This window comes from Lepisosteus oculatus, chromosome 4 (genome assembly GCF_040954835.1).
Source record: "Lepisosteus oculatus isolate fLepOcu1 chromosome 4, fLepOcu1.hap2, whole genome shotgun sequence".
In the NCBI taxonomy this organism is placed as follows: Eukaryota; Metazoa; Chordata; class Actinopteri; order Semionotiformes; family Lepisosteidae; genus Lepisosteus; species Lepisosteus oculatus.
In genome coordinates this window covers 46,307,895-46,452,073 of record NC_090699.1, presented here as the reverse complement: position 1 = coordinate 46,452,073, position 144,179 = coordinate 46,307,895, and the positions used below count along the sequence as shown (strand labels likewise).

The 144,179-nt window shown below is 41.1% G+C and overlaps 4 protein-coding genes across 10 annotated transcripts in view; 1 reads left to right on the top strand and 3 right to left on the bottom strand.

Moving 5' to 3' along the window:
• sncga (synuclein, gamma a) overlaps positions 1-11,482 on the bottom strand; it is a 15,375-nt gene extending 3,893 nt beyond the window's left edge. Inside the window, exons 1-4 of one of the 2 annotated variants that reach the window (XM_015347875.2) lie at positions 11,136-11,482; positions 5,904-5,945; positions 1,701-1,828; positions 1,130-1,147 (exon numbers count right to left, since the gene is read on the bottom strand). In XM_015347875.2, coding sequence (XP_015203361.1) covers positions 1,130-1,147; positions 1,701-1,828; positions 5,904-5,945; positions 11,136-11,256 — 309 coding nt within the window. In that variant the 5' untranslated portion in view covers positions 11,257-11,482. The remainder of the gene's footprint in view (positions 1-1,129; positions 1,148-1,700; positions 1,829-5,903; positions 5,946-11,135) is intronic. The other variant, XM_006630892.3, reaches the window with a different exon arrangement.
• A 12,535-nt stretch (positions 11,483-24,017) lies between these two features.
• On the top strand, positions 24,018-41,285 carry mmrn2a (multimerin 2a). 3 transcript variants are annotated; one of them, XM_015347785.2, is made up of 8 exons: positions 24,018-24,588; positions 30,582-30,704; positions 31,167-31,273; positions 32,587-32,670; positions 33,240-33,383; positions 35,482-35,825; positions 37,020-38,523; positions 39,666-41,285. In XM_015347785.2, exons 1-8 carry the CDS (start codon positions 24,314-24,316, stop codon positions 40,070-40,072), a joined length of 2,988 nt encoding a protein of 995 aa, XP_015203271.2. In that variant the 5' UTR covers positions 24,018-24,313; the 3' UTR covers positions 40,073-41,285. The 3 variants fall into 3 exon arrangements, with proteins under 3 accessions (XP_015203271.2, XP_015203270.2, XP_006630956.3); XM_015347784.2 differs by having other exon boundaries at positions 35,461-35,825; XM_006630893.3 differs by having other exon boundaries at positions 24,022-24,588; positions 35,500-35,825.
• A 436-nt stretch (positions 41,286-41,721) lies between these two features.
• bmpr1aa (bone morphogenetic protein receptor, type IAa) lies at positions 41,722-118,631 on the bottom strand. 4 transcript variants are annotated; one of them, XM_015347786.2, is made up of 13 exons: positions 118,416-118,631; positions 87,992-88,115; positions 70,997-71,231; positions 50,557-50,722; positions 50,306-50,408; positions 49,999-50,098; positions 49,735-49,831; positions 49,273-49,411; positions 48,907-49,099; positions 48,073-48,370; positions 47,559-47,734; positions 47,321-47,451; positions 41,722-46,886 (listed from the first exon to the last, which is right to left on the bottom strand). In XM_015347786.2, the coding sequence occupies exons 3-13, from the start codon at positions 71,061-71,063 to the stop codon at positions 46,761-46,763; spliced, it is 1,596 nt and encodes a 531-aa protein (XP_015203272.1). In that variant the 5' UTR covers positions 71,064-71,231; positions 87,992-88,115; positions 118,416-118,631; the 3' UTR covers positions 41,722-46,760. The 4 variants fall into 4 exon arrangements, with proteins under 4 accessions (XP_015203272.1, XP_015203274.1, XP_069045399.1 ...); XM_015347788.2 differs by lacking the exon at positions 118,416-118,631 and adding an exon at positions 117,498-118,345; XM_069189298.1 differs by lacking the exon at positions 118,416-118,631 and adding an exon at positions 117,340-117,363.
• Positions 118,632-125,766: 7,135 nt separating this feature from the next.
• Positions 125,767-137,300, bottom strand: LOC102698822 (LIM domain-binding protein 3-like). The gene is made up of 7 exons (XM_015347685.2): positions 137,244-137,300; positions 136,340-136,455; positions 135,557-135,950; positions 134,981-135,161; positions 134,204-134,324; positions 132,402-132,517; positions 125,767-131,637 (listed from the first exon to the last, which is right to left on the bottom strand). The coding sequence occupies exons 1-7, from the start codon at positions 137,291-137,293 to the stop codon at positions 131,548-131,550; spliced, it is 1,068 nt and encodes a 355-aa protein (XP_015203171.2). The 5' UTR covers positions 137,294-137,300; the 3' UTR covers positions 125,767-131,547.
• Between the last annotated feature and the right edge of the window lie 6,879 nt (positions 137,301-144,179).

Here is a 144,179-nt window from a genome sequence, read left to right as displayed (position 1 = left end):
TCAATTGATGAAGTAAAAGAGCTCTTGACTGGAAATGCGGTAGTACAAAACAATTTGCAGTTAATTAGCACAATCATGAAAAACCAGGACTGAAATAAATTGACAGGAGGCCGTGAACTCCTGGATCTTAGACACATCAGGCCCTGATTGGCCAGTCCTGGTTTGGTGTCAGTCATCAAAGAAGCTTGCAAGAGTCAGTTGTGATCAGATGGCACTCTGCCTCCTTGTGATTAACAGTTTATCTGCCAGACTCTGGGATCGAAACAAGCATGAACTGTTGAGAAGGCAAATGAAGGGTTAAATAGTTGACATTTGAAGAGGAGTAATGAGGCAGGTTTCTCAAGCATATTAACATGCAGATGTAGTCTATTCCAACAGCTTTCCTACTCTCAGGAGAAAACATGGCTCACACTTTCAACTCTGTCCATAGGCATTCAATATCCACTGTTGCAGGGCCTAATGGTTTGTGACTGGACCCAAACTTTTAACTCCTTCATTAAACTAATAAGTTGGGTTTTTGTGACCAATTGGCATTGTGACAATAGAATTAGATGATGGCACTTGCTTCAAGGTACTGTATATCATCTGTAAAACATATTTTGGTAAATGACAAGTTCCAACATTTTTTAACCATTTCCTGTCAAATAATTAACTTATCTGCATCAAGGTGAAATCCCTCACCACCCTGTGTTTATAGAGTCTTTTATGATTTCTGTAGTACTACATAATTAGAGAACACAAGTGAATAAGACTTTGGTCCATTGCACATCAACTAGTATCTTTGCTGCTGGGTAAAATCACCACCTTCTACAACTGATCCAGAGTGATCCTTTCTCAAACAAACTCATCAGTCCAGAGAACTGCAGAGGGTTAAAACACATGCTGGTCCCCCAGGAATAGAGATCCACTCAGAGAGTCTCACTAAAGTGTGCCACCTGCTGTATTGACTCCTAGACACTGCGGTCCAGTGTGACCCAGCCTGGAGTTCTTCTCCCTCCCTGTAAGATGGCAGAGCAGCAAGGAGCCAGCTGACAGAGGGGGCATGGAGGGGTTGGGAACTACATGCTGTGCTAACCTTCCCTTTCCACCAGACCCCACACCCTCCCTCTGCACCCCAAGTAAAAGGCACCTGGTTTACAGCGTCATCCTGTCGCCAGCCACAGCCGTGTTCCAATGGGGGGAGACAAAGATGACAGGTTAACAACAGGACACATGCCTCTGTGGAAAAAGCAGGACTCACTCCAGTCCTGCACGATGACACGCTGGTCACATGGCTTGCCCAGTGCCTCAGGACGGTGCATTTACATGAATATTAGGAATTAACATTCATACTGTACATCAACGCTGAGCGAAGACAGGGCTCCAGTTCGCAGTAGGCAAAAGTAACAGGTCCATTTACTAAATTTACTAAATTCACTGGAATCTGAACATATTTCTTCTTGAAAAGACAGCATGAGTGATGGGATATATTCTCTTGTTAGGACAACTCTGTTGCGAAAAAGAAAGTGACAAAGGTACAAAGGTAAGATATTTTTTGTTTCCTCAAGTGCTTTAACAAATGTCTTTCCTTCTGAGGGTGTGCATCACAGAACTCCTTGTTGTTCTTCTCCATTTTTATGCTTAACCCTATCACTGCTTTGCCTTACTGAACCCCATACCATGAGGAAGGGCTGCCCCCCTTTGTTTGCCCTGCTACTCACCGGGTTCACAACTCCAGTGGAGGCCACAACGTTCTCCACTCCCTCCACCGTCTTCGCAGACACCTGGTTGGCGCTGCCCACCACTGTCTCGCCCACGATGTTGGCCTGCTCGGTGGTCTTCTGGGCCACTGCAGCACAGCAAGAGCGCAACAAGACAGCAGCATCAGCATGAAGAACACTGTCAAGAACAACACCACAACTGTGAAGATAAATGAGCTCCAGGCAAGATGTCTACTTGTTGTTCTTTACAGCATTGTCGCTTTTGCGAAATATCATGTTCCAGTTTAGTGGCCCCCTGCCTCCAGGCCTCAGCAAACCCTTCTGTTCCACTTCAGCTCTATGTAATTAAATCCTGGATTAAAAAAATAATTTGATATTTTTTCATAATTTAAAATTTCTAACTTTAGAGACAAGGGCCACTCAAGACTGCATCAATCCAGACTCAAAATGCTTTGGCCCTTATTTTAACGGATGTTAAACCCATCGAGGTAGAAGCTTACGTCAACATCAGCCACCAGGTAATATTACCAATCTGGTGGATGGCCTGCAGACTGAATGGAACAACATTCTTGTGGTTTGTGTGCAATACCTTTGCCAGTCTTAACACATTTTCATGCATGTGTTTGACATAATGGTAGGCACCACTGTGACTCTGATAGGAGCTCTTAAGCAAGTTGAAAGAAATGATGGAGTAATCCTTTCTGTGGTGGACTGCACGGCAATCCATCTGTAATTTTTTAATCAGATTTGTTCCCCTTCTTGAAGATTGTCATGATCATAGCATACCTGAGGTCATCAGAAATGTCATCATTATTCTACACCCTCAAATAGAGGACATGGAGCTGTGATAAGAGTTCGAGTCTCAGAGTTACCAAGATACAAGAGTCTCAGTTGAGATGATCAGCCTTTTGAACTGCACCTTCCAACACATGTTAAAAGTTTCATTTTCCTTCACCATATTTCCTCTATTCAATCTCCTCTAAAGCATCTCAAAGTGCTCAGACCATAGAAAGTTTTTGTGGCACTGAAAAACCCATGCATATTGTTGTCATGTCATGTCATTCTCCAAACTGCTTTATACTATACGATGTCATGGGAAGCTGGAGACTACCCGGCAAGCAACAAGCGCAAGGCAGGGTACACCCTGGACGGGGCGCTAGACCATCGCAGGGCAAGTGCAAGCCAATCATACACTGGGACAATTTGGAGGCCACTGTAAAGGCCGAGGGGGGAAATTTAGGACTTCGGTTTAATGTCTCATTAAAGGACGGCACCCACCCACTACAGCACATTGTCCCTGTCACTATATTGGGGCATTAGGACTCACACAGACCCCAGGGTGGGCACCCCCTGCTAGCCCCACTAACACCACTTCCAGCAGCAACCATAGCTTCCCAGGAGGTCTCCCATCCAGGTACCAACCAGGCTTAATGCTGCTTAGCTTCAGTACGGCTGCTCGTGCATATTGTTGACATATTTAATATACCTCTGTTGCTGATGCTTCTTTGAACTTCTGCCTTGAATTGTGTTTGATTCAGTTTCTCTTGTTTGGATGTGACATTAATTAAGTGCCATTCTGCTAAAAACCCAAAGGCTTTGCTCTTGCTCTTACCCAGCTCCTTCTTCTCCAGGCCATTCTTATCAAACTAGTCCTGATGTTTCCTGGTAGAGAACACCTTTCAGATGTTGAAAATGGTGGTCTTAAATACATACTGCTAATACTTTGCCACTATTGTTGGTTTACACTAGTAGTCTTTCATTAAGGCACTGTTGAGGAGGTCTTCCTTGATAGGTCCTTTCGTGTTAAACGTACTTTGTCATTGCTCCTACTACAGTTGTTGCATGGGAGCCAGTTTGATGGGCATGGGAGAGTGGATAAGTCAATGAGGTGTCCAGAAAGTGTCCATTCATGACGCAGTTTGATGCTTATTGTGATCCAGGGAACAAACAGTGACAAAGTGCCAGTGCTGTAATTGTGGTTTTTCTCATGATGTCTTGGTGTTGATGCATTCAGTCAGGTGAAGAATACAATTGAAGAAGTTTGAGTACCCGTCCTTGCATCAAGGTTGTTGAGAAGAATAATTCTCTCACTGGCATGTCAAAAAGGACAACTGAGTTATAAAGTGCTCTTTGATTTTGATAGATGTTTCTTTCTAATACATTGATTCCATTTCACTCCTGGCTTTCACGAGGCACCACTTACATAGTCCTCACTGTCAGCTCCAGGAAAAATGTCAGGATCAATGTAAAGTCACCTAACAAATAGCACAGTAGAGGATCCTTCCTGAAGTATGGATGGTCCCCAAAATTTATATCTCCTCTTCACCTGTTTCATATATCAGCAGTGATTCTAAGTAATGGACCCATCAAAAACCCCTCTGAAGTTAAAACAGGAGTCAAGCAAGTCTCTGTCGCTTCTCCATATTCCATATAATCGTGGAATTCCATATAATCCCGTATTCCATACTGTTTTGTTGCATCTGAGGAGATGTAAGCTCTCAGGAGACAGAAAACAATGTGCTGGCTTTATCCTATCCTATCTGACTCCAATCAGGAGCAAAGACCATCCCCATTTGGGTCTTTGAGCTCCAGTACACTGACAATGTTGTAGCATGTTCTCACGCAAAAGCAAATCTTCAAGCATCTGTCAATATCTTTACTGAGACACACAAGGAAATGTGATTGATGCTTAACACTCAGAAGAATAAGTTCTCTCAACAACAAGCTCTCAAAAAACTTTTTTTTGTCAATTTTAGCCATCTATGCTGAGCATGCCCTATAAGTCATCTTGTGTAGATGGCTGAAATTAACAAAAAGATCTGACATTTTGCAATTTCTTTTCCTATCTGAGAAAATCGGCATTTGAAGATTGCAACATCAAATCTGAACACAAACTAATGGGCTGCTGAGCAGTCATAATCCCCAAGCCACTCTGTGAAGCTTAGATAATGTGCCTCAAAACATTGGAGAAGTATCATAAACATTGCCTGAGTCCTCAAACAAACAAACTAACATTAGCATCCTCTCACAATCACGACAATTATCAAGACAATGATCTTCCCACATTAAACTCATTAGGTCAGCCATTTTTATCTGGGTGTCCAACTCTAGACTCTCAAAGCAAGCTCTTTTGACCCAGTTAAATTAGATTTGAATAATGGCACAGACTTGCACTAAGATTTGCATGAATTATAACATCAACAACAGCTCGAAAGAGAGTCTGACTTTGGATTTCCCTAGATGGTGGAAGAGCCTGCTGGAATGATCTCATCTCCTTGAAACCACATGATGCTACAAGAAAAGGCCAGAACTATAGGAATACGTCAAGGTACCAGGGCCATCCATTCTCCTGGAAAAACATGGCCCAAACTGCAGCAGATGCTGTCTATCCAAAACTCATGAGCCATCTCCTGTCGATCATAAGTTCCTCTTCTTAAGGGCGCTCCAGCTCTTCCTTGTTTGTGTTCATTCCTCATTCTGTGTTCATCTTGGAGCGCCTGGCCCTGTTATCCCTTTTTATTTCCTTGACCCTTCACTGGATCCCGCTCCAGCTTTTAACTTTCGCCCTGTTATCCCCCAGTTTGTCTACCAGCCCTGCTCCTAGTCTTCTTTCTCCCATGTTTGTTACACTCCCTTCGGATTCTGCCTTCTGCACAGGGTCCTAAAAAACGCTTCGTGTCATCTCCAGCCTTACAGATGAGAATCATCCTTAACTGCTAGGGATGCCAAGAAAGGACAAAGCTTCACATTGATCATGTATGCAGAAGCACATGACCACACAACACTTTCAAACTTTGCTAGAATTTCTATACAAATACATCCTCAATGAAATGGGTTCACAATCCAAACATATGTAAATCTAATAACTTCTGAGTACTGTTTGCTGAATCCCAAATGAATGAATCCTGAAACAGCTACAGGTGCTACCTAGGATGTAGGAACTGCCTTCAATGTCTACAGGCCAATTGAATGGGGTTGCAAAAGCTAGAAGACGTGTGTATGGATGAAAAGTCACAAAAACAATCTGCTTGGCTACTGCTGACCTTTGTTTTCCATGTTTAAATGGGTTCAAGACCAGAAGCAAAAAAAATGTATTTTGTCCTTAGGCGCACTGCACAGAACAACATCATATATTGGAAAGAGAAACAGCATAACATGAGTAATGCAAACAGCTGCAACAATACCCCTCTGGCCAAGCCATACCTGTGTTTACACTGTGTACCACACCTTCCTTTGTCTTAGTACCTGTCAGGAAAAAAAGGAAAGGGAAGTTACTTTTCTTTTCTCTTCAATTAAACAGTACACATATCCTTCCTTTTCAAAGGCTCTTCTCCACCAGCAGCAATAATTGTGATGAGGCCTCTGAACAAACTACTGCACTGATTTTGCACTGCTTACCCAGAATTTCATCATGTTTCCTCTGTGCATTTACTCTGCTGTGCTATTGATCCCACAAGCAGGCTGTGTTTAACAAACTACTCTACTGTTTACCTCCCTTTTACCATCACTTTGTCACTTTTCTTTTCTCATGACAAACATCTGGAAGATGAAAAAGGATGTTGTTACATGATAACAGCAGGTCATTCAGCCCTTCAGTGTTCATAATTATTCTCTATGTTTCCATCACAGCATGAAGGATAGTATAAGAAGGATGAGTCCGCGCTCTTCCGCTCTTAGCTCTTCAGGCTGGGGCTGGGAGCACAGACATCCATTCTCTGAGAGCTGTCCTACAGCACTGTCTCTGCTGCATCCAGCACCACTTACATGTTTGATGCTCAGGCAGGATTTCTTTAACTCTGCGTCACTTTCATTGGAATTAATCTTATATTAAAAACATTTTCGTGAAAACATGGAAAGGCACTAGCCAGGTATCATCTTTGAGAAAAAAAAAATTAAATGCATTCCAATTGAGAATCATTCACAACGTGTCATACCAGATTGTGTACATGTACTCATCAACCTGTAATAACAAATGAGTAACTTTACACAGTCAAAAACATCAGTAAGAATTAAAATGAATACAATAAATGTATTATCTTCTTACACAATTACTTTAAAATGTGTGACCACCCTGCAGTGAACACTATCATATAAAAGTCAAATTGGGATTTTCTTTGAAGTGACTTGCAAACAGCAGAATTTTGCAGGAACTAATATTCAGTGATAGACTCTGATAAGATAACCATAGTAATTTTGTAATACTGGTAAATGGCATGTGTTTGCTTCTTGTTAAATATTTGAGAACATGGAGAATGGAGAATCCCAGACTTTTCTAGTCTCCTGTTTCAGTAACTTGCTGTTGTTGGGATCACTCATTGCCGAAGCACTCAGGATCTGAGTTAATGAGGTAGTTTCATAAAATAGTTTTAGAAATGTAAGATACCTGATGATTTAACTAAATAAAGAAAAGTGGTGGAAATTCTTATTTTGGCAATTCATGTAATTGAATAACTTTGCTGGAGAGACATTAAAGTGTGCCAAATCTGTTAACTTAGTTGATTTATCTTTTTTCCAAATTAGAGGCAGCTTTGTTTGTAAGGTTAGATGTCACATGCTGGGGTGACATTCCTCTAGGTGGTGTGATCTTCTGCCAGGAACTTGGCATGATTCTTGACCACTGTCACACAGTTGCTTCCCTACATGATGTTGTTCTGAAATGATCCAGGTGTCACACACTGACATCAGAGAGTGCCACGCCTTTCTGTTGCTCGCCCACACCACTCCAAGATCCCCTGAAGACAGCTGCAGCTCTGTTCCTCTCAGACCCCTTTGATCTGATCACGTACAAACAGAAGCGCCTCCACAACTTCATACACTACAGAACATGGCATTATTACGGCCCTAAACAAGAGAACCATTTACTGCTATTCTTTGATGAAGACACCCAGGGGACTGTTCTGCAGCATGTTTGAAGTGCTCAGTGCAGGAAAAGACATGATGCTCCTCTCACACTGCTGCCAACATCAGGAGAGAAAAAAGACTGTAAGCCACTGAAACGTACCCTGGCTAATTTGTACATTTGTCTTGGTGCAGGGGATTTTTAGGAGGAGGACATTTAAAGAATTTATTTATTTTCCAAAAAGGTCTGGTGACCCTGTGGAGGCATTTGTGCTTTGTAGCCATGTCATTCAGTGATTAAACCCTTCTGCCTTCAACCTGCCAACCTTCTGCCTGCCCCACAGCTCCTAATATAAAACCTTTAACCTTTTCCTCTCCACACAGGACTCAGCATTCAGCCGAAAAGTGGATTTTAATCCTCTGGATTCCTCCTTGATCTCAACAAACCACTGGATGCCCTCATGTGAATCCAGGGGTCTGACATTGAGAAAATGCAACCATGTGGAAAAATACCATGCAAAACAATGAGCAGACACAGACCCAATCAATTCAGTGTTGTTTCTCAACCATATAGAATACAATATACAATAGTATATTGTATACTATTGTATATACAATAGTGCAGAAGGCAGATATGTTATGTTTGTCCAATACTTTTTTTTGCATAGTCATTTTCATTTTCAACAGGGCTCTGCGCTCTATCCTATGTCTTTTAGGATACTTGTTTGGCTGTAAGTCCTCTTTCTAAGCTGTTGCAGCCTTGTCATGTGTCTGGGATCTAAAGGCAGTGGCTGATGTACTTGCAGCACTCTCCAAGAAGATGTACTGTACAATGACACCCTGGAATGCCACTCTGCCCCTTCTGAAACTTCCGATTAAAAGTGGCCTGCACACATTAATATGACTGCTTACAAAGCTTATTGCTGGAGGGCAGGATTTGTTTCATTTTATTTTTATCCCAAAATAAAAATCCATCTAAAACACAAAAATTACAATAAAGTAAAACACAGTCCTTTTTCGGACCTATGCCAGACCTTTATAGCCAAAAGCTATATCACCCTGCAACTCACAATTAACAACCCACTGAAGTTCAGCAGGTGTGAGCCTGGTTGCTACCTGGATGGGAGACCTCCTGGGAAAGCTAGGGTTGCTGCTGGAAGAGGTGTTAGTGGTGCCAGTAGGGCGTTCTCACCTGTCATTCAGATGAGACATGAAACTGAGGTCTTTGGTTATTAAAAATCTTAAGGCCTGTCTTGAAAAGAGTAGGGGTGTCCTGGCTAAATTTTCCCCTGGCCTTTACCAATCATGTGATTGACCAATCAGGTCTCCTAATAATGCCTGTCTATGAATGGGCTTCATTAGCCAATCAACAGAAGCTCAGCTCAGACAGTCAGTTAGAACAGGGTTCTGGAGTCTGTGTCTGGAGAAAAAGGCAAGCATCTGCAAATCAATTAAGGTGTACAGAAGCTCTTTGAAAACAGGAATATTATTTGCTAGTAACTTCCATGTCCCCAGGTCTGCCTCATGTGGGTTTTTGAAGAATCGCAGTGAATATGCAGAAGGAAAGCTCCCAAACATCACTGCTGCAGGGCCCTAGCACTTGCTATTCATTTGTAGCTCTGAGGATACTTTGTTTAATTGTCGGATTCATTGGAGAGCTGTGAGCTGTGACCTTTAGGAAGGCAAACTTCAGAAGATAATGGGTCTCAACTAAACCACTATACTTGAGTACACCTTTAACTATTAACTACTAGCTAACACCAGAGCATAGCATAACATCAAGACACTTCACAATATCTGACTGGACTGAAGAAAGTACTGTGCCCCTTTATATTAAAACAAAATCTCCCTAGATTTCATATCGTGCTTCTGCGTTTGTATAAAATTGAGCCTTCTATAAAAAAAACTAACAGCACAGTTAGCAGATACTCTGTGAGGGTGTTTGTGTCTACTCCGTATTGTGGCTGCTGTTGTGTTGTGCAAACTGCATGTTTTTGACTTACTGCTCATTCCTGTACCACGGGGCTTGCCTACCATTGGTTAGAAAGAGGGTCAGTGCACATTTCTGTTGCTATGAATATCAATGCCATTTCCTGATGAGAAAGAGAGGAGACAGTAAATACCCCCAGCTGCTGCAGGTACTGTGAGCTGAACGCAATGAGAGACTAGTGCTTTGAGGGTGGAGGGTGGCACTCTGACAAGTACACGGGTACACTGCCTTTCAAGAGCACATGGCTGATTGATGTCACCAAGGTCACTCCCCCTAGCGTGGCCAATCTTGCATTAGTGCCTGATCAATAACCTTTTTGCAAGGTTGCAACTGCGGTCTCAGACGTGCTTCATAGCACAGTGCTGCAGATCAGCTGTGATAAGGGCTGCTGCAGTCTGGCTCCAGCTCGGCAACAAAACAATCAGCAGTGAGGGCATCGTTTTCAGAAGCGTGACGTTTAGAGACAGGTCGCCGTGCGACAATTCACTGCTTGATAGCTGGTTTTGCGGAGACATGTTTTATCCCAGCAATACCCAGCTGTGGTGACATCTCTTGTTCTGCATGTTAGGAGACACCATTCAAAAGCTCAGGACAAAATAAGTATGGTATTATATTTATAAAAACTATAGGTACGCCAAATTCCTGTAAAAACATTTACACTATATGAAAACAAAATTAAAAATGCTTTGGTGTGAAAGAAATATCTGATTTGGAAAATAGAACATGAATTTATGTTCAATAGTTTTACAATCTGGTTCTCTGTGTTTATTCACTGGCACAATCTCGCATACAGAATCCTGCAATGTCTGTTCTAGAGATGCTGTGATGGGAATACGAGGATAGGGCTGTGTTCTATAAGTCTCATCTCTGCTAACTCTGCAGTCTCATGACCCAAAAGTGCTCCATCGTGCAACACCCGTTAGAAAGCATTATTATAGCTTACTAAAAAACAGAACAGATCAACCACATCATATTATTAATCATGGCTACGGCAATATTACTACTCTAATGCCATCAGCATTAGAAAAACATTGTGAAAAGCAATCTGTCTGTGCCGATGTGCCGATGTACTGTACCAAGGTAAGTGTTTAAAATGGACGCCTCCTCCAGAAGTAGACTGCTGACCTTCAGCAGTATACTGCAGCCTAGTCCCTAAAACACGGAAAGGCAGCAGTCCTATACAACCACATTCTGGGACTTTAAATACTTTCTGCTTATGATTATTGTGGGATTTTTCCCTAAGCCGAAGAACCCTCCACATAATTAAAAAATTATGAGAAAACTAGGGAACAAGAAGGAGTAAGTGACTCTCTGTCTGACCCTTGTCCTCAGCACCTCTATCCCTTTCCAGACTCTGTTCTTCCTCTCCAGTCAGAGACACCACACCCTGCTGCAGCACCTAGCCCCTGCAGTCTCTGACCGGCCACTTACTTGCAGCTCTCGAGGCTCAGTCTCACTGCACCTGCAGAAAGAGCCCCAGAGAAAGGAGCTCCGCACAGCGCCGGGATGCTTGGAGGTGCTGGAGTGCGAGTATGTGCTGTTAGGAGTGATCTGTCCTGCCAGTGGAGGGTTTCCATCTAGTCTCTCTGTCGGCCCCCAGTACTCACCTACATACATGACCCCTTCCTTGGTCTTGGCCGCCGCCTCCTCCACTCCCTGCTTGGTCTTCTCGGCGGCAGCCACCACCCCTTCCTTGGCTATGGAGAAGCCCTTCTTCAGCACATCCATCCTGGGCTACAGAGGTACAGGCGCTATCTCGTGCAGAGTAGTTTCCTCCTCCGAGGTTCTGTCCGTTACTCAGAGAGCAGCTTCTGCAAGAGGGTCCACCGGTCGCAGAGGCAGCGGCGGAATCACAGGGAGAGCGAGTGCGAGACAGCGAGAGGAGGGAATGCAGGGAGACTGGTCCCTCTGGATGCTGCAGTGTATTTAAGTCGAACAGCACCCCCCACATCCCCCCTCCTCTCCTGCATCATGACTGCTCACTCCAGCACACACACGCCTTCTCTGGGCAGGCAGGCTGATTGCATTATTAATAAGATGGGCTGTGAAGAGGAAATTCTCTTGGTTTGTAAGCATTTCTGTGTGATCGCTTATCTGTTTTGTTTAAGGGGGCAGTAAAAAAATTCTATAAGCAGGCTTACAACTGCAAAATATAAAAGAAATGTAATCAGTCCAAGCTGTAGGCAGAAAACTTACACTCATACAATAATATTCACTCATCTTTCAAGTCTTTCTAAACAGGACTTATTTCTCAATGATACATTCTCTGCCCTTATTGGATTCTACCATTCTAGCCACTGACAGATGCTTTAGGGAACAAATTGTTTTAACATGAGAACAGCCAAGAGTTGTCTATAGTTGTACAGTTATCTATACATATTCAAGATATATACATATACTGGGAAATGTGTGTAAATGGCATGCCAAAAGAATGTATATTACCAGTGGAAAAGCAGAATGACTCTCTGTGATCCCATTTGTGAAATACTAGTAACCCCAGTGCTCACACAGTCTGCAAAGGAATACTGTATATGTATTTCACCTGTCCATGGAAATTAACCAATTATGGTTATGGCATTTTTCACCCACTAATAACAACCCACTAATTAACTCCCATGATCCTCATCTGTTTACGAGCTGACAGCTGAGGTTGTTTTAGGAAGAGCAGGAGTCTGAGGAACTTGTAAACTATTCAGAATTAGAAAACCTGTAGCAGAGGTTTCATATTTTCACCCAAGTGGCATGGCTTTGTCATATGGCTTTGATTCACAACATGGGCAGGAATGTGTATTTTCTTTTTCAATCACTTGACTCCCATAAAATGCTGTTTTCACTATAAACTCTCCATCTCTAAACACTCTGAGTGGAGACAGGCCACATGAGGGAGAATTCATCTTCACAAGAATGTTTTTCCCTTTTTCCTGAAGCCTAACTCTTTGAAGATAGCATTGTTTACTGGTGCCCTTGTCCAATGCTCAACCCAGCTGTGACTCCAAGTGGCTCACACTTGTGCTGCAGACTCCGTTCCCCATTCTCCTACCTCAGTCTGTGAGTTTGATAGCTTGAAACACTTAAAATAACCATAATCAATCCAACAGACTACCACAGGAGTATCACCTTAATATCTTCAGTTTTTCACCTGACATCCGATACCGATCACAGGTATAAATAAAGGACCTGTCATTGCCCCTAACCCTAATCTTCACATAGCACTATCTCTAATGATTATATGACCAACATCAGAATTCAGAGGAAGTGTGTGAAACTCTTTAACCCCTATGCCTGTCTATAACCTCAGCACTTTACAGAACAACAACAGCAAAAAAAAAGAACAAATTGAGAGGAAATAGTAGATTACGTATTGAATATGGTAGGAAAGCAATACATCAGTACAGAATCGGTTAAATAAAACCGAAAAGAAGGTCTAGATTTGAAATTCTACATTTAAAATATCTAGATTTGAAAGAGCTCAGGGAAGATGACTCTCTGATATTCTTAGGGATAGAGTTCCAGAGCTTTAGGGTACAGCAGGAGAAGGCTCTGTCACCCACAGAGTGAAGACAGGCTTGGAGGACAGATAGGAGATCAGAGCTAAATGAGAGAAGGTTGCGAGGTGGGTAGTAGGACGATATTAGTTCAGAAGGGTACAGAGATGCCAAACCATGCAGAGTCTTGTTTGTGAACATCAGGATTTTGAAATCGACCCAAAACCTGACAGGACTCTGACAACCTGACAGTATAAGGACTCTAGGTTAGGAGTAATGTGATCACTTACATTAAAATGTAAAATGGTTGACCAGCTTTTCAGCAACAGTTAGAGACAACATAGTATATTGTCTAGCAATATTTCTGAGATGGAATATTTCTGAGGCGGAATGGATTAAATATCACCCCCAAGTTCTTTACTTTAGGTAGAAACTCAAGTACAGTACAATCCACAGATAGGGTTACAGCATTGGTTTTACAAAGTTAATGGGAGATGCCAAGAACCATGACTTCAGTCTTGTCACAGTTTAGATCAAGGAAATTTTGAGTCATCCATGTTTTTATTTTAGAGACGCAATTAGAGAGAACAGAGACAACCACATCAGGGTCAGGTTTGGTATGGACGTATATTTGAGTATCATAAGTATAGAACTGATCATTTAGACCATATGATCTTTAAAGCTTACCAAATGCAGAAAAGTAAATGCTGAAAAGAAAGGGGCCCAGTATTGAGTTCTGAGGAACACCAGACTTAACAAGTCCAATTTCAGAGCTAAAGCCACCAAGAGATACAAAATTACAGTGATCAGTGCAATAAGAATTACACCATTTAAAAGCAATGTCAGTAACTCCTGAAACAGTCTCAATATGAGAAAGTAAGATTATAAACGTTCTCTGTCCCTAACACTCCCCTGTCCCTAACCACAGGCTGTCCCCATCCCTAACAGTGACCCTGCCCCTAACCACTGGCTGTCCCCTGTCCCTAACAGTGACCCTGTCCCTAACAGCAGGCTGTGCCCATCCCTAACAGTGACCCTGTCCCTATTAACAGGAGTACAGTGTGTATTCCTGTGCTATTCACTGTATGTAATGGAACATCATTCATTATTACCCTTCTGTTGTGCCTGTCGGACAGTTTTTTTTCTTGCAGCCTTGCTGTCATTCTGTTTATGTGTGTCCTCCTACTTGCCTGTTGACCTAGACTTTGTGACTTAAATTGCTTTTGTGAGTTCTGTGTGCTCTTTTGTCTCTGCGATCTTTAGGAAGATAACCCAAAGTTATCCATGGGTTTATGTGTAGTTACCACTGTGTCTGGTTCCGAGGAGGAGTGCCAGTGGCCATTTCAAGACGCAGGTAAAAGTCTAAAGCAGGAATTCCCATCCTGACTTGTCAGTTCTGACTCAGCCACACTAGAGCCTTTAAAGGGAGACAAGACTTCTGCTTTCTGCTCCAGCCAGGCTCTGGGAAGCCTATATGCACACAATATTTACTGAATTGGCTCTTAAGATGTGAGTTCTCATCTGGAAGGATCTCCATAAAGACTCTGTACCACAGAACCTGTGAAGGTTTGGCCAGGAGAGCCCTCCCTGTGGCAGGCCTCTGGGAGTAGGAGGGTCGGTATCACTGAAGGACACTGCAGATTATAACTTTCAGAGTTGGAAACTGGGATTTTACACCAGTGGGGTAACATTGTCAGGTGTGAGTATCTCTGCTGTGGACATTTAACAATCAGAAAAGGCACTTAAACCACATTTCAACAATTTCCATAGGATACAAACAGAAATTCTGAGCACATTTGACTTATTTTCATGGGTCTGCTGCTTAAGCTGCAGAGACATGCTAAGCGCATTTGAAATTGTAAAAAAGCTGAATCATTTGTGCGATCCATTTTTGAACGGTTTTGAGTTCCTCTCAGTTGTTTCCAAGGCAGAAGGCCTGATTAAGCACTTCAGCTCTACAGGCCTGCAGTGGCCAGTGCCCCTGGGGCCCCAGGCTCCATTCTCTTCTTGTTGGCTGAAGGCCACAGCAGGAGTATTAATAGAACTGCTAATTTGTCAACATGGTGCAAAGATGTGTGTTGTTACTGGCTCTCATAGGTCTGCGCTGATCCCTGACCTGGGGGCCAACTAGCTAGTGGGCAGATGAGCACAGATGACAGCAGCCAGGGCTCCAGAGACTTCAACATCTCTCTGCAAAATAATATCCACTTCTTACACTCTCCACCCGCCGAAAGACAAAGTCAGCAGCAAACTAAGGCCATGAAAACAGCCTGGACTGAAAGATTAAAGATGTGCAACCTCTGGAGAAAGGTTCTACGGTTTTATTTATGCTGTCCAGGGATTTTGGGATTTGAGAAGAGTCTTCACTCAGTCTTCACGCAGGCAGCAAAGAGTAAAACCAGCATTGCAAATTGTAGAAGTCAAGTCACATTTAAAAAAAAGACATTTTCTGAAGGCAATGTTTTTAAAAATAAACAACAAAGGCATCTCTTTATGCTTTCCCAGTTTTGACAGCTGCAATGTTAGACACCTGCTACTAGAGCAGGTGTATCCAATACTGGGGGCAAGTTTCCAAGGTCTCTTTAATGAGAAACCAAAGAGCTGGGAGAAGCTGATAAACTGGTCCAGTGAAGCCAGTAACCAGATGATTTCACTGAATTAGTGCTGAGCTGGAATGAAAACCTGCAGGCCCACCGGCCCTCCAGTACAAGGACTGGATACCCCTGTGCTGGAGGATTGGATCCTTTAGACATGGGTCACTGATCTATTTGGGCAGTTATAAAGCCAGTTAGGATACAGCAAGTTTGCAATCTTGCAGTGACCCTGCACCTCACTAGGCTAATGTGAGCACAGTGAGAGCTACATCGGGCCATCCCTTTCTCTCCAAGCTACGCTGTTGGCTCAGAATGAAAAGTGTTCTGTCACAGAGTATGTCCATGCAGGCCTGAGGGCAGGAAAATGGAACAGACATAAACACGTGAAATGCATTCAAAACATTCAGTCCCTGTTCTATGACGCCCTTGTGCTGCAGTCTGGAGACAGAATGGAGCCTGCAGAAATCTTGGCCATTGCAGAGCTGCACAGAAGACAGCAGCCACAAAGAGGAAGAGACATAAATAATCATCATGGCAACTTGCTCATTACTGAGCTGCAGCAGTGGCTCATGAAAGTGCCCATTAGCAGGAGGGTACAAAGTGATTCACAGAGGGCTGTGGCATTTCCCTGGTGACCACCCTGGCATGCACTATGGGTAGCGCAGAGCTGCACAAAGCCATTTCAGCTCCCTGTTCCTCCTTACTGAGTGCTGTTGCCAGAGAGAGTCCTGACATATTAAAATGAGCAGCCATGAGCTGCAAACATCTTTCCTCAGCTCAAAACAGCTTAAGCTCGGACTGAGCCCAGCAGTGGCTGATTCCAGGCTGCCAAATGAGCTTCAACAGCATTTCAGCACATACAAGTAAAACTAAACATTGTTTACCTTAATAAGAGACAAGTTAATATTACTATCAGAAACCATGAAAGGGTGAATTACCATTAAAAGCCTTGGGTTTAGATAACAAGAAAGCTGGCCTTCTTCTGATAAGGTATCTTTGTGTGTGGCGAGAGAGCTGTTTAATCCTGGCACTGTGCACCGCGTGTCTCTGCCTTTTCTGGGTCAAAACAAACAGTGAATGGGGGCTTTTCACAGGTCCCTTCACACTGAAAAATGGACAACTGTGTACCATCAGACTATTACAGCCACAGGATAAGCATCAGCAGGCTTTAACTATTAACATGGTTCTTGGTCCTGTTCAGTGTGTTCACTGCCAAGAGTCAAGCAGACTAAAATGTGAGTTGCTTCCTAGGAAGCAGTTCAATTTGCTCTATTACAGTACAGCATCCTCGCCCCCTCCCCCTTACTCCCTCCGCCAGCACCAACACCCTTCCAGCTGGCCAATGAATGGACCAATGGCAACAGCACTGCAGCAACCAGCCACTCATTCCCATAATTCTTAGCTGCAACCACGCCCTGCCAACTGGCGTATTTCTGCAGTCACTCCCACAATCCAGTGCTCCAGATGAGAATATGCTAGGACAGCACTTTAAGCTCTAAGAAATAGATGTTAAAAAGGGAAATCAATTACATGAAACCTTGTAATTATTAACGCAGAGGGACAAGTCATGAAATCAGCATAATCTTTCTTTGACCATCCCCCCCCACATGGAGAGTCTAACGTTAATACGTGGAGTGTAATTTGTCCTGTCAGCATGAATTTTACACCACCTTCTTCTGCTTCCTCTGTTTCAGGTCAGTAAAACAGCCATCTACGCATTGGCCCTTTTTATTGTCCTGAACAGAAAGCAAGGTTAAGAAGTGCCAGGAGATGCGGAGTGATCCCGCCCACACACACACACTCATAAGCAAATTATCATGTTTGAAGCAACTCTTTTTCTGAAAGCATCACAAGCAAATCTGAAAGCTAGGCAGAGCCTCTCCTGGGAGGAGCTGATAAGGAAGGCATTCCACAGCCAGTAGGAAGATTCTCAGTGCACAGAGGGAAGAAATGAAACCACGAGCAAGAAAAGACTATTTGTTCACCTGTGCTGACTTGTTTTTAAGCTCTGGTAGTAAAGGAGCAGACAGATCTCTTTTCTTCTCTATGCAGACTAGTATGGTTAGGGTCTGACAGGACCATGACAGAGAGAGAGGTCTACGTGCCTTAGTTCTTCTGTTTCAACTTTTTTCTCTAGAAACCTGTTCCACAAGCCGACTAACCCCTTCTGTTAAAACAGTTCCCAATTAGCTGGGTAATTTTTAAAAAATAATTAATGACAAAGCAGATTTTTGTGTGTTACAGGTCAAATGAGATTAGTTGTATCTATTATTAGGACTAGGTTAAGTTCAGATATGTCTAAATATGTTAAACCATAAAATCTTAAGGGGGTGTACTTAAGTTTTCACCACACTGTAAGTTGTCCTTAAAATATTTTCTTGCTATCTTGGAGATCCCTGTGCTGGACCTTGTGACCCCAAAAATAAAACCAGAGCATCTGGATTTCATTCTAGATGTGCTCAATTACTTAATTAATGGCTTCATTAAAATAATAATTGCCTTAATAATTGACATCCTTTTGAGTGGCAAAAATGTTGCTGATTATAGATGATTCAAACAGTGTAGTAGTTAACATGAAATCTTAAGCAGATTAAAACCTAAGAACAATTTAATAGCTCTAATTAAATACTCAGTTCTGTAATGGGCTCAAGTGAAAAGGATCTTGGATAAATGAAAAACATGCTATCTACAGAGGTTTGCCATTTATTCTAAGCAGTTTTCCCCATAGTACTTCTGTTTTCCGAGTTAGCATCTGTGCCACACATTAACAGGACATTGTTGTGTTTGTGTCTGCTCTATTTTCTGCTCAGTAATGTGTATTGTGAAGATCTGGCAGGGGAATAGATGACTTTCCTCTGTTTCATATCCCAGAATTTGTCAGATCTGGCCCTGGAGTAGCCTCAGTTGAGCTTGTTAAAAAATATATATTTTTTACAACTATGAATACATATATGAAAATATTATACCTTCTGTTGTTTTTCAGCTTTTAAACAGGTAGCAGATTTGAAGCATTTGTGTAAATTAATTTAAATTATTTATGTAATTATATCATATATGTAATATAATTTATGTTTGAGCAAATTTGTAAATGATAAGTATCTAATTTAGCCAATAATTGGCCACTCCAATTAATTGTCTAATTCAAGTAGCAATTCAGGGACATTGACTTCAGTTTGCAGGAAAACCAAGAACAAGAGTCCCTCCTGGATCAGAGTTGAAAATTATATCCTGCATCTCTCACATAATGTTAGACCAGAAGTAAAAATAACAAATCTGATTGTACTGTTTGCACTTCTGGTCTCACATTATGTTTTTTTACTCAAAATTCCAGGTCATCGCACCCTCAAATCAGCAGATTAAAAAACAATACAGATTATTTTAAATCTATGTAAATATTTTGAATTTTCACTGTCAGACCTAAACTGACATTCTGTAAATTCTTCATGAACTGGCTGAATACACATTGCATGGATATGTGTTTCCCTTCTGTCTTGAATCAGTGTCACACAAGCCATCCTCTACCTCCAAGATCCACTGCACTCTGCTGACACCCCCGAACCTCAAATTCTAGTGCAGTGTTGTTTATGAGAGTCACAATACTGTAGACATCATAGCAGGATATTGCTCACTTACAGACAGCCCACTGATCAATGTTTTTCTTTGTGACACAGAACAACAGGGGAAATGTGAGAGAGAGCAACCACACAGAATTAAGGAGACAGCTCAGGGCTCAGCATTGCTCAACTATCTGCATCCTTCCTGTGTTTTCCTTTCTTAAACATAATCTCTTCGTTGGCGGGCTGAGGAAGCTTTCTCCATATTTGTTGTTTCAGTGTAAATCTCCATACACAGTACCTCCTGTGTATTCGCTTACATCTTCAGAAAAAAATGTATTTTGCTTTTTGCATGTAAATCTAATGCCACCTGCTGGCTGACTGAAAGCATCTCATGCAAGGCCAAGTTCCCAGATGCTGTGGTGTTCGTGCCTGCTTCCTTCTTTGCCTTTGCGGCCAGCAGCCATATCACTCTGCAACTCACAGCTGGCAGCCCACTGGAGCTCAGCAGGTGTGAGCTGGAGGGGAGACTCCTGGGAAAGTTGAGGTTGCTGCTGGAAGAGCTGTTAGTGGGGGCAGCAGGGGGCACTCACCTTGTGATCCAGTAGGTCCTAATGCCCAGTATAGTGACAGGGACACTATACTATAAACAGACGCCGTCCTTCGGATGAGATGTAAAACCGAGGGCCTGACTCTCTGTGGTCATTAAAAATCCTGGGGCATTTCTCGAATAGAGTGGGGGTGTTACCCTGGCGTCTTGGCCAGATTTCCCTCTGGCCTTTACCACTCATTGCCTCCTAATAATCCCCCTCTCTGAACTGGGTTCATCACTCTGCTCTCCTCCCCACTGAGAGCTGATGTGTGGTGAGTGTTCTGGCGCACTATGGCTGGTCGTATCATCCAGGTGGATGCTGCACATTGGTGGTGGTGGAGGAGAGTCCCCATTACCTGTAAAGCGCTTTGAGTTGAGTGTCCAGAAAAGCGCTATACTGTATAAGTGTAAGCTATTATTATTATTGTGGTGTGTGGCATACAGAATGTTTCTATCCCTTGAATGTCACTCTTACTACAGCATGATTGTGCTTTATACTATACAGCCTGAAATCAGTATGAAATTGTTCTATTGTTCACTAGGGAATCGGGAAGAGTTACCAACCCACGGAAATGCAGGGAATCAACACGGGATTGCTTGGATTTAGACTTTGTTTTCAAAACCTCTGTTGAGCTGTACTGTGAAACCCACTTAATCGACTTAATAGTCCCACTGAGACTTAGATGCATTCCTCCAGCAACTCTCTCACTTCCATGTCAAAAGAAGACATCCTTCATCCCTCCAGGGCAGAAATCTGCAGAAGCCCTTTGTTAGCTATTCAGTATTTCACCCTCCCAGAGGTGAAGCAATACTTTCTCAGAGAAAGTATTGAGTTTTTTTTCCACACTTCACAGCCACCCCCATAAGGGTGCACCTCACTTGTGTGAGGTTTACCAAAGCTCAACCAGCAATTGTTGTGGCACAGTATCCTGCACTAACAAAACAATATAGAAATAATATAACAATACAGATGATAAATTAATTTCAATTCACCAGTATGGATGATGACTTGTGAATTCTGTATCTCCATTTCAAACTGCTACTACACGGTAAAAGGTTTAAATGCCACACCCACAGCTAACACCAAACAATCTTTCACTGTCCCCTTTCCTTCCAGGGAAAACTAAGCAGCTTCTGAGACCAGGACTCCTATTCTCCAGGCAACTAATCCAGGGATCCACCTTTTCTCCCAGGTTACACTTCTTCTCTAGGGCTCACCCCCCCATGGGATCTCCCAAATCTTCACTTGCTGACTCCATGTCCCTAATAGTCATCTCATGCATCCGGTGGACCTACAACTAAAGAGTAACATTGTCTACTTGCCCTAACATCCCAAACCACCTTCAAAGATATTAAAAATAATAATTCCTAACACTTATATAGCACTTTTCTGGACTCAAAGTGCTTTACGGGTAATGGGGACTCCCCTCCACCACCACCAACATCCAGCACCCACTTGGATGATGCAACGGCAACCAGAGTGCTCCAGTACACTCACCTTAGCTATTAGTGGAGAAGAGAACAAAGTGATGAAGCCACTTCAAAGATGGGGATTATTAGGAGGTCATGATTAGTAAAGGGCAGGGGGAAATCTGGCTAGGACACCAATTTTCCCCTTACAGGGAATTCCAAAACCCCTTCGGGATTTGTAACAAATGGAACCCATAACCATGTCCCCTGCTCACTCTCAATCCCTCATTCATAAACCTCGTCCTTAAAAACAGTAACCTTTAACAGTAACAGTACAACCCTCACTTGGCTGATCTCATTTGGCCAGGGATCAAAAACCATAACCTTTACTGGTACCTCTGGCACAGCAACAGCCAAGTCTGCTACTAATTTACTGAATAGCGCTTTCACTCGCCAACAGGAAACCTATAGACTAATCATAGCGGCACAAAGAAGGGTTCTACCTGAGAGCTGTTTTGCCTCTAACCATTCATTAAGACTGGAGATCCTTATCTTCAGAGCTTACCTTTGCTCCTTCCATACCCAGTCTTCTCTTTACTCTCCATGTTTCCTAAACTACCCCATCTGATCTTGATACCCAAGAGACTGTATGAACCTTTTGCCAGGAGCTTTAACCAGAGACTGATGTAAATCATCATGGGCATTCTCTCTACAAGACCTCTCATGAGATGTTACTTCTCACTCTTAAGGTTATAACACAACCCTAATTAAAGAGGTCAGCTGAAGCACAGTGCTGCACTGTTTACAAGTGCAAATGCAAACACAAATGTGTGCAGATTTGCCTGATCTGTCTATTAACCTATTTTATGGTTCTCTGGCTACACCAACCATGCAAAATCCCCCTGCAACTACTGCTGCCCTGTTACTCCAAGGTCATGTGTGTAAATGGTTTGAGAACTAGTTAACAAACAGGAACCTGTGTGTTATCTTAAAGGGCATAACCTCTAACTAGGCTGATGTGAGTTGTGTGAGTGAGTGTAGTGTGATGTGAGTGTGCCATAGGGATCCATTTTAGGCCTGTTACTCTTCCTGATATAGAGCAACAATCTAGCCTCTGGTAACAAACTAGTAAATGTTTCTGACAATACTTAAAAAGAGGGAATGACAAACACAGCAAGGGAATCACAAAAATACGTAGACAAAATCAAGGATTCAGTTGACACTTGTCAAATGAAGTGAATTTGACAAAATCAGCATTGATAAGTGGAAAGTTATCCAGACCAGCAGTAGGAACATAGTCTTCATATATATTGCATGGCTGCTTCTGTGTTGCAGAAAGTCAGACCTGAAAGGAATCTGTGTGTTTATGCAGATTTTTCAATTTCCTCATCAAGACAATGTGGGGAAGCAATAAAAAAGCAAGCAGTGCTGGGGTACACAGTAAAAAGTATGACATTTAAATCCATTGAAGATACTGTGATTGGTTTTGTTCACCATTTCCCAGTAAAGATATGACCTTAGAAAAAGTTCATAGAAGAACAAAAAAATATATTCCTGGTCTCAGAGGACTGTCTTATACGAACAGGAAGAGGAAGCTATATATCCTCAGACTAGAACAGAGGAGATTGAGAGCAGATTGATCTCCTCAATCTTGAAGATTTTCAAAATCATCAGTAAAACAGGACACCATTGAAAATTAAGTAAAATTCATTAAGGACAGAGAATAGGAAACCTTTCTTTAATCAGAGAGTGGTAGGTGTTGGGAACAGGCTTCCCAGGCAGGCTGTTCAGGCTGGGTACCTTTAAGACACTGCTGTAGTTCAGACTCACTTGCAAACAACAACTAAACAATTACTAATCATTTGCTTTCATTTGTTTTTATAATAATATCTCTGACCAACAGCTGAATCATGATTGCAGCCAACAACTCTAAATTTTCAGTGACTACAAAGCACAATCTGCAATGAAAATATTATCATACAAAGCAAATGGTCTAGCTTCACAGATATGGAAAAATGCATTTCTAAAGAACACACTCTTTAAAGAACTTGCTGCCAATACTTCTTAAACAACAGCAGTCACAATGACAGTTAAGACTCTATGGCTTTTCTTTCAGGCAGTCAGGTCCCTGCATGAGGAAAACTGCTCCTAGAGCTTGACGGTTCGTGACATCGATCTGGGCTCAAATTTTGTAATCAAAAACACAGTTGCTGGACTGTTAAGGTTAGATAGCAGCTCAGACCTTGTAGTCCCAATGGTTTTGTGTGTGTGGGGGGAGGCACTGTCTATGTTTTGAATAAAACATATACAGTAAACAGATAGAGTTTGCAAATAAGACTGAAAATGTTTTGTAGAAAGAGTTTCAATTCTGGATCTGGGGCGCTATCTGCATGGAGTTTGTATGTTCTCCCTGTGTTTGTGTCTGTGTGTTCCCTGCGATGGACTGGTTTCCTGTCCGGGGCCTTGTGCCCCTTGCTTGGCAGGATAGGCTCCAGCTCCCCTGTGACCCAGTATTGGATAAAGAAGTTATAAAATGGTTGGATGGACTGTATTGGATGGACAACTATTTGTATAATGTTTCTTGTATTTTCATTATTACTACAAATGATGGAGGCATTCTCCCCAAAGAAGTGCAGAAGATCCACAATCCCTCACATCTTACATACAGTATACCGTACATTGAAGCTCTGAACACGATCGTCACACATCCCTCCCCCCTTGAGTATGATCCGGTGAAACCTACTAACATCCCTTTCCTGCCCTTGTAAGAAGAGGAAAGAAGGAGAAGGAGGAGAGGAGCTTGATAAGAATTCCAGAGACCTGCCAAAAGCAACTAACAATTTTCCCGCAGTTCTCCAGGGCCAAGGAAAGAGAGAGGAGACCTCCAGTGATTCAGTGCTGTGGAAAGTACAACTAGAATTGTTCCAGGACCTATGACTTTTGCAGGGGAGGCTGGCTGGGGCGGGAGGTTCATTTCCGACCATTGTTGAAGCTGTGAAACCTTACGGCGTAGGGGAGGGGTTTGAAGGAATGGGAGGGGGTACCCAGGATGGGGTGGGGGGAATTAAAGCACTTAAAGCAATCCCTGGAAAAAACAAATAGCAGTCCTACGCAGAGACAAGTTTTGGCAGCTGGCTGAGCAGAGACGACATGGTTGGGAGGATACTCTTGCTCGTTCTGGGACCCTTTTTGGTGCACTCTGACCTCAGGGCTCGGGACCCTGGGATTGAAGATGAGCCCGATGAGGTCATGGGGAAGGGCACCTGGGATAACTTTCCCTCCACCAGGTTCGGACTGCACCATCACACCAGGACACATGGACACCATTCGAATACAGCTGGTCCCAGGGACCCCACAGCAGTGAGGCTGGACACAGCTCCTCCTACTGGAGAAACAGGGGGCACACACCATCCCGCTCGCATAGGGTGAGTTCTGAATTCCTTGGAGACACACGGCTAACACAAAGTCACAATATCACTGTGCGTTTAGGTCATCACGAACGGCAGGGAAGCAGAAGAAATATTAGTACACACCAAAAGAAAGGCTGGCTTACATGTTGAAAAGCAAAAGAAAAAAATAATCTTTTTGTAAATCTGTGTTTGTTACATACCTACATTACAGTGTATGCAGACACTTCTTGATTCACTTGTAATCTTTACTCCAAAGCTGAATCGCTTTTAAATACATTTCAAAAAACTTAATTTGCACATGTTTAATAAAATGTATTAAACTGAATTTACTGTTTAATCAATTTTCCAGTTTCACTGGTGCTAATGATATTGAGTATAGAGTGTATATATACAGTACTGTAGTACAGATCACAAATGGTATTGGTCACGATACTGATTTGATCTGTTTTAAATGTGTTTCTGAAAACAATATATAATCATATATTTAGGAATACATTATAAAAGCTCTTTTGGCAGTTTTTCAGAATCATCAAGTTCTAACAAGACGATGGCCCCAAGAATACAGTACATTTTCAAATATTTTAAGTCCTTACTGTATCAGTTACATTCTTCTGAAGCTGAGGTGGTTGTCATGTACAGAACTAACCTTCTAGAAATCTGTGATCAGTGGGAATTCAGGGTTTTGGAAACTGATTAGCCTGAACATTTGCAATTATACATGTGTTCAGACTGCTGCTTGCATCTCTATGCACACAGGCCCTGGGGACCAGGGAATTTCCTTTCAGTGCTTCTGGTACTGTATACACAACATTCTCTATTCAGTTAAATAGGCATATGTTTCACTTTATGCAACAGTAATCAATTGTAAATTATTATAATCACCAGAACACATTTCCTGTGTTCTTTCTGCTGTGGTCAGTGATCATTTAAGGAGTGGTTATTTAAGGTTTGCAGTCTCTGTTAATGCATATAAATAAGTCTAATCTGCATGGCATCAAATCAATTTTTGTTGTAATACATCTTGGAGTGGCCTGAGTAAAACTACTACAATTATTTCTTTATCAGCAGTTGTACTTACAGTTTTTCCCGTGAAGTAAAGAGCTCAACATTCTTTTTGACTTGCCATTAATTTAATAGCTTACAGCCCTGCAACCCTACAGCTCTGCTTGAGTGCCTCAAGATGTGTGAAGCATTGTTTGGTCACTCTGCGTTAGACTGCTGGGCTGCAGTGTATTTAAGTTTGAATTGATTGCCTCATTTATGCTCCCGTTTAGAGTGCTGGGCTGCAGTATTTTCAGGTTTAGAGTATCAGCAGTGTCCGACAGGCCACAGGTATTGTGGTGTTACAGCTGTTGCAGTCACACTTGTGGGAAAACTGCTCCTACTGTGAAACTCAATTCAGTGACTCCTGTTCACTTTGAATGGGTCCCTCCAGTTAACTGGTCAAGAGCAGGCTGTAGGCAGCAAGGCTGTACTTCTATATAAGGCAGAAACTAGACTGACATCAAGAGTCCAGTGTTCTCAGAATTATTTGTTTAGAAGACACTTATAAAAGATAGCTTTGGTAGCGTTATAACGGATTAGTGGAGGATCTGATAAAAGCAGAATAACTACAAATAAAAGTCTGGGGTATTTGCATGTGAAAAAATTGAATGTGAATATAATTTGCGTGTGAATGTATGTCTTAGTGTCATATCAAATTTACCACATTAAATAATTTAAATTTAACTGCAGGATTGCTCAGAGTAAGTCTCTTGCACTACGCGTAAACTACGCACAACGTTCGCAAAACTAGTCATGGTCTTTTAACTTTTACCATATTTATCATTTCCGTACTGTATGGAAATACTGTAACTTACTGTACTGTAACTATGTATAAAGCAGTTTAAATTTGCACAATTTTCACTACTATAACATTTTCAGGTTGCATTTATATTGACTTTGTAACATTTTTCAGATTGGTAAGACATTCGACAGAGTAAGACAGTATACAGTATGTGTAGTATAGGATATTGTTGTTGAAGCTGACATGTTGTTTTCAACTGGATGACGGCCTGGAAGAGTGCCTCTGAAGTGTCAGTGCTGTCTATGGCCCCCATACGTCAACTCTCCCCTGGATGAGCCATCTATAGGAGCTCCCCTGAAGTGTGCTAATTCTCCCTCCCTCTGCTGTCTTAACAAGGCTTTCAATTAGGATCTTTCTTCCTTCATCTCTCAGACCTAAAACCAAAGCTAAAATGCCCGCCTGCCTGAACGCCCTTTTCATTTTGTATCTCCATGGCAACATTCAAGAGGAAAATGACCTTTTGCTTATTCCACTGATTTTGTTTTTCCTTTGAACTAGAAGACACGACAGTCAGTCTTGTTTAGCTTGGCTTTTGTGTGAAGATGCAAGGTCAGCTGGCCAAGGTCTCTGGGAACAATGGGAACATCCATCTGTGAGCTTGTGTGATCCGACGGAATGTTCCAGAGCATGAGGAGGAAGTGTCAGCCCCACACTGGCGAGAGCCTGCCTTGTACCCCTGGAAATCAGCAGTAATGGTCTTCACCAGTGGTGCATTCTTGTTTGAGAAAGAAACTTGAAACAATTAAACTGGCCAGTATAATGACATTACTGTGGCATGTTGTGGAAGGTAATGCTGGCTGCCTTAGCAAACAGTCGGGGTGACCTCTCCGCTTATGTTCATATCCAACTGAAAAGTTAGAGGCATGTGAGGCAAGCACCAAGAACTTCAGCACAGGATCTTTTTCACAGCTCATTAAGCTTTAAATTGACTGCAGGTTTTATTAGCTGGATTTCTTTTAGTTTCTTTTTGATGAAATCTCAGGTGTGATGAGTTCATGCAGCAGTATTCCCTCTTTAGTGCCTGAGAGACAGCGGTTCCACTCTCTGTCCCCAGATGTGGCAGAGTTCATGTTACAGAGTCAGTGTTGCACAGCTTCTTTAGGGGCCCTTACTTAATAAAGCTTTAATAGAGTGTTGCTCTGCTTCTGCACAAAAGACAGTTCCAGAAATGTTGCATAAGAAGTTCATTTCAAAGACCAATATTATTACTATATGCCACACTGAAAAGGATACAACTTTATCTCATACATTAAACATCTGCTACTCATCTTCAAATCACTGACACAATTTGATTTGATTAATGGCGTGTTTGGATGGAGGCTTCGATGTGCAAGAACACTGTATCCCAGACTGAGGCTGTGCGGAGATATGGAAAATCAAAGGCCCACTAAAGAGATAAGATCTCCTGGATTTGCAGGAGGGCTCTAAGAGTGAAGCAGAATCCATAAAGGCCTCCATCTCCAGTTGGGAAACAGAGCCAGTGCTCAGCGCAGTCTCATGCTCTCAAGAAACAAGAAGAAATCCCTGGCAGCACCCGCTTCCCAACACACACCCCAGGCACTAGACCTCCCTCATCCGTACCATGCTGGCTGGAGCAGAGTCAGATCACTGGCCAACAGTGACAGGGGTTTTCCAAGCAGCCACAGATCAGGATATCGATGTTCCCACTTTTGTGAGAGACCTTAGCCCACTGACCTATGGATAAAGGGAAAAATACATTTTTGAGTTGGTCCCTTTCCCAGGGAATCAACAATCTGCTGCTTAACAATAGCAATTTTGGTATTAGCAGCCTAAATGCCAATGTCCTCCCTTCCCCAAGTCAGGTGGAATAGCTCCTGGAGATGGTGCTGCAATATTCTTTTGAGGCTTCTAAGATGTCCCCTTGACATCTAATTTATTCAGTTGCTTGTTTCCGACCATACTTATTTTCTTTGTTGCATGTTGAATTGTTCCAGCTGTGACTCATTCGTGCTGGGAACATTCCACTTAAACTCAGAGACCATGCTTTCTCAGTCTGTGTTCTTTGGGCTTCTGTTTTAGAATAAATTTACGAAATCTGTAATTGAGTTACTGCTTTTAAACTCTTTTCTTATGGAATTACCACTTATTTTCAGATTTGCCTCTCTGGCATTTACTCATTTTCCACTTGGGAGAGAACAAGACATGTGAGCATATTTGTCCAACACAACACCTGCAGAGCCAGGTCTCACTTGTGTTTGTGTCATGTGGACTCCTCACACAACTCGAACTCCGTGACGCTTGGATCTTACAGATCAATCTTTGTCCAAGTGAGCACTTATATAAAGCTTAAGTCACCCTTAGCTTTGTAAGAGGTAATTCGTGGAGAATAACAAGCAAATGAGATATGGTAGTCCCAGAGACAGTTGGAGATGTCCCCAGTGAAGGAATGTTATCACTGAAAAGGGTTTTGAAAAAAATGCTGAGGTTGTTTATCACATGGCTTAGAAACATTTTAGTTCTCAGCACTTTTGTTTATGTACTGATGTTTAAATGCTGCAGTCTGGGATCAGTGTTATTAATCCACTTAGCTTTGTCACTGTACCACTTGTGCACACATGATCATGATCATCTCAGACGGGCTACTGGAGGACACTGTTAGTCCTTCAGAACCTTCAGGATCATTGGTGTCGATTGGAGGACTGATGCAGATCCTACTGACAAAGCTGATAACTCTCTTGCACTTGGAGAGTCGTCATGTTCTATGGATTCTGGTGTAACCAAATGTACTTAGGAAACCTTGCCAGGCTGAGCTAATGGCAGAGATGAGACTCAAACCTGTGATGTCTGGAATACAGGGTTAAAAAATGCCTTGAACGAGGACTTTTACTGGTTAAGCTACTTGAGGAGGATTCAGTATCCCAGCAATCATGTGACTGTGACTGCCTTGTTATCAGGAGTAGCATTAAACTGTTTTAATTGCATAAGCCAATAACAGAAATGTCACAGAAATCAAGAAATATACTCTTGCATACAATTCATGGTTCATCTGGGATCAAAACACCCTCTCTCTCTTTTCTTGATTAATCTTAAAGTTGAGTGGCTACAGGAATGATGTACTGTAGGCCGCATGCTGATTCCACTCACTCGTGCTGCTGCAGGTGCGAGTACCTTCAGTTGAGCTCACAGCTGCAGGGCGGTGGAGTGTGGGAATCGGCTTTCAGCAGCTGTGAAAAGAACAGGGCAACAATGGTGCCTTTGGAACAAAGCAAGTAACCCCTCTGAAACAGAAAGGCCTGGCAGGGAGAGACGCATTGCGCATGGTGCCCTGGGAGCACTGTGAGATGTGGGGGCAGGGAGAGCAGGTTTACTGATACTGTTGATTGTCTGGGAGGGGGGTCAACACTGCTGATTTCTCCAGTTTGAATGGTGAAATACCACAAGGACACAAGTGGGAACTACATTGAGAACTAAGACCAGGGGGCACTTACTGTAACAAGAAAGTCTGTAACAAGCTCCCTACCCAAGCTGTTGAAAACAACACCATGGCTTCTTTCAAGAAACAGCTGTATGCAATCCTGACAGTTGCCAGCAAACAAAAGAGTGTGCTGAGCAGAGCGGAGGTTGATAACCTTTCTTGTGTTTGTATGGTGTAGAGGGCGTTTGCTAGCTGCTGTATGAGAGTGGCTGTCAGTTGTTGGGAGGGGAAGCAGGTATTGTGTAATCCCTAGGATTCTTATTTGTGAAAATTAAAAAAAAAATTGATCATCCTGTGCTTTTGCACTGCAATGGTGCAGGGAGATTGGTGGACTTGACACATTGTGCAACAGTTTTACATCCAGAGATCACTTTGCCCAATGTGCTAATGACAGCCCTCTCCCGTTGAGTTGAATGTATTATTGTAGAGCATGGCTTCCCACTGATCATCACAGCACAATGTCTTCAGCTCTGGTGTCCCACGTGGAGCAGACAAGCACACAGGGGAAGGTCTGTGGGGAGCGAGCTGAAGGAGATGCTTTTTATTGGCAGTATCAATGCTCACACAGTGAAACTTTTCCAGGTTTACTTAGCTCTTCATCCTACTGAGTGGCACTAAAGAAATTCAGTACACATACTTTGTCCTCTGCTGCTATTGATTACATAAATTCCAAGTGTAATAATAAATGTTTCTACACTGTGGACTGAGCCCTTGTTGTGCCCTCAGGAACTGGTGTACCTTTGTGACCTGGCGCATGGTGACAGTGGCAGTGTCCTGCGGCACAGAGAAGTACACCATCAAAGCACAGAGTCCCTGTCCCATCAGCTCCCCTGGCTGCCAGCTGGTCATGTAAGTGTTTCGTTACACACACTGGTCATATCTGACTCCATATCAGCAGTCTCCCAATTCATAGACAGGAAACAGTTTAGTTGTCCTACTGTTCCTCTTGCAGGACAGCCTACATAACACCCTGTATGATGCGTAGGGCCAGGACACAACTGTGTTGTTCTAATCCTTACTGTGAGTGGTGTTGTGTTTCATTTTCATCTGTTTCCACGTCAAAGCTCTTCACTGTGCTCATTGTGCATCACTTTCCTCATCACTATTATCCACCTTCTGACTGCCCTCCTCATCACTGACCTCCTCCTCCTCACTGTCCTCTTCATCACTACACTCTTCATCCTCCCTTCCTCCTCCTCATGGCCCCCTCTAGGAAGAGACAGGTCTGTGCAGCAGTGTTGACAGACAGGAGCCGTGCGGTTCAGTGCCAGTTCAGCTGGATTGATGATGATGCTGTCTGTGTGCTGCCAGGTACAAGCTGTCCACGAGGCCCTTGTACAAAGAGGAGCAGAAGGCCGTGTCTTTTCTGGAGTGGCGCTGCTGTCCAGGACATGGTGGGCATGAGTGTGAGGACACAGGTACAACTCCGTCTCTCTCAGCAGCTTACCGTACAGCAGGGGACTGTCATCAAACATTAACATAGCACTTTATTTTACAATGATCCAGCACTCGGACACCAGTGGTCTCCATCACTACCTGTAGTTCTTGTACGACTAATGCAACAAAATATTTTGTTCAGTTAAGTAATGGAAAACCAGGACATTATGTCTCACTTTAGGACATGCAAAGGCTGAAATTCCTGTTTTATAAAACTGTTCAATGGCATTTGTATTGGTGCAAACTATTGTCAACCAGGAAGAGTCAGGTTCTACAATAAGTGATTTGTTGTTAATAATTGTTGTAAATATTAATGTTAATAAAGCATTAATAATTGCTTACCCTTATATAGCACTTTTCTGGACACTCCACTTAAAGCGCTTTACAGCTAATGGGGACAGGTAATAGCCCAGAGTTTGCAGGTCACAAGTTTTTTGTTAGCTGAGGAGTGGTGAGGAACTACTTGAGGCAGGCAGAGACTGTTTTCATTACTGCAATAGTAATAATTATTAATAATAATAATTCCTTACACTTATATAGTTATTTATTATTCATTATAAGGTTGCTGCTGGAAGAGGTGTTAGTGAGGCCAGCAGGGGGTGCTCACCATGCAGTCTGTGTGGGTCCTAATGCCCCAGCACAGTGATGGAGACACTATACTGTAAAAAGGTGCTGTCCTTTGCACGAGACGTAAAATCGAGGTCCTGACTTTCTGCAGTCATTAAAAACCCCAGGGCCTTGCTCTAAAAGAGTACGGGTGTTAACCCAGTGTCCTGGCCACATTTTCCCACTGGCTTTTACCAGTCATGGCTTCCTAATATCCCAAACTATGACCTGGATTCATCCCTCTGTTCTCCTCCCCACTGATAGCTGTGTGGCAAGTGTACTGGCGCACTATGGCTGCTGTTGCATCATCCAGGTGGAGCTACATATTGGTGGTGGTGGAGGGGATCCCCATTACTTGTAAAAGCACTTTGAGTGAAGTGTCCAGAAAAGTGCTATTTAAGTGTAAGAAATTATTATTATTAATCATACTGTCAACACTGTCAACGTGGGCCTGCTCACTCAGGAGCTTGGAGTCTATGGGCAGTCACTGATCAAGACAAAATGGAAATTGGAGTAAATGTGACGACACAATGAGGGTATTTCCCTGCCAGACGTTTGTCTATAAATAACACATTTCTATACTGTGTGGAAGACTTGCAGTCTGCAATGTTTTCTGTGACCATAAATAACTAGAGTCCAAGGTATTTTGGGGGCTCTGTTTGAATTCATTGCTCTCTCTCTATTGCAGTTCCAGATGTCACTCATGCCTCACATCCCAGAGATCAGACAACAGGAAGCAAACTGCCGGACATTGATGATGCTCGAATCCCAGGTACTTCTGCTTGTTGAACTTCTTGTTTATCTCTGCAGGGCAGGGGTCCGCCAGCCCCCAGCCCTCCTTCCAACAAACAGAGGAAGTGCAGAGCCTGGGGGAAGGGCTTTGAGAAGACTGGCTGATTGTGTGAAGGCCCTATATATAGGGCAAAGGAAAGGGTGTGCAGCCTGTTCCCAGGGCTGCTATGGAGGCACAATGGGGCTGAAAGGAAGTGCCTGCCTGATGTACACATGCAGCCACAACAGAAACTGACATGTAAGAGCTTCAGACACAACAGAAAGAACTGGGTGTTCCTCTATGTTGTAAAAAAACTTGAGCACTTTAAGTGAAAGATTCTCAGGCAGCGCAAAAAGACATTCCCTACATCTTGCTCCTCTTCCCATAGTGCTGCACCGTTATACTGAGCAACTGAACACAGTGCGCCAAACTACTGAACACATCAGTGTAGCACAAACACTGTGCTACTGAACATACTACAGCCCAGCACACTGACACTGTGCTACTGAACAGATCACAGCCCAGGGTTTGTGGCTACGTTTCCCTTGTACCTTCATGTTTATCTACAGGTGTTCAGGAAGCTCCACAGATGACTGGGGATCCAAACTCTGAACAGAACGATGTTCAGCTTCCTATCACACAGCTGCAAGATGTGCACCGACCACAAAGAGAAAACAGCACTGTCATAGACTCCTCACACCACAACAAAACCGGTACGCCATCTGACAAATACATGTGCATCTGAAATCACATGCAGCAAAAATCTATTCATTTGAATTTTTTAATCATTGTTTAATAACAAAAATTGTTATTATATGAACAGGTAAAGGTTTGTTCCATGCTGAAAGGTAAAGAAAAGAAAGTTTTTGCTGTGGAGCCTCCTTCAGGTGTGAGGGAGAAACAGAAAGTAGCATAGGAAAAGGAAAGGAAAACGAAATTTGCTTTCCACACCTTTTCTCCTTTTCTCCATGAGCTTAGACACTCATTCTCACCCGTTGTATGTCCATGATATTGGACCCATGCTCATGTCCTCGCTGCTCCCCTTCTTACCTGCTCTGCCTTTTGTTCTCCTATGACTTCATTGCTACTTTCCCTCGCTCCCTCACACCAGAAAAAGGCTCCACGTCCGAAACTTTTTTACCTTTCAGCATGTCATAAACCTTTACCTGTTCCTTTGCAGCCTACAGATGCTGATGCAGCTACCTACTTGAAGTGGTATACTTCTGTATAGCTCATTCCAGTGGTGTACTATAAAAGAACAAATTAAACTTTAATGTAAGAGTAAGTGTCATGGCAAACTGGATCCTGGCGACAAGCCTGGGGTAGAAGGAGCAAGTGCACCCTGGCCGGAGTGAATGGCAGGGCACCCATACATTCACACTCACAGACAATTCTAAGAGGTGGGAGGAAACCGGAGCACCTGGAGGAATCCCAAGTGAACATGGAGCCCAAGCCCAGAATCAAACCAGTACCCTGAATTACAGAGCAGTTACAGCACTAACAATCAGCTGTCTACTGTACATCCTGTAAGAATGATGTAAGCAAACATCGCAACCCCAGATGTGCTGCTCCTGAGGAGCCTGCATCAGTGTGTCACAGGGTAAGATGTGCTTCACATCTCAGGAAATCCTTTCTTTCTCTCCTGGAAGAGCAGTTGGAAATATTATGACACAATCACCACAGTTCTGACACAGCAGCCCCTTTTGCAGCCTACATCAGGCTGGAGAAGAACCAGCAGCTGCTGCTTAAAAAAGATCATTCTTCAGTCATATTGCTGTATAAAAACTAAGCAGTGCAGAAAATCCATTTTCCATTTCACTGTAGTCAAGATTAAATTGATCAAGCCTACGGCACTCCATCATCCTTGCTGTCTCGCAGAGCCATTCCTCTGGCTTTTTCTGAACTGGAAGTGCAAGACTCCACCCAGATGCGAGACTGGTGCAGGTAACCCTCATGTGCACTACCATGTGGCCACACTCATGAGCTCATGTAGCCTGTCTGTGGAGCTGTGGCTGAAACCTGTCAGTCAACATCCCTGCACCACTGCTGTGTCCCTGGAGTGTCAGCCATAGCCACGACAAAAATGCAGATGATTACATAAGCTTATATCCCTTTGAGTTACTGCAATCTCCTGAATATTACTTCCGTTACCAAACAGCTAAGGTACACAAAAGCTTTCATGAAAGGCTAATGGTGTCTTGCGCCACAGAGAAAACATGCCCACCAGGGGACAAGAGAGTTGCTGTCCGAGTTGGCGGCCTCTGCTGCAGTGGAGAGAAAGCAGAGAGCACACGTCCCACAGCCAAGGGATCTAGTTACAGTCGGATTGCTTTCCTCTCTCCCCGAGCAGGGCAAGGAAAACCCAATGCTCCCTTATGGGAAGGAGCTGGGTCTCACAAGAGCAGCAACAACCTGGATGCAGTGGCATATCCAGTTATGAAATATGAAATGAACATGCATTGTGCCTCTGCTTAAAGGAGACAACGAAAAGAGGATGATGGAAGAAATTATATTCCCAATTAGATACGCAAACAGTTTTAGGATTAAAAGCTTTATTGTGCTGAGTAACAGAGTATTGCCATATCTACCTGAGCACATACAGTATATTATCAGCAGTAAGATGGGCTACCCCCAGCTGCTCCAGCCAGCCCAGGAGTGTCAACAGATACTCAAAAGGTATTGTCCTTCTGTTCAACTAGAGGGATACCAGACTCCAACCCTAAAAACTGTTTGTTTGTGACTGAAGCACATGTTAGCTCTAAGCCTGTGGAGTGTGGCTCTCCCTTGCAGTGCCTGTGGGTGTTTCTCCAGTCTCTCCATCCCCCCCAGACTGGCTCGGGATGCTGCCCCTTCCCCAGCTGACAGCCCTGCTGATGGCACAACTGCAGCCCATTCTGGACGGCTTCAACTCGAGCCTACAGCGCCTCTCCCAGGACATGGCAGAGCTGCGGCAGGAGAGGGGGGGGGCAGGCGGCTTCGAGTCCAAGTTGGAGGAGAGCTTCAACCAGATCGACCAGCTGAGAGAGCAGCTGAGATCTAGCCAGGACATCCTGGAGCAGCAGCGGCACTCCCAGCAGGCCTTGCTGCACTACAACCTTACCACTATGAAGATGGACACTGACGCCAAGATCAAACGCAGCCAGAAGACATTGCAGGTGAGGACAGATGAGACCTCCACGCTTCCAGAATGAATTATTTAACCATTGCTGACAAAGCATGCAATCTATTTTCTAGACGTAAAACAGACAAATTGAGATGTTAATCGAGAGGAGATAAAACAATTGTAATTGACAACGAACAGATGAAGTGTGTAGAATTACAGTTCTGTCAGCCACAAACCTGTATATCTGTACATTCAAAACTGACATGGTTAATCCTACTGAAACAGAAATACAAAAGTGTAACCAAACTCTTTGCAAAACTATATCACCATATGTAAAGATGCTCATGAGAAGTCCTGTAATCCATAACACATGCAAAACAGATTACTAATGCAGCACACTTTCAGGAGAAGCTTGTCTAGGCTTGTCATTTAAGAATCTTTAACTCACATTGATGAGAATTTCAGAAAAACCTGATAGCTCAAGGTAAACTGCACAAGTAGCCCAAAGTGACATGTTTCACATTTTACAATATCAAGACTAACAGAGGCAAGTGTCCTGTACTCCTCACTATTAACATTGTTCATTCCTCTCTACACATCCAGACAGAAGATTTTTTTTGTAGTGCAAAACACATCGGGGCTGTTTGATTAAATTAACACAAAATGGCTATAGTTTCTCCACAAAGAAGAAAAACTGAAAACATGAGAACGATTTTATGTGTCTAAGACTTCTGCAGAGCTCCTTGAAAGACGTTGCATTTGGGTTGCTTCCTCTCCAATACTGATTTCACAACAAGCCTTAAAGAGCACCTGATCAAAAAGCTGGTCTTGAGTTTTTTCAGATTTTTTTTAATGAAAGTTACATTGTTAAAGATCTGAAATAAACATGTTTTGGTGAACTCATTTAGAACCTCAACATTCAAATACATAACCATCTACTGTATATGGTTACAAGCTGCATCATGGCTTTATTAGACCACTCACGCTGTCGCTCTCATGTAATAATAATAATTGCTTACACTTATATAGCGCTTTTCTGGACACTCCACTCAAAGCGCTTTACAGGTAATGGGGACTCCCCTCCACCACCACCAATGTGCAGCATCCACCTGGATGATGCGACGGCAGCCATAGTGCGCCAGAACGCTCACCACACATCAGCTATCAGTGGGGAGGAGAGCAGAGTAATGTAGCCAATTCATAGACAAAGACTTATCACACCTGCTTTCTTTGTGTTACCTGGAAGGTCAACTTGCAGGCACTCAACGCCTCCATTGCAGAGGTGAAGCGAGAGCAGGAGAGTCTGGGGCAGGAGCCTGAGGGAAAGGAAATGGAGCCTGATGTTTGGGAAGCCATCAGAGAGCTGAACCAGACAGTAGTTGAGAACACAGAGGTGGTCAGCAATCTCCAGGAGGACCAAGAGCTCTCTGAAGTCAACATGAAGGACCTCCAGAGGGGCTTCCGGAGTCTGAAAGACCAATTTGAAGAAACTGTCAAAGACCTGAGGGTCATGTTCATGGAAACTGGCCTCATCGTGGCTGAAGCTAAGCAGGATGTGCTCAATCGCGTGAATGAGCTGGCCCAGAACTGCACTGAGTACGAAAACCAGTTGGAGAGCATGGAGAGCGACATCGACTACCTTTTTGTCCAGATTTACAAGAACACATCCCAGGGCTGTGACTGTGCTAGGCTGCAAAGAGAGATCTCCGCACTGGAACACAATTTAAAGCACATCACAAATCTGGCCAAGGAGAAAAATGTAGCTCTGGAAGAAGATGGGGAAATGCAGGAGGTCTGGAGGGCTAAGTGGAGCAGTTTGGTAGAGGACCTTCAACAGGGCCTGCAGCAAGTTCAACACTCTGTGGCCTTTGAGCAAGACAGAAGCAGGTCTCTGCTCCTTAACATCTCCCAACTACATGTGACCTTCCGGAAGATCCACCAGGAGCTCACCAGCCTGCAGGAGACAGACAATCAAAGGGTGAGTGAGACCAAACGCCTCTCCAGCTCTTTTGGGTCACTCTTGAAGGATGCGGTTAGACATACAGACGTCCTGGAGCTCCTCCTGGGGATGGAGGTCTTGGAGTTCATTAAAAAACCACCACAGGACACTGACAAGTACTCCTTTCCCGCTCTCCATGCAAAGCTGCGTGAAATGCAAGAGGAGATTCAGAGCCAGAACCTGAGTTTGTTAACTCTTAAGAAGATGTTAGAGAGCGAAGAGCAGGGAGACCCAGGCGCAGACACTGGAGCTGAACTGGCAGATCAGACAACCAGAGGCCTAGCAAGAAGGAGTGGGGACCACAGGCCATCAGATCTCCCAGAGTCCCCTATGCGAGACCGTCCTGATGATTCTGGTAGTGACCCTTGGGCCCTGGAGAAGCTGGTGCAAGTCCTGGGTGGCCGGGTCAGCACATTAGAGAAGCAGCAGTGCCTCTCTTGCTGCGACTGCGCTGAAAATACTGCCCCCACTGGCAAGGTGGGAGAACTGCAGGCGGCTGTGGATTCACTTCGTGGACACCTGAAGGATCATGTCCAGGTCTTCCACAGCATCTTTCGGAATGTTGAGGGACTTGCTGCCTCCAACTCCACACTGGACCTGGACAGACTATGGGGGTTAGTAAAGAGGAAAGAGAAAAAGAGAAAGAGGGGGCGCCACCAGGAGAGAGAAGAAGAGGATCCACACAGGGGCCACAGAGGAGGCAGAGCCCCCTTGATCCGCAGCAAGAAGGATGCGGCCCTGGAACCCCCAGGTAACCTGCAGTTAGCCTAAAAACACTTTCAAATGTTTTTCTCATACAGCAACAGTCGCAAATCCCCAGTAATAGTATGGAGGGCAATACATATTAAGTTAAAATTAATGGCATAAAAGTGTATAAATTAGATTAACTTATGTCGATGTTGTCATTAGGTTTACATTGAAATCTCACATCACTGTCTTTTTAAACATGGAATAGCCATATGTTGCACTGAAATTATCCTGATGCTTTAAAAGCTGACGCAAAACATTAGGCTTCCATGGTTATGAAACTTTCCTTTTGAACCCATTTTTAAGACAAAATCGCCCTCTGGTGGACAAGTTGATATCAACCAGGTTTATCTTTCTTTTATTGCCAAAATACAAATCCTTTTAAGAGCATTTACATCATGATTTAATCCTTCTCTTCTCATTTTCAAGAGATGCTCTCTTAACCTTCAAGTAAATTCTGAGATGAACATCTTTGAAATGTATCATTTAAAATTAACTGAGGCTACATAATCAGGAAAACAATTTACAAATAAATGTGATGTTCCACGTTAGCCTTATTTTTAAATGGAAAGATATGGGCATTCAAGCTAACGCATGCATGCATGAGAATTAAGAACTAGCTGACTTTGCATAACAGGGGTACAGGTCAGAGAAGCCCTAAACGGAGGTGTCCACATCAGGGTTACACTAAAGCCATGATGAGACAGGACAAATCAGAGCAAACAGTATGCTAAACGCCAGTGGGAAACTTGATCGGGAAATGGAAGAATGTCAGGCTGTCAGTACCCAGTAAAGAATAGTCCTCACAGTGCCGGACTGATCTGGGGCAATAGCAAAGAGGTCTGATTGCCTAGAAAAAGAAACTATACATTCAAAAACCTACCTTGTAAATTGGCAGATGTGCCACAAGAAGGGCAAATCAACGTAGCACTATACTCAACAGAGCAGCATTTCCACACCCCAGGGAAGCAACACTGCTAACCTGCACAGTCCTCAGCATCACACCACTGGGATACGGGATTGTAGCCCCATGGTTCGGCAACATCCCCAGGCTCCCTGGTACCAGCAGGAGAGCAGCCTGTGCCGCGTATGAGTGGGTTAAGATCAGTGCTGGTGGGTTTGTCCTAACTGTGCTCCTCTCCTCAGGGATCCTGCGGCCAGTGCCCGAGTCGCCTGTGATGTTCCTTGCTAGAACCCAGGATGGCACCAACCAGGCAGGCGCGGTGCTGTTCGAGAGGGTGGTGCTGAACCGTGGGCAGGCCTACTCGCCCAGGACAGGGGTGTTCTGGGTGCCCGCTGACGGGGTGTACCTCTTTGTGGTGACTGTTGACTTCGGAGTGGGTGCTTCATTGGGTCACCTGAAGAAGGGGGATGTGGTTGTGGCCACCTTGCACCAGAACCAGAAGAGACCAGCTGGGCCCATGACCCGAGTGTGCCTTCTTGAGCTGGCCCTGGGAGAGCAGGTCAACTTTGAGCTCGTTCAGGGGTCTGTGGAGAACAACCACCAGATGGACAACACGTTTGGGGGATTTCTTCTTTTTAGAACAACTTGACGTGCTCGGCTAGTCAAGACTTGCACAGGACAGAAGCATCTGCACACTTAAATTCCGTGTTTAAGCCAATCCAAGGATGCCAAGCTAGCTCCAGAATAACATTGTACCACAAAAAGGGTATCTGGCAGAATGTATCCATTGCTGTGAACTGTATGGGAAGCAACTGTTATGCTACAACTCTTCCATGAAACTTTGTCATGAAACAAGGTATGAATTGGGAGCTGTATCAGCATGTCTTGGCTACAAAGGAGCAAGCAGAGGTTAATTCCAGGCTGAAAAGTAAGGAGAAGAAACATTTTAGTAGTGGAGCCGTCTTCAGGTGTGTGAAGGCTTGAAGGTGTGAAGACCTGAAGATGACTCACCAAATGTTGCTTCTTCCTGCTTTTCAGCCTGGAATGAATCTTTCCTTGTTCTTAAATTAAACATCTGTTTAAACATTCTAAACATTTATCTTAAACTCTATCTCATTTATCAGATTTTATTTTGAAGGAGCAGAGATACTTCTACATTGTTAAAATAGAAGCTTCCAGAGGTAGTCTTGGTTTGTCTTTTCTGTGTGAAATGCTCCCATAAGGCATTCACATCCTAACTGCTTCATCTAATTCAGGGTCACGGGGAAGCTGGAGCCTATCCCAGCAAGTTATGGGTGCAAGATGGGGTGCAATATAATTCAAAATCAATGTGTTTTTTCTTTTTCTCCATACAACCTACCAGAAATATTCATCACAAAATTGAAGGAACTACTATAAAGAATAGACAAAATCCTTTCTTTTAGCCCAGACAATGCATTCTATCTACTTTGTCCCATAAAAATATTTTAAAAAACTTTGCTGGTCTGGCAGAGATTCCTGTACAGATTCTGCATTCTGCCAAATCCTTATCCATTTAACATATCGAGAGCTGCTTTTAGTCCAGTAAGTACACTGGGCTCCTGCAAAACAATGGACTTATTTTCTTGTGCTTGAATAATTAATTGACTCCAAACTTTCAAATGCTTATTGTTAGGTAACTAGTATAAATGGAGAAATTTGTATGTGGTATATGATGGCGAAAAAATAATTGAATACACTCAGTCCCGCAGGCAGGGCTTATACTGTTTCGCATGCACTACCACTTCTGGGCAGAAGAGGGAGCTGTATACTTAACGCTTACAGTTGCACAAAGTAAAGGCTTGCTTTGTCTAAACAAATAAATAGAGATCTATATCATTTTACATCTTGTGTGCTAATTCATTGGTAGGGAGGATTCCTGTTGCACAAGGACTCAGTTATTTCAGTGTGAAGAGTACAGTAAACAAGAAAGAATCTATTTCTGCACATCTGGGAATATTGCACCCTCCATCTATTGCTTCAGCTACCAGCGAAAGTAAAGGCGGCTTATCATCGAATGGATGAATACAAGCCTGCAGACAGTTTGTTCACTGAATAGTTATGGCTGTGAAATGACAATAGTAAAATGTTCATGAAGCTAAAATCTAGAATTTCTAAAATTGCTTACAATTGCACTGTGGATATTTGAGGTGTTACTCAAAGGTGGTACTTGCAGCTTTTCACATATTCCCCCCCCCCATTTTAACTTGTAAATCGAACAGAAAAATATATTTTAACCTAAAAGCAAGTAGACTGAAATAAAAAAACAAGACAATAGTGTTGTGTACTAAAATAAGGATATTTACTTAAAAATTAATACATTGGACATAGTCTGTGTACAGAACATAGTTCTTCCAAAGTTTTCCTTGGTAAACTCGATAAGGCACCTTTTAAAACCAGATGCTTTACAAAATACACATAAGAGTTACATTTTAGAGGTTAATCTATATGGTTTTCTTGCATAATATAGGCAGACAGAAAATGGTTACTGCTCAGATGTACCGTACCCATCTTTCTATAACTATGTACAGATTTGCTAAATTAACTAAATAACTTTTTAGAGATATATTTACTTAACCAATTGGCAAGGGTTTTGACAAACTGGATCTATAGCTTCCACAGAATTTTAAGTCATTGGGACAGACATGACAAAGGCTAGAGTGCATGTTTTTGGTTGTGATGGGTGAACACAAGCCTCAACCCACATTAGACCCGACATACAACATAGGGACTAAGTGGAATTACATCTAAAAGCTCAGTCTGACATCTCCACATTTTAAGGCATGATGCAAGCTTGAGGGTTTACATTTTCAGCCCATTTCTGAATTCCTTATTCAACTAGGACCATTATCCAAGAATGTTGTTTGATTTGTTAATCAGATCAGCCCCGAAAAAGCTCTGCCACACAAAACACTAATAAATGACACACACAAACAAAAATTTCTGTGCAGACTCTTGGGCCTCTGTGTAGGTTGGAGAAATCAACCTGTACCCAAACTGTTTCTGGGAGTTGGTTCTGCAAATTTTGACTTGAGTGTATTTGGTGGTTAGAACAGGGATTTTCAACAGGTTGGGCGTGCCTGGGCGGGGGGGAGGAGGTGGGTGAAGAGATTAGAGACATTTAGGCGCAAACACGCAAGCAAAATTAAAAAATTCAACAACTGCAGCGAATATGTTGTTTTAGTGGTTAATATCAATTCATTATTCCTCCACTAGAGGGGAGTGTTGCATCTTATACCATCTATTCTCATTGGCGAAGGCTACAGCAGAATTGAGACTTCGCATTATACCACGATTACAAACTTCAAAATGGTCCGGTGGCTTAAAGTTAACAACAGTGGTGAACGTGAAACTGTTAAGGCAAATTAATGAAAGGCGCTGAAATGCATGTATACATTGTGAATGTTACGAGTGTTCGCATTGTTTTCTCAATATGTTTTGGGGTGGGCGGGCGCAAGTTTAAACTTAGACAAACAGCGGGGGGTATGTCAAAAAGGTTGAAAACCTCTGGTTTAGAGTACATGGATGCAGAGGGCTGACAACAACTTCACTCATTCATATCTGTCTTTTCTATTTCTGTTGTTAAACTGTACCAACTTCCTCTTTTCTTCACCAACAGCAAAGCACCCAGACCACTTTCTTTCTAGCAGAAGCACCAGTTACAGTATAACAGACTGATAAAACAGTATAGTTCTCAGTAGGTCTTTTTCAGAACCAGTGTACCTCCACTTTCAAAGACAAAACAAAGAAAAAAATTAGCTATCATAAAATATAGGCAGTGAGAGTTTAGTTGGTATTTTCTATTATGTTGGTTGAAATCGAACAGCTTTGCTAGATATATCACCCTAGCAACACATCTGCCTGGTACAGGTGTGCAGGTGATTTCTCCACTTGATCCATCAATTACAATAGGTTAAGCACACATTGGCACAGGTTAACATCATAAGCATTGTTTCCAACATAGGTAGCATTAAAAAGCCTACACAGTCAGCTCAGGTCTGCACAAAGCATAATATGAACTCTAGGTCAGAAAGGCTTTTCTGTTTCTGACCTGCACTGGATAGCTCTTCCCAAAGACCATTTCATCCTCTTTGGCTCCTTCACACACAACTACAGGGCTACTGTGAGAGAACGTTGGTTGCAGAATAAAACAACCAATTTGTGCAATATTCCTTTCTTCTGCTAATAAATTACAATTGTGTATGTTGGCAATTTTCTAATGCAGTGGTGTGGTGAACCCCACTTAATTCTAAAAATTCTCAACATGGAAATAGGCAATATGTTCAACTCAAATGTGTATGCTGTCTTTTTGACCCTTGTTGTTGTTATTTTAGGGTCTTGTAATTCAGATGTTTCAGGCTCAGGTGCCTTGGGCCATAGCCTTGGGATAGTGCCTAGTCAGCACTAACTTACACTGAGCAGAGGATGGAGGGGAAAAAAACTGGTCAACTGTTCCAGGGCACAGAGCAGAAAGGGTGCCCCAGTATAGGCCAAAAACAGAGATTCTAAAAAGATTACTTGGCAACTGCGGTCAGTTAAAACGTTACAAATGTAAATAGTTCACTGATATCTCCAAAAACATTTTACAATGTATGCATCTTTAATGATGGACACCAGAAAAAGAAAAACCATGCAGAGGGACCCTAGCAACCATGCTGTAGTCTGGCTCCACCTCCATCAACAGGCTTTATCTAATGCAAGGGAAGAAGAATAGACTTAACCTTCTTCACTCTTTATCAACTGCACTGAAGGACTTGAAAAGTTTGTCTTCTTGAAAAATGTCTTTTGAGATGCCAATGAATGCCCTCTGTATCAGCAACAGTTTGGCATTCCCTGGAAGGCAATAAGCTTATGGCAAAGCTTGTCAGCACAATGTACATCCATTAAATCTTCATTATCAGTTTTTATAATTCACACATTTTAAAAAACCAAACCTTACAGCATTTTACATAAAAGCAGATATGTTCTGACAAAGTATTAGAAATGAGTACTAATGTTCCACAGGTGGTGACAGCAGTACTGCTACAGGGAAGTATTCAGTGCTTCTACTGCCCTATTAACACTAGGCTGTTTAACTCTCTCAAATATCACAATCAAACCTTCAGACCAATGTCCCAAATTGAAGAAGTGAACTTTAAAATATGCTGTTGCCACCAGTGGTGCTTGACAATTAACGGCTTCTCAATTTATAATGATGTACTGATGCAACACACGTCCACTGCACTGCAGGAAACTGGTGCCACCTAATCTGGAAGCACCATTAGAGAGGAACCCTGAAACCCTGAAAGGGTGGTATATAAATAATGATATTCAAAAACAGGTAATATGAATATTTGGTTTTGGTTTATAAACCATTTTAGTAACTAATTCCACTGGAAAACCAGTGCACACAAATTCTGTTTACCCTCAATCTTGCAGGAATGTAGAGTAGATTTCTATACATGTTCTTTCATGGCAAAAAATAACTTGTTATTACAGTATTTACAGAAAATTTAATTGGTTTTAAATCTAATGAATAAATAAGGATAAGACTGCACTATATACTACTGGGACTAAAGTTTTATTCATGTTGACCAGTAATGCTACCTTCATATTGCACAAATACCACATGTACTTTTATGCCTTGTCATAATAAACAGACCCTCACATCCCTATTTACTTACATATTCCTATTGTGACTCGGCATTAAATAATCCAAACTTAAATACTGTTCAATATATGGCTATATGTTAAAAATAAATTTGACCCTCGGGAGAAAAATGTCTGTGGAAAAACCTAAGCTACTGCACTTTATCACACCCTGCAGTTATACATGACCTTTGTATAAATAACATCATGTGAACCTGGATGACTATCGGATGACTGTGAATACGGTGAAGCTATTCAACTAAAAGCAAGTGGAATAGTTAAAAAAATGGTGAAACCAAACCATGAAAACAAATGGGAAAACCTGAGGAGTAAGCACAGAAGCATCCATTCACCTCAACTTAGCAGGTCTAAACTGTTTCCACACTACATTTAAATAAAATGTATACATTGCAAAAAATGCGAGTTTTGGCTTTAATCCCTCTCCCCTACAATGTACAATGCTGTGCAAGTCTTAAAGAGTTGCAGTAGAGTATGTTATGAATTTCAACTGCTTATTAAATGTTAATAAAAAATTTCTGCTAATCTGACAAATGACTTTTCATCATAGCCTGGGTGAGAAGAAACCAAGTTTGCTGTTTAGCAATCATTAATTCACACTGCTGAGTATCTTCAAAGACTTCAGCACAGCGATGTATGCCCACCCAAAACTACATAGGTACAACAAACAGGCATCAAATACTGTGAAAGGTAAAGACAAGTTTTAAAAATCCATTTGCCTACGGTTAACATTAAAGTACAATTTAGAGGCTTTCTGCATGGACAGTTCTGATAACAAAGTGACAAAGATTTCAGGTAAATCAAAGCATCATTTAAACAAAAGGCATTATTTCAAAACCAAAGCTGTTTTACCCTTTTCCATAGAAAAAGGCTGCTTTTCACCCAAAAATAATAATTTCTCCAGCGATGGTCTGGATTGCCAAAACTCACTGAAAAACAGCTGGACATCCTCAAGTATGCAGCATACAGCTAATCTTTATATAGGCACAGCATCCATAGTTTCATGGTTTATTTACATTTTAAATACAAACCAATTCCTGTAGCCTTCTTATATAATTTGTATTTACTTAAAACATGTCAGAAATATATTTTTAAATGGCAGGAAAAAAAACTGTCCTGGCACAAACAAATTAGCTTGAGCGTAAACAGGTGAAAATATAAAACTGGTGGGGCAGCTCTCTGTAACTTGCAGCTTCCATCAAGCGGGCCTCATGACGTTTCGCTTTCTTCATACCCATAACCTGCAGATTATGCACTGCCTTTGAAATAACACAGGGCTTTCACAGAAAGCACAATTCCCGGCAGTTCCTACCTATCCCCAGAGTGTCCGTAGTTGGAGAGAGAGAAGAGCCCATGAAGATTTCGACACACCCTTTCAGCACTGGACTCTGTTACAGCCTGGGCCGACTGTTACTGCCTCATGGCTCTGGCAGGAGCTGCCTATCTACAAGCAGTCTTTTTGTCCAAGTATTTCAGCAGCCTGTTCTGAGAAGGCAGTGGAATTGAAAACGATTGGTTTGGTGGGGTCATCGATTTCTCTCCTGCCCCTCGCCTTTGCATGCCTTTAAGCCAGTCTCCCCTCTCCTTTTCTGAGGCAGGGCAATAATTTGTAACCGGAACAAGAAAGCTTATCGAGTCTTCTCTCTAAATTAGCTTGCTTTAAAGAGGAGTCCTCATATTTTGATGTCCTGAGATTCCACCATTTTGGCAAGGGTCTTCTTAACTCGCAGCGCAGTGAGGCGGGAGGGGGGGTTGTGAGCCCAGCACTCGGACATCAGCTTCAACATTGCTCTCAAGCACTGAGGAGAGAGAATCAGTTTACAGCCAATAAGTCTTGATCCAGCTCAGGCTGATTCAATTTTACAAATCACAGTCACACTGAGATGACCTAATGTACTCTGCTGTAGATAAAGGAAATATTAAAATCATCTTTCAAAAATGAGGAATAAACAGTGTTCTTCCTCTCAGTTCTGTTGTTCACAGACTGAAATGCAGACAATCAGTATTTTTAACTATATGTGACCTGCTCTCCCCAAAATATGTTTAAGATTATGGTCCAGTTTCTTTATATGGCAAATGTCTCTGCCAATATCCGATTAACAGAGGATAACGTAGTAAAGCAATGATTAAGAAAAACAAGCAACATTACCACCTGTACAAATGAACAGATGAAACTGTAACATCTCTAATTCAAAACAGGCTGAAGTCAAGCTAAGCAAGGCAGAGAACATACCTCGTCGCTGTTCCACCGGTTGGACACTGCAGGTCGCAAGCACTTGACACACACCACCTCCCTCATGTCCTCGTAGGACGGATCAGCTGACACCATGTCATAGTAAGGCAGCTGGTACTCCTCCACAATACCTGCACAACAAAAAAAACAGCTTGGCCTCTAGGAGCAACGAGCAGTGAGGAAATGGACAGAAACTACTTCCAGTCAGACCGGTAGTACCCGGTGCCTGCACACTTACCTCCTGTGACACACCGCCGTGCCATTTCCCAGATGATCAGCCCGTAGCTGTAGATGTCTGCCATAATGTAGGACTGGAAGTGGTTCTTATTCAGGGTCTCATCCAGGACCTCTGGAGCCATGTACCGCTTTGTTCCAACACGGGTGTTTAGAGGGATGTCCACCTCATTTGTGTCACTGCAGCAAGGAAAAGGAGGCCATTATACAGCACAAACTATTTTTCTGCTGGTGTTTTCTGTTAATTCCTTAACCACACAGGAAACACTAGCATTTTTAAATGAGACAATTATTCGACTTAAAAAACACCACCACATTTCTGTAGACTCAAATACTCCAGACAAGGCTTTACAGACGCTAACACTGATCTTCAACCCTGGTGCTAGAGAGCCCCTGTCCAATTAGTTTTATATATAGGTCACACGTTTTGTAAATATCAGCAACATCTGTGAGCTACTGATGAACGCAGCAAGAGATCTGTTCAATTTGACAAAACAAAGCTCTGGGTTCCAACATACCTATTGAACTTAACAGCCAGACCCAGGTCAGCGATGCAGCAGGTGCCGTTCTTCTTCATGAGGATGTTCTTACTCTTGAGGTCTCTGTGAGCAATGGCAGGCTTGCCCTGTGTGCCACAGATCTCTGTGTGCAGGTGGCACAAACCACAGGCAGCAGAGTAGGCCAGCTTCAGGAGAGACTTGGTGTCCAGCGTGGTATATTTTAGGTAGTCGTACAGAGAACCGTTCTCATGGTAATCCGTAATCAGGAAAAGTTGGGTAAATGCACCAGAGCCCTTAATGTCAGCAGCTATAAAACCTGAAGTAAAGGAAGATGAACAGACACTAAACACTAGGGAACAACTGTGCTAACATGATTTGATCCTGAACAAGAGTGTTCTGAATTAACATAGCACATAAGCTGAGCTCAGACTCAGCTCAAATTGTGATCTTTTTCTCAGGATGGATAACAGGCCAATTTTGCAGTCTCAGAAGAAGCTTCATTTTTAAGTCTTAGATCAATGGACAAGGGATCAGTTCGACTTTTATCACCTGTACCTTGCCCGACTCAAATATTACCATCTGCTGGTTTGAGTATAAAGCATTATTTTATTCACTAAAAATGTTTAGTGACAACAGCCGATTCATTACAGCTGGTCTGAGTGAAAGAAAAAAAATGCTAGCAACAAACTTTATGGCTCATTACAACATTGTAAAGAAATAAAAATGTTATTTGCCTAAGTGTTCATTCCTTCCACAGCTATTACTTTCAAGTCTGATTTTTTTTGTCCAGCTCATGTATCCAATAATATTTACCACTGTGAAGAAGCATCAAAGGGAAATAAATTAACCAACCTAAAATGTTTTCATGCCTCATGAGGACAGTCTGGTAGATCTCGGTCTCTCTGAACCAGCTGGCCTCCTCTCTGGAGAAGAACACCTTGACCGCTACCTTCTCCCCCCGCCAGCGGCCCAGCCACACCTCCCCGTAGCGCCCCTTTCCGATCTGACGTGACATCTGGATCTGCTTGGCAATCGTGCGTTGCACCTACAAGGGGTGCCACAACATGTCTCAGCCACTGGCTTCCATACATATTAAAATTTACAATTCCATTCTCTTTTGAATTTATTTTTCAGTTTTAAAAAACATTAAAAAAATTAAGCACTATCACACTATCATTAAACATGGTTGACCAAACTTGACAAACACATTAATCTTACCAGCAGTGGCAGTCCTGAACCACTGCCAGAGCTCTGAGATTGGTCAATCAGATCCTTGAGAGACTCTCCAACAGGAATAAAGGCTTCATCTTGCTCCAGGTCTCTGTTGTAGCGCCGCCTCTCTGTCTGCCACTTGTACCTGATAGCCAAACACAAGCCAACAGCAAAAAATTACATTTCTGTCCTAAGTTGTTTGATAGAAAGGACAACTTTTTTACTGATTAAGTTCAAGTTCACTAGCCTTACAACAGGCAATTTCTCACATTTCATTAGAAATGCATGTTGTATGACTGAAGCACTTATTTAAAAGAAAAGAACAAATGAAAGAACAAACAAATCAAATCACTGTCAAAATACAAATAGTAAATCTCATTTCAAGTTTGTTTTTAAAAATGAACATGAAGAATTATCATATTGTGTTTCTTAAATTAAACTTCAAGAGTGCAATTCAAGGAATCTTACCTGTAGTAGCAGATGATGGTAATTGCAATAAGAGCACAGCAGCACACCGTCACCGAAATTAAAAAGGCAAGCCAGTGTGTGCTGCCAAAGAAGGGGCCTGTGTAATAAGAAAATGGTCAGGGCTTTCTTATTCAAACAGGTTCATGTTACCTGTGCAATACCTTTGGTGCTAATACAAAGTAACATTTTACATTAGGACTTTTTATGAGTGTGTTTTGGAAAGAGCTATGACAAAACATGGTCTGAAGAAACACTGCTCTTCACCTTTATCAATGACAGGAGGCAATGTTGGCTGCAGGTCTCGATTGCAGAAGTCAGTCCGGCAGCACTCAATAGTACGTCTTGACTGAGCTCTTGGGGAATCCTGGAAAGGAAAAGAAGAGCCCTACTTTAAATTCCTGCATTACTCACATTTTCATCAAGGCCATTTTCTAGTTATTACAGTGTGAAACACCTGTTCCAGGATAAAAGAAGCATTCTCCTTAAAAGTAACTAATAAGATTTGTACAGTTTTTAGCTTTGAAATGCTAGATCAGACCTTTATATGTTTAATCTTCTACAGGTACGTTACCTTGCACTGGAAGTCTGAGCCTTCATACTTCATACAGCCAGAGGTCAGGATAGCCTCCCCGTGCTCATCCTCCTCTATGATGGCAAAACACTGGCCATTTGTCCTGCAATGCAAACACCAACACTTACAACAAAGAAGCCCAAAAAATGATTTATTAGTTAACACCTGCTAATAAAACCTCCCAGAAAGGCAGTCAGCTGTGAGTAGAGCAGTGCATGAGGCCCGCGGTCCTGTTTGGGTTGAGGACTCACTCGCAGGTGTTGTTCTTGGCATCCTCAGGACAGTGGCCTGAACAGTAGCAACTCAGGAAACGTGCCGCATCCTCAGGAGACACCGTCGACCCGTCCACTGCCTTCTTGGGATTGGAGCCAGGCTTGGCTCCTGTACCATGGAGCACATGGTCAGGATTGTGACCGCCTAGAGTGGAACAAGAACGGTGCTGAAATTAATGTTGAAACAAACCACTCATTGAGAGATAAGTCTGGCACATACAGAGTGTCAGAGCCCGAATGTAAATTCCCTTTTGCCAGTGAAAAGCCCCAAGCAGAGCAAAATAAAAAAAAAAAACGTACAACTATTCCCGGTGTCATAATAGGAAGAGCAGGTGGATCTTACTAGGAATTGGAAAAATGGTCTAAAAACACCGAGGCCATCTACAAGAAGGGTCAGAGCCGACTTTACTTCTTGAGGAGGCTCAGGTCCTTCAATGCATGTAGTAAGATGTTGATGTGTCATTTTCTGCGCTGTAGTATGCTGGGGCTCTGGGATTAGAGCAGGGGATGCTAACAGGCTGAACAAACTCGTCAGAAGAGCAAGCTCTGTCACTGGGTCTGACCTGGACCCCCTGGAGGTGGTGGCTGAGAGGAGAATGGTGTCCAAAGAGGACATAGAGGCCATCATGAACAACATCTCCCATCCCCTCTATGACATGCTTGTGAGAATGAAGGGCATGTTGAGCAATAGGCTGATCCAACCACAGTGCGACAGGGAGTGCTACAGAAGGTCATTCTTACCTTCTGGCATAAGACTGTACAACACATCCACTTTGTGTCTGGGCAGGGGCAACATTGACATTCACCTGTTTTTGGACTAAACAGTAAACTCTCTGCTTACATCTGGTTTTTCCCATTTACAACTGTTTTTGTGCAATATGTCAGGGACTTATGCAATATTTATAATGTGCAATACAACTTTTTGTGTACTGTTCTGGTTTGTTCTTTGTACACTCTGGACTGTGAGTAAATCTTCTTAGTGCACTTCTCACAGACTGTATTGTATTATTTCGTTACACTGTGCTGTGTTGACTGTGTTAAGCTGCTTTTGCACTGCAATTTCCCTCCCGGGATCAATAAAGTAGTTATGAAGTTTTTCTAAAAAATGAAAGAGTCAGTATGAAAGTTTGAGGGGCAGCGATGTGTAATTTGCCCTCAGCATCCAACAAAGAATGACTCCTTAAGGGACTCTTCCACTGCTTGTGAGATCCCACATTTTAAATGAACAAACACTCAAGATTCTCAAGTTACTACCAAACATTCTTAAAAATCAAAGGACTGGTTCATTAAATTTGTGTTTTCTCCTGAAGAAATATCACAACGATTGTGGCAGTTAAGTGGGAAATATCAAAAAAGGAGATGCTGTGTGAAGAGAAAATTTAAGTTAACTGAGGACAATTCAGTTACAGGCGATAACACTCTGTAGTTACAAGTAATAAAACAACATTTAAAGATGTCTACATAGTACTACTTGGTGGTGTGAAATCAGAAGGCAATCAGTTTAGTGATGGCAATATTTTGACAGGCCAAAGATGGCTGCTCTGATTCCTTTGGAGTGTTGGCAGCCATTTTGAGTTGAGCAGGCTGGGAGCACTGTGCCATAAAACGGCATTCCAGGCTGTAAAAATAGCTTAAAAAGTACTGCTGGAGTTGGTAAAAAAAACTTGACAGTGAACATCATGCTGCTATAGGTTGGGAGCACGGACACCTGTCAAATGGCACTTCAAACAGGACTAACAGAATTAAAGCAAGCCAATAAATACTCCAAATTTGCCAAGGCTCTCAGAAACCAACTCCTTAAAAATGTACCACTGCATCTCAGACAGTTGGGCTTCAAGAAATTACAGGTCAGCTCAACCCTGTAACTGAAACAAAGCCAATTCTGCCATAAATACATGACTCCTCAACAGTTTTTGAGGCTTCTTCAAAGCAGTTGTTCCTGAAGAGCTGGAAAGGTGGTAAATTGCCCTAGTTAAACCTCCACTATAAAATGACTGAGGGCACTTAATAAAGAGCCAAATGGGAATAAAAAATTGCAGGCCAGCCTCAAAGACTGGGGCTAGACCTTGGTAATGTAGCTCACCCAACCAAATATTGAATGGAAAGGAATCTAAGATAAATGATGGCAAAGGTGTGGTGTCAGCTTCTTGGTTAAAATAACAGTAGACACATTCATTTGTTAAATTCAAAAAGAACCAATAGAACAATAAAAGACAATTCTGCACAGAATAGCAGTCAGTAGTTCACGTGCTATCTTTCTTCAATGGAGCACAAAATGTGGCATTGGTTTAAAGTGAATGTTCTAAAAGTGCAAATTTATCTACAGAAAGTCAATACAAACAATAAGAAAACCTTTGCAGTTCATAGATGAGTGAAATGCACTGTAGCTGTTGGTCTTGCGCACATCTACATCAAACAAGCCATTGCTTCTTTCTCCACATACCAAACTAACTAGGTAATAACTGGTAAACCTTTCATGCAAAACTATTCTTCTTCAAAATATCCTGGTGAGCTGTTGAACGTTACTTAGCTTTTGGTTTCATACAACACACTCATTCCAAACAGTCTAGAATCATAGTTGCACTCAACTAGTAGACTGACCCTTCCACACTATTTGCTATTTAGTTATTCTGTCTGGTAAGGTTTTTATCCAATAATCTGCGCTGCCACAGCTAGCTCAGTAATTTAATTATTCTGATCAAGACAACAATTAAGGTGTCAACTGTATTAAAGCACTGCAGCAAAGTGGAGCGGAAGACTTGTATGTTAAGTAGCCCTGTCACAGCCATCAAAGTTTTCTGTATGTCACCACACATGAGAGAAAGATATTGGGTTCAGTTATTCAGTACATTTTCTTACTGTTTTGTTTACAGCTGATATAAACTTAAGGACTAGCTGCACCTCATTCCTCCAGAATACTGTTCATCATGGCCTTATATTAGCCTTAAGGATGATCACACAGATAAGAGCCTCCTGGAAGATCAGTGTTGTGGATGCAGAAAAATTGTTTGGCTGCCTCCTTGCCCTTTGTTCATTCACTTTTATCAGTAGTGTCAATCAGAAAAAAAAATCAGATAGTGCATCCCTGCAATTCCATATGGGCAGAGAAAAGTACTATGGAACAACTTAATACCTTGTGTGAAATTTAAATGTGCTAGAAAAACTGCAGCTAGTGATCAATTTTCATTTGGTTTTGTTTTGCCTTCTTACCACCTCAGACTTCAGAATGCACAAAAGTACAATTTCAGATTTTCAGGGCTGCTTACACCAATACATGAAAAACTAGATACTGTATTTTATTACAGTGCTTTGCGGCAAGGGTGGACTGATAATGTGAAAGCCTTGCTAGGGTTAGTCAGCACTTCTAAAATCTTTACTGTATATATAGGCTGGGAGGAGTTTAATTAAACTCATACTAAAAGCTGGATCATCTTGCTTTACTGTCAACAGTCCACACATCAATCTTGACATTACAAAGTATGTGCCACCTTTAAAAATTCCTCTGAAGTCACCAATTGCTGTTATTATTTTTCTTCTAAATTACAGGCCTACCAGGAGCAATGAAAAAAAAACACTCCAGTCCTAAACCAATGTAACCTGATCGCTCCATCTCTCCCTCCCTCTCCTTCTGAGGGCAGCTATGCAGACAGGCCTGGAGCACAGCAGGCAGAGCACAATGCACCATGTGTTGTGCACGGCTGCAAGCACTTCCTCTGAAACACTGCGAGCCTTCCTTCGAGTTGAGACATGTCTGTAAAAGGCTAATCACAACCAAACCTACACTTTTAAAGTCTAGGCTGCAGGACAATGCTTCACTTTTTTTTCAGGGACTACATTCCTGCCCCCAATCCTATTCCAAGCTAAGGCTTGTTTTTTTATATTTATGTCATCTAAAGGTGTCTTGAAACCACCTTTGTACAAATAATTAGAAAAATAACTATAAGGAAGAAGTATAAGAAGGACTGTGCGGCACAGCAATCTAATACATTATACTTTCCAGCTTCAGAAAATGTAAAACCTGGCACGGCTCTCAGGAGGAAGGGCCCAGTGACCTCCAGCACTGTCGGACAGATCTATTACAGAACTAAAACCAACCTCTGAATGTCCCACTTCCATCCACCATAGCCTGCACTGAAAAGACAGTCACTTCTGATTCTGCTTTTGCATTCAGCTTGTACCTTGTCTAGACACCTAAACATGACCTGATTCTGGACTCTTTTCCCAAACCAATGAGTACAGGCTGGATGGAAACGCATAACTGTTTTCATTAATGACATAAGATGTTAACATTTAATCCATATTGTGGGAAAAGACAGGTGAAAAGGCACTCAACAGTATCTTTTTTTAACCAAATGCCATTAGTGATGATCTATGTGTAATAATTTTTATAAATTAGAAAGTAATTCCTTAATGTACTGACAAATTCCTGTCTTCCACTAGGTGTTACAGCAAACCTTGCAGAGAAATGCCACAAGGCACAAATGAAAGACACTAAAGCTGAAATGCACAGAGCACAACAGGAAGAGTGGAAACAGGGAGAAGGGTCACTGGTCATCTTAAAGAGTCCATTCCTTCATAATGGGCAAAGAGTTGCCCATTACATCACCCTCATTTGTGCAGTTTCATCTTGAACACTGCAACAGGAACAAATGCATTTGGACCAAGTGAACATAAAATCTAAGAGTGCGGGCTTTCTAGCTAATGGGGGGTGGCTGTTCACCCTTTGGTCCTGGGATCAATTTCAACAGGGGACACGCCTGATTTTACATGTTCTTCTCAAATTCACAAGAGTTTTTGCCACGTTGGGTTTCCTACCACCTCTTAACAGACATGCTGGCCAGGTTAATCAGGGTCTCTAAACTGTCCATTTTACAAAACGTACCTGGCGATGGACTGGCATCCAACCTAGAGTTTGAATTCTGTAAATTGCCTTATCCTTCTTAACTAGGCTATGGTTTGCCACAACGCTTTCTGGGATTAATTGGCTTTCTGATAACTGATGGGCATATATCTTAATAGCAGATTTATTGCCTACATTTCAAGGCTTTCAATTGAAGCAGCAACATTTAATAGACAAAGTTCACAAATGAGAGGTCATTGTGCTCATCTATCCCTTTTGGTTTATAGCAACTAATTCATGGATTTCATCCATTTGTAACTTGAAAGATGGCAGTACAGCTCCATGGTACCAACTTTAACAATATCACTTATTAGTGATATTGTGGTAGTTTGTTTCTGACTCCAACAATCCTTTGTGTAAAACAGTGCCTACTGTTCTGTGTTAAATGCTTTTCTCCAGTTTTCACTTGGATTGTCTTGACTACCCTAAATCAGGTCCCTTTTTGATCTCTATACAGGACATGTGTTTTGAAGGCTTTTAAATTCAAGCCCAAGGTCCTGTCCAGCAGATTAAGAAACAGACTAGAATGTACTAGAATGAGAGCACGAACAAAATGTCTGCAGTGTTCTACAACTATTACTCTATTACTGATTTGATATGTGGTCACACTGTCATTTCAATTTTGCCTTGTTAAAGCAAAAGGCACAAATGAATGCTAAAATGTGCAAAGGCACTCATCTTTTTGTATTAACAGAGTGTAAGATATTAAGAGTTGCTGTTTAAAACTTTCATTTACTATATTTGTTATAGTACATTATTTTGGTAACTTTTATGACCAAAACATTTATATGATTTTCATGGTATCAAGCACAACAAATGTAATCCTTTTACTTTGTCAACAGTAGCAGCTTACTGGGATAAACTGTCCACAGTCAACCCAGGCTGCATGGAAGGACAGGTGGTCATGATGGCATGGGTGCCAATACCATACTGGGAGGAAGCAGGAGGAGTTGCAGTGCTCCCCATGGAAGAAGGTACTTCCGAGTACGGACTGTGGGCAGGAGCTAACAACACTCCTGTTGATCAGGTAGGCAGAGGAGGCACCTTTGTTTTTTAAATCCTGATCCTCAGCTATAGCTCCATCCACCAACTTAGCTCTCTAACTTACGCCACTGGTTTGAACCCAATTGATCGCATTCAAGAGAAAGTACACATAACACAAAATCATCAATTAAGAAATGAAATAGGCTTCCATTAAGAGCATTATAAGCTCCATCAAGGTCTTAACAGAACTGCTAGAGGGTACGATAGCAGACTAAGTGGTAGCAGGATGAAGAAAGAAACTCTCAGCAGTGAAGTATTTGAAGTAAAGGGTGGGGAACTGAAACATGGGTCTGTCAGAGGAAGTAATCAAAAAGGCTATCTGCAACAGAAAGGCCTGTGGAAAATCTGTCCTGTGCCCAATGGTAACACCCTGAAAAACAAACAAGGGGACAACAGTCTCTTATCCAGCAGGATATCAAGTGAACCTCTAATGATGTGAACAGTATGCTTTGAACTCCATTATTCCCACCACAAAAAAAAAAACAGATAAAAGATTAGAGATGTTAAATTAACCTCTTTGGATATGGCCCATGCCTAATCCCAACTGTGAAAAAACAACTTAATTCCAATCCACTTGTGAAACTCTCATAGCAATTAACATCCATCCACTTTGAAGTTTCAATACGTCAACCCTTAAAGTCAAGAATGTAAAGTACAAATACATTCCAACCATATTCCACCAGTCTAAAGGTAAGGAAAAGGCACTTCAGGCATTCTTGAGATCTGGGACAAAAAATGTTTTCTTAATTTAGATTTTCTGGTTTAAGCAAAATTTTATTACATGTTTTGACAGACTAGGGTCTTGGCTATCAGACTTTCTAAAGGAACAACCTCCTGTTTTGAAAAATGTTTTCTAAAAATCCCTTTTTTGCTGTTGACCACTGAATTTTTGTCAACTCAGACACCGTAAAAAGCATAGTATTTTAAAAAAAGTTTCTTCTAAAGAGAATGAAGGCCTTAAATTTAACAATGTAAATTTTTTATCAAATATGTTGTCATAATATTTATAAAGTTTTACATAAAAAAGTTATATTGCAGTGGTAAATGGCATTTTCTTAAAAAGACTGAAAAAAGACCTCTGACGGAAGTTATTGTTTGAATTTGCCTAAATTAACATTTCCAACTAAAACAAACCATTTAAGTTTCAGAATACATCTGAATTTTCTTCATTACCAGGTAGTATGAGGGTTATCTTTTATTTACTGGGTCACAGGTGACTGACATGTTCTCCCCCAAATTTCCAGCAAAACAGAAACCATCACAAACAGAACTTGGTTTAACAAGAACTAGATTTTAATTTCAGAACAGATCTGAATATTCTTTATTGTCAGGTGATATGTTGTTTATTTTTTATTTACTGGGAAGTAGGCGACTGACATGTGCCCCCTTAACATCTGGAGAAATTTTGTAAAGAGAAAAAATTCTCTTGTTGTGCTCATACAAGTGGGAGCTGCGTTTCATTTTGTTGTCATTTTTACCAAGATGTCACCAACTGGACAGATATACACGTCTTCTTTGTCATGTCTTGGTTGAAAATGGGCACTTGGACCATTGGGGTGTAAAAATTCTACTCCCACATCATGATGTTCAGAATCCACAGCAAGGACTTTGCACAGCCACCAATGGTCATCATACACCACTGCTATCCAGTCCCCACATCCAAGGTTATAAGCAGTTATTTCTGTTGATGTGCATTCAGAACCGGACCTAGGTTCTTCTTCCATTTCTTGTGTTAATTGTGACAAAGGGCTCATGGTGGTTTCCACTGTGAATGTCCCTATGCATCTAAGTGGTGTGCCTCAGAGCTCAAAGAAAAAATAGCATGAAAGCTGCCTGTAACTCAGATCCACCAGGGTTTTCACATGAAAAGGGTCTGTCTTGTAGATGTCAAGGATTTCAGACCTGGTGAGAGTAGCCTGTCAAATGTCTCAATCTCTTTTCCTTCAGTGAGATACAGTTTGACATTGTGCAAGCTTGCAGACACTTCTTTGTGGGAAATTCTTGCATCTGTGATATCATGGCCTCAGTATCTTCTGTCCTCTTTACTGTTACACCAATTCCATCTGATGCCCCCTTACCATGTGAAGTTGGAAAAAAGTTCCATGATGCTCTTTTGAATCCCAGTTTGAAAGACATGTCAGACAGGAAATAAAAGTTCTTCTTGTTTTTATATTGTTTGCTAGGACCACCAGACCAAAAGTGCAAAAGTATCAACTAACGGATACTTCTCGCGGTTTCATGTAGGCCCAAACTGGAGCATCTTCTCGCTTTGTTTCAGTTACAGTGCACAAGACACAGCAATTTTGAACCAGCTTTCTGTACTTCTTAGACTGTTTCTGAACTAAGCACATGTGTGTTGTAGTTTCTCTTCAAAGTTTTGCTAACTGTAATAGTTTCTTGCCTTTTTAGACTCTCTCTGTGTTGCTATGCCTTTCTTTTTTTGTCTTTTCTCCCTCACTTAACTCTATTTACCTTATTTTTCCTTCAGATACTCTTCTTCTCCATCTTTGTCTCTCCTTTGCTAATTCTTGAGCCTTACTGTCTGGTTGACAATTCTCTCCCTTCTTTTTCTTTGGTATTCTGTTTCTTCTCCTGTGCACCTCTAAAGTCAGTGATCGTTTAGCCATGTTTGCCTAAAATATTAAAGCAGGAATAGTCTTATTTTGCTGTTTTTATTCATCCACAACAATAAATAAATGTTGTAAAAAAAGCTAAACAATTTTAGCTAAGATTCTTAGCTGATTTTAATAGCATATTACAATTATAGTTGATAAAATTGTGCATAATCAACTCCGTCAGCCCTGATGTCAACAACGTAAGGTGAAAGATCTGAAGGAGTTCACATTGTACGGAGTTCACAAAATTAATATTTGTTTTACTCACATTATCTACAGAGTAGCCATTTTGTTTTAGCCTATTTCTGAAAAGGTCTCTTCAACCTAATGAAATACAAACATTTTTAATACATGAAATTTATTTTTTTTATCTAAAAGACAATGGAATTGACATCTTATGTTTGTGACATTGCCATTTGAATTTTTTTTATTACATTTATCAAAAAATAAAAAAACCTACCAGACCATGAGGAGAAGTGTAACACAAAATGAAACCTTGAAGTGGAAAAGTGGCCCTTTTGGATATAGCTGCCCATTTCTATTCCTGATTTTATAATACTTTTGTAAAAATCTGATGGCATCAACCAGGGGCGTAGCCACAGATTGAACCTAGGCCTACCCAATTAGTCCAAAGTAATTAAAGATTTTTATTCCTTGTTTGCGCTACATGATTGATTTTTTCATCATATGTAATTTGCTATTGGCTCCCTGTATCTTTTGTGACCAATAAGAAAATTATGTAAATGCAGTGGGGCAGTACATGTGTAGCCATATCCTAATTGGCTATCATTGTAGTAGACACTCTAACAGCCATCTATCACTAGATTTTTGGTTTATTACCCAAAATGGCAAAACAAATGCATATATCTACGTTTTTCAAAAAGCCGCGTTTAGATGACCAGACCAGTCCTGAAACAAATAAAGATACGAGATGCTACAGGCATCTTGGGTTTTAAGGAGTATATCCTGGCTTCCCCAATACAAGTGTTTCTGGAACGCAAGGGGCAGTGCATGCGTTTGCTTGTAGCAGCTCGATACATGCTCGACCTGTAGGAGTTAAGCATGAATACGTTCTAAAATGTATCCTGTAAACAAAAATGACAAGTTTTGGAATGCATGAATAACATTAAGATAATATTGAAGGATAGACGCGAGTGTGCATTTGACAGATAACTATTCATACTGCCTCTAACTGCCCTGCAGTATTTTTAAGTGAACAACGTTTAGAGAGCTAAATTACATCCAAAGTATGTGACACTTTTATTAGCAGACCATTCTTGCAATTTATGGTATGATGAATTGATAAGCACTGTAATGGGACTATACCAATTCACTATTAAGTCCAAATTAGGTGTCTATTTTGGCATCGAAAATAGAATACTAATTTTGTGTTTCATACAAGTTTTAAATCATTGGAGTTGCTTTGAAGGATCCAACAAGATCTTCTGAACTTAATATTTTAAGTTCACAGTTTTTATTCTCATGGCACCTCACTCGATATTAGCCTTGGGGCGATGCATTTACTCCAACCTCTGAAACCCATTCGTGCATGCACGTTCTTCTGGTATGTTATGTTAAAGTCCACTGAATATTTAAAGGAAAGGTAAATCCTGCATGGTATTTTAAATACAACATTTCGGATGGATTTTGAACATTACATTTTGCATTGTGTTCATTGTGTTTTGCAATAAAATATTAACTTCAGAGTAACTTGCAAAACTACTGAACAATCTAAAAGCAGGCATATGAAATACTTAGAACTGTTACAAGCAACAAGTGAAAATGAGCTCTTGCAGCTTTTCTTTAGCTAAAGACAAAGTTCTCATATGAGAGGACTTTGCAAATTAGTTGTCATTTGAACGGGAACTTGCAGACTCTCTAGACAGTGACGAGATTATCGCCATATTCAATTCCAAGCCCTGACGCCCGTGTCTGGTCTAGAAGGCCAAAACATCATAACAATAACAGAGGTAGGAACTGATTGTTTCTTGTGTTTGTGTGTCTGCCGTGGCACAGTAGCATTCGGCAGCCTAGGTAGTTGTTGCTTAACCTGTGTGTGAGAGAGAGAATATATATATATAGTTCCGCTAATTCTGCTGTTTGATTATACCGCTTGAGGATTGGATTGTAAATTGGAGGGGTGCCCCTATGCTGGCAGGACAGTCAATTAGAGCCCGGGCCACCCACTTTTGGACAGACCCACCCAAAAATCAATTTCTGGCTACACCCCTGGTGTCGACACTAAAGTTGGAACACCATTTTTGATCAACAGCATTCACAGAAAAAAAAAACATTTCTATCAAATATGGCTAAATATAAACATTTCCATGTCCGTTCTATCAGTCTGTGCAGGTTTTTCATTTTCATTTTGCAATTGTGAACCCTGGTCTAGGACAGGTCCATTTTAGGTTCTCCTTGATTATGAAATAAAAAATAATACATCATAATGCAGGATAAAGGAACAAAGATGCATGCAAAAGCATCTAAGTATTAATTTAAAACAATTTTAACAACATTTATTAATACATTTTTTTTACATTTTAGTAGACTACTGGTAGGACATGTTTTGCCCAAATTCTCAAGAATGCCTGACTTAATATAAAACCAGCATGCACCACTACACGTTTATTAAAAGAATAGCACAGAATAGAAGAAAAAAATGAAACAAATGTATGCTTACTAGCACCTTTCAACATTATGCTTTTAAATTTTCCTCACCACACCTCGCCAATACTAAGATTAACTGATGAAGAGGTTCTGGAACCAATATTTTAACTCACTTTTTTAAGATAAACTCGTTTTTTTTCTCCCATTTTTCACATCTAGAACCATGTGATGAAAATTCACTGTTACACGCGATGATGATTTTTACACTATCAACATTATAATTCTCAGAGACCCTCTTTTAAAAACTGAAAATACAAAATCACTTCCACGATTACAGAGGATGCTAAGGAAACAGTAATTCAAATACTGGCACTGTAACAACTTTACACCTAACTGCACTGAATACCTAAACCAATCTTCAGTGTAACCTATCAATATACAAAGTATAGTAGTGGGTAATTTTATAAATGTTCAGCACAAGCTCAGGCTTTAAAATTAAGATTTTTGATCTGGAACCCGTGAATTTCAACTACAGTAACAATAGACAAACTGGAGGGTCTATTATGTCCACCCTAATACTTCACGTCCCTGTATAGTTTAAGCACAAGCTAAGACCTTAAACTCTTTCTTCACAGGAATTTGAGGAATAGGAAAAGACATTAGGCTCATCTATGACGTTGTTCTGGCAGACTGAACCATTAGCACTCGGGACAAGAATCAAAAACCCTGGAAATCACAAACGTAAAAAAGCTCTGGGAATCCATGGCCAGGAAAGATATTATTCCTCTGCAGGCTGGCTCAAGGTCTTTGGAGACCACAAAAAGGCCTATACAGAAGAGGTTATAGAGGAATCTTGATTTGACAGATCCAGCAGCCTAACTTTCAATAATCTGCCAAACTGCTGAAAGGTTCACTAGCCCTTTTTGTAAAGTGTTTTCTTATTAGTTTGGATTTTCAGATGACAGAAGCACCATTATCTTTAAATGAAAGCATCAAACATTCCATCTTGAACAAAAACAATGCCTAAATAATAAATGAGACTGTCAACATTAAATTCAGGTTATAAAGCTACTCAGCCGAGCTGTATGATGCTTTTTTGTGTGGCTACTTGTTTCCCCAAGGGAGTAGTTATCCTGGATGGGAGATTAACGCAGCACAGCGCCATCACAGCGTGGAAAGTCTAACGCAATGTGGACTGGAATGAGATCAAACACTGAAGCAGAAATATAAACCAAGGGCTTATGCCGATCTCTATTTCAATCTCTGATTTTCTCCTCCCTCTCCGTGAGGACAAAAAGCTGCTGAGTGTTCTGAATATACCAACAGGCATTTTGTTTAGTACAAGAACAACAAAATCAATTTTAATAAACGGACATCAAAGACCTCCGTTTCAGGGTTGAGAAACCATCTCTTTTTCCATTCCTGAAAAATTCAGTAAAAATTGTGATAGGATATAATCTTCTCTCTTTTCTTGGCTCCTCTTGTCCAAAATTTCTAGACCCTTTTCTAGAACTGGAATAAACATCAGCTCATTCATTCAGCAACACAGCACAATCAATAGATGTCATTTTTGACAATCCTGAGACATGTTAAGGTACAACAGCTTGCCATGAGGAAGCAAAAGAAAGTAAAATTATAAGGTTGGGATAAAGATACAATCAGATCTTAATGCTTAAGGCAAAATGACACCCAAGGCATTGAATGTAAAAACATAAGTGGGATAGATGCACATACATAAGCCAATAGCAGAAGTAGGAAGGAGGGAACCATGCATTTGAGATGAAGCTTTAGGTATATTTTTAGATAATTTACAAGACGTAACCAGGAAGCGTTCAAGCAACAGGATACATGTGGCTGAGAGCAAAAAGAATACCAACGATTAGCCAGAAGTCAAGTATTGGGTTTGATACTGTATGTAGTTTTAAACAGCTAAATAAGGAATTGTTCTAATACCTTAACTAGAAACAAACTTTGTTTATGAAAATAATGCAACATCCCTCGACTCTCCTCAATCGTGGTCTTTATTTTCAGTACTGATCATCTTCAATGACCACGTTACTCCATGTAAATACTGCAAAAAGATACTGTAGGAAGATAAGTTTTTTTTTGGCTTGGAAAGCAGTGAGACTAGTAGTAGGCTGGGAGTAGCTCTCGTCTAAGAGGCCATACACACATGTGTGCTTAATTCTGTATCCCGTCACCACGGAGTCTGAGGTCTGGCAGAACACTCGGTAATGAGTCCAACCCCGTTTCTCAATCTACCATCGGCAGCACACTGCACACTTAAAGGGCCAGCGTATCCTTTCTAAACCCCTGATGCTGACAGTACTATCAGAGACCAGTGTTCAGTCAAGGAGGGAGTATTAATACCCAGTATGAACCCAAATGGTTGGAGACAGCAGGCAGTGGCATGACCAAGTGCTAATTCACACCTTGAGAAACCCCTGCACAGACTGTACCAGCTGGCTCAGTTTTTTGTCTAGGAAAAGAAACCCTGGCAGGGATGAATGAAACTTGAAACAAGTAGGGGATTCCATTGACCCATGAGCTACAATTTTTATTTAGCATTATTTCTCCACAAAGCCTGTTGTAACGATGGACTATTCTTTTCAGGGTATGAAAAAACATGTAATAAACCAGGAATTTTTAACAGTAACTATCAAAGTAAAAAACATACATATGTACGTACATACTACATACATAGTGAAATCCTAAAAATTACAGGAAAATGACTACCTTCAGTCAGTTGTCATATCTGAATGATCATAAAAGATCAATAGGAATAATCAGACAACTTATCAGCAAACTGTTTTTAAGGTTCAGAAGTTCTTGTACAAATTACATCAGTTCACTTTCAAACTGGTCTCTTCTTTTCTTAAAAGTACTGCAAGACTGATAGATTAAGAGACTACACTGCAGATAATTCAATTTAGAACAGTAATGAAATTATTCCTCCCATCCGAGAGCTAGTATCAGGTTTGGTGATCACCGTGATTGCAGCAAAACAACTGTAGATTTAAATTAATGTTTATCATAATTAATATTTATCATAACATTTTTCTCCTTGAGCTATTGTAGAAGGTTCATGATTGAATTTGCAAATCAAAAAGCCTCCCATTCAAAGACATCTGCACAGCAGGGTTGAAAACGTTGAAAAAGTTTGTGTAGTTTAGGACTGCAAGTGAATAACACGGATTTTAAAAATGTTCTTTCAATTCTATATCCTAAGGAAAGTAAAAACCACATGGACTCTAAACTACAAATTACTAAAGAAAATGTCCATACTTGAGGGAAAACGAGGGGAATGGTAAAAGAGAATTATCTTTTTTTCTAGCCTCTTCATAAGAGTGAATTTTTAACTGAGTCTGAGGTGTCTCAGGTGCCAAACTCTGTTGGAAAGCAGCAGTGCGGCAGGCCTTTAAATATTTCTGTCCCACCCAGCTGCCTTCTAGAGCAGGATTCACACATCTGTCGGGCTGTATATGCAATTACCAGCAAGTAAGATTTCCCATTGAGTTAAAATTTCCGGAGAACAATGAATGTTTGGAGTATTTTGTTCAGCAAGAACTCTCCAACAACATTATACAGGAAACAGTTAATGTGTCAAGGAATGCGGAGCACCGACAATCATCTCAACAGCTTCCTGTTGCTGGGTTTCCGCAAGCACACTGGACACAGTAGTTTATAGCTGCAAGCAAAAAGCTGCTTTTAAACAGTTACAGCACGAGTCTTTACTGGAGCTTTGAGCTGTAAATGCAAAGAATCAAACCTAGTAAATTAAATCCGTCCAGCCTTAGATCTTGAGATTAAATACAGTTTAAAAAGTACGTCCCTTAATTACTAAAAATAAAAAATTAAAGGAGTGAGACACCAGATACTTAACACTTAGCACATGCTCTCTGTTTTAACACCCGGACCAAAGAGAAATGCTATTTGTGGTAATCACATGACAAATTGGTATAGCTGTTCCATTTGTTAAACAATCTTTTACTTGCCCTTGTCTTCTTCTCTGTTAAAATTCATTTGCATAACAAGTTTCTATGTGATTTCCATGTGCAAGGGATGCAGTCTACATTCTCTTTCACATCCATACAAATGTTAATTTTAAACAAAGTGCTTTGTAAAGATTTCATCATCTTTAAAAAAAAGGTCTTCACACAAAGATATGATACTTTTTTAAATGTAAACAGAACTTGGGGGCTCATACCTGTAACAATGATGAAAAGTTCAGTGGATGTCCTGTATTTCTGAAAGTGTCCTTATCAGTAATGTTTCATAATAAGAAACTGTTTTCCATTATGCTTCATCGCCTATAATCAATATTTGTGTTAAAGAGCATACTAAGCAGATAAGCTCTAGTCTTACCATGCTGTATTTGGTTAAAACTGCACTAACCTCTCACAGCTTGACATTTACAAACCTTACAGACAGAGGAATGGCGTACTTCATTTAATGGCTGTGGGTTTGTAAACGGGCACTACAGTTCCTGCTAACATGAAACAGGCAAGAACTGGCCGTGATTCTACTTGTTAGAACTTTACAGTGTGACTTTCTTCAGCTATTCATGTCCGGATATGAATCTTGAGTTCAAAGAGTACTCCTAGATCAATTGATACAACACTGCCAAGCACAGCATTGAAGAACGAAAACAAAGTACTTGCGACTCGGAAGTGCTCGACAATATACAAAATATTTTGCAGCTATCAAGAGACATTAAGAAAAACGTTTTACAGAAAATCAGCATAAACTAAAACTGCTAAAATGGAACACTTTCCCAGTGTTACAAATTCCGTGTGAAGTTTTACAAAGACAAAGCTACATACATCAGCTATGCAAATAAATGTCCCTTTGAGATTAAGTGGCTCAAAGTTCATCCTCTTCCTTGTTTCTGTTGCATAAGTCAACAGACTATAGGATCTCCCCTTGATGGGAAGCCGTTACATTATTTGGAATCCATCCTGAATAACACCATGACATACATACAGCTGAATGGACTGGACCAATCAGGGCAGTGTCGTGGTGGAGATCAAGGACACAGAAATGGACACATGGCCAAAACTACTATTCAACCCTGATCCCAAAATAATAAAGTTGTGGATGCAATGACATCTTAAAGGACTAGTTTAAGCTCCTGCTTTTGTATGAGTGTTTTTGCTAGCCTTATTAGTACACACTAACAATTAAACCTGTGAACCAAAATGTATGGCAAGAACTTGGTTAACAGCAGACAATCAGTACCAACATCCTTTTAAAACAAATTAAAAAATCAATGTTCTGCACACGATGTGAAATTGCCAATTGTATGTTTCACATTTTCACACATGGTAACAAACCCTGCAACCACAAATAGGAGAATGAGAAAGTGCAAGCAAACTGTGCTGCAAACCTGCAACCACAAAGGGATGACACAGGGGGCACTAACAGCTGGGAGCCCTGGCTGACTAATCCTCCTCTACCCTCTGTGGCACTAAGTCAACTGTGTACTTGTGATACATGGTGAATCCTGGTCACACTCAAGTTACTGACACGACCCAGGCATCTACACTCGCAAATGAAAGACATCCTGCTGCTTGATAATACTGCCATCATCCACATTCTGAAGACAAAAGCTTGACTGGTGCTTTTGTCTGACCTCTCTTAAAAGAGAACTGCAATGCTATTTTTACATGCTATTTCAGCATTATAAAGAACAGGCATTGATGAGTGTTTAAAATCAAATTGAAAGGAAAATGTACACGGTAACATTTAAAACCTGCAGTTTACACCACAAAAGAGATTTTCCAGTTATGTGTAGCGCCGTATTGCTGTCACCGTCTGCGATTCAGAACAAGACAACAAAACTTCTGGTGACATGAAGCGGCCTTATTACATTGTAAACAGGCATGCTCGTGAATACATCTATTTTAATCCGACAAATTTTGCTCTTAGTCATAAAACCATATTTAATGCACATCTTAGTTCTGAAACATAATTATGATTAAAAGGATAGCATAAAAGCATTCAACATACTGACTTCAAGACAGTTTTGCACGCACTACTTGTTAACTCTGCATACAAATGATGATCGAACACTTAAAAGGTAAAATGCCTGCTGCACAACCTGTACTTGCTCGTATATTGTGCCGAATCTCGTCGGCAAACTTGTACACTGTGGTGGTAAAGTGCCTTCTAATGATTTATAAATCGCTCAGATATGTTGAAAGCACTGTACAATGCTGGGGTGCCGCAGCTTTATTCTCTTAATTGCAAGAAAGGTGAAAGTCCTCCTCTTAAAGGAAAAGAGAGAGTTTGTGCCATCTAACGGAGAACTGCGATCATCAGTCTTGTCGGCAAAGGCACTGAGCAGGAGAGGAGGCCTTCCAAACTGAACATTTTTGGTGATGCCATGTAGTACCATAGAGATCTATAACAGGACCTCTGCTCTACCTAATTTATATTGATGATCTAGATTCTGAAATAGTTAGCATATTAGTCATAGAACAGAACAAAATATTAGGACGATTAACAAAAACTGAAGAAGCAGCAAATGAAAATAGTTAAAATTCAGGACTGGCCAAATGCCTGGTAGATAACATTTATATCTTCTGGGAAACGTGTGGAAGTACAAATAATAGCAAACAATGTAAGGAAATATAGTTAAAATCATATAATTTAAAAAAAAGAAATGTTAATCTAGTACTAGTAAATAGTACCAAGAAATGTAAAATACCAGTTTTACCAGTCTAATAAAATACAGATTTAGAAAGGTGTATACAACTTTGGTCACTACAGTTAAAAAAAAATGCTGGTGTAGAATGGATTTGGAGGCTTAGAGGTTGCATCTCTGATGTTTACAAATGTTGTATTTCTTGCTTCATCTGATTAATCTCTGAAGTGCTCTCCAACATTTTGTTATGAAGTGGCTGGAATGAGAAGATGTACCTCCACTGAGCTGTAAGGACCTCAAGCAGAGTTTAATGTTCACTCCTGAAAAAACAGATTGCTTTCCCTGGGTGAAGAGGGGAGCTGCCCTAGAGGAGAATACCAAGTACCTTGGGGTCTTGTAAATAAAAGTAAGTGGGAGTATGAAGTTGACTATTGGTGATGTCAAGTAGTGGTCAGGAAGCAGGAGCTGAGTCCATGAATGAAGCTCTCAGATCACAAATATATGTCCCCATTCAGACCTGTAGTCGAACTGTGGCCATTACCAAAAGGATAAAATCAAGTACAAAGCATTTTCCATTATTGTTTGGAAAACAATATCAGGGGTTCTATGTCTTGGTTTTGTGAACCAAATACATGTTTTTTTTTCCCCCCTTATACTGAAATGTCAAATCTAAAGTCCTAGGATGTATATTCTGCTTTCCTATTAGTGATGGCACAGGGAGAACTCAGTTGCCACCGGTCTTCAAAGGAACAAGTAAAGGTTTATTCCATGCTGAAAAGAGAAGAAAGAAAACAACGTTTCAGCTGTGCAGCCTTCTTCACGCCCGAAGAAGGCTCCACAGCCTAAACATTGTTTTCTTTCTTCTCCTTTGCAGCCTAAGCGTGCTGACGCAGCTACCTACTTGAACTAATGCCACTGGTCTTGATTGCTCTTGTGCTGTCGAATACAGTACACCGAAAAACTAATCCACAGCCCAGCTCTGCACGGTGATTTAAGGGTTTATTACAGGTTCCCTCTCCAAAAGTCACAGGGCATACATGAATCAAATCCCTGCACTGACTCTGCACTGAATCTGGGGACAGTGCCAAGTGACAGGGACAGGAAATTTAAGTCTGAAGGTGGTGCTGGAAACTAAGTCCCCCTTTTGACTTGATAGTCAGAGCAGTTTATCTTAGCAGACTGCCTACTATCAATTGGAGGCTAAGTGGAAAACTGTAATGGTCCAACTGTCACAAGCACAAGCACAGCACATGCACATAAAAATGCATGATTTTCCATAGATCTTTCATGAAAGCAGAAGGATTATAGATCCTTCTGAACAGACTTTCTGGGGAGAGGTCCTGCTCATGTCTATTTCATTCTGTTGTGACTCTTTCAATAAATTTTCTAAAATTAAAGTCTGAATGAGAAAAGTGATCAAAAAGCCACAGTTAGGTATATTTACAGTAAGGTGATTATACAATTCCATGCACAGTGTCTCCTATTGCTACATTGTCCTTTAGCTTACAGTCATCACAAAATAAAAAGCATTCTGAGCTGAAAACAATAACAAAATTATGTGGCTACGTAAGCGGCAACAGAAGAATTTAAAGTTTTCAGTACTCAGCCTATGTTTTTGTTTTGCAGAGGGAAGCAATAATATAGCAGTTAAAGATGGTTCAGCAATGATCAACTGATTAAAAAGTGCTTAATTCCCAAACATGTCATTATGTACAGAAGAATCAAACCAGTATGGAAGGAAAGTACAATGTATACATGCATTTGCCCAACAAACTAGTTAAAAGGCTCTGATAATATCCACATAAAACACTTGTACACAGGTAAAACCAGCTGTTTTCTTCATGGCATAATGCACAAACTTGAAAGAATTTCCAAGTTTAAGATCTTGCCTTAATACTTGCTAACTTGGCACTGGTGATTCTTTTCCCACAATTCTGCATAAACCCTTTAAGAAATGGTATTGCCTCCTTTAAAAGTAAACTTAATCCCAACAACTATGCAAAATAAAAAACTGCATTTTAAATCTGCCATTCCAAATATAATAACATTTTTTCATGTCAGATTATATATGTATTCATGTTTACAGTGACTTCACTCAAACCAAAGCACATATGGGTTTAGAAAAGTTGAATGGTGACTAAACACTCCAGCCAGCAGCTTTTATTTCAGCCCACTAAAAAATCTTAACTTGGAACAATAACACTCCTAACCATCAAACAAAACCTCAGAAAACAAGCATGATACTTTTATGACGTTTTCAGTCAAGTTATTTGTGAAAATTCATCAACTAGAAAGATGCAATAGTAAGTAACTTGTACCAAGGTTTAAAGAACTTTGATCTGCAGTCTCCAAAGTTTCTACAGGACACCATAAGCATTATTTTTAAATAACATCTAAAAATTCTGAAAAGGTTGCATTGATTTTATCCCCTTTGTTGAAATAATGTTAAATAGCAAGGGCCACATTTTAGAAACCAATTAAATCGCATCAAAGCCAATGGGTACCACAGACACCAACAGAGCAAAAGAGCCAGAAGTTGCATATAAGCCAGGCACACAAACTGAAACCTTAAGACGGAAGGCCTAGGCTTGCTCTGGACAGGCCTACCTTCTGCCCGGAGGGCCAGGAAGAGACAGGCTCCCAACACCGTGATGTATCCTGGCAGCCTCGACATCGCGCTTGTGTCTATCTGGAGTCCAGGACCCTGTTGCTACGAGGTTTTTGTAGGCAGTCTCCTCCTGATTCAGGGTGTGTGAGAGTTGGAGGAAAAGGGATGGGGTGGGGGAAGGGGTGGGGGCAGATTTTAAAGTTTCCTTCTCACTGGTTATGTCTGTTGAGAGCACTGGAAGAAAAAATAAAAAATTAATACTCAGTGAGCTCCTCTGAAAATAAGCATAACCAAGTAAAATGGCACTTGCTACACAACAGTTAATCAAAATTGCACCCCCCACAATTTTAACACATTGAGATGTACTCTATTGAGGTTTTTGCAGGTGCCACCTTGTGCCCGCCATGGGTTTCTGATGAGGTTATTAGTTTACTGTACACTGAAGCCTGGGATGCTAAGGACAGCGTGCCAAAGTTGTTTCACTGAATTCAGAATTTCTAGAGCATATGAGATTAGAAGGTACAAACAGCTAGATTTCAAGATACACTAACTGGATGGCCTCAATAAATCAGGAACAACATAAAATTAAATGGATTAAACTAAACTAAGACTAAATCACACGTTCAAAACATTCAGTTTAAAATATGCAAATTTCTTTAACATGAACATGACCAATCAGGCTCTCGAACATATACTCTGTTAAACATTTCAAAAGATTACACTAATTTTAAGATCTGTTTAGCAAGGACAATGTCATTATAAACATTTGTTAATGGAAGATCATATCGTACAACCCCTAAAGAAAGCTGGAAGCACTTTGTAAACTTGCATTGTCACTAAGGAGACTGTTTAGGACAGGTAAATTGTTACAGTCTTATACTTCTGAACAAGATTAAACATTACTGCTTCAGCTATATGAAATGCAAACTTGTATCTTAATTGCCGTAACTACCTATCAAGATAAAGATTAAAGATGATTTTTTAGTTAAATAACAGAAAGGGTATCATTCAAAATATTCCTAATTCAGTGAATGCTGTTTTAGGGGAGTTCTCAGTGTAATTCATTTTTCAAGGGTGCAACAGCAGTAGGATTGAGCCCACAACCTTCCATTTACAAGTGGAGAGTCCTAACCATTTCTCCACACTGCTTCACAAGAAAAAGAAGTAATAAAATGAATTTTATGAATTATGGAATTACACACCTTATTTGGGCTACATCTGTATATGCACAAGCTTTCTATTGGCCCCTAAACGTCACTTAGGAATAAATGCTTCCAGATATCAGGAACTACAAGACTTCTACAGTAGAGGTTGCATGGGTATAAAAAATGAGAACTGTATGTGACTAAGAACATTGTTCTTGATGCTGATATTCTCACTTCAGAAAAACATAGCAGTCATGGATACAATAACTCACTCCGAAGTCTGCAGAAACCTACTTTTGCACCACAATACTTTAAAGGGGGTTTCGGAAAACACCTACAAAACAAATCTTTTAATAGAAAGCTTAATTTCAATAATACTTAGAGAAAGTCCATACCTCTATTGTCTTCCAGTGAGAAGATAATAGCAGGCTGCTGCACTTCATTATAGCAAAGGGCAGAAGAAGGTTTATCTGAAGACGTAATCTTTGTGATGAATTAACTCATAATGAACGCAAGCATGTCAGTAGGCTGTTTTGCTCTGCCTTGCCTCACCTCCCACCCCAGTGAGCTGAATTTCAGACCAAGCTCTTTAAATAATTTAATTGCAATCTTTTTGACAATGTAATTGGACAATTATGCCTAAATAATAATAAAGAATTATCTTGACTTTAAATCATCTAACAGGGTAAAGACAAAGCTGTTGACTGTGAAAGGCAGTTTGCTTTCCTTGCGTTTTCATTTTTTGTGATGCCCATCTTTGGCCTCTTGTTTTTCGCGGTCTCAACCCCCTGACCCCTGTCAGCCTGGCGCTATTCTTGAATAGCTAAACATGCCCGAATTATGTGCTCAAGGATGTTCCGCAATTACCAGTGTTGGCCTCTTCCAGCGTTAATAACTCGATGTGTCTGTTCGCTTGTAGCCCTGTGTGTTTCACTGCAATTAGTGCTCCGAGTGGCATTTTGAAGGGGGACAAATTAGTAGAGAAGCAGGCCGGTGTCTGTCGCTTTTGATTAGCAGAAGGGGGACAAAGAGCCCCGACCTGTGCCCTACTTTTCACACATCCGTGACTTTTGGGTAATGAGAGAACAAAGGAAATATCCTCAAGGCAAAGGGACAAGACAACTAAACAAGCACCCCTTCTTCAGGAGGGGGGGTCTGTGCCCATGAATTGCTGTGCTGGAGGGGGTGCTGGCACCAGAGCTGACTGGTGTTTGGATGGGTCCAGATCCTGATGCCCTAGCTCAGTAGTTCTCAAACTTTTTGGACCAAGTACCACCCCTGATCAAACCAAAGCATCCAAGTACCACCTACTAGTCATCTTTTCATAGGAACCCCAGAAAAACTCAATGACCAACATGAGTGCGCGTGCGTGCACTCACACACACACACGTATAATGTTATAATAATAAACTTTATTTGATATAGCGCCTTTAAAGGTGGCTTCTCATAGTGCTTTACAGAAAAAAAACAGGAACAACAACAAATAAAAATAAACAACAAAAAAGCACCATTTCAGTGAGAGAGGTAAGCCTGTTTAGTCGAGCAAAGCAGATGTAAATTCATTTTTCGAGCCTTGATGCAATTTACAACAGAGTCTAACAGATTTTAAATCTTCAGGCACTTTCTTGACGGCCAAGGCCTCACAGTGGATGCTGCAGTGCGTCCACTTCATATCTAGAGCGACCTCTCTTAATTCGTGCAACTCCACAGCTGTGTCGGCTTGTCATCGCTCTAGCACCGTCTATACAAACGCCGATGCATTTTATCCAGTCGATGCCACTCTTCAATAAATTAATTCAGAAGCTGAATTATGTGCTCTCCTGTAGCTCCTGTTGGTAGCGGCTACATGAGAAAGTCCTCATGGGACAACTCGTATCGAACATAAGCAAGCAAATTGGCTAAATCAACGACATTTATAGACTCATCTCATTGCAGTGAAAAGCATCTGTTCATCTTAACGCGCTCTATCAGCGTACTTTTGACATCATCTTCCATATCAATAATTCTATGAGTGACTGTGTCTTTCGGAGGGGGCAGCAGGTCGAGCTGTTCAGCAGCTTTTTCTCCACACTTAATACATGTCAGCTCTTTTGCCAATGGTAAACAAAGTTCTTCACAAGTAGTGTGGGGCTTACCTGCTTTAGCAATCCGCAAGCTTGCATTTTTCCCCGTTTCAACTTCAGGAGTTTGTCTCAGAAGTTAGAAAGTTTTTATTTCATGTGCATGGGAGTGAAACAAAGACGCTCTGTGTATTTTTCTCAAATTAACCTTGAACAGTTCTTAAGTATTTTTCTGTTATCTATCACGCTTTCCTGTGCTCACAAGATTGCCAGCGTTCGTAGCATGCATTTCTATGCTTTCCTGTGCTTACAACATTGGCATTGTTCCAAAATCACGCACATTCTCCTACCTCCCTATTTGCTGGAGATAACATTTTTTAAATACAATTGGTCACTTACGTTCGTAGCACTACACTATACAATGGTATAGAATTTCAATGTAGCTCGTGTCCACTCATGTATTAGCGTGCGCTGCATTGTAGTACGTAGGTTGCATATTCGACAAATTCATTTTATTAAAATAGAAAATATGAAAACCTGTCCCAATTTTTCAGTGCACACAACAAAGTTCTGGGGTCATATGGCGTACCACCTGGCAGTGCTCCAGTTGTGGTACACGTACCACAGTTTGAGAACCACTGTCCTAGATGGATGCCTAGCTCCTGCCTAGGAAAAAAGTACTCCTGGACTGTCATGTACTTTACCTTTACACAGCAGACATGCACTGGAAAATCAGGCTTTTGTCTACCGACTCTTTACAAAGTATCTTTTGACACAAAGACTGTCGTGCACATCACCACAAAAACAAACCTACACTGAAGAAAATCACTTTTTTTGCATCTCTACAAAAAGAAAAACAGCTTGAACATTTAAGAGCATTTTTTTTTACATTTCATACATGGTATTGTACCTAAGCTTGTAACAAATGGAAATAATTTAATTGTGAGGTAATAAGGAAATGCCATAATCCCTTCAAGTGGACCTTCGCATATATAACTTCTGTGTTGCTCTGCAGCCAAGAGACTATAAAAAGGCTTGCAAATGATAAACTTGTCGGGTCACAAAAGTCAAAACAGGTTTAGATTCAGTCCAAATCTGACAACAATAGCAATCATGAAGAGCTCCCCCGGCCGAGATTTTCACTTCACACTGTCTGCCCCCAGGCCAGGAAGCACTGAAGAAAAAGAATCCCAGATTTGCTTGCCAGGAGGCCCATAAAGACACTGACACTTCCATCTGTAAACAAGGACTTTCCCACACTACTGTAAAGCAAAGTAATGAAAAATGAGGGGGGCTGAGGTCACTTACTGCTACAGTGTGATGGGTAACATACTTAGAAAAGCACTGAAATCTGAAGGATAAAGCAGCCGTCAGAAGAAATTAGCAGTGAAACAGAAGCGCCAGTAAATCCTTGTTTTCACATATTTAAGTTAAAATTGAGATACAGCCACAGTTTACTCCCTCATGAAATATTTTTTTTCCCTTATTAGCAATGTTATCCACATTTTTAAAACACCAACAGAAAAACAATTACACTTCCTTCCATTCCATTACATTTTTGACAGAGGCTATTCCTAGCCTTTCAGATTTGAAGTTTCAAAACAAAACTGTTAAAAGACATTTCAAATGAACTTCTGGCTTGCTAATTCTCATTTCAGTCATCATAACAGAACATCTAATGCACAAATAAGAACAAGCCTTGAAGTTTCAAACCAGACCACATGGCACTTAAAAGTGCAGCCCTTTCTTCAAGTTGGCCAGCTCTCAGCAACAGCCAGGGCACCCTCTCATATCTGAAATGTATCAAGGTCATAGTAACCTGAGCTCTGGCCCAGGGATCCTGGGTGGCCAGCTGACCACAAAGTGGAAAAAATGAGGCTTAACATATCCTGCTCTGAGCAGCTCCAGCCCTAACACACCTAACACTCTGCTGCTATAGGGAAATACATACCATCAGTTAAAAAAGAATAATCACGTTAAAATCAAATTCCACAAAACCGCTCTCCCTTAAATATCTGGATACATACTCTTTTACATTAAGTAATTTAGAAAGAACAATAAGGAAGGGGAAACCCCAACAAAAAATGAGCTCACAATAAGAAAACTTACTTCTTAAGTGAAAAAATACTAATATTTTGGCATACAATATTAGTCTTCTAGGAATAAGAGACTCAAGTCGTGACTGAACACTGCACAACAAAGGACCAACTAATTCAAAAATTAGATAAATCAGACATCAGTAACTCTCTGATCCTTCTTCTGGTTATAGCATACTATTCCAAATCAGTAAATTAGCCTTGTCCAGAACTGTAGCTCTACAGGGAGTGGAGTCTTTTCCATTATTAAATGTTATTTATAATGTTATTATTAAATGTATTTATACACTAAAACTTCCTGATAATCAAAGTAGTTTTATTTCATCTTCTCATACTAAAAAAACATGTATCATATGAAGTATAAGGGAACTTAGAATATTTTAAAAATATTCCATTGTTTATCCTCTATACAGAAGGAAACATTGTCAATAGTGAAAAAAACAAACTGTGCAACAGTTATGAGCAAGTCCGTGGGCCTTTTAAACTCAGCAGCACATCTCCAGCAGCACGTCCCTCCCATTCCTCTGGCAGTCCTGGCCAGGCTCCCTTGCTTGTAAAGTGCACGCAGTGTGGTATGTCTCTCTCTCTTGGCCTCAATCCCTTGCCCCTCCTGGGGCCCCTCCTTGCAGGCAGCCCTCTCTCACTCGGCGCACTGTCTGACATGCCTTTCAAGGATTGGTAGACTGCAGAGCAGACTTTCTGGCTCCACTGCCATTGTTTGCTTGGCTGCTTTTCACCTCATCCCAGGCTAGATTAGCATAAGAATACTTAGCAGCACAGCACCACCCCTCCTCACCATCACCATCCTCCTCCTCCCTGCACCCCCCACAAACCTCCTCATCTCCCTCCCTGCAGCCGCCCCCTCCTCCAGCCTCCTCCTCTCCCTCCCTGTAGCCACCCCCTCCTCCAGCTTCCTCCTCTCCCTCCCCGCAGCCCCATCCTCCTACTCCCCCTCCCTGCAGCCTCGTATTCCTCCTCTCCCCCTCCTCCCTCCCTGCAGCCCCGTATTCCTCCTCTCCCCCTCCTCCCTCCCTTCAGCCCCGTATTCCTCCTCTCCCCCTCCTCCCTCCCTTCAGCCCCGTATTCCTCCTCTCCCCCTCCTCCCTCCCTTCAGCCCCGTATTCCCCCTCTCCCCCTCCTCTTCTCCCTCCCCACAGCCGCATCCTCCTCTTCTCCCTCCCTACATTTCTCTGCTCTTCTTCACTGTACTTCCCCCATGCTCTGCTGCCTGTAGAACTCAAGATAAAGAGGAAAAAGAAACCCTGGTACATTTAACTATCTCAAAATTAACCTACACCCAAAAAAAGCTTTGAAGTCCAAGCTGTTACTCTAACAAAAAGCGTCTACCAGATCTCTGATGGAAATTTAAAAATGTACCTCCACAGTTACAGTATCTTATGAAACATATTACAATAGCAGTTATTTTTATAAAGCACTAAATGCCTATACCAGTTACATAAGCAATAAAAAATGTAGCACGTCAATATCTGCAAAACTTTACAGCTGCCAACATATACAGATTACAATTTCACACCATCATTATTTTGTTGCCAGTTTTTGGACTAATACTATAAAATGCTCACTTCACACTGAACCCTTAAAAACGTCTGATGCATGTCAAGTAATTGTATGTGTGCTTCTGCTCTATAGAGGGAGAGCAGCACATACAAAGTACACGTGATCCTATGCACACAATTAACACTTTGAGATACAAGACTTACTGTCTTACAGCCAAGTGCACTTTTTTTAAATCTGTAAATCATCATTACAGAGAACATTAAGGTGGATGACAACACAGCAACGACATTATTAAGTTAAGAGAAATATGGTATTGATTATGACTGAATTCTTGGATTTAAAAGCAAAAGAAAATGCTTGATTTAGAATATGTTAATTCTGCAGTTCTGGAGGAGCTAATATATCTTGGCCTTTATCCAAGTGCATGCACAGACAAGGGGACCCAAGATTTGTGGAAACAGTTTTTAGAGACTGCCAATTACCACTGTTAACTAATGGGGTCTTTTATAAATGGTAATCCCAGATAATTGATCATCTTTTCAATAGTCATTATTCAGTAACAATAATAATTAGTCAACGTAAACAATTCTGCTTTGCATAAACCTTTTGCCTAAGTGATACTTGAGACTGGCCTTCTTGAAGGCTGCTTAAGGTGGAATTCAGTATGACCTGCACCCATAACCATGATTTGCTTACAACTCTCATAAGTAATACAACAGTTTTTCAAGGAAACCGACAAAAGGAAAACGAGAAGATCCACCATTTAAAAACACCCAGCTGACTGGAACGCAATGAAGCAGTTCAAAGAGGCCTTCTTTCTCACAATGCTTCTAACTAAAATGTTCAGGGCTTTCAAGAAAATCAAAGGCTATAAAAGCAGCGATCCAATGGTTTAATTAAAAATATACAGAGAAAAAAAGCGCTTTAAAAAGAACGGGATCCAGTTAATGGGAACTGCAGTACCAATATCTCTGACCGATTGATGTCAGGAAGAAAATAATTTCATTGACATTTCAGAAAAAAACACCAATTTCAAATTAAGCATAAAATTGTGAACTTTGTGTAAGTACTGTAAGTCAGCATGTTATTGCGAACAAGCATTTGAGTACCCACAAATTGCGACACGATGCAGCCCTTTCCTGCTAACTAGTTACTGTAATGATTAATGTGTGATGATCCGCATGCATAATTAACAAGCAGGTAGTATTTGTCAGCAAAGCCATCTTGAAATTGAAGGCAATATTTCTATTGAATTGAAACACTGTCATACGGCTGCACACATCACAGGAAGTTGTGTTGCCTCTTTCTGAATCACAGAACATGGAGCTGCACATACCTAGAAATGTAGTCTATTTTGTGATGTAAACTGGAGGTTTTACAAGTTACTGTGTACATTTTACTTTCATTGCAGTTTGAAGTGTACTCATCAATGCCGATTGCTTCACATTTCAGGGTTAGAAAATAGTGCTGCAGTTCCCCTTTAAAGAAAAATAATGCAATGAACTGCAAGCACAGTGATACTAGAAAGGCAAAGGCAAAAGGTAAAGGGGAAAAAGTACTACAATGGAAGGTGAAATATCAGTATAACAGCAAAAAATAGTAAAGGGTGCAATGTGTCAGACAAATGGTAAACATTCAAATGAAAGGCAAATATCAGATGTATTAAATACATATTTCAGTCAGGTATTTACCAAGAAAGAAATCAACAGGATTTGATCATTCTTAAACTTCCATATTAAGTAGTATTCAGATATAATAGGTATATTAAACAAATCTCCAGGGATGGTATTCTACCAAACGTACTTAAGAAAACACGATTGATAGACAATTAATATTAACATTGACGTATGCCCACGGACATGAGAATTCCTAAATTCATAATGGTGGCAAAACTAAGCCAAGTAATTTGAGAACAACCATACCACTATAATTTAAAGGTTATGAAAATAACTAGAACTAGAGGATCACATGTAAAGCAAACGATTCTAAGGCATAAAGGACAGCCAGCTAGGCTTTACATAAGAACACAAAAGGTTACATTTGACCCATCTACCAATTTCTTTTTCTGCTTAAAGGGGAACGGCAGTCCTGATTTCTCAGATTGATAAATAAATCTTGGTAACAAAATAAATTAATTGAGGGTATCAGAAAAATTTTCCTAATTCAGAATTCAGCACAAAGTCATGAATCTTGTGAAAGTACTGTACGGTCACCATTATTACCACAAACCACTGGTCTCGCCATGGGCTAGAGCAAGAGTTCCAAAGAACTGCGACATGATGTAGCCCCTTCTTGCTCACTAGTCACTGTAATGACTAATTACTAATGTAATGCGACATACAAACAAATAAGCACAGGTGCATTTCTGGACCAGACATTTCACGGCAGAATTCCTTCCAATGGGATCTGCATGCAGAGTTAACAAGTAGTATGTTTCAGCAAAACCGTCTCAAAGTAGTGAGCAATATTTCTATTGGACTAGAAGAGATATAGTCACAAGCCTGCTTGTTGACAATATAATAATGCCTTTTTTCATGTCACTGGATTTTTTTTTCCAATTGATTTTAGTTATTGACTGATCCTGGAATTGCAGAATATGGTGCTGTGCATACCTGGAAATTTTGCCTATTTTGTGACGTACAATTTATACCTCCAATGAAAGTACATTTTATTTTCATTGTGGTTTGAAATGCACTCAATGCGGATTCCTTCTAACCCCAAAATATTAAACAGGTGTTCCTTCCTGCAGCAACCATTTAACTGCAAACAGGTCTCACATAACTAAACACACAGCAGCACTGGATACACACAGTGCATGTGACAATTGACACAGTACATGTGACAATTTTCAGAAGGCTCTTCATACTCATAATATGATCTTCAGATTGCAGACAGACGTTCAAGGAAACATGTTTAAGAATTAGTAAGTGGATAGAAAAGAATACAGATAAGGGATGAATTTTCAAATTGGGCAGAGGTAATTATTCAAATATACCACAGTTTAAGTTAAATTTCATGTCTAAATTTCACAAACATCTGGCAGATTATATTATATGATGATCTAACAAAAAATGATAAGCCTAACTATATTGGGAGACCCTGATCTTAAGGAAGCATCTTACGAGAAAGACGAGATGACATTATCTTGTATACAATGTTGTAAAACAAATAAAAAGGTAAAAAAATGTGGAGCGCAATGCAGTAATAATGGTGTATGATTTTGGTCAGCACAAAACTGATATTGCAGCTTGTAAAAATGAGCAAGAAGGGTGTAGTATCTTCTGTTATATATTTAAGTCCATACACAACCTGACTCTGAATCCCCTTTTATGTGGTAATACCTGTCCTGGATAAGGCAGTGAATAGCTCAAGAGTGTGATGTTAAAAAGTTTAGAAGAAAATATAACAACAACTGCCACCAAATGAAAGGCAGTTCCACACGCAAAGCTTTTCATGAAAAACTGTGTTTGTGTGCTTTACCTGTAATCTCTCACCAACATCAAGTCTCACTTTCTTTTCTGGCTGGTAGCACCTTACACCCTACAGCAGATCATCACATCTTGATTTCCACTAATCTCTTTATATTTCTTGAGTAGGGATGCCATTTTACAACCTTCCATCTAATCCCAAAGTATTGCTTTGAATGATCTAATCTGGCTCCAGGGGCATATTCCTACCCAGATTTCTGTTCCAAATTAAAGCAAAATATTCTGGACTGCTGTAAGTGGCAGACTGGGGAGATGATAATTATTGATGCTTGATATAACCTGTAATTACTCTATTCATTGCAAATAATTAGCTGATATTAAGGGTTTGAGTGGAACAAATTCCTGGACCATAACAGACTGCAATCAAATAAGACCAACCACAGGAATAACTAACAGACGGGATGTCACACTGCATTTAAACACCATCTATAAAAAAGAACCATTTTGCAAAGCTCCACAAATGAATTAGCAAGATGCACACTGCAGTATTCGTTACCTTTAGAAAAGTATCCATTTATATATATTTTATTTGGATGCACATCTCTTGAAATGTTTTTTTTTTACAAGCAATGAAGTTAATTTTATATTTTACATTAGATCTATTTCAATTACAGTAATGAAGTGTTTTCTAAGCATTTGAATTGAATTAGATACATTCTTTGCATGTTACTTTTGTTTTAAACTTTAGCAGTACTGAAAATACTGTTTAAATGTTATTTTTAAAACATGCTTTTACACATTAAAAAATGGGCCTGCTACGATAGGAAAAACTTCTGCAGTATATGAAGAAAAATAATAATACTGTTCACAAATACAAAAACATGACTTCAGAATGCATGTAAAACTCTGAAAGCACTCTTAATACCTTCCTTGTTTCTACCCCGAAGAACCGAAAGTTTACTTTATGAAATCTGGTACTGACAAGAACCACAAGAGGAACTAAATGTATACAGTGAAATACAGTGAGAATCCTAGTACAACAACTCAGGAAACACATAGTCGAGTCACCCGGACAAATAAAAACAAAAACAATGAATACAATGAGAAGACATTAAATTTGATTTTTGAAAGTGAAAAGTCAGAGAACTATATTTCTCAGCTGTTCAAAATCTATTGTTACTGATCTAGATGACAAGGAAATGCCAGTGGGCACTAAACATTCTTCATAATCATTGTGCCCTGTGTCACTGCCTAAAAAGAACATTTTGTTGCAAAGAACAAGGAATCAATCCTTTTCTGGGCTATCTGAATCTACTTCACAGTTAAAGGTGAAGCAATGACTGTGTTTATTACTAAATTTTCCAGGTGAGTTTCAATGGAGTGGTCTTGAATGACACATTGAAGTTTCCAGTTGAACAACTGATCACCTGATTTAATCTGTGAAAGGTGCAGGGTCTTAATCACAAGGTAAATGAAGCGCCCAGTCATTTAAATATGCCGATACAAAACTGAATCTTTCACTTAGTCCCTATGGTGAACTTTACATTTTGTCTTTATACTGTAGCTACTTAACTGTTTTTAGATAATGGACTACAGTAATACAATTTCATAAAATGTAAGTATCCACACATTAAAATAAAATCAATTTATCAGGAGTGTACACATACCTAGTTTTTAACTTACTATTTGAATGTAATGAAGCATTTAGAAAGCAAAATGCTAAAAATTCACAAATGCCAAATAAAAGACAAGTGATTTTATTTACACTTTTTCCACAACACTTGTGTTATTAATATTTGTCCCAAGATTACAGGACATTTCTACTGATATGCTTGAAAACCTGCATGTGTTATTTTATGGTCAGTGTGATTGGATAGTTTATACCAATGCACAACATACTCTCTGTAAAAAGCATGGAAATGTGATTATTCACTACATCCTTACTGATAAGGAACAAAAGGGTTTAGCAGATAAAGTTGCTAAAAGGCCATAAGCAACACCCAAAAGTTTTGCTTGATTTTAAAGTAATCTTGGGAAAACCTTCTTAAATGGAACGTGACTCACATCTACCCTCCCAGTCTGTTTTTTCAACTTATCACTAACCCTGTTTTTGCTTCCTTGCAAACTGAGCTAGCTGGTGCCAGCTACAGCCCAGTGCTGTCTCCCTTGAGCCTTGGCAGGCGTGATGCAAACATTTATTTTCCATTACCTGCTAGCACATTCCAGGGGGCCAGCTTGATAAACAGCTATGGCTGTTATCTCCCAGCTCACAAGAGGCTTGGTCTCTCTCTCCTGGGACTGAACTTTTTACAATCACTGATCTTCAAAGGCCCAGTTTCCAACCCTGGCAAGCAAAGGTAGGCACTCAACACCAGGCTGGGTCAGGAATCAAAGCTTTTACTGGTCTGTAATCTCCACTCCTTCCAGACCACAAGACAATACTCAGCACAAACACATCTAAAAAACCAAACCAACTGTCATAATATCCGGCATTCATTCTTAGAATTACATCTGTTCCTTTCTTGCTCCTTCTTTACAACAGCATTCATCAATACAGCTTTTAGATTAATCTCATAAAGGATTGAGTTAACACCAAACACACTACATGATAAATCTGCAAAGTGAATCTTAACCTGGTCAAAATACAGAAATCAGGAATAAGGTTCTTACAATAGTATTATATGTAACTCAACCATCCACAAAATAAGAGTGAACACAACCTACATGAATAACGCAACATAAATAATTTCATTCAAAGATACAATTCAAATGTCCAGATCACCAGCAAACTTACTGTGTCATTGCACTAGATGGAACCTGCAGAATAAAATCCAAATGTTCTATTAGCAAACAAAACTCTTCAATAATCCAGAATGTGGAACAAATTAATTAAAAAAATCCTGGAATAACAGCTCCGATCTTCACTCTCTGACAAGACAGTTTGGCACCAAAGGACACTTCATTTCTGGAAGTGGTCCAAAGTTGTGAGGGGTATGGACTTTCTATCAATATTTATATGCACAGCAATCTGGGACTGTAACAGCCTCTTTAAAGCAAACCTGAAAAATCCTTCATTTCATCCCCTTTCCTGACTTACAATGAAGTCAAAAACCATGTTAGCTTGGCACCCACACAGGTAAGGCAGTGTCTGAAGCTCTAGAACAGGGAGCCATAGCTTGAGCTTCCTGTTACCCCTTATGCACCAGTCTACCAGGGGCCAAGGCCTCACAAGGCTCTTCTAAAGTAAATGAATCCACTCCAGACTAGAGAGAAGCTTGGCTGGGGTTCACAGCTTCAGGACTGCCGAGAGAAAAGGAATGCTACTCATCCGAGGAAACCGGCCCAACATGCAATTATTTACTGCGTTGTTGTGTCACACAGAAAAATTTAAAATATCTCAAAGGCAATAATTAAGAATTTTTTTAACTGCATGTTACAATGACCTGTCATTTTGAACCGGATGATCTAAACAGAAGATAAGCTAATGTCGTTTTGGAACAGAAAAATCCAAAGTCATTGTGGTGTACATACATAATTACACATTTTTCTCATTTCTTTGCTTTACTGATATTAAGGCATTCCAGTTTTTCAGTTAAGCCTAAGGTACGCTTCCTGGAAAAACACACGGTGAAGAAACAGACAGGTGTCACTATGACCTAATTCTCCTGCATACATTCACTCAGCAGGTCAGTTGCTGCCAGTGTTCTGCATTTTTCTATATTTCCATTTGTCTAGGTAAAGGCTTCTAAATAACTCAAAGGCAATGTATTTTTTTATAACTTTTGAGTTTTAATTTGAAATTGGGTGTAACGATTTCATTTTTCTATATATTTTTCCCCGCCACTTTATTTCAGAGCAATGTATCATGGGAAGAATGCTGTGAAGCACATCAGCTTTGTCTGAAATGAAGTCAGCTTGAAACAAGTATATAAGGCACAGTAGCAGCAGACCAATTTGAGCACAGAACCACTTGTGAGAAGGAAAAATGCTTTCAGCTACGTCACTGTGACTAAAAAATTATTCAGTGAGTAATCTGGGGATCACCACCCAAGAAGATCAGCGCTAACGAGAAGTCAACTTGTGGTAACGGGTGCCTTGAATCAAGTGTTCGAGCATGTCAAGCTGCAGTAGGGAGGCATGCTGCAGGAGACAAGTGCCATAGCCTGTGGAGACTTGGGTGCGGTAGTGGGAAAAGGGTTTAAAAGAAAAAAACCTTCAAGGTGCACATTTATCCCAGAGGTAACATTCAAGAAGACAATGATGTCAAAGCCTTACCCTCGCACAGCAGTCTGAGCATCACTCCAGAGCTCAGACCTCAAGACTTACAGTGCTTAATGCCCAGTCTAATGGCACAGCCTGCACCAGGGGGCATTCACAGTATTTTCATCTGCAACCAAGGCAGCTCTGGCCATTTATGCTAAATTTTAAACTATTACTAATGGAATTCCAATACCAATACAATTCTTTTTAATTTTAACAATCTAAAAGTACATTTTAGAGGATGAAGCATTAAGGAAACTGCAGATGGATAAAGCAGGTACAGTTAAATATTTATAATAATAATAATTGCTTAGGCTTATTTAGCACTTTTCTGGACACGCTACTCTAAGTGCTTTACAGACAATGGGGACTCCCTTCCAACACCACCAATGTGCAGCCCCACCTGCTTACCATAGCCAGCATATCACCCTGCAATTCACAACTGGCAACCCACTGTAGCTCAGCAGGTGTGAGCCTGGTCAGTAACTGGATGGGAGACCTCCTGGGAAAAACTAAGGTTGCTGCTGGAAGAGGTGTTAGTGGGGCCAGCAGGGGGCGCTCACCCTGCAGTCCATGTGGGTCCTAATGCGCCAGTATAGTGACGGGGACACTATACTGTAAACAGGCGCCGTCCTTCGGATGAGACTTAATCCGAGGTCCTGCCTCTCTGCGGTCATTAAAAATCCCAGGGCGTTTCTCGAAAAGAGTAGGGGTGTAACCCCGGCCAAATTTCCCATTGGCCGTTACCAACTAGGCCTCCTAATAATCCCCATCTATGAATTGGCTTCATTACTCTGCTCTCCTCCCCACTGATAGCTGATGTGTGGTGAGCATTCTGGCACACTATGGCTGCCCTCGCATCATCCAGGTGGATCCTGCACATTGGTGTTGGTGGAGGGGATCCCCATTACCTGTAAAGCTCTTTGAGTGGAGTGTCCAAAAAAGCGCTATATAAGTGCTATACTATATAAGCAATTATAATATATTATTATTATCCATTCAAACTACAATGGTAGCACAAGAAGCTGAAAAAAAATCCATAGAAAGATTTCACTCAGATTTTCCAAAGAATCTGAGGTGCACTTTGCCGAGTTCAGTTTGACCCTCCCGCCAAAGAGAAGAACGACGGTCAAGGGGCACTCTTATTATCGGCACTCTGTCGAGAAATCTGCTCTAGGCCACACCAGTAAACAGAATAGTATTAATCAAAAAAAGATCACAAAACATGCTACTGGATTTTTAATTTATGAAGTGGGAGAGAAGGACAATGCACAACAACCTATCCCATAATATGGAGCTTTGTCAAAAGGCATATTAAGGCTTAGGTTCACAAGATATTCTGATGATGCTACCCTCATATGCAGCCGTAGTGAGCAAAAGTAATGACTCTTTGACTGGCATACTGGAAAATTTCAGGGCTGCCCACAGACTAAGTTGTTTAACGTCTGGCACATCAACTCATTTCGTTCAGCATAACATCCTCTACAAACATATGGCTGTAATTTACTAAAATAGTCTCCCCTGCTCCCTTTGAAGGTTCTGCAAGTAAATAACTGCTAACTCTTGTCTGTGCTTCTTGAAAAAAATAAAGAAAACTTCCAAATTCTGAACAGCCAATACAAGAATACTGGTCTTATTGTTCTTCAGGACTTTAGAGAACAACTGTAACACTGAAGAACAATCATCATTTAAGGTCATGTATTTGATTTAAAACCTTTTTGTCCTTTTTTGGTATCTAAAAAATATATCAGAGCACCTAAAGAGCCAAAAGCTGAGAGCAGTCAAAAAATCTGAAGGAGAGCAATTAAGAGGGGAAACTTGCAGATTACACAAGTCTGTCTGTGGCACTGCTTGGGTTAAGGGTTAATCTTTGCTACAGGCAAAGCCAATCAGGGCCTGGTAATCATGCATCCCAAGAAAACTGTGGACCACAGACACACAATGTCCTTCGGTCATGGCCCAGTACCATCACTCATCTAGGACTGTCATTTACATTAAGCTCACTAAGCTGACTGGTACTGCCCGAAACGTTCAAGTGTGCAGTTTTGTAATGTCTTAATCACGGTGCTCTTCAGGTCAGATAAAAAAAACAACTCAAGCCGTTTTCAAGAAGCATTTTTCGTGTTTTCAACAAACCTTACAAAATCAAGCAAACCTGAGTGCTGAGGAACAGCACTCGTTAGTCAGAATCACATACACCCACTGCAGTTAACTGCAGATATTGAAGATCAAATAGTAACTGAGGAAATCTCATGGAGACCATAAATACGCAAGCATGAACAGCAATTGATTCATTCATATAAGAAACATTTAAATGATGGGCTAAATATAGTCATGAATGTTTGTGTAAAAAAAAAGTCACTTGTTCAAAAGAACTATAAGACTTAAACTGTCCTGCAATCATATGTAGCAACACCCGTCACTTGATATTACCTACAGCTTTCTCCCAGTTGCTAAAAGTGAGACACTGAAAATGTGATGTCTTACCTCTGTCATGAATCCACAGTCACAAGACACAAATATAAACCAAGATTGTCAAGTATCATTCGTATCCGGTTGGGGTTAAATCCAATGGTAAACTGGAGCGCAAAGTCAACATTGCACAGATGACCTGAAGGACAGAAAAAAAAAATCAAAACAGAGGTCGATTTCTGAAAGAAGAGAGTTTTCATTTATATATCACTATTAAAGGCACCAACACACTACGATACCCCTGTTCCCAGTTTTAAATTTACTCAATTTCCTCTTGGTTTCCACTGGTGTCCTCTGACTAATGTAATCAAGTATCCTTCTCAGTCTCCTCCTGCCACAACTAAAGAGATTCTATTCTTGTAAAGTGTTAGTGTCATTCATCCCTAAAAGGCACTTTTACCCTTTCCTGTAGTGATGCCACTGTACTCAGTGTATTAACCAAACAAGGTAACCAAAACTGAGCACAGAATTCACAAAGAGGTCTTACCATTACACTATAATTTTACAGTGTCTCATGACTTGTCCTACTTGTTTCACAATGTATTCCAGCATTCCATTACCCTTTGTTATAGCTACACCACCAACATAAGACCAATGAGTTTACGAAAACATAATATCCTCTCAAATGCTGCTTCGTCAAGCTGAATGCCACCTATTTGAATTTTGCATTTAATACCTCGCCTATTTTAAAGTTCTTCTACCAAGAACCTGCCCAGTTCTGAAGGTGTCTCAAGACTTGTTGTAACCCCTTTACAACTTTGCTTCTAAAGAACCCATCAGACCTGATTTTGCACCATCTACAAACCTGATAGGTTTGTTGACTACACCAGATTCTTATGTAAACATTCAGTTCTGTAAATCACAAATAGCAGTGGGACTCCACTAATTACTTCAGACCAACTAACTGTTAAGGTAAAAATCTTTCAATCCAAATGTACACATTATCTTGGACTCCAATAGCTTTCTATTTGATATTTAACCTTTGATGTGGAACCTTAAATGCTTTATGGAGATCCAAGTACAACATAATGGAAGGTGTCCTTAGTTATCATAGCCTGTTCAAATAAACCTGGTAGGCTTGTTAAACATGACCTACCCTTTCTAAATCTATGTTGGATATTCCTAATATTAGTATAAACAAAGATCAGAATTAGATTACCTTTTTATATAACTTCCCAGATGGACTGGCCCATAATTAGCTAAATTATGTCCCTTTCTATGTATGGATTATAAAATCAACAATTTTCTAATTAGTATCATGAAATGGTCTTAAGACATCTACATTGTATAAAGCTATATGTGCATAGATATAATCTCTTAAAAAATAAGTGGTATAATATTTGGTTAATATGAAGACCATCTACTTTCGATTACACTCCAGCAAATGTTGGGAGAGGGCTTTTGAATCGAGCTGAGGTAGTAGCTTAATTATAAGGAGTGCAGTCTGCACTCTTTAGTAAAAACGAGAGATAAAAACTGAAATATTCAATACATTTGCTATTCTCTCCATCTCTCCTACAATTAAATTGATGTCCTTTAAGCAATTCTTTTTTGGTCATAGGACTGAAAGACTTCCATTTTAATACCCGATTTCACACACAGCCTTTTGGTTTGCGATTATAGTTCACTGCACTATTTTAGTGTCCATGGTCCCTTTTAATTGCATTGTAGAATGCTTTGCTCTTGAATCACATCAATTTGACCTATCAAAACATTTGGCCCATCCCTATCTAGGCTTTGATTTGGTAAAGCTTGGCACACGTTTCTTCCTCCTCTGCAGCATTAATCTACATGTAGATTGCCCTCAACTGCTTTTTCCATTATGCCTAGCTTTTCTGAATACCACTACTATTGTACTCATCTCCAACAGTTTCTACTAACCTAGCAGCCTCTATAACTAGCACTGCATTTGGAACACCCACCAATACAGCATGGGTATGTCAGTACTGACATGCATACATTGTTCCTTTTTACCTCCCTTTGCTGCCTGCAGAGCTCCCTTGGGGATTTCCCTTAAAGAAAGGCATAATTTTCTTATTACAATTTTTGACTCAATCAAAACTTAACCTTACACCCAAAATAAAAACTTTACGTGCAACCCTGCAAGTACTGTAAATATAAATTTAATTGGAATTTAAAGTGGAGGCCTCTTCATGAACAAGATGGTCAACCTGCACCTGCAACTCAAACCTGCACTCCAGATCTCTTTAGCTGCCCTCAAAGAAAAAGTGAAGCCTGGCTCAATACAAGACAGCTCAATGGGTTTACACACCAAATGTTATTCAAGCGTGGCATATCCTCTTAGTATGACGCCCAAGCTCTAGACGAGAGCCAAATTGTTTCTCACACTAGCATAAATCAACTTCTTAGAATAAGTCTCGACTATTAATCTACAAATCAAAGCAAAACTGGCTTCTCGCTTAAAAAAAAGCATTTAAAGTCTGCTAAGTAGTGCATGACGAAAAGAAAAACACAGTACCCAAGCACCACTCTTCATTCCAAGGTCAAATTCCCCACTGTCTTCAGATCCATTAAAAAATCCCTGCTTTTCTCTTTCCCCTGCCACAAAGCAGCACAGCTGAGTTTAAACGAGGCTTACAAAGACCAAATCACTACAAGCCCTGGCAACCTGACACGAGCTGGGATATCAGATGGCGGGACTGGAGTCACTGTGCAGCAGACAGACTGTCACCGGACCAAGCGCTAAATCTTCTACAGAAGAGCTGAAGGACTAACCCTGTGACCTCTACAAAGAAAGAGGATTATGCATCATCCTCAAACTTACTTGACTTGTAGAAGTCATTAGCAGGTCCCTGTACCCCAACAGCATTTGCACTACATATAGAAAAATAATTCAAACTTCAGGTATGCGTCTATAAATCAAGATATCAAAAAAATCAAAACCATATCAAGTTGTCCACATTAAATTATTTTCATCACATTTTCCAATCATTCAGCTTTAATGCACACAACTACAATAAAAATTGCACACAGTGGACCTGTGAACAGGACAGAGCTGTGGGGACTAGATTTCTCAGTTGCCACCTCAAAAACGAGGTGCACATACCCATACCCCAGTTTACAAGCTATTTGCACTAGTGTAAATGGGGCTTTCACCAACACTGTGACCACATTGTTTACACTACTAATTATTAACACATTTAGAACAATTACTTTGGGAGTGCATCTCAAATATAATCCTCCAGAGTGATATTGTCAAATGTCTATAGCACAGTTTACAGGAATTAATACACTTAATATGTAACTAGTAAGTGATCGTTCTTTTACTTAATACACACCAGACATTTTATTTCCATTTTAATGGACTGAATAACATCAACAGAAAAATTAGCACAAATTTGTTTTTTGTGCTCAGGAAAATGATGCTGATGATTCTCGATTCAGTTGAAAGAAATTCTGTTGAAAGGGCAGTGTGAGCATGTTCAATATCAATAAGTAAAGCTATTTACAAGAATGTGTGGACATATAGTTTTCAACATAAATAGCCTTGCACAATGGTTTCAACCTAATTTTCATTCACATAACTATAACAAAAGGTAGCTATAATTACATGCATGAACATAAAGGTTCTTAACCTGGGTGGGTCCAGATGTCCTTTCTGATGGTGTGAGATATGCCAGATTTGCTTAAAACATAAGTAATCAAAAACACTAATTAAGCACACAGGCACTAAGCACAACTACTTTGTTCCATTAAACCTGTGTATTTATTATTATACATTTCTAACAATTACATATAATTGATTAATTTAACATACAAACAATAATTATTTTCAAATTTATAAGATAATTGTAGTGACTTTACCTCACTACAAAGTAGTGAGAATGTTTGTGTCACTTGAGAAGCCATTGATACAAGCATCCTATCAAGTTGCATATTCATGTGTAAAAAGAAAAAAAGGCTCATAGAATTGCTGACAAATTAGTATAACCTTGTGCATTAAAAATGGCAAATGTAGTACTGGGACCAGATGCACAAAAAAAGCTTTAGCAGGTTTCCTTGTCAAATGACATGATCTATTAGATCTATAAAGCTGGGATTCATGAGATGAGCCAGGATATCTTGCAGAAAGTTACAGTCAAATATTCAGCTTGACAAGTCAACTGGTTTGATGGCTGCAGTCCACTGCTGGTGTTGTGTCATACGTAAAAAAATATTTTTTCATCTGTAAACCATTACACTTAACTATGAAAGGAATCAATATGTTCAATCTTATCAAAGACTTCCTTCGGATGCATAAGGTAACACTAGACTTGGATTTGGATTAATGTGCACCAATGGTACTCCTGCCATGCTAGGATAAAATTCAAGATTTGGTACCTATGTGAAGAAAGAAGTACCTCATACCATGATCACACATTGCATGTTGCCACCATTTTGCCTACAAAATTGATGATCATTTTGTCCACTGCAGTGAATGAAGTAAACTTCATCAGGGAAGGTGCTCTAAACCAGTGGTTCTCAAAAGTTTTGGACCAAGTACCAACCCTGATCAAACCAAAGCATCCAAGTACCACCTACAAGTCATTCTCATAGGAACCCCAGAAAATCTCAATGACCAACATGAGCGCAAACACAAACACACAATAAAAATAGCACTGAGCACTCAGTTAATTTGGATTGTACCGTCTTGCAGGCGTTTTCCAACACCTGCTAACGCTAGCAGTGCTGTCCACATCAGGGTCAGTAAGAGCTAGTGTCGGTGGCAGATAAGGTTGCCATACACCTGGATTTTCCCGGCCATGTCCTCTATTTTGATTATTACATCTACGTCCAGGGGGAATTTTCAAATATCCAGAATTGTCTGGGATTTTGACCCCATTGTTTTTACTATGAAGAATAATTAATAAAAGTTATAAAGTTAGTTAGAAAAGTTCTTGACTTCTCTAGCTAGCTTCGCGACGTTGTCATTCCGTTTCCGTCCTGTATGTGTATGATTATATCATGAGAGAGTGAAATCGGCAACAATGTACTCAGTCTGCGCAGTGCACTCAGTCTGTGTAGTGTAGAAACATTCCCTCAAAGGCTCCCTGTTTTTTCTCGTTTTCCTACCCTCAAACACAATGCCAAAGCGATACTGTAAATTCACAGCAGAACTAAAAAATAAATTTCCGTGTTTTTGAAGTGGCAGAGAAGACTGGGAAGCTGAATATTTGGTGTGTAAGCCTGGTACTTTTGTCTCCTTGGCAAAAAGGTGTACTTGACTTGCAAGCTCATGTTGACTCAGACAAACACAAAAAGCAATTCGAGGAGAGTTCCTTAACGAAATTAACATTATTTTGTAAAATCTGGCAGCAAAACACAGGATACTGTTATTGCAGCAGAGGGGATTTATGCATTTCACACAGTTAAACATCATCACACCACTGAACATAAAACATGGGATATTTTAAAAAAGCCTCTCCATCCCGACCCCTTTCACAGATGAGGCAATAGGAAAGATCCTTGGGATGTCCTGGTTTTTCCATGTTCAAATATGGTAACCCTAGTGGCCAATGTATAATCCTCCTTGTTCTCAACGAGTGTGCTTGATCTATCGGAGCTGGCGTTGGTACTCTTAGCGTCTATTCCTTTCAGCCATGACATAAAACTTGATTTTTGCAAGATTCATTTTTGATCACTTGTTCTATTTGCGAATGTATATTGTACTCAAGTATTAGCTATATAAATAGTTATGATATATCTTAAGAACTGACCTTCAATGATTAGTGAGAAGGGGTGCGAGAGCGTATTTTGAAAACTGAAGGGGTGCAGGCTGCAGTAAACGTTAAAGAACCATTGAGTTAAATTGTAACAGAGACCCCAAAAGTTCAGGAGTAAAAAAAACTTTCTAACATTAACACCCCTATTCCAACATCCTTCATAACAGATATACCCAGTGGCAGTATACTCACAAAAAGCTTAGTATGTGCATTGACTTGGTTCTTGTAATCTGATAATACTGATAAGTATTATCAAGTCCTGCCTATACCGGTCTATTAATATCACCCTAAAGCACCTACATAGCACATCACAACCAAAACAGACGTTTAAAGAGCAGTTTTCAGATGTCAGCAACATATGGCAATGCTTGACATCCCTGTTTAAATGTTGTTGCGCTTTTTTCCTGCATAATGGGCAGCAGATGGGGAATCCCTGGTAAAACAATTTTCAACCATTTCAGAAGGTTTTCAAATATTCCTTATTCCATTATATATTCAAATATTCAATTTTCCCCACATAACTATTTATTCTTCGTTATGAAAAATGTTCACCCAATAAAGGTAACAAGTAAGAATCAAAATAATTCGGAAAGAAAGCAGATTTGGGGTTAAGTATAATATGTGGTTAACTAGACCATGCAGAGAGAACAGCAAGCATTAGAATTTGCATTGGAGAGGAAAGAAGCTCCAGAAGACCTTGCGGGAGATCCTCCTGATGTTGTACAGGAGCTCAAGCCTGTGCCTGTTTCCATCCATCAGTAACAGAAATCAGTGTCAGACATCAATGCTACATCAAGACAAGGGCCAAGATAAGCAAGTTTTGTTGTGTTTTTTTCTCCACAGTATCAAATTCAAATAAGAAGGTATGTAACTATACTGCTTTCCGGCCAAAGGGCTCTTAATGACTAACTCCAGAAAAGGTTTGCCTAGGACTAGCATAAGTCCTACAGGGAAATGCAATCACAATATTAAGAAAACGATTTCCATGTATGCCTTTATATCTTCAAAAGCCCTTGACATGCTCATGCGGAAAAGAACATTTTTAAATAACCAGTTATTTTTCCTTTTTTGTTACTCTGAGACAACCCAAACACTAACACTGCTAACCTGTCCAGCGGCTTGTCGCGGGGGGTAGTGGGGATGAAAACATCTTTGAAGGGATATCAGGGATACAAAGCACAAATAACACTAACAAGGTACTTCGTGGATACTGTATTCTGCAGAGCAGCTGATGAAGACTAGGGAGTTGATTAGGCAGCCTCCTGTGCCAGAGAGCAGAGTCGCCAGCAGAATATTTAAAAGTCTCATCTGAAGGAGTACAAGAAGGTAACTTTCTGGGGGACCTTAAGAGAAAAACTGACCACACGAGAATACCAATCCCCTAGTATCAGTGTTGCAGTCTTGGAATGCCCGATCCCAGTACCACCAACAGGGGAAACCATTCGGGAGCCTGAAATCATTAGGTGAATGACAGACAAAAACCCTGACCTCCAACTCCCAACAGAAGTGTGGTCATCACATTTACTCAGTTACAACACTACTAAAAAAAACATTTCCAAATCAATGAGCCCTTCTTTGACTTGAATGAACTGAATTCAAATGAGGACATTCAGAATGTAATCAGAATGATTGATTTTTAATCAGCTTCAACGTGAAAATGTTCAAACAACTGCAGGAATGATAAATCAGTGTAGTCTCTTACAGTGAGAACATTTACAATAGAACTTTCACTTAAGCAGGGGTGACTGCACACTGACGACTCAGACACAAAGTACTTTTTGGAATTCCCTGATGGATTTCAATACAATTCACAGCGTTAGGAAGAGAAGCTGTGCTAAAAGTATATGATTAAAAATTGAAATAACGCTTTTGTCTTTACAGACGACAAATTGTGAAGACATATCTTGCCAAACACTTGATCTTGCCCTGCTTACATATTCATGATGGGAGGACAGAATATGAAAACTGGAGAATGGGAGAAGTAATTCAAAATAATTTTAGTCAACCATACACATGAACTGCCAAGAAGGTGAGTGCATGGTGGTCGACTTGTAGAACAGACCGCTAAAGGTTTCTACCCTTCCATCATCAGACAAATCAAATGTTTGAATGAGAATAGTATTTTGGAAATCTAAACCAACGTTGTGCAAAAAACTGGGCAATGCAAGTCAGGCAAAATGGGGAAAAGGAAGAGATGACTGACGTACACTTCAGAGCTGTGAAACGGATAACCAGCACTGTTTACAAACAATCAGCTGTTTCTGAACATCCCTGCATGGATGGCTTCCACAGGAAGGCAGAGGTCACTCCAGGGAGCAGCATATAATTGCCACACTTTAACCACACTGTCTATTTTTACAAACCTCTGTGTACACAGGAATATTTCTGGGATGCTTCTGTGATGGGATGCTGCAACTTTGCTGGGCAAATTTCCAAGCAGAGCATTAACTTGAGCCACACCAGTGCTACAAGGAAACAGGAAGATCTGCACCGGGCCAGAAGATTGAGGGCCAGCTGAAGCCCAACCAGACCACTAGAGCTGCCTTCGTGGCAGCACCATTCAGCCAAAACATATACCAAAGTTTCAGTTTGCATGAAACTGAAAATGATCTTGAATCAAAACGTATTGTATCCTCAAAGAAACGTGCATTACAGCTTCCACTTTACCCAAAAACATCAGCCTTGCAAGTTTGCTCAGGCACATCAGAGAGGTTCTGCAGGCACAAGTGTGCAGCTTCCATCTAAACACTTTCTGTAAGCCAATGTAGGATGCGTAACCAGTTTCATTTGTTAAATACTTTGAAAGTCAGCTTGCCAACTGAAACCGTTCTTTTACTTATCGTATTGTTCTTCATCTCCCTTTCAACTTGTAGGACTAAACAAAAAATCCCTTTTGTATAAAACACCTTTCATGTCGAGTGACACGAAAAAGGTATACATTAAAAATATACCTGAATGTCACTACCAATTTGCAGCGGATATATCAGGGAACACTTTTTATTCCCAGACGATTGTGCATTTCCCCTACAGTCTGTCAAGACCACAGGCCCCAAGGGTTTGGAAGGATCTGAAAAGAAGTATCAGAAGCTTGCAAAAACATTGCAGAACCACTCATTGTTTCAACACTTCATTGCTTTATCTTTGCAGACTTTACTCAATGCAGTTTAAACCCTTCTGGGGCACATGTCAATCTTAAAGTGGGTGTTTAGAATATGGCAGTATCTTCAAAACCAAATAAAAGGAAATGGAGAGCTACAGCTTATCTACCAACTTTGCACAGTAATGCTTTATTAATCACTCCTTTTGTGGATAAAAATCATTTGGCTTGCATGGGTTTGGATAAGTCAGATTTTGTTGAAAAACTGATTTTCTTTCCAATTGTCAAAGTGCTGTATACAATTCATACAAAAGTACAAATATTACACAGAGTTGAGAATTTATACCACCACTATCTCAGCATAAATATACATTGCAAATATATATTAAAAAATGAAAATGGTTGTATTTTTAAAAATGGCACCCTTTCAGCGTCATTAATTTTGAAAGATCGTGTTACAATTCCTAGTCCTAATCCAAAAATATTTATAGACAGGTTCTGGGAAAACACAGCAGTTCAGGTTCCTTCCAGGTCACAGTGTGCAGAAAACGAAAGGCTTCAGTAATCCCCTGAAGAGGAAGGGTCTAGCCCATTTAAAGCCTTTAGTTATCTACAAAATTAAAAGGTACTTCGGCACTCTGAGGGAAGCCAAGGAAAACACAAATACAGGAGCTGCACACAAGACTTGTGTGCAAACTGCACAACAGTAAACTGAACAAGTCTTCTTAAAAGACTAGATAAACCAACAAAAAGCAGTATAATACATTCTAGTTGAACTGATATGACTCAGCTGCTTCGGAAGGGTGGGTTAAGACATGATACTATCAGACAAAAGAAAGCAGGGTCATTTATATACTACCAATACAGCACAGGGAAAAGTCAACTTAAAGCTCCATTTTAGGCATGAGGCTCATAGCCTAAGAACAAGACTACCAAAAGTTATCAGAGATCTTTATCATTCTTGGTTTTGCAAAGAATTGTTTGAAGACCATTTTATTCTTGAAACACCTATTATAAGGAAAGAATCATCAGAGAAAGTGTGCACATGTATGCAGGGGGTTTACGTAGGGCTGGGCGATATGGCCAAAAACATTATCACGAAAAACTTTTCATATCAGTCGATATCGATAATTATCATGATAAATGTCAAATCATTATTTCTTTCAAGTTTAAAGGCAGATTTTTTTCTCCTGAGTGAAAGTTGAAGAAATCAGACAGTTAATTGGTAAATTAAACAACTCTTTATTTTAAGAACACAACAAACACTTGACAAACAGCAGAAACATTAAACAAATCTGAGGTAGAGAGTATTCAAGTCTTTTTTATGTCAAAATATGCATGAGTAAAATGTACTAAATAAACATCTTAATAGAAAAATTAAATACTAAAGTGTGATAAAACACACAAAGAAGATGGCTCAGACAGACTGCAAAGTTTAAAGTGCTCTGTTTTATGTCTGATCGTGAAAAGCCAAAATATCTCCAAATTACTGAAGTTGAATGACCTTTTCTGTTGACGATGTCATCGTCCTTCGAGCTGGTTGTTGGCAGCACTACATTTGCTTCAGTGTCGCTCATTTCTCCACTTTAACTACATTCCTGTCAGCCACCACAATGTGGGTAAACAACACCACGTTAGCTGCCCGGTCTGCAACACGCAGTATTTTGTGCGCATGCGCATATCATGCACTAAGCATAAACATATATATTGAACATTTTGTTAAAGTTATATTGAGGAAAATTATATCGCGATAATTATCGTTATCGAATTATCGCCCAGCCTTAGGTTTACGAGCTGCAGCCAATTCCAATGGTTTTAGTAAAGCCAACAGAATAAGACAGCAGACAAAAACCTGCTGAAATTTGGAACAACTAATGCCATCAAAGACAAATAGTAGCCATTGATAACTTTCATCCTTATAGTTTTGAATTTCAGTTACTTCAATCCACAGTCCCTCCCTGTGTGGGAACATGCAGTGCCGAAACTAGTATCCCATCTTGACTAGCCTACATTGAGGTGCACCACAGCTGGACCGCCAGCACAAGAAGCCAGAGAGATGCACACTTGAGGAGTCCCAGTCGGTCTAGCTGGAAGTGTTCTTTTGTACATTTACTTCTAATAACACCAAGCAAAGTGAGAACTGAAAAAGGGAGGGGAGTACAAACAAGAGCATTGCCCAAAGTCAAGGGTGGTGCCACTGCAGAGGCACCTGAAACATGAACATACTTGAAAGGATTTCTAAAATCACTTGCTATCCCTTAGAAAAAAGATTAATAGTTAAATCAATTGTCCACTACCAGCCAGGGTCATAAGCTCATTATGGAAGAGTTGCCCTATGTTCACAGATATAATGCTGTGGACAGAACCTTAATGTGGTATCCTCTCCAGGTTACATGATTGTTTTGGCAAGCATACCACCTATTGGAAAAGCACCCTGAACAATCTTCGATACCAAACTGCTGCTTATCTGATCACTGAAGTGACATCAAGTTTGTGCTGTCTGTTTCCAAACCCTTTCTTTGGTTTTCTTGTCCTATCTACATTTTAAGCTCTAATGAAATGTCATGAGACCAAAGCTTGGTTGCTACTTACTAATAAAGTATATTTTTCCCCAACAATGCCCTGTTGTATTTAATGTGTAGCCATTCTGCCCACCTAACCCTGTTTAGATCTCTTACTATTTTGCACAAAAAAAGAAATGAATCAATGTGATAAAATTTGTAAGGGTGATGCTGGTGAATAAGAAATAACTTAAAGCTAACAAAGCCATTACATTTATTTTTTAAGAACACCACAGCTTAACCCTCCTGACTGAGCCCACATGACAAGGCATGTGTCCTGAAGATACCTCATTATAGACACAATACAAAAAATCCTTAATGAGGCTTCCTTCCAATGACAACAATGTTGAAGTGTTAAAATCCATAAATGGCCTTAGATATACAAGAATTTGATGTACCTGGAATTTAACTGTGGAGACACAGATAGCATCTTTAGGTATATTTCAGTTGGACTGTCTGGCTGAGATGCACCACAAAGTCACTAGTGGAAACAGGGTACAAGAAAAGAAAGACCTGGGATTTTTTTTATCCAAAGCCGCAGCATCCTGGGCTACATTTGATCACAGAGCTTCCTTGGTTCTGAAGAAATCCAGCTTTCCACAATTAACAAAAAACTCAGTTTACGGCAATATTTGTTTTGGAAGTACACAAAGTATATTAGAAACAACGATGCAAAAAGTAAACGAAAAAGTATAAAATCTGAATTTATAAGCAGGACTGTGTCCTTCCTCTGTGTGAAGAACAAGAACATCTGCAAAACATTACAAAGCCAAGCACTTTCCACACAGGGCCTCAATGAGACAGGTCCCTGGGGTCCACAAGCCTGCACAAATGAAAAGAGGCTACAGTGCCGTGAATAACACATAATGATGTAATGTCGGGGTCTGGCCTTCAACAGTGAACCTCTCATAGGCACTCTAGAGCCAGAAAGCTATTTTCATTTCAGAGTCCGAGGACTTGCTGTTAACAGAACAAGCATCCCTTACAAATTAGCTCTTACATACTGCTGCACTAGAACTGCATCACACTTCAGCAATGAGCATTTAACCTTTATCCCCATTCTTATAATTCAGAGTGTTCTGAGCAACACAGTTACCAGATCTTAAGTGAAGTTCAGAAAGCCACCAGTCATGGCAGGTTTCATGAGCTCCTTTATGGTTCAATGACTTGGTTTGGTATAACACTAAAAATCTAAATACAAGTGGTAAACTCCCAGAATGTCAGTGACTGCAGAATGACTTTGCTTCAGGAGGACAGAAGAGCATTATTTTGTAAAAGCTGCAGCTGGGATAAAGAAATCTGAATACCAAAGATCTAACTCCAATAAATGCCACAGCACTATATCTGAACTCTCAGATCTTTGATCGTTAATCTGATGCAGACTCAGAAAATTACATCTGTGAAAAACCGCTCCATACTTTAAAAAAAAATTACTGTCCTATTTCTGAGGATTTCCTTTATTTAATTCACAGTATGCTATAATCTTTCTGAGAAAGACAAAAAGCCAATTCATGTACACAAGAATGTGCTTTGGACAAATGGCTGCTGTTGCTACATACTTACAAAAAAGAAAAAAAAGGCTTAAGGAAGTTTGAAAAGTTTCAATTATTCAATTAGACCTTTTCAAGTGTTTCACTCCCCACCCCTTCATCTGTTCCAAATCCTACATCAAGAAAAACTACACAATCCAAGAATTCCCTAAATCAATGCAAGAAAAACATGGAAATTACACCAAATCCAATTTTTTTATTCTAGCTAGACATGTGTATTCAAGGTAAAAATCACTTCTTTGTAAATACCACTGCACACAGAGCATACTATGATGTTGTTGAATGTAACATTTAGCTATGAAAGGTTTCATATCGCAGTGTAACAGCACTTTTAGATGCACCCAGTCTGGTCTCCTGCTGTCGTTAAGACATTCCACTGCAAAATCAGGACAAATATCACCTGTAGGCAAGTGAAGATAGGAATCAGATTTTCATGTTACAGGAACCAAAGGGGAACAACCTGGTTCGAGAGCTTAAGAAACTAATAGTTTAAAACTCTGACACTCCACAAGTCATGAGTCATGAGTGAGAAATTTTCATCTTTTACTCTTTATAGATTTGTATATCCTACATTTAGGCAAGACTAAACCCAATTTAAGTGTGGTGAGCCTCTTTTAAATGATGGATCAGAAATAGCATGGAGCAGAATATAATTAAAACAATGGAAAAACTCTACTAGTGCAAGTAGGCTTCTGCTGTCTTACAGCAGCCTTTCCTAGCAAGATACCCGACAACCCATGTGAGTGTCTCACATGCACACCTTGCTTTGCTCAGCAGGCAGAGAGGGCACTGCTACAACACAGAAGTAATGCCAGCACGCATCACAGGCTATCTTGCATCACCATTTTCCCTTCCACTCCCAATTATAACAGATCACCGATTCCATACAGATGAAGTAAAATGCACTATTTACAACTGTGTGCAAACAATTTTTATAGCATGTAACTTTTGGAGACAAAGGACCTGCCTCAATCCCATAACACCCTGCAACTCACAACTGGCAGCCCACTGAAACTCAGCAGGTGTGAGCCTGGTCAGTACCTGAATGGGAGACCTACTGGGAAAAATTAATGTTGCTGCTGGAAGAGGTTTCAGTGGGGCCAGCAGGGGTGCTCACCCTGCAGTCTATGTGGTTCCTAATAATCCAGTATAGTGACGGGGAAACTACCGTAAACAGCTGCCACCGTTCAGATAAGACATAAAACCGAGGCCTGGCTCTGTGGTCATTAAAAGTCCCAGGGTGTTTCTCAAAAACAGTAGTGGTGTTACACCAGCCAAATTTCCCATTGGCCTTTACCAATCATGGCCTCCTAATAATCCCCATCTATGAACTGGCTTCTCATCACTCTGTTCTCCTCTCCACTGATAGCTGATCCACTGATGTGTGTTGAGTGTACTGGCACACTATGCCTACTGGCACATCATCCAGGTGGGGCTGGACAATGGTGGTGAAGGAGAGTCCCCATTACCTGTAAAGAGAGTGTTCAGAAAAGCGCTATATACATGTAAGGAATTGTTTTGTTTATTATTAAATAATAAAGGACCTCCTTCCCATGAAATGTGCACTTTGCCGTTAGTTTACAGAACAAGGCAGCTTTTAAGAAACATTAGGAGGGTGAATGGCTCTACAGTTCTTTGAAAGACTACTACAAATAAGATTCATGACCGTTGCATTTCATCAGACACCACTGCATCCCAAGCACCACAACCAATACACAAAGCCATAGGAGGGTCAGACATCCTTCTCCCTATAGCCAGACGGACATCAATCAAAGCAAGTTTAAGCCAAACATTTAGAAATACTTTTTATTTTTATCCTAATAGCATTACTGGGATATGCATCTTCTGAATTCTAGTTGGGGATCTATGTATTTTAAAACAACAAACCACAATAATAAAGTTCACCAGAATTAAGCTTGCCTTCAAGATCAACATCTGTTGATATAAATTTATGATTTATTCAATTCATGAAAGGTGTATTGGTATGCACTCTGTAGAAAATGCAGACAGGGATTAAGATAATTACATAGAGTGGTGCTTGCAAGTCTCATGGCGTGGCATTAAAAAGCACATGGAAGACAGGCAGTTTGAGGCGGCACATTTTCACAGAAATAGGAAAAAAAAATGTGTACAAGGCAATATCGTTTGTTCCCCTCATTGAACAGGCCCGTTTTGTTAAAGCCACTGGAAACCTTCAGCATTGAACTAAAAGCAATACAGCCATCACTGCACCACAGCCGAAATCACAAAGCACCGTGTACAGGAACTCACACCAAATTGAGAAGGTGTACAAGGGCACAGTTTATTAACATTATCACTGTCATTAATTTTAACATCTAGAGAAAGAAAAGATTTTAAAAAGTGAGAATTTTCGCTTTAAGCGTCCAATTCCTTTTCAAGCGCTGCAATCCAGCAAATTGTAAACATGCCGTAACAGCAGTGACGTCCCCAGGTCTTACACAGTTGATGACAGAGACGGAAATACAACTCATGACTTTCATTTTTTAAGACTAAGTGCAGGAAATGTGATTTAGGCTCAGTAAACATGGTCCAATGTGCAAAAACCAAAGTGTTATTAGCCAATTGTAATCACCCAACTCACTATTTAATATTAACATTTCAGTACTATTATACATTTTTTCACTTAAATGTTTCTATGCCAGCACTAAAAAACTACAAACATGTGGAATGCATACCGGGTTTTGGAATGCGGGCAGGCTGGATTTTTTCCAAGGGATTTTTCAGAATAGAAGTGAAATGGAAAAAGCTCACATTCTAGCTTTGTCTCTCAACCCTCTTATAATCTTTATTTTATTAAAGATGATGCAGCTCTTTGTATTTTGGGTTTTGGGATATTAAATGATTGTCTGCTGCGGTTAAGCTTAGAGGTCAACTAATACCAATTTTTCTCTGAATTTTGCATAAGTTCACATATAAAGCATAGCAAACACAAAATGCTGTAAAACCATGTATAAGTCTGAAATTAAAATGAGGAAATAGATTAAGAATTAAAGGTCATAGCAAAATGTTTTTAGGTGTGATTTAAAACCATTAACAAGGGCAGCGTGTTTGATATGATCACGTAGGGTTTTCTGAAAGACGAGGGGCTCTTGCCGGAAAGGCTTAGTCCCATAGCGCACAATGGGAAGACCTTGGAACGCTGAGGAGCCTAGAGCCAGCGGAACCATGTGAGCAAACTGGGACGTGTGGGGATAGGAACTCTTGAAGGTGCACAGGAGACAGCCTGTAGTGCCTGACAGATCAACAAGAGGATTTTGAAATCTATCCTGGTAACCACTGCAGGTGTTTCAGCTCAGGACAAAAATGTTTTACTTAAATTTTTACTTAGTGAGCACTTTGGTAGCACAGTTCTGGATATACTGTAGTTTCTGAAGGAATGAATGATCTAGCTAACAAATCAGTGCAGTAGTCTTGAGGAGAAAGATGAACAATGGGGTGGAGAGGTGGCTCTGTGGCTGGAAGGTTGCCGGTTCAAATCCCATGGCCGGCAGAGGAATCCTACTCTGTTAGGCCTCTGAGCAAGGCCCTTAACCCCAACTGCTCCAGGGCATTAAGTGAAAAGTACAACAATCACTTGTAGTACAAAAGATGTGTTATCTTTAAGCACAGACATCTCTCCAATGTTTTCCCTCTAAAACAAACAGAAAACCAGGCTCAATTAGCTCATGAAAGGTATTTATTTTTTTATTTATTTCAAACTTAAGTATGAAAATCTTCTCTAACTGACTGATACACAGACAATAGTGATTATAGTAGGTATTATAGTTATTATAATACTTATAATACTAATTACCAGTTTATGGATGATCCCATCAGTGACATTTTATCCAAAATTAAACCCAAACTCTTACACTCGATTATGCAAATTCAATAATTACTTTAATAATATGTTATAGTCTAAGAGACCCATAAGTATTACTTTACTTTTTTAATCCACATTGCTAATTTGGGACATCACTAGCACCAGCTGTTTTGAAGCAGAATGATATTTTTGATCTCATTGTGGGTATGTTGCTGATTGTTAACTTGCATACTAAAACAAACAACTGCAGCTCCATATTTCTTCTGTGATGACAATGCAGATAAACTAAAAAAGCACTTAACTTGAGGGCAACATGCATAATATTATTATACTATTAATAATTATTCTATTATTGTATAATAATTTAATATTAAAGTACTGCAGATACAAAAATGCAACAGTTCCATAATCAGGAACTACTGTTTGATATTGTGAAGCATTTGCGTGGATGAAACATCAGTGACAGTTCCTGTAGGAGTGAATATTTGCTCCAGTCAGTTATTAGTCAGGATTCAATAATAAGGGGAAAAACAGGACTCTGAAAATTTACATTTACAAAAATGCAATACAGACACATGGTTTCTATTCTACAATGTTCAAGAGAAAAAGGAAGTCTACTTTTTTCAGCACTTAACACTTTTCAAATCAGACCAACAATGTCTAGATATTAGTACTCAAGAAGTGTTTCTAGCATTACATTTTGACACTATCCACAAAAAGAATGCAGTTGGAATGGCAGAATAAAATAAAATGCAAAGGGCAGCACTAAGCACTTGCAGACAGTTCTTTTAGAGATTACAATGACAAAAATCTTTTAAACTTTTCATTAAATGTGTGGGAGTTTTAAAAACTGTTGGTCGAAACTGTAGTATCACTACAAAACAACTTTGCTACTAACAGTACCATAGTAATGAATGCTAAGCCATATCACCCTGCAACTCACAACTGAAGCTCAGCAGGTGTGAGCCTGGTCAGTACCTGGATGAGAGACCTCCTGGGAAAAACTAAAACTGTTAGTGGGGCCAGCAGGGGGCGCTCACCCCGTGGTCCACGTGGGTCCTAATGCCCCAGTATAGTGATGGGGACACTATACTGTAAATAGGTGCCATCCTTCGGATGAGACGTAAAACCAAGTTTTACTGACTCTCTGTGGTCATTAAAAATCCCAGGGTGTTTCTCGAAAAGAGTAGGGGTGTAACCCCGGCGTCCTGGCCAAATTTCCCATTGGCCCTTACCAATCATGGCCTCCTAATAATCCCCCTCTATGAATTGGGTTCATAACTCTCTGCTCTCCTCCCCACTAATAGCTGATGTGTAGTGAGTGTTCTGGCGCACTATGGCTGCCGTCGCATCATCCAGGTGGATGCTGCACATTGGTGGTGGTGGAGGGGAGACCCCATTACCTGTAAAGCGCTTTGAGTGGAGTGTCCAGAAAAGCGCTATATAAGTGTAAGCAATTATTAATTATTATTATTATTATAAATGAGCCCCAATCATTCAGTCCTGATGCAAAATGAGTTCAAGTCATTCTATTTAACAGTTATTCTTGGGCTTACTATAACCAAGAAACATAATTAAGTAATTAATTATCAGTAATTAAGCCTATTTCTAATGACAGTGCACTCATCAATGATAACCCTTTATTAATGCCTGGTATAGCAGCCACAAATATGAGGCACTAAAGAAGTTGCATTTGTTCTTCTCCATCTCCTCATAGCCTTTCTTGGACTATGGAATCAAACACATTCATCAAGTTCCTTCAGTGTCATAAGCCAATCAAACTGCTACACTAACCCAGTTTGTTCAGTTCAAGGGTTAGGTAGTATCTCCGTAAAACCAGCAAGAGTAAGCGCAGCAGTCTGGTACATTTGTAAACAGTCTTCATCTCAAATAAACAACACACACGCACCTAGGAGAACTACACACACATCTTCCATTTATACTCTTAAAAATACTGCAGAATACGAGTATGAGAATAAGTAAATTGGGGAGTTTCACATCACATATGAACATAACTCACAGCTGAAAGCCATACTATTTGCCATGCACTAATCCATCCTTTTTGCAATCACCAATTCAGGCTCCGGCTCTTCTGTGACCCTATCCCACCAAACAATGGGCGCAAGACAGGATACACCCTGACAGTCACACACACCAGGGCCAGTTTTCTCAGAAGACATTTGGGATAAGATAAGATCATTCTATTGGCCATATACAATTTCTTGTATTAAGAATTTTGTCTTTTTGCATACCCCAACTTGCTCTCCATGAGACACACAGACAGGGAGGCTTGGGATTAGAGCACAGGTCAGCCATTTATACAGCGCCCCTGGAGCAGATGGGGTTAAGGGCCTTGCTCAAGGGCCCAACAGAGTAGGATTCTTCAGCCGGCTATGTGATACAAACCGGCAACCTTCCAGCAACAGGCGAAGATCCTTAGCCACAGAGCCACCGCACTGCCCAGTATGATTTAACCTATCAGTATGTATAGAACCTACAAACGTCACACAGAGCACCCCAATGCTGCAAGGCAACATTGTAACCACTGTGCCACTGCGTTGTCTTTTATGCGAAGTGTCAATGATTAACAAGGAAAAAAATATTTTCTTTGGAATATATTAGGTATATAGAGGAAAATGTTCTTAGCAATATATGTATATGATTGAATAAAAATTAGAAGTTGCCTAATGCAGTGCTGTGTTGAAAACCAGAGATATTACGGGTTGTGTAATAACTTTTTCAAAACATGCCAAGCCAGAACTAGGCCTACGCAAGTGTAGGCAGCAATACAAGCAGAGTTTAAATCTTGAGGTCAACACGATAGCTCATTTGTAATCTTTACTGAAAAGGAAATCATATATGCAAACTTTTAGCTAAATAAGGTAACTACTAGTGACAGATTTCAAATTTTGCACAGCACCACATTCTAAAAAGGGTTTGAATAACTGATTATGTTGACAGTAGGTATGGTAATAAAATCCAGAAGTTTCTAACTTAATTCGTGATGGTTATTGACAGCAATCCGCAGAGGCCAAGGGTTACATGGATGCTAAGAAAGATAGAGGACAGTGTTGAAATAAATACTGGGTTGAACTGTGGGAAGTGTTACAGTTATTGCAAATTCCACTGCTCTTCATTGATAAACTAATGAAAGCAAACCAGTAAGCTCTGTGTAAATGACATATGTTCAAGTTCTGAACAATGTATTGTCTTTGACTATTTCTTGTAATAATGAACAGTTTGCATATTTAACATAATTTGCATTATATTCCTACTTTGTCCTGTTCCCATATTTATGTAAGACTATTGGAAACAATTAGGACATGGAAATAGTTTTATTGGTTTTGTGCATTTAGAACAAATGTGACTGCTCATGTGGAATGGATTAGTCAGTACAGATCCCAAATAAAACTTTTACATACTCATCTTACAAAGCTTAATTTCAGAGAACATGCTGTTCAATGCTGGCACAGGGGTAAACAACCACTGAACTAACAGGTTCCCCTGAACACTCCCACCCCCACAACTTTCTGCAGTGCCGCAGGCATTAGCATCTTGTGTCTGACAATAGCACATAAAGACCCTAAGTAAATATGTGAAGCTTGCAGAAAGCATATTATACAGACAAGTGTAAGAGGGGAGCCTGCAAACACTGCTGGGTAAACCCGTAGCAAAGCGACCAGTGTGCCAATGGCAAACTAACAATATGGGTAACAAACACCAGGAAGCACTGAACTAGAACAAAAAAACTAGGAGAAAGATTTAGGATCATACATTGACACATCATTATCTTCCTACAGGCACTAGAAGGGAGCAATAAAAAAAATCTACAATACATCTTCTGAAATATGGAATTCAAGTGAAATGGAGTAAAATGCACTAAACAGCATTCAAAACACTGAATTTACCCCCTTTATTGCAACTACTTTACAAGAAGGACACTGATTCCCTGAAAAGATCAAGTTAAAGTAACTGAATATCTACAGTACTGCAGAGCATCATACTGTGAATACACCAAGGTCCAAGAAATCAAGAAATGGCTGCATTAGTACCTCGCCTGCAAAAGCTACTAGAAATTATAGAAGAAAAATGAGAAATTATTTCATCTGTGACTCATGTTTTCTAAATCAAAATGTAACTGTTAGGTATCAGCACGTGAATACAAATCACTTTAGGATTTTCAGGGTATTTTTTTAGGGAATAGATATAAATATAGATGAGTGAAAAAACCACCCTTTAACACCACAAATTAAATATTAAACAGTGAAGATGACAGATGGTACAAAACGGAAGATAAATTTAAAGTTTCATTTGATTATAAGGGATATACATTAAAAGGAGCAATTCCACTTTAGGAAATTTGCAGACCTATTTACCAATTCCAACAAAAGCCTTGTTATAGTTGTACTTGATGTTAGACACAAACACTAACATCAGAACTGAACGACTAAAAACAAATTGACCATCTCACAATTAACTACACATATCGAACATAGCTCTGCCACCCACCCCTGGCCCCAGAAAACAACTGAACAAAAGATGGACCTATATGGCTGTTACCAGCAGGGCTGGGATTAATTTTTTCTTGGCCTGCTTGGCCCTGTGCTCAAAAGAAGGAAGCAGTTAGAAAGCATGACTCTGTGTATGTACCAACTACCTTCTGCCCACATATCAAATTCAAAGAGCTTTATTGACATGGCTAATGAACTGTGATTTTGCCAAAGCACATACAGATCAAGGAAAAGGTATTCACTACCTTTCAGATCTGAACTTTCACATATTTTCACCACAAAATGTTATCAGAGCTTAATGTGGGATCTAGCGATATACAAAGGGAGTGCCATTGAACAAATAACACCCATGTGTGGTGCTAGTTTTATTTTTCATAAACAGTTATACAACATCCAGTGTCCCTGCACGAAAACTTTAATGCTCCTTAAATTCAGTAAGTGGTTGTACCACATTTAGCTGCAATAACTGAAACCAAATATTTCTGTAATTGGTGATAAGTAACCTGTGTAGATCAGTCATCACCTTGCTTTGTAGGAATTGTGGCCCATTCCTCCATGAGCTAATGCATCAACTCTAACATTTAAGGGCTACCTAGCATGAACTGCTTGTTTCAGGTCTTGCCACAACAATACTGCAGTTCTGGACTTTTTTTTATAGTTTGTCAAATTACTAAAGCAGTAAAGCATCCCCAAACCATGACACTACCACCACTAAGCTTAACAGCTGATAAGATGTTCTTCTTGTGAAATGCAGTTTTTTCCCCCAAACATACATGGAGCCCGAAAATTTCCACTTTTCACTCATCTATCCATAGAATATTCTTTCAGAAGTCTGGTGGATCACGCAGGAGCTTTCTAGAAAACATAAGATGCACCAATGTATTTGTAATTAACAAATTCACACATTGTTGGGGATTTCTATTATGTTGTCCACTCACTGTATCGTTTGAGTGGGACATGACATGTCTCCGATTCTTTTGCGGCAAGAAACCTCAGTGATGATTACAGCACAGGTTTGCAAGTTTTATATAGAGCAGGACTGACCCAAATCAGCCCTGATTGTTTGAAAAAGTATTCACCCAACTGTCCCTAGTTATGGTGTTATTTGGTTACTCACCCTCTCTTTATACATCACTCAGACTTACTTGAAGCTCTGATAACTTAGTGGTAAAGATATGCAAATACTCAGAAAATCCTAAAGGGGGTGAATACTTTTTTCATGGCACAGGACACTTAACGGAACATTTACAAGATAAAACATTTGAGACTTTTGAGACACTCATTTTCAATTCCTCAGGCTTCGGTGATGTTAAACAGGTATGTAGGAGAGGAATGTGACAGAATGACACTAGGTAGCATCTGCAATCTGGTGCAAAGCATGGGTCACATGTACAGCTTGTATCACTTCCAACAGTGGCCACACTGCTTATATCACAGAAATTCATTCAATGTGGATAACTCAACCGCATAAATGTATTTCCTTTACACCTAGGTTTCCATGATGTTCAGCTCTGACGCATGTGCTTGTTAAGGTCAATTATGGCAAACATACTTCAAACAAGTCATTTTATACAATTATTACGCTATACCCAACTACCCCCAGACACCATAAACACTAATGCTACTCCATTGTTGGAAAATTCTGATACATTACTCAGAATCAGTATCTCTACCAATTTGCGTCTGAGAGGAACAAAAAAGACAAAACAAATCAATTATTTTGAAACTTTACATTTTCCATTGTACTAATTCAGCTGAAATTAATGCTTTGCAACTACGTCTATTAAAATGCAAGGTATATACAGTTCAACAAAAGGAAAGGTTTATCCTTAACAGCACAATATTACTGCTACAGTAAAAGACTCAGCACAAGTAATGAGCAAAACTTGTCCTACTGTAATTGGTTGGTTGTATGCTCCACTGTTAGGATTTTCTCATTCCTGAGGAACATGATTTTAAGGTACACATTTTCCCCAACTATAATAAAACCATAATGACAGAAGTGTTAAATTCAATCTCCAACCACAAGAACAGTCAATCTAATGTTGTCTATTGGATCCATTGTTTGGATGAACTGGATGAAGATATTAAAAATGAATAAATGGATTGAGGTAATAACGTGCTGCTGCCAAATTTAAAGTTAAAATGTTTTCCACATCTTCAGGTATATTTGGAACAAAGCAATTCTAGGAGATATACAGAATTAGAAAACAAATTTAAAAAAAGAATGGAAACACTTAAATATGTTCTATATTGGATCTTCAAAAAATGTACACCCCATTACAAAATGTAGGAAATTAAATATTCCAGTTACGTTTTATTCTTTTCTTACTTCAAGGATTATAAAAGTATAATGAAATACTGCAGACTGCAGAAATTGTCATGATTTACTAGCATTAGAAATGACTCTCCAAACTATATAAAATTACAGAAAGACATATGCAAAGTCAATTTTTAAATCCTAACTTTAATAACTTGGCATAAGTATATCTAATCTCAGTACAACTACACATTTTACCATGCACACGAAACAAGATCAATGGAAATAAATCAATCATATAAAAGCTTACAACAACTACAGTGGTAAATCTGATATGCCATGCTTATTACACAGAACACATGGGCATGTGTTTTAAAACTTCATACAAATTTATCCATTTCAAATAAAAAACATCAAAATAAACTGTCAGAGATGCATTAGACAATGGAACTACAACCTCCACCCCCCCATCAGCACCCAAGTGACTGCAGATTTTCGGGAGCAGTCTCTGCACAGAATAAGAACAGGTCGGTTTTATGCATTTAAAACTAAGAGCATGTTTTTTTCCTAAGGGGGGTTGGGTAGAGCGGCAGTGTATGGCTAGAGCTGTGATTGCACGTTCTCTTGCTCAGCCACAGTGTCTCCAGACTGGAGTACAGAGCAGACAGAAGACTGAAGACTGAAACCTGATATTCACAGCTCTCCTCCCTCCCCCCTCCACCTCCTCTGCAGAAAGCCCCCAGCACCATTTAATCTCTACAAAAGTCTGAAACTGAACATACTGAAGGTATTGCAGGACAAATGCCCACCATGAATGAGGACAGAAAAGGGCACAAACACAAATGTTGAGATGCTCCATGGCTACATCAAGAATCTGGGAAAAATCATCTTCTTGCCCATCTCTTACCTTGTATTTCCTTATTACAATTTATTAAGCAACAACCTGCATGTTGGTATTTGCTCTGACAGGCCATTCAAGGCTTAATTTGCCTTTAGGGAGATCCAACAGCTCAGAGGAAAGAGAGGGAGCTCTAAGGCATCAGAACCAGGCTTTGCATTCTGTTCTATCTGCTGATAAGTACTGTACCTATAATAATTAAAAAGCATGAACAACAGAAAAGGTGACCATAGTGGTTTTCGAACAGCACTTGTAACTTACATGCTCAACTAAGCTTTTCAGCAAAAACTAAAAACAAAAAGACAGCCATTATTCCTCTGATGAAGTGGAGAAAATACATTTTTCACAAAAGGCGTAATGAAGGACTACACTTCCAACTTTAAAGATCCAGTCCCTGTAAAGGAATGCTACAGTACTCATCTCAATTTATAAGGCAGGAGTACTGTATCTGAGCCCATTATTATAAAGCACTGTTGTATAGAATAAGTCCTCCACATAGCTTTAGTGGTGCTGAATTAGCTAAAAGGCCACCTGATCCTGATTTTGCAATCATTTTTTGTTTATCCAGAGAGTATTGAAAATGCTTTAATGATTGTAGCTATAAGTTACATAATACCTATGTTTTATATAATTATACAGACTAAAGTTAACTTTTTTTAGTCTTTCATCATCACGCTTTCTTCTGCAATTTGTGACAGCCCATTATACCTCTCTGCAATATCACAGCTGGGTAATCCATTCCTTTTTCTGTGTTAAATTTGTTGGTAATTAATCTGTTCCACATTTTCTATTTAATTCCATCTAGATTTATAGAATCATATTTTTAAACCTTATCAATGCTGAATGTGAACCCCCATCACTGAAAACTTCTGCAACTGACAGACAAGATAACCACAAAATGAAATTACTTAAAGCTCTGTGTAATATTTAAAGAAACCATAAAGCACAACTTATCAGAACGTAAACCACTTGTTGCTCCGGAACACCACACATTTGTGGTATCCAAAGGTCAGGAATCAACATCTCGTTTCTTTTCTACAAGCTGCATACTAAAAGAATACTGAACAACTTAAAAGATGGCAAAGCTGTGCTTATTTATATAAAGGACCCTGTGAGTACACAGGTACAGTCATCTACACCACTGATGTCACATTTAAAAAAACTTGAGACTTAATGCAGCAAACAACCATTCTGCTTTGATCTATATACATACATCCAGACTTTATAAAGCCACACTTCTCACGACAACATTCCTGTATTTCAAATTGCATTTCTCCTTCATGGCTTTTTGTTCAGCTTCAGTTTGAGCACTGACCGACCAACAGACACTGGCCTGGGTTTTCAAGAATGGCAAAGAAAAAAATGGTTGGTTTCACAGCACTGCTACTGAGCTCCTCAAAAACAGGGACAAGAAGGGTGACAACCAGCATAGCAACTGCTAACAGCAGAGCCAGTATTGGGGGATTAGGAACAGGAAGTGGGAAGAATGCCCCAATGTGTGCTTTTAAAAAAACAAGGGCAAATGGCTAAAGCGGCAGTAAAGCCAATTACTGTTAATTACTAAAAATGACACCCAGAATGCTCCTCAAGAGACAAGGACTTTCAGACCACAGTCCACACACTGTTACAAAACCTACTATTGCACATTCACAGATTCTGATGCTGGGTACAGAATCAGACCCCAGCAATTTCATGTGCAGAATGAGAGTATCACACAATTCCCTTAGAAACTATTTCTTTAGTTTGAGACTTAATTACACAATATAATTTTTTGAATGTTTTAATGTTCAAATACTTGACTGTAATAGTCTGTGTAGGACCCAGAAAAACAATAGTAAAATGTCTGAGGAAAAGGCATTAACTAACAAGGTTAGAATTTATAAATTTTTTAAATTATCTTCCACATTTCAAAACCAAAATACCTGAAAAGCACTAAAAAAGTAAAAAATATTTTAAAATCATGGTGATCCTTTTTTTCCTGGCACAAGTTCCAATTTAAGGACTTTAGCACTAATTTAGTAAAAGCAAGAGAACGCCTCACAAATTATCAAAGACTGATGCAGAGGGAAACGTGGCCTTAACACAGCCATATTGCTGCTAAAATGGTCAAGAACTGCATTTGCCTTGAATGGAATTAGCATTGCATCATTGGTAAAATGCACAAATGACACCAAAATCGGCACAAATTAAGGTTAAAGGCTTGGAATCAGCAAGCATTTCGAACAGTATGAATACGCTCCTGACTGGAAGGTCCCGAGTTCAATCCGAGGTAGAGTCAAGCACTGTAGCTTGCTTGAATATCTTCCAGACGGCTCCCAGGTCCACTCAGCCTGCTTTCCAAATGAGTACCGGGGGTTAATGCTTCCGGGGGTAATAGGCCAGCTGGGGGGTGGTGCTGGCCGCATCACCCCCACCTCCAGTGTCGGATGGTCGAGAAAAATGGTGGCCCTTGCCCTCCCATTCCCCATGGGCCTTTATTGCCTGAAAAGGGACCTACCTACGAAGTGTTCTATAGTACAGTACAGATTCGAACCCCTCATATAACTCCCACCTCCTCTCCCAACATGAAGAAGAGTACCACTGAGTAACCAAGAGCTGCAAAGAACTGCACAGTTTTAGAGATGATGAGATGATTGACTCCTGCTCAGAGCACCATCAGAGGTCACACTTGTGTTCTACCAGTGACAACCCTCTCCACTTCAGAGAGCCACGTCTTCTTCACAAGTTAACGTGCGCTGGCAGAAGAACTTCATAGGGCTTTATGCACCATTGCTGCTGCCTAGGAATGCTAAACAAATCTTGCATGTGCACTTGTGCAGCTCAGGGACTATGCCAGCCTTCCGCAATCATTTTTAGTGACTTGTTTTAATCTTCATACAATTCTAGTGCTACTTTCACATCCCCTCTGGACTGCTAAAGCAGCTGTTGAACAGCTCGATGCTCATGGTGATCCTCATTACATTTACCATATCATAAAACTGTGAGTGCTGAACAATTTGCATTGCTATTAGTCTGACACAGGGCACAATTTTTTTAACTGCGCCTATGCTGGCACCACTCCCCAAATGTGAAAAACTACTTTCTGTGCCTTACTAAACCTGCACTGTTCTTTATTGATCTGACCTAATCCCAGATTTCACTCCAATAGGCAGCACATTATATACAAGTCATGTTTGAACTGGAGGCCTTAACCTCCCCCACCACCTCCTATCATGTGTGGAACCTTTTGCACAGCACCTTTTTTTCCCCTGTTCTAAGGCACTGTAATGCAGGTCAGGACCATTACTCACAGCCATGGCAGCTCATACACTAATCACCGGGACACACCACGTAAATAATCAGGCACACGAATGACTAATTTGTAATAGAATAATTTTTAAACGGAAGCTCATGTAAAAGCAACAAATATTCCAGACTATAAAAAGCCATTAAAACTTTTTTGTTGGAATACCTGAAGCAGGCCTCACCCGAGCCCTTCAACTGTCTTGCTCTGTGTTTCTGCTCCCAGATACTCGGCTGTGTTATTTTTGTAACAGAGAACCCAGAGTAAGCTGCGGAATGCACAGCTGTCTGGCATGTGTTTAATGTTAGTCTTTATATTCCATTTCGTGAAAAAAGGAAACTTTCTGCACCCCTTCCCCACTTTCTAGAGGCTTTCAAACCAGACATTTCCACATTCAGCATTTCCATCTGTTTTCTGACCTCCCTCCATTCTGCTGCTCTCCCTTCAGCTCAAGAAAAACAGTCCCCCACCACTAAATTAAAAGCAGCTTTGCTCTCTGATCACCAAGCATGGACAGCTCCAACCAGACAGACACTCCGGCAAGCAAAGGCCTCCAAGACAAAATGCAGAACTGACATTTTGCCTAGAAAAATTCAAACTAATGGCAGGACTATCAAGCCGGGATTGTGAGTGCATATCTGGAAGCAAAGAAGAATGTTACCTGGTTTAAAGGCAAATGTCAATGTTCTCCCTCCAACTGAACAAGCCACTCATTTTTAGAATTGTTTTTCCAGTAACCCAGACTTCTGCTTCGTTATCCATTTGTTAAAATGTGAGGCTTTATTTGGGATACACGAATAGCACAGAAATCAAATGATTTTAATTCTAACTGCAAATTTACACATATTGAAAATGTGTTCATTCAGACATGATTTGACAAGAAACTACATCTAGTGTCATGTATTTAGAAATGTTACAGTAAACAGAACACATCTAATAAATAGCTTTAAACGGCAAATGGATTTCAGTTAAAGTACCTCCAAAACCAGACTGCTCAAAGAGAAACTAGCTACAGTGGCCCCTTTGATGTACTCACATTCACATAACGGGCATTTTAAGAAAAAGGTCAGCTGAGAAAAACAGAAAAACAGCTGAGACTACTTGCAAAACAGCTTCTGCAAACACTAAACCACCTGAAAATAAAAACACAGAACCGTAAACACTGATCATACACGATTTAACGGTATAAACCCCCAACAAAACAAGACCGAAGATAAAGGAGAGACGCTTTACAAACGATTGATAAAGTGCTGCTTGATGAGGACGGTGCATAAAAAGCACCATGACTGAGCAGGCAGAGAGAAACAGAGCTGGGCTATTCCACACGCTTTTCGCAACACACTCTGGGTGCCAGATGAAGAATCTAGGGAGGCTTAACCTTCTGTTTTATGTTAACAGTAATTGTCTTGATCCTTATCAGTAAAATGTTTTTCTTCACGGGACGAACTATTCGCAAACTGGAGAGGTAACTTCAGAACGGCGCTGCTCAGGCAGAGGGTTGAGCCCCTGCCGCTGTGTCCGATCAGAGCTGTGTCCACTCGCATGCGCATTCACACCGCACCTAGGATGTTTACAAGCAATCATGGCAAAATACAACAATCTTCCTGTTGCAGTTCGCTCATGTGTATCGTAATTAAACTGTCTGCGGTCAACATACCCCCAATCAGACACCTGTGGCCAGCTGTGCGGAGCACCGCCAGTCCAGTTTCCTCCAGGTGCCCCAGAAGGGCTCCCGAGTTGAAGGGCACTGCTCACAAGAACTGAACGCCCAACCCACACGCTCGGGCAGCTGTGCACCTGGATACAGATTATTACCTTGTAATAATAATCATGACGCGCACGTAAGACATTGCTCCCTCACGACTGAGGTTCTCCGGAATAATCCTGGGGTCCGATAAGCAGCTTCAATAACCACCATGTTGAAATACATCAGAGATGTTGGACGCTTCAGTCCAAGAAGTTGTCCAAAACTTTCACTGAGTTGTAACGCAGCTCGGCCCGGAAGGAGCCGGGACTGTGGGGTCTGGTGGGAACGCTTTGCGCCGCTTATTCAGACAGTCCGCTCTCCTCCATCTTTGGGCAGCCGCGCTCGCTGGGCCCCACAGGCCACGGGCAGCTGCTCCTCGGCTCCGGCCGGGCGCACGGCGCTCTCTCCCACCTCGGCGCTCACCGCACGCTGGAGAGGCAGCGCAGCGTGCGGCCGTCATCTTGAGGAGCCATACGCACACAGTTCAGGAGTCATTTCGGGCTGATACATCGCTGCGCTGGCGAGTTCCTTCGCTACGTACATCGTTTATTTCGTCCAGGTGTTTACACTAGCCAAAATTAAGTTTAAAAAAAAAATACAGCACCAAACAAAAACACAGTGGGGACTATTTATAGAAGCCTGATCCATATTGCGTATCACTAGGATACCGTGTTATTTCCAAACCCCATTACTGCCTCCGGAATGCGTTAAAATAAGAAGAATCATCTACAATTGAAGCCTTTTTTTCGTCAACAAGGACAAGCGGGAAGGCCAAAGTCGATTGCGGTTGGCCACAAAGCGCCCAGCCACTTTCTCAGAGGCGGCTGTAGCGAAGTCAGGTATTTCAAACCATCCTCCACCGTGGACCGCAGCCACAACCCGAGCCCTCTCGGAGCGGCCGGGGACACCTCAACTGACTCAGCAGCAGTCAACTTTCCCCCGCCGCCGAGCAGCCACGGCGAGACGCGGGAATCAAGCTCACCTACCTGAAGAGGCGAGCCCAGCTGCTGCGCGGAACCAGCTCCTTTCGGCGTCGAGTGAAACTTCGCGTCTCTGATAATCTCGCGGCGCGGCGGCACGCGTCTCCCGTGCTGTCTCGGGGTTCTCTGTCCCTCGGTAGCTACGCAGCCCTCCCCCTCGCGCCGCCCGTCTCTCCCGGCGACGCATTCCTGCGCGAGCTTGCTCCCGGCCCAGCCCTCCAATCACTGCGCTCCAGACCTCGCGCCGCGCAGGGAACGCCGCCACCTGGTGAGAGACCTGCACAGGTTCTCAGAGGAAGCGGAAGGAAAGGGTCGAATCTGCGGTATTACAAATTGTGATTCATACACAAACTCATCCTTTCACACAAACTGAAGTCACACAAAAACATCAGTGATGACAAGCCCATTTAAACTCGGGAGCGGCCAGAGGAGAGAGAATGGATTTTCTGCTTTGTCGTTTTCTATTTCATGTTGCAAATTAGACCTGTATGAAAAGAACGTTTCTGTGCATTTTACCTTTTTTTCTGCATGTTTTCTCTGATCTCAAAATGTTTTAATTACGTTACATAAGTATATATATATAATTGTCGATTTTTGAAGGGTTATTGTATACATTTTCAGTTGCTACAGATGGAGATCATACAAATATGCCTTAAAAACAATGTGACTAACTAGCCGATTCTCAGAGATGAGAATGACACTGTATCCGAAACACTCACAATGAGCGATTTTTCCTCCTGAAGATGTCCAATCATTACATTTCAGGCAGCACTCCTGTCTGACAGCAGTTCTGAAACTCAGACATGAGTACGTGACTAATACTTTTACAGATCCCAGCTGACCTAACAAGAGCTGAGAGCAAACCTCCAGGACCATCCTACAGAACCACTGGTTTATCCATCCCTCCATTTTCTAACATCTTTATCCCAGGGGTCCCAGGGGAGTCGGGGCCCATCCCAGAAAGCAATGGGCTCAAGACGGTATACACTGTGGACAGGACACCAGTCCATCACAGGGCACACTCACACTCACACTCACACTCACACTCGCCCCAGGACCAGTTTCTTACAGAAGCCAATTAAAGTGGAGGCTCATAGTCTGTCATGGAAAGTGTCACTGCCATCCTGTCCATCCTGTTCCTTATCCACAACTTCTACTCCAAACTTTATAACTCATATTTATAACTTATATACGGAAGTGAAAAACGAAGAAATTCAGTATTTTACCTCAAAGCTAGAAAACTTTTGAGCAAAGAAGATGGGAAATTGCTAGGAGACCTAAAGCATGCAATGGAAAACTTACAGGAGGGGAAAGCTAACGAATTTCATTGCACCTGTTTGGATCTGCTCAAACACTGGCTATGGCAACTGTATCAGTAAGCTTCAAGGTACACTAGGATTGTTGCCTGCCTCTCTAAGGGAAAGCACCATCTCTCTTGTGTAAGGAGAGAAAAATGACATTGAGAACTGGAGACCTCTCACTCTGTTAGGTTTGGACGCTAAGGTCCTGTCCAAGACCCCTTTCCTTTACCTACAAATGGCAGAGGCATCACTAATAGGGGAAAAACAGACTTATGGGATACCAGAACGCCTAATGAGTGACAACCTGGCCTTGTTGGGGGGATGTCTGTCTGTACTCAGAGGACCTTTCCCTCCCCTTGTGCATTTTAGGGATAGACCTGGAAAAGGCATTTGACTGCTTAAACAAACAGCACCTAAAAACTGTATTAGAACAAATGAACTTTGGCCCCATTTTTAGATCATGGTATAACCTGCTAGAAATAGATACTGTAGAAGATAGAAACAGTAGCATCCTAGTGCATGGTTAAGTATCTTTTAAAGTCTCTTTTTTTCTGCCTATTATCTCCTCTGATAAGTTTACTATCTATGGAGCCCATAGCCTGTACTTTACGTCAGGATAGAGCCGTTAAAGGATATCAGACTTGGACAACTAGTGGGGATGTAGAGTTCTTGTCTGGGAGCTAACTGTGGAAAAGGTGTCAACCATATTCCTAATCCAGTTTTTAAAACCACATACCCCAGGGCACCTTGTAGTATTAATTGTGTATGAGTGCATAGCCTTATATTACTGCATCTTAAATGAAAACTTCCCTGTAGTGTGTTCTCTGTATTACTGCCAATTAGAGCTAAAAGGTGAAAAGATTCTAACAGTGAACATTACAGAGACACTCCAATGACTGCTGGCTTTGTTATTGGTAGTAGGGGGATGTGCGAATGTAGATTTGATCTACCCAATTTGTTCTCATTTTGAATATGGAACACAGGGCACCATTCAATTCACAGACCCTCCAAAAATAAAAGATTTCTCAGAAAGAATCTTTATTTTTTTTATTTCTTGCAGAAATTGTTCTGGAGTTTATACTGGCTGTTGAAACATGACTTTCCCAGTTGTGCAGTGTATAAGTTGAATCAGGCTCAAGGACTTAAGAAAGTCATCCACAGTTGCTTCTGCAGATGGTAGTACAATACAGTGACAATATTGCATTATAACAGTTCTGCACTAAGGCTAAGATGTCTGGGACATAAGAACATCAAGGTTAGAGATAAGTGAGTCTATTTTGATCAGGTTTGCTTGCAGTCTATTGTATTCACAACTGAAGAGATTCAGTTATTTCTGCCTGTTAGTCATCTTTAAACTCCAGAATGTGTGTGGTGCCTCTTCTCTGGGCTGATGCCAGAGTGATACAAATTGAGCAGTAATAAATAGCCCTGTATTGTATAATTTCAACACAACATCCCTTGATTTAAATTCTACACCTTTAACCATTTATCCTATTTTTTTCCTTTTGTTATTGCTTCCCCATACTGTCTAGAAGATGTGAAGGGTGTGTCAACATAAACACTGAAATCATTTAAATTTTGTCTGAAGTAGTGTTTTCGATCTCGATCTTTACCTGGATTACAAGTGTAATGCACATGTCTGCATTAAATCTGGCATCTGCCAAGTTCTTGGCTGGTCCTGAATTGGCCTAGATCGTCAGGAGCCACAGGGAGTGTGTGGGATGTCAATGAGATAATGAGGACAAGATTCTTTGTATCCCAACTGGGCAATCCTGGGCTCTGCATAGTCATTCAGCCAGCTGAAATCAGAATCCTCTAATCACTTCTGGCTTTAGCATTAGTACAGTGAGGCTTGACCAAGGGCTCTTTCTCTCATAAGTCAGAGGGATGTTGGGTTTGTGTCAAATGTAACTCTTTGCACTTGGACAACAACATTTTCAATTTCGTCTTGTCTGACCACAAAAATCTTTGCCTCATGTTTGCAGTATCACTCAGGTGCTTTGTTGCCAAATCCATGTGACATTGGAGATGTTTTTTCAGTCCGTTACAAATCCATTTGTGTTGCAGGTGGGGTATTGTTCCCTTATGGACATTTTCTTTTATGTCAGCCACTGAATTATGTAACTCTTGATGATGCTGTTGGCTTCAATGATTCCTCCTTGCCAAGGCTGCTCAGTTCAGAGGTCAGTTTTCCTGATCTGGGAAGTGTCTTCCACTTCTTAATGATTGACCTCTGCATGCTCACAGAGAAATTAAGAGGCTTTGAAATGTTTTTATACTTCTCTTCCAATCTGTGCCTTTACACTACTTTGTTATGGAGTTGTTCTGCAACTTGCAGAGACAGGTATGTTTATTCTGAAATCATCTGAACCACTATTATTGCACTCAGACAAAGGCCACTTAAACTAATTAATTTTGGTTTCTACAGTAAAGGGTTTGAATATTTATGCAATCATGACTTTTACATTGTTTTCCATATAATCTATTTAGCTGCTGTGTGGTGAGTGTACTGTGCGCACTATGGCTGCCATCGCATTATCCAGGTGGTGCTACACATTGGTGGTGGTGGAGGGGAGTCCCCATTGCCACGGAGTATGTCACGATCATAATCCCTCCTCTTAAGGGCACTCCGGCTCTTTCTTATTTTGCTAATTATGTGCACCTGACCCCAATCCTGCCCCTCCTTATTAAATCCGGGCGCTCTTGCTACTCCCGGCTCTGCATTGGAAGACGGACGCCCGTCTTGACTACCATCAAGTTGCCCTACGCCCGCGGCTTGAGGGCATTGGCCTCCTATCGGCGTCCTGACCCAGCTGAGTCCGGGGGTCAGAGCGCCTGGCCTCGTCATGCTGTTTTCATTCCCTGTCCCTGTACTGGATCAACGTTCCAGTTTTTAACTCTGTTTTGTCCTGTCTCGGTTGGGTCACCCGGTTTTGGACTTTTGGACTTCGCTCCGGATTTTACCCCCTGGACTCCTTGAACTTGTTCGCCCTGGCTATGCCCCGAGCACCAGTTCACCATTGTCACGCCCCCCTGTCTGTCAACCCCTCCTGATCCTCGCCGTCTCCTCCCTGTTGTCCACTTATATCCGGATTATACCGTCTGTATATTGTCCTGAACTACGCATTGTTACAGAGTGTCCAGAAAAGTGTAGGGAATTATTATTATTATTTACTTCTTTCTTTTTGTGTTTTCCTTTGAATGTGTAATGTTCTAGAATTACTTGGTTTGGTTTTGTGGCCCTTTCGTGTGGATGGATGCTACAGTAGCAATCTAAAAGGATTGTGTTCCTGTACCTGAAGGCTCATTTTGATGTGCAGTGCTACTTCTCCCTCTGTTCCATGTTTCCTCTCTCTCCAGATTGCTGTGTGTCCACTTGTGCTGAACTTTACCAGCGCTCTCCATCAGTCCTGGTTCTGAGGATCCAGTTCCGTTCTGAAACACATGAACCACCACTACCACATAGACAGAGGTCACAATTCATTGTGAAGCTCATTAAGGTAATTTTGTGCAACTTAATTTAGGTTTGCAGCAGCAAAGGATTTGAATACTTATACAATCATGACTTTTTCATTTTCCTTTCATATTATCAATATACTTGTTTTTGTTTGTTGCATTGGATATGTGGAGTAGATTGTGTATATAGCAAATAATAATTCCTACTTCAAAATGTCATAACTTCAAGCTTTAAAGGCAACAGAATGTGAAAACTGTGTGAGGCACTGTATTAGGAATTTAGTCTTTCAAAATTCTCTGAAATACAATGTGCAGTAAATGAAATCAGCCCACACTTCTTTTAAATGTAAGAACATTAAGTAAAGTTTCAGGAAATAAGAGAATACTTGGGCTCTCTCAACAACAGTCACACAGTCATTCTGAGCATTGTCTTCTGTCCATGTATAATATGCCTCTGAGATGAGAAGGTGTCTGGTCTGTCTTCGAGCTGTTTTCAGGACAGCATTGGGATATTTATTATTACTTTGGTTGATTCTGCCAACCTTTGACGTAAAGTTTGGTTCTGCAGGTGGTGCTCTGGGATTCTGGACATGAAGTCCAAGCCGGGTCTAATCAGCACAGGTGCACAAAACCAAACAAGACTCGAAAAGGAAACTGAAAAAGTCCAGACAGTGCCAAATATTAAGAGTGACCGGGTTCAAAATGAGGAGAAAAATAACACCAACTGTTTTCCTTTATTCCATAGCCAACAGGCTTCCTTGAACTTTAGGTGGGAATAAGGGAAATGCCTCTTCCCTCTGAGGTCCAAAATAGAACCAAGCCCAGCTGGATCATTGCCAACCTTTCATCTGTCTCAGGCAACAACTGTTAAAGGGTTAATAACCATTAAGCAAACATTAACCAATTATGTACAACATAAGGTGATACCATGCTGAAAAGAGAAGAAAGAAAACACAACGTTTCGGCTGTGGAGCCTTCTTCAGGTGTCCGAAATGTTGTCTTTTTTTCTTCTCCTTTCAGCATGGAATAAACCTATTACTTGTTCCTTTGCAGCCAACGCATGCTGACGCAGCTACCCACCTGAACCATAAGGTGATACTCTGTATAAATACCTACATTGCCTTTCCAGACTATATACTGTATTTATCAGTAATGTATTTGTTATAGTATGTACCTGCCTGTATGGAGAATCCTCTCTGAGCCTGCGGATGGCGCTATGGGAAAAGGCGGGTAGCTGGCCCAGTCGCCACCTAGGTGACTACTTCATTTTTCTGTGTCTGTGATTGGAGTGAAAGCACCCACTGAGAGGCTCCCCATCACACCTTCTCCAACCTTTCCAGTGATCAGATCACCTCTCAGGTGATTGATAATGACAGGTGTCAAGATATACAGTCCTTCGCAAGTCGCTCAACTGGTTCAAAAGCTCTGTAATGATTTCCAAGGTGACTTGTCTCTCCAGGATCCATTTGATGGCTAACCTCTCCAACTCAATTACAAAGGAACAAGCCTCTTGGGCACTTACTGTTCTGCCCCCTTCTCTCCTTCAACAGTAAAAGGGTGCAGTAAAGGCTGGGCTGTGCAGCACTGGGTTACTGCTGATAAGGATCTGTAGATTTAAAAAAGGAACCATAAACCTATGGCATTAAAAATGCATCTGGGAAGAATGCATACGAGCATCTACAAACAAGTGTTTTTGGCTCATCTAGCCCATTTGGTTGTTAAGGGATGATTGATCTCATCCAAGAATGTGGCTGGGTAGGTTGTTCCACACTCCCACAACCCTTTATGTAATTAAGTGCATCCTGTTCTCACTGCACTTTCCATTCATGTCCTCTTGTTCAGTGTTTCACTGTTCATTCTGATGCAGTCCAGGCTGACTCTGCCAATACCTTTGAGGATTCTGAATGATTGTGTCCAGTCCCTTTATCTCTTAGGCCCAGTAACACATCTGATTCTTCTTCGTGCATCTGCTTGTTTTTCACTTTCCTATAAGATGGTAACCAAAATTGTACACAGTGTAAATAAGACTTTTCTAGTGTGATACACAATTATAACATCTATCCATCCATTTTTTAACTGCTTTATCCAATTCATGGTCACAGGGGAGCTGGAGCCTACCTTCACAAGCAATGGGCACAAGATAGAAAACACCCTGATTGGGACACCAGTCCATCACAAAGCACACCACACAAACACAGACACACAAACTTTCCCAGAAGCCAATTAACCATCCAGTATGTGTTTACACTGTAAGTCCCAGCGTTTGAAAATTGCAGGTGAATAGCTCAGCGCTCATTGGGTGGGCGGACTGTTCTTCCTCCGCCTCCTCCTCCCCTGTAGGGAGTCATCGGGAGGCAGGAAATACAGAAACTATCAGCAATTTCAAATTTGGTGGGTACAAAATGAATAATTAAAAATGAACCTCATTAGGAACAGAGCCTCCAGCTTGCAGTCTTGGTCGAGAGTATGTAAATCTCCTTGGGTTTCTTAGAGTCACTCATCATCTGGGCCATCCAGCCCCAGCACCTTCCTATCACAGCAGCCCCAAGGCTGCAAGTACTAACTGGTGTTCCTTCGGTGCTAAATAAAAGACAGACTCATTTTTTTTTCCAGAACTGTTACTTTTTTACTGGAGACAAATCATTTCCACCCATGCGTTCTTGTGTAACATGCAGATATTAAATACAGGAGCTTCCAGTTTACTACAGTGAGGAACAATGTTTCAAATAAAAACATACCAACAGTAAACTCTGTAATGGTATTTCTGCTCTGGTGTCAAGAGTGAAACAATCAGAAAGAAGTGCTACTCAGCTCTCACAGTAAAAGTCCCTGCAGGCAAAGGGAAATGATAGAAACCTTTATCACAGTGAAAGACACACAGAGAATTAGAAAAGCTTTTACAATACAAAAGAACCAGCAGGTACATCAACGTCTTTGCTGACAGGCAGACAATACCTTTAAGTTTAACATCTTACTCATCAGTTCTATTTACAAGAGTAAATTTGTTGTTTTCCCCCACCAATAGATAGAAGGAAAAACCATCTACCACCAGTACAGTCGTGAACTCTACTGCCATCACATCATCCCTGTGCTGCCAGTATTCCCTTTTCCCTTTAGCTCCTTCTTCCAAACCATTACTGTGGATCAAATTGCTGGACCGCCAGCCCACACAGGCAAAATAATGGCCAAGTCAACAGCCAGACACAGTAGGATTGATTGTTGTGTTGTGATTATGATTTCACTCCTGTAACTGGCTAGGGGTCTGACTTTTGTTGCCCTTATGCTGAGCTTTAAAAAGCACATATAATGTTATCAGAAGTCTGAAGAGGGTTTAACACTTGATCTTAACTTGGTCTTAACATGTGTAAAGCATCTACAATGGTATTTTAGTACTGGTGTTTTTTGTGAGTATGTTAAAATGTGGCAATTCCTGTAATATTTAAACATGGAGAACACAGAGCTCCTGTCCTAGTGAAACAAGAACACCAGCACACAAGGTAATTGTTCAGATGTCTCACAACCCCTCTCTGCCCAGGTACAGTATATATATCAGCATTCGGCATCAGTCCTTTCTACAATGCTGTGTCCGTGCCTGCTTTGTTCTGTGTGTGATGTTACTTCCAAGGCATCACTGTTTGAAACAACAGAATTCAGTATTTTGTACGTAAAGCTAATTTGTAGGTATCTTTTCTCCATTCAAAACAAATAAAATCGTGCATCGTGAGATTCCCACCTCACAGCAAAACACCTCACTTATACAAAACATTACTAAATTACTATTTGAGATGCTAGATAAACTAGATAATAATAGTAATAAATAAAAAATAAATCATTCCTAATCTTTCCACACAGTCCATGCCAAAAAACAGTAAATGAACTCAAAAACATTATTAAAGAACACAATCACAATGCAAAGGCCATTTTTGGTAAATTCTTGTGTTTAAAAAAACAAACAAAAAAGATCCAATAAATTAAACTTAAGAGAGTGAAAATCACTGCATGCCATGAGAACTGATGTTATCATGCTAACATCAGCACAGCAGCACACATCCCATATTGAACAGCTGCTGAACCATATCAATTTCAAACTTGAAATAATAACTTTAAATATAAGCAGTGTGTACAAATTGTGTAAACGGACACCTGAGGGACCAGAATAAAGTATGAAGAAAATTTTTAAAACAAAAATGTTGAAAGGACCAGTCAAGTCCAAGAAACAAATCCAAAGTGGCCAGTTCTGTTTAAAATCCAAGGATGGGAAAGAAGAACATTGACTAGAGCACCAAGGCACAAGCATACACAAGGAGGAGAGACACACAGGAATGGGAGAGACCCAGCACCAGGGCAGAGACACACAGGAGGAGAGACACATCACCGGGGCAGAGACACACAGGAATAGGAGAGACCCAACAGCAGGGCAGAGACACACAGGAATAGGAAAGACCCAGCAGCAGGGCAGAGACACACAGAAGGAGAGACCCAGCACCAGGGCAAAGACACACAGGGGGAGAGACCCAGCAGCAGGGCAGAGACACACAGGAGGAGAGACCCAGCACCAGGGCAGAGACACACAGGAGGAAAGACCCAGCACCAGGGCAGAGACACACAGGAAGAGAGACCCAGCACCAGGGCAGAGACACAGGAGGAGAGACCCAGGAGCAGGGCAGAAACACACAAGAGGAGAGACCCAGCAGCAGGGCAGAGTATTTGCAAGGTGAGCAGAAGAGTGCAGCACAGCCTGGAGTCAGAGTGGCACTGAAAAATGACAAAGAGGATGACAGAGAGACTCGGGCAGCGCCGGTGGAATGAATGAACGAATGAAGCCAAGGACAGAGTGGCTGGATGGTCAGTTAGGAATGGAAAGTGAGCTGCAATTTAGCAATCACAAAATCAAAGGAAGAGGAGACAGAAGATGGGAAAAGAGTGAGAGCATCCTGAGTTCTCCCATGAGGCCACACGCACAGATTGACACAGGGCAGAGTGAGTGGAGGAAACACCCAGGCACACTAGAGTTTTCAGGCTGATGCAGGACAACGCCCACCAGTTGCCAAAGAATTGCCAAGAGAAGATAACTCACTCTCTTCTCTGTTCTTCTGGGAATTCCGATCTTCCTAGTCTAATAAATATTCACAGTACAACACTATTGCCACTTGGAATCATGGAGCTCCAGATCCTGGACTAATAAACTGGTCCTTCAGGTGCCAAGAGATGCACAGCAGACAAACTCTAAACAGGCAAGAACTACAGATTCCTTAGGATCTATGGCCTCTTCCTGAAATAATGACCTCCAGCATACCTGTTGGATATTGGAGTGTAAATACACATGTAAGTTGGCCATTAGATTACCCCTTATACAAATCCTGAAACTAAAATGCATTTATCAATATCTTAAAAAGTTAATTAATTGCACCGAGATAACACATTTTATCCCTTAGTGACGATCAACAGAAATATGTTGAATAATTACAATTTTCTTTAAACAACTGAAAAAATGATTATTTTGTATATTTTAAGAAAATTAATAATTGTATGAGGGGCAAAACTAGGCCTTGAAGTGTAAACTATTTTAGCATTGCATTGTAATATACAGTGGAAAAGCTATTAGCTATTTTCTAGAGCTATTAACACCTTTATAATTAATTTTATAAAGAATATATAAAGAATTAGGGAAAATTGACTTTTTCATTGTACATGCTGTTTTAACACTCATTTTTGTATTGAGAGCAGAAGGGAGAGGAAAACTGACTACCTAGGCTTTGCAGTGTTACAGTCCCCTGCTGCTACCTAGTGGAGTGAATTTACAGCATATAACTTATAACACTAATATCCCTGGAGAATGACCTGCAAATTAACTGAATGATTACTGAAATCAAAAGTTTATTTCAAATAATAAGTTTAAATGTTGACCAAAAATCAGCAGGCTGGGTGCAAACCTGAGCTGATCAGTATGTTACTATTACAGGGAATCATTCAGTAAGTGAAGAGAAAGACAGTGTGATGATGCTCTCTTCAGTTGCATTTCCAGAAGGCATCTTGACAGTGGCCGATTCTGTGCACTTTCAAGGCAGGTTCTGTCTGATATGGAAAATGTCTTGGAAAACCTGTATGCTGTTTACTTACATAGATTGTATTTCTGACTTTTCTTCTTTTTTGGGAAAAGATAAATGCATCTCTTCATTTTCTTAAGAATTCAAAAATGGTTAAATCTAAAATTTACCATCTAACCCTACCCACCTCTCTGATTGCAATATTTTACTACATAACTCATCCTTAAATATTACAATGCATTCACATTCACGAATCTCAAGCAACACAGAGACAGAATGTAAAACAAGAAGTTAAAACACATAAAATCTCGCTCTGCGTGTCTGCTCACATGCCGACAGAGCACTGTCACAGCACGGCGTTTAGCAGCGGACAGGTACGTCGCGTTACAGAACAGAGGAGATGGAAACACTCTCCCGCAGGGCGCTGCCTATTGCTCCAGGCACACCTGTTGCTCCAGAGAGGTTCCTAATTCCTGCAGGACTCTGGGCTACTGGTAAGGGCAGGTACGAAGGGGAGGCGCTGGCTCTGGCGCAGCTTTGTGAACTTAATACTTGGCTACTGGGCCAATGAAAACGAGCCTCTGGACCGTGGCCATTAATAAAAACTCTATCCAGGCACAGATGTCCAGATCACACTGTACAGTCTTAAAGAACACAAGCTGAAGTGGACTCCACTGTGTCCTTGTGCTAGGAGCTGGACCCCCGTGGCTCCAGCTTTAGGATCTGACACATTTTTCACAGGACTGCCCTTTTGATTTTAAACAAAGAAAAATTGTAAAGTTACTCCTTTTCAGAATTAGGTCCCTCACTAAACACACAAGCTTGCTTTTGGCACCTGCCATGAAAAAGCTGACCAGGCAGAACAGCAGGGACAGGCTCGTTGTTGAGGCCAGCTGCTTCCCTGAGCCCTCGCTCTCCCCTTCCTGCCCATCGCTTTCTGCCCCCTGCCCTGCAGATCCATGGAAAGTGGGAGGCTGTTCTCCTAAAGCACAGCACAGCTCAAAAATACACAGGACTCCTATGCAAAACCAAGAAACTATCAAAAGCAACACATATCTGTTTTTCTGAACAGCTTAAGATACTTTTTTAAGTTGCAGATGATATTTTCTACATACCGCACTCATGCAGCAACAGTAAGTATTTTTGAAAAAATACATGTGTGTGGTAGCACTTTAGTTCAAGGGTTGAAATTTGTATTTATTCATTTAAAAATGATTTATGACCTATATCATCTAACTACAGAATTAAATTCAGCCATTTTCTTAATAAGAACTTATCTCTATTTAGGACTAATTACAAGTACAGTATATGAGCATGTCATATTAGTCCCATTTCTAAACACTTTACTATATCTTGTACCTTGTTACTTGTTAAGTAACCATAAAATGTGATTTTCAACTCTAAAGTATAACCAAATCTCTGTTATAATTTTATATTTTGTCTTTCTTATTAAATAAATACAGCATGTCAGTTGGCATATTAGCCTATGTCTTTCAATATATTATTTCTCTAGATTTTTACAGTGCACCACGATAATGTGCGAATATAAAAATGCTGTTTATATTGCAACTTTATGTGCTGCCAGTAAGGTCTAATACTATCTAAAATAAAGTTTCTAAAACAAAATGAATAGTTTCTAAAACAATTAAAGGAAATTTCCCTTTGGTACCAGACTTCCAAGAAATGACCTTTAAGAGTTTACAAGGCAGAGCTCTTTTTTACAGTTTTTGTCAGCTCTGGACCAAGATATTCTGACATTTTAAAAAGCCCTGGTGTGCAGAAGGCTTTCAGCCTGATTCCCCATGTTGCTGATGAAAGTGTTCCAGTGAGCGTAAGGAGCTACAGTAGTTTTGATTTCAATGTACCTCATACACAATAATACGACAATCTTGATCTTTCAAAGAGAAGGGTCATCGATGACATTTAATTAAATACAGTTTTCTATGAGGAATGTCTGAACAAAGAGGGAGGTCTTCAACATTTTCCATCTGCCTAGGACAGTGTATCAAAATATCTTGGTCGTTTTCACACTGAACTGTCATTCAAACAGCATTTCCTAAGCCGCCACCTTACACAGGGCGACCCTGTGATAATGTAAAGGAGCTGTTTGGTTACAGATTTGTTTCAGTACCAGTACCAAGACTTGTAGTTATTGTTTCCACGTCATTACGCAAATTTATCAATTGTGGCGGTAAAGCCTACAAAGAATCTGATCATTTCAGCAGATCTCTCGGTAACAGTTGGCTTGTCGTGTATCTTGTTTCGTTCCAGTGGAATCTGGGAAGGACGGCCCTGCCTGACCTCAGGTTTCCCAGAGATCCCCGGGGCAGCGCCCTACACATTGATGGCATGGGCATGCTTCTTGCACAGGGGCTTGTCCTTCTTGGAGTAGAAGGGCTGACCTTCCAGATTGATGTGGCACACCTGCAGGGTACAGTGAGAACACACAGTCTCAGGGGAGAGGGAACACTGGCGGTCACTGCATTTATTACGTACAACTGCAGATTAAGATTACCATCTTGTTTAAATCATTTCAAACCAAGCACTATCCTGTCAATGTTATACACTAGTAGTTATTAAATAAATCAAACTTTGTTCTTTTTTTTCCAAAGACAACAAAATATATAACACAGAGAAAAATCACCTTTCCCCACCTCAAACAATCCCTTCTCATCTATCTCCCTCTGTGGAATTCCTCTCTGTCTTTCCAGCTAAAGGCCCCTAAAATCCAGTCACACAGCTGCAATGAGTCCCGTGGAACAAGGCTCTGCTATGTCAGTAGCAGCACTCTAGGCCTGCACTGCCCCCCACTGGGGCCATAAATCCCTGCAGTGGAGCTCCTGGTCCGTATTATCAGGACAGGCTGGGCTCCAGCAATGCAAGGGGAGGGAATACAGAGGATCCCAGCTAATAGTGCTATTGCCTGCTAGCTGCAGTTAGACTAGTTAGCCCGATCCAGTTTTTCCTCTGCCAGAGGCCCAGATTAGAAGGGATGTTCAAAAACCTGATCAAAACCACCTCATTAACACCTGAAATAAAAGATAATTATCTTGACAAAGGAGCTGTATGACACAAAGACCTGCACTGAAAACCAGCAGAGACCCTAGTACTTCACTACATGCTTGTAGTCTACAGCTAGTTGTCCACAGAGGGCCTCTGCCCCCTGCTGGTCAGGAGGCGATACCTACCGCACAGACGAAGCAGGTGTCATGCCAAGTGTGGCCCAGAGCTTCTATAAACTTGTCCCCAGCCTCCACAGGGAAGTCGCAGCCATGGCACTTGGTGCTGAAGAGAGCAATGTAATCTGGAGATAGGCAGAGACACTGGTGAGGAGTGAGTTAAGGCTTATATAATAGAGCATAAAAAATACAGGTACATGTCTGTCACAAGCAGATGCTGCATTGACACAAATATTTTGTCACTTTTATTTCTGCCTAGGAAAGCTAATCGTGCTGACCCAAAAGACACAAGCACCATACCATCTATCCAGTTAAGGAAACACGAAAACCTCGTTCAGTACTGCATCCTATACTCATTTAATAACAACAACAATTTTTATGCCCAAGTGGCTGCAGGCATTTTGGGAAGGAACTGGCAACTGCAGTTAGAAAAATACTCTAAAAGTATTTAACTGCTAAGACAAAATTGTAATGTTTGTTTTTACAGTTTGTATTTATGATCACAGATAAATATAAACAAGAATTACAATTTAATATTCATATATTATTTTGGAGTATCTACATGCATACATTTAATCATATTAGAATAAAAACAAATTTTATGTTCACCCCAGTGATTTGAGGTTACCATAAGGACACTTCAGTGTTAAGGTCAGTATTTGGATGCATGTCTGATTAGGGCAATAACTGCATTCATTTGTGAACCCCTGAGCAAATCAATCAGTTCCGATGCTTTGCCAAGCCTTTGCTGAAGCCACTGTGAATTCTTGGGGTTCTTCTCCAGAGTGGACCAAGCATGCTCAGGTGGGCGGACAGCTGGAGACTGACTTGCGTTTTCCACTTTTTTCTCCTCCTTGGTTGCACTGGCTGTGTGTTTTGGGTTACTATCATGCTGTATGGGAAAGTGCAGCCCTATAAGTACTGTATGGAAACATTTCCTTATACACGAGAGAAGGATTAACTTCCACCCCTTATTCCAGAGGTTATTTCAGGTTTTCCTTGAGAATTTATCAACTGCAGATGTTTTTTTGACAAACCAGTCTTGGCTGATAAATAATTATGTCTATGGCTTCTTTCTTCTTTACATACTCAGCAGATTGTTGATGGTGTTATGCATGATTTATTTGTGATGGCTCTGATGGGCCATTCTTTTCTTTCAGCTTGATAAATACCTGCTTTTCTACAACAGGCATTTCTATGATTTTCATTTTCACTTTCAACAAAGGATTTCAAACACTGAGTTCAAAGCAAGAAAGGATGATAGGATTTTCACAGCTATTTTAATTGCTCAACAACTACATCCTGACCAGCAAGAAACTCCAGTAATTCAATAGCTCCATTTTGCTCCTTAAATTTAAGTGGATCACCTCTATGACTCCTGGGAGTAGAACTCATATCAAAAATACAAAACTTAGTCAAAACTCCATCATATTTAGCAAAAAAATTAAAGAAAAAAGATTTAAATTATTTACTGTGTACATTATTTAAAATTATTAACTTTTTTACATATTTAGTATTTAGTAAAAAATGATCATTATTAGATTTCACAGTGGTAATCTCAGTTTAGACTTCACTGTGTGTTTATCACCACAGCTAATGGACACAGTGTGGGCAGAGAGGCGTGTGAAGATGAAAATAAGGAAGAAGGCTTTTGCAAAACCCACTTGTTCTTATTTTTGACTAGAAATACCCAACAGCAAGCAGGGAAAAGGGATTCGTATTTAATTCTCAAGCTGTTTATGTGATGAAAGCCTTGGCTGCTAGTGGCAATGTGTGGTTGCTGACATGGACGTCCCATCCTGAGATGGTACCTTTCTCACAGTAGGGCTCCCCATCCTCCATGTGAAACAGGCTGTTCCCAAAGGGCTTCCCACAGGCAGCACACACAAAACAGGTGGTGTGCCAGGTCTGCCGCAGGGCATGCATCACTTCCTGCCGGGAGAGAGCAGACAGTTGGCAAGACAGTAATTAGGCACATGCAGAAACAATGAGCACTGAAGCCAGCAGGGAAGACAGAGGGGCTGAGACAGTACTGGACACCTCTCACTCCTCCCCTGTTCATGGACCTCAGGCTGTTTTTTATCTCAATTTTTAATCTCCCATTAGTGTAGTTATGGACACTATATTTGGAATAGAAGGTGTTGTATTTCTTTTTGAAACCACTGCATTATGTAGTTAACTTTGGAACTGTTTTACACTTCAGAACTATTTTATACTTGAAAGACTTATAACTGAAACCACCAAATTCTCTTGGATAAAAGCAACAAATACATAAACCGGCCATGTTGAGAAGCAATCAGGGCTCTAGACTACTAACTGGAAGGCTGTGGGTTCAAATCCCAAGTGTGTCACTTTACGCTTAAGTAAAGTTCTTCACATTAAAAGCTGCTCCAGTGAAACACCCAGCTATATAAACTTAAGTCACTTTCATAACAAATGTCCTCTAAATAAGTCTGTAATTAAAAATAAAACCAAATAACTAATACACAATACATTGTATTCCACTCAATATTGAAAGCAGGGTTAGGATTGCCAGGCAGTGATGGAGGACTGTGGGAAGTGTCCCAGCACTCCCCTCCAGGACTCACCCCCATGACCTTGGTGTTGCAGCGGGCACAGGTGGGGGCGAAGAATTCCCCATAGCAGGACTCGCAGTACACATTACTCTGCTCCTCCACGAAGCACACGTCAGCCAGCGAGGTGTGGCAGTAGTGGCAGTTAAACTCCTCGGGGTGCCAGGATCGCCCCAGCGCCACCAGGAACGGACCCCTGGCAAGGCAACAGAGACAAGCTTTATCCATGCTGGTGTGCAGTAAGGAAACGAGTCTCGCTCTGCCTGTATCACTGCATCTGCTTGGCTTACTGCCTTTACTTCGCGCTCTACAACTGAGGTGCTTGTGTCACCTGATGCACAGCAAGAATTGATCTGTACCCTTGACACACAGCGCCGGAATGCAGTACCACATTTTGATTGTGTTTATTTTGCTTTACAAACATCAGCTTTCTTCTTGGAGGATTTCTGTTCTCCTGGCCATGTGACACGCTGGCCTGTCACCCTGTGTGCGAGCAGCATACACAGGCAGAGCTGTGTTTGTACCTCAAGGCTTCCTTAGCAATGGGGACGAGCACGGGGATCAGTGATCGGTGCTGTCTATCACCTTTACCTGATGATGCTGTTGCAGCACGCACACATGGGGGTCCGGCTGCCGGCTGGGAAGCGCTCAGCCCTCTGGGCGACTCCGCGGGCGGCGGAGGGGGCGGGGGCGGGGAAGGGCGCGGGAGAGAGGTTGAAGGCGGGACTGGGGCCTGCAGGAGAAGGGGCCTGCACAGGGTTGGGGATGTAGGTGGGTTGCACAGGGTTGGGGATGTAGGTGGGTTGCACAGGGTTGGGGATGTAGGCGGGGGCAGGGGGCGCTGCCTGTGGAAGGGGATGGATGTGTTTAGTCACGGTGGTGGTGCTCTTCCCAGGAACAAACTTCTGTGCAAAAGAGTCATCTGTCACCCAGGGGGGGCGACTGGAAGGGCTAGGGGCAGCTGGAGCCTGGGCAGGAGCTGGAGCTGATGCAAAGACAGAAACAGAAAAGGGAAATTAAAATCGTTTTCTAATTGGGTCTCATAACAAAATGAACTCTGGCCTGTGGGCTTGGGTACACAAAATGAGCTCTGGCCTGTGGGCCTGGGTACACCTTTTGGACTGTCAGAATCTCCATCATTGTGCAATCTGGGTTCAAACAGTATGCAAAGAACTGCAGTAAAGACCATGCACTGGTATAAGTTTCATCAGGTTAAGAAATTAGCCAGAAGGTAAAATTACCAGGTCTGGTTCTCTACTATGAGCAAATGAGCCCAGTGATTCATGTACTGTGGGGTGGGCAGGATGACTACAGGAAGACTACAGTGCATCTAGCTAGCATGGTTACTTAGCATGCTACCTCAGGAAGACGTACCTGGTGCAGACGGGTAGACAGAAGGCACAATGCTGGCAGTGCTGATGACCTTTGGCTTAGGGGGCCCCATGGGGATCTCAATAGAGCTCTGCTGCAAGCGAGGCTGGGAGTAGGGACTGCATGAGAGAGGCACAGGGCTGTGTGACATCATCACAATCCAGGCTGTCGCTCATTACCAGGGAAGAAGTGCAACAGCAAACCAAAGGATCACTGCATATCAATTACATATTAATAAATATGGGGAAATGAAATCACCATCAACTTGAACTGTGTAGCTTGCACAATGCAGAATTGCTTGTTTATTTCTGCATTTAACACCATTAAGCCAAATTACTAAGACTGATTGCTCTACATGTCAAGAAACTCTAAAATAAATTACCAATCCTACATGCATATCAAATAGATATGTATAATAAGCCCCAGAATGAGAGTTTTTCATAAAAAAGTATTCCTATATTCTTTTTCGTAATAAAGTGTTCCTTGGGGTTGACCCCCACAGACGAAAAACAAACCTGGGTTGCAGAAGTGCTTCACCACCGTGTTCGTCCCCAAGTGAGGAAGAACAAGTCTTCCTCCCCTAGACTCTGTGCAAAGTTAGTGGGGTTTAATACAGCAGACCCACAAACGAAGCAGGCTGGGATGTAAGGCCAGTGTTAGAACAGAGAGTCTTAGGAGTGGAGAGGGCTGTCAACAGTAGCCTACAAAACTGTAGGAGAGGGAGTAAATGCCTATGGCCAGGCTGTTAAAAACAGTGGTTAGAGGAAGGGGAGAGAAGCATGGGAGTCAACCCAAGGCCACAGACTGCGCTGGAACAGAAGAAGAAAAACAGTGAAGGGGTTATTCAGAGGGTTACTATCCAGAGGGTTACAGGGGTACAGTCCAGATGTGCTGCTCGTTGTTGTACCTGGAAGTGGAGGTTTTAGACTTGAAGCTGGAGGCAGAAGAGGACTGCATGTTGAAGCTATAAAGGGACAGAAAAGAATGGGTTTTATGTGAGAACACTTTACTTCTCAGCCTGGGGAGAGGCCTGGTCTTGAGTTCTGACCCGGAAGCTGGGGCTTGTGCTCACACTGTGCTGAGCTCCATACTGAGGACACAGGACTACTTCACAGTTACCACTTACAGAGTTCCCATGGTACTAGTGCAGTCTGCCATGCATTTAGTTTGCTTTTCCATTGTTTCCCTTGGCTGTTATTACCAGGCCTCTGTACACACTACCATGCTTTGCCACAATTTCACTGATGTTTATCAAGGTATACCACAGTAAACCTACACAGGCGATAGGAAGACAAGAGTCAGATTTCCATTCATTCTGAAAGCTGAAAGGAGAGGCTCTCATTCGAGATGGTCCTTGGTTGGATCCTGACTGGAGGTACTGGTCGGTTACCTGCTTTCGTTCTATTCACCTCCAGACCCCAAACTGCAAGAAGCAGGTCATTATTTTTAAAATAGGGACTAAGGACTGTGGATATGTGGATGTCTTATTACACCATATCTACAGTAAACTATTCCTCAGCCACTTCAGCCAACAGCAAGTTGTCTTTCTGAACTGAAATTTTACCAGCTGAATATAAGCACTGTTGAAGACATGCTGTCCAACTGAAAGAGCTCTGAAATCACACCAGCCTCCAAACTTATATAAACTACAGATACACAATCCTCACACAAGTGCAGCTACAGAGGGTCAGGAGTTCATGACCTGAGAATGTGCACACACCCAGATGGCTATCCCTAACTGATGCACATCATTATGAAAGTTTATTCTGCTTTTACCATGGTATACTATAGGAAACCTTTATCAGGGTTTCAGCCGTGTCCTACAGAAAGCCAGTGCCAGTGTGCCCTGTTAATGATGCCCCAGCGCTACAGGCTGGTTTCTAATCAAAGCACTAGACTAGGGGCTGCTGCAGGGCAATCCAAGTGTACGCAATTAAGGGGCTCCAGACAGAACTGCTGAGTAACACCACTGTCATGCAGGTGCCGAGCTAAACCACGTCATGCCCTCCTCCGCCATTTTCATTACAAATTCATAACTCTGAAAATAATTAATCCATTTTCTTTCTCCATATTCATAACCCCAGAGGGACTGTTTTCACACACTGCAAGGGATGCTGTCACATTCAAACCCCAATATTATCACTTATATTGATTTACTCTGCCTTAAACTAAATTCCAGTAGATCTTAGGACAGTCCCAGCGGTCTAGAAGTAGTCTCCTGATGCCAGCTCCGAAGACTCAATGCGCTAGGCCCCAGGAGAATGTCAGTCAGTCCTGTCTGGATGCATGCAGAGCTGCTGTGGCGTGCAGACGGGCGTGGGTGAGCCTGGGATAGCAGCCTACCTGGGCCTGGGCCCACTCAGAGCAACCAGACATACACACTATCATGGTGAGGCATAAGACAGGGCACTGGAAGTAATGGAAAAGGGTTTTCAAAGCCTTTCTGCACCATAGCGAAATTTGCACTGGAGATTTATTTTTTTCTGCTGCAGTAAAGTAAGTAAATTAGTTATTAACATAATAGTAAAAAAATACCTGCATGGAAAATACATACCAAGTCTTTTTTTTTGCTGTTGTACTACATGAAATGGCAAAAGCTGTCTTTAACTGGACCTTTTTAATAGTCATAGCAAAAAATACAAGGCTGCATTATTAACTATTTCTTAAATAATACCGAAAAAATATCACTAACAATTCTAGGTCTGGTTGAGCGTATTAAAGTTAACTGTTCCAGCTGATAACTTTATATTTAGCCAGAGAACCCTGAAGAGCAAATTTTCATTGATGTGTCAATTCCATTTATTCATTTCTTTGGAAGTCAAAAAGGAGGAGAATGAACTGGGGACAGTTAATGTTCTCGCCTTGGTGGGATGGACTGAAGAGTTGAATGCTGCTGTTAGTGGAGAATATCGTGAAAAATTCAAGCACAACACCACTGTCCAACCTTTACCACCTGCAGAGAACCTATGCTATGACTGCAGCACAGCTCAGCAGACAGGCCAGTCGCAGTTTATTTGAAGTACACTGGGCTTCGGGCAACATAAAAACCTATCCCCCTTTATAACACCATCACTGGTGGTGGAGCTGGTGGTCATGGTGGAGCATTGTGCACACCAATATATCAATCTTGTGCGGATTCCTACCCTGCATGTGCAGGAGCCACACAACAGTGCTCAAAATGAGGCAGTGTGAGCTCAAAGCACGGATTCCAAAGCCATCACTGTCCCTGTCCTGCCATGTGGAAAACTAACAGCAGAAGGGAGAGGTAAACAGCACCTGTAAATCAAATCATTAGTGCAACACAACACAGCAGGAGACTGAAGTGTCAGACCAACCACTGTTTTCACAAATGCCACACTCAGTATCAGGTAACTGAACAAAAAAGCATCAGACACTGAACACAGCAGCATTACACTACAAGAGACCACACAAGAGAAGTTGCTTCTTCTTCTCCCCAGCCATTCCTTAGCTCTTGCTCTTTATAATCTCATGTTAGGAAATAGTAGTGAGGACCCTATGCAGAAAATCAGGGCAATCTCCAAACACGTAGTCGATAGAACAATCCGGGGTCTGAAAGCCGAAGATAAACAAGCCAGTGCAAAAGTACAAAAACCAGAAGCGGAGCTGGAAGCCGTGAGGAAGCCGAGAGTCAAAACCAGAACGACAACTTAAGTACCTAAACCAAAACCAGGAGACGTAGTCGGAGAACAAACCAGGGTCAGGAAGCCAAAAAACGAGAAGTATTAATGACAATCGGAGTAGCTCTAGCCAGGAAAAACCCTACTACTAAACACAGGGGAGAATGTGAAATAGCATTAAATAGGTTGGGGTAAATGGGCTAATTGAGAACTGTGCTGGAATGCGAGGTGGAATGACGAATCCTCTGGGGGCGTGGTGTAACATCTCAGGAACATTGAAGGAGCTGTCCGCAATTTCTTTATTATTTGGTTTAGATAAGTAACCAACACACAACCCTTGTGAAATTGATAGTAAGATCAGTCTGAGAATTAACTGCTATTGTAAAACGTGATAATACAGCAACTGCTCAAGTAGTGCCCAAACAGTGCCAATATGCAGCATGATGTCACAGGATAATTCCTAAGGACAGGCTGTCAATCACTAGGACCTTGCTGAGACATTAGGTATGAAAGCACTACAGAGTTTAAGCCCATGGACTGTAGGGACTACAGCTGGTTCTACACTTGCAGACACCCTGCCCTGCACCTCACAGACAGAATACAGACACAGCCGTCAGACTCATTCCACAGAGCGTGTTACAGAGGTGACGTTGCCCCCTCTCGAAATCTTGTGGAGAATGGTAGGAGAACCAGTCCTGTCCAGTGAAGGACGCTCTGATTGAATCCCAGCAGGGACAGAGCAGAGCTGACCAGGACTCTACTCTCAGCGAGCCTGCACAATTCATCAGAAACTAACAAACCCAACACTTCAGTACCAGCCTGGCATGTTAAAATGGGCACCCCTGTCCCAATTGCAAAAAAACATAGTTGTTTAAATTTTCCATAATTGCTCCATACCAGTGATTTAATATGATATTCAGTATGTCTGTTCAACCAGGTTGGCAATCATCACTATGTTGCACGTGAAAATATGTATTCCTTATTTCCTCAACCCTTGCTCAGTGCAGTGTTAGATAAACGGGGCCTTTTATTTCAGTGACAACTAGGAGAGTTCAGCAGAAGATTCTTGCATGAAATTCTGTCTCACAATTAATTCCTCTGCCAGCGGCCCGACTCCAGTGAGCTACAGGATTCCTTCCTGCTCTGTTCTCGGCTCGGTGCAGTTCTGGTCAGATGGTCTATGCGTCGAGGCATATTTCAGTATGGTAGGGCTCTGGAACTCCCCTAGCCTTGACTCTGTAACGGGACACCACCTGTTAGAAAAGTGGGAGGAGTCTGTACAGTCAGCTGTCAGTGTGGCTGAAGTGTACCTCTGTCCCCTATCCCAGCTTGCCCGGTGGTTCTGCACACCACTGTGGGGGTCAGTGTTGCTGCGACGTGCTGTTAGTCTGCCCAGCCATGTACCTCAGCTGCCTGCGCTTCCCCGAGGGCAGGGAGGGGCCGGCGGGCACTCGCTGCGGCAGAGCTCTGGTGCGGAAGATGGGGGTGATTGGCAGGGCCTCCAGGGCTGTCGTTGGCTTGGCCAAGTTACTAACACTGTTTCTAGTTTGTAAAGAGTTGACAAGAGTTAAGAAAAGACAGCTTAGGGCAGGGAATCCCGATCTAAGGTCCTCCAGGGCCAACTGCTTTTCACACCACCTGAAGAACATCTGTGCTCATCAAACACAGTTTATTTTTTTTAAATCTGCTTTTTTTCTGCACAATGAGGAAGTGTTATAAGCTGTAAGACACTGTGGCCCTTGAGGACCAGACTTGAGTGCCTCTGGCTTCAGCTTCAAACCCCTGCAGTACATGTTAATGAAAAAAAGTTTTGTTCCTTCTTAAAACCCCTTCTGGAGTACTTTATACCAAAAGTGTGACAGAAACTAAAGCAATCTCTCACCATTATTTCAGTCTTTTCTGCTAGAGGCTCAGAGGTCTGAAACCGCACTTATGAACTATCTTGTTCTTCCACCACACTTCCATATTCCTGCTTATACAAATCAGTCTTTTCTGTGAGTACCTTATTGAGGCACAAGCCCAAGCTACAAGACACTGCTGTTTGTGTCTGATCCCTCTTGTGCTTGGTGTTGTGTCCCAGACAGGCTGTTATTTTAAACTAGGCTCTGTAAAGATTTCTTCTTGCTCATCCATTTAACCTAAAAAGAACTCTCACAGGTAGAAGATCCTAATCATGGGTTGTCTCTACTAACATACTTCTGAACGGTAGGCATGTCTCACAGCCCGCACCTCTCCTGCTCTTTCTCCGACAGCCTAGGCAGTTCTAAGACAGGCTGGAGCATGAATTACTCCCCTGTAGGCCCTGTGAGCACAGGTAGTGACCCAGCTCTTTGCACCTCCTCCTGGATGCACAGGTTCTGAAGACCCTAGCTAGCCTCCACTCCTCCCCCAAATACTTCCAAACACCTGGTCACTTTCAGACAATGTGAAGCTGTGCAGCTACTGCATATTAGCTACACACACATTCCTGAGTTAATGTGCTAATCCTGAGAAAACATTCACACTTATCCAATCTCCTAATAGGATACAACATTGGTCCCCAATTCTACAGGTTCTCAGTTCAGTTGGGCTGAATCAGTTCATTGCTTAACTTGACCAGTTTAACAGCTTCTCCCAGCTATTCAAGTGATGCTGCTTTATAGAGACCTGGAAACCCTGCAGAAACCCCTGAAACCAGGACTCGACACCTCTGTTTTGCAACGTGAACACGACTTATTGCCATTGTTTGGTCCCTGAACCCAAGGTCTGCTCAAAATAACCTGCAAAAAGAAGGAAAGAAACAGATGTGAAGGGCACATGTACCTAGACTGCGCTGTGATGGCAGTGGAGATAGTGGAGGCAGCCAGCGACAGGTTGCGGGACCCTGGAGAAGCTACAGGCAGAACAGGTGCTGGTGTGCTGCAGAGGACAGAGCATGAGACAGAGTAAAGGACACCTGCACACAGATTTACTGACACACTGGGGCTCAGAGAGTGTGCAGGCTGAGACACCCACAATCACACAACACGCTGGGGCTCAGAGAGTGTGCAGGCCGGGACACACCCACAATCACACAACACGCTGGGGCTCAGAGAGTGTGCAGACACACCCACAATCACACAACACGCTGGGGCTCAGAGAGTGTGCAGGCTGAGACACACCCACAATCACGCAACACGCTGGGGCTCAGAGAGTGTGCAGGCTGAGACACACCCACAATCATACAACACGCTAGGGCTCAGAGAGTGTGCAGGCTGGGACACACCCACAATCACACAACACGCTGGGGCTCAAAGAGTGTGCAGACACACCCACAATCACACAACACGCTGGGGCTCAGAGAGTGTGCAGGCTGGGCACACCCACAATCACACAACACCCTGGGGCTCAGAGGGTGTGTAGCCTGAGACACGCCCACACTGCACACTAACACTGGGGCTCAGAGAGTGTCAATAGGCCGCCAGTACTTGTAAGTACTCAGTATGTAGAGCCTTTCATGTAATTAAGGAACAATGCCAAAAACATAGGAGAAGAAGAGTGGTGGGGATTGCTGGGAAAACTTGGTCTAGAAAAACAGGAGCTTCACCTGTCACCTGCTGGGAAAGAATAGCTAAGACAGTAAGACACAAAGCCCCTGCCTCCATCACAGAGCCTAGGGGGGTCACATCTGTCAGGAGCACAAGCGACGGGATATTAGCAGGAACGAGTTAATGAAGAACTGCTGACGGAAGGAAAGAGTTTTAATTCCTTTTCAAGGTTACTGCTCCCTAACACAGTATGAAAAATCTCACCTTAGTTTCCTCATTTTTTAGATTTGTTAGTGCCCAGAACTGTTCATGCACTGCAGTTACAGTTACAGTTTTAATTATTTAATTATTTAAATTTAATTTTAATAGTGGCATGGTGATGTGGAGATAGATGCTGCTATTTCACATTTTTGGGATTCTGGGTTTAGATGCAGACTGGCTTAACGGGTCCTGTCTTAGAACCGAGTCTCTCTGTCTTGCTCTGTAAAGAGTTGGTCTCAGCTCTCTGATCCTCCTGTACTTGAAGAGCTAATGCTGTATTCAGAATTGTATTCACAATGCAGGCACTTACGCAGAACCAACAACAAATAAGGAAACTAAGGTACGTTTTTCTGAGTGTTCCTTAGAAAAAACACCACCTTCCCTCACCGACTTCCTATTCCTCGGTGTCTAAACACCATAGGATTCCCACAGTGAGGG

Excerpts from the sequence above, each read along its gene's own strand:
- LOC102698822 (XM_015347685.2), bottom strand. The coding sequence starts at position 137,293 with ATGCAGTCCTCTTCTGCCTCCAGCTTCAAGTCTAAAACCTCCACTTCC. Across the intron at positions 135,951-136,339 it reads TGTCTACCCGTCTGCACCAG|CTCCAGCTCCTGCCCAGGCT; the intron begins GTACGTCTTCCT and ends TCTTTGCATCAG. Across the intron at positions 134,325-134,980 it reads GCAACACCAAGGTCATGGGG|GAAGTGATGCATGCCCTGCG; the intron begins GTGAGTCCTGGA and ends CTCTCCCGGCAG.
- bmpr1aa (XM_015347786.2), bottom strand. The coding sequence starts at position 71,063 with ATGTCGAGGCTGCCAGGATACATCACGGTGTTGGGAGCCTGTCTCTTC. Across the intron at positions 50,099-50,305 it reads GCTCAGACTTCCAGTGCAAG|GATTCCCCAAGAGCTCAGTC; the intron begins GTAACGTACCTG and ends TTTCCTTTCCAG. Across the intron at positions 48,371-48,906 it reads GAGGCATGAAAACATTTTAG|GTTTTATAGCTGCTGACATT; the intron begins GTTGGTTAATTT and ends CCTTTACTTCAG.
- mmrn2a (XM_015347784.2), top strand. The coding sequence starts at position 24,314 with ATGGTTGGGAGGATACTCTTGCTCGTTCTGGGACCCTTTTTGGTGCAC. Across the intron at positions 24,589-30,581 it reads CACCATCCCGCTCGCATAGG|GAACTGGTGTACCTTTGTGA; the intron begins GTGAGTTCTGAA and ends TTGTGCCCTCAG. Across the intron at positions 32,671-33,239 it reads TGATGATGCTCGAATCCCAG|GTGTTCAGGAAGCTCCACAG; the intron begins GTACTTCTGCTT and ends GTTTATCTACAG.